The 112,237-nt window shown below is 31.8% G+C and overlaps 5 protein-coding genes, 2 non-coding genes and 1 pseudogene across 15 annotated transcripts; 5 read left to right on the forward strand and 3 right to left on the reverse strand.

Moving 5' to 3' along the window:
• Positions 1-17,714: 17,714 nt before the first annotated feature.
• LOC113867285 (zinc finger protein 830-like) lies at positions 17,715-22,358 on the forward strand. 9 transcript variants are annotated; one of them, XM_027502503.1, is made up of 9 exons: positions 17,715-17,938; positions 18,233-18,289; positions 18,787-18,900; positions 19,206-19,305; positions 19,546-19,756; positions 20,734-21,013; positions 21,678-21,753; positions 21,868-21,914; positions 22,044-22,357. In XM_027502503.1, exons 3-9 carry the CDS (start codon positions 18,812-18,814, stop codon positions 22,222-22,224), a joined length of 984 nt encoding a protein of 327 aa, XP_027358304.1. In that variant the 5' UTR covers positions 17,715-17,938; positions 18,233-18,289; positions 18,787-18,811; the 3' UTR covers positions 22,225-22,357. The 9 variants fall into 9 exon arrangements, with proteins under 9 accessions (XP_027358304.1, XP_027358300.1, XP_027358299.1 ...); XM_027502502.1 differs by having other exon boundaries at positions 17,738-17,938; positions 18,768-18,900; positions 22,044-22,325; XM_027502499.1 differs by lacking the exon at positions 18,233-18,289 and having other exon boundaries at positions 17,731-17,938; positions 18,768-18,900; positions 19,206-19,338; positions 22,044-22,312.
• Positions 22,359-38,406: 16,048 nt separating this feature from the next.
• Positions 38,407-40,232, forward strand: LOC113866840 (vacuolar iron transporter homolog 4-like). Its single transcript, XM_027501638.1, has one exon. The coding sequence runs from the start codon at positions 38,407-38,409 to the stop codon at positions 39,073-39,075; it is 669 nt and encodes a 222-aa protein (XP_027357439.1). The 3' UTR covers positions 39,076-40,232.
• A 10,025-nt stretch (positions 40,233-50,257) lies between these two features.
• LOC113868101 lies at positions 50,258-54,150 on the reverse strand (annotated as a pseudogene).
• Positions 54,151-61,658: 7,508 nt separating this feature from the next.
• Positions 61,659-61,765, reverse strand: LOC113868253. Its single transcript, XR_003505274.1, has one exon. It is a non-coding gene; the product is annotated as a small nucleolar RNA R71 (small nucleolar RNA).
• A 2,764-nt stretch (positions 61,766-64,529) lies between these two features.
• On the forward strand, positions 64,530-65,027 carry LOC113866841. Its single transcript, XM_027501640.1, has one exon. The coding sequence runs from the start codon at positions 64,530-64,532 to the stop codon at positions 65,025-65,027; it is 498 nt and encodes a 165-aa protein (XP_027357441.1).
• A 1,878-nt stretch (positions 65,028-66,905) lies between these two features.
• LOC113866842 lies at positions 66,906-67,412 on the forward strand. Its single transcript, XM_027501641.1, has one exon. It carries the CDS (start codon positions 66,906-66,908, stop codon positions 67,410-67,412), a length of 507 nt encoding a protein of 168 aa, XP_027357442.1.
• Positions 67,413-91,353: 23,941 nt separating this feature from the next.
• Positions 91,354-92,217, forward strand: LOC113866843 (uncharacterized protein At4g26485-like). The gene is made up of 3 exons (XM_027501642.1): positions 91,354-91,495; positions 91,668-91,866; positions 92,019-92,217. The coding sequence occupies exons 1-3, from the start codon at positions 91,354-91,356 to the stop codon at positions 92,215-92,217; spliced, it is 540 nt and encodes a 179-aa protein (XP_027357443.1).
• Positions 92,218-100,099: 7,882 nt separating this feature from the next.
• LOC113868221 lies at positions 100,100-100,206 on the reverse strand. Its single transcript, XR_003505247.1, has one exon. It is a non-coding gene; the product is annotated as a small nucleolar RNA R71 (small nucleolar RNA).
• Positions 100,207-112,237: the final 12,031 nt, after the last annotated feature.

The raw sequence follows: 112,237 nt of genomic DNA on the forward strand, positions 1-112,237 counted from the left end.
CGAGAGAGAAATGGAGAATGTAAATAAATAGTGGGGAGAAGGGGTCACGTAGGGGTATCATCTTTTTCTGTTGTTTTGCATTTGCCCTGGGCTAGGAGTTACCTCTATAGCTGGGTGTTTACATAAGATAATAATTTTCCCTGTTTCTGACAAGAAGCAATTCTACTCAAATAGCTGAATTAACTATCTAACACTAACAATGGACGAGTAAAGTATTAAGAAGAGTAGTATATTGGTGAGCATTGTAGTTCTAAATGATTGAGGGAGGGTCTTTTCGAACTTAGACAAGAAGCAATATAACAACTGAATAAGTAATCATGTGAAATAAGTATAGAAGTTAATAGTCTGGTCAAACGAACCTGCAATCTGTTCAATGTAAAATATACTTCCCCTCCAAATTCTTGGTTGAATATCTGAAGCTATGCTCGAGTAATGTGAGAGTGAGACCCTATTTATAATACCTAAAGAGCAAAAGTAATAGCAATAATACGAGTTACACGGCATATAGATACTACTGAGTCAAAATCATTATGAACTTAGTCAATTCCAGTAAAGGAAAAGTTAAAGGCCCAAAAATTAGAAAATTAAATATAAATATTGAGCCAAAATCATCATGAACTTAGAAAATGTCAACAAAGAAAAAAAATCAAAGGCCCAAAATGTCGCAAAAGTAAAAACCACTGAAGTGGCATTGTAAGTTCTAATTTTATTACTCCTAGTCTCCCAACATGAAGGGTCAGAACACAAGATCATCTTCAAGCAAACCTAGTTTTTGTATGAATAATTCTCAGGTCAAATACTTCATATTAGTCCTCGAGTGTACTTTAAGAGCTCATCATCAGTAGTATCCTCTCCATCAGCAACACTCTCTGGATCTTGGCCCTATTCAACAAATTCTCCGCCATCTTGAGCTATGTTGGTGTCAAGTCCATTTGGTTGATCAATTTTAGCAATTTTGATAGTTGCCAAAGGGACCCGTTACCCCACCCCACCCACTTACTGCTTTCATTTTTAATGCAGTGGTAAAAAATTTATTTGACAGTAAGTTCCTGTGTGAAATCAAAGAGTTAATACCCCTAACAACTTTCCAAAGAAAATCACTCACATGGATTATCTACAAACAAGGGTAGTTGAGGTTTGTAGGATCCCCACTATAAGAATCTCTTGAACGTGCAAAGCTTGTGCAAAATGGAACTTCACAACAATGCCCTCAAACAACCAAATCAGATTCAGCTTAAATAGAGATGCTGCAAGTGACTACATTTGATTTTATAGAACACAACATCACTGCATCTGAATGGAAACAAAGTTTCTGCGAGATTGTGTCACTAGCTGTAGACTCAACTCTAAAAAGATCTGCGCCCTGTGTTGGTGTGGATCCAGAAAGAAACACTATTTTCTATCAGACCATACACAAAAAATGATAATTTCTATGTTAATAGAAATTGCAAATTGCTTGTTCACTAGATACATAGACAAACAAATGCAGCCAAAGGTATAATTACAACTGCTATGCACAACCATCAACCTCATTGATGCTGATAACTAATTCCTGCAATGTGTTCCCTCTTCTTTCAGCAATCCTCTCACAATGTGACTACCTCAAACAAATGAATGAGAAGCATAAATCAATTGCACATATGGGCCAGAAAAAAGGATCAAGCATTATTAATTAAGCCATCCAGTTTGCAGAGAAATTATCAGAAACTTCGTTGCTTAGTATGTCATTTATGTGAGTTCTGATGACAAAGAGGTTTACAGCCGCTGGCCCTAAAATAGCAGCTTCATTTTTGGCTTTTAAACATTTATCAACATATATATGCATAACCCAGACCTAACATATGTAAAGGGAAATCTGGAATTGGTGGCTGGCCCTAAAAGGGAATCTTTCACATTTGACACACATATATATATATATATATATATATATATATATGCACAATCCAGTCCAGACTTATCATTTGTAAAGGAAAAATCCAATATGAAGCCTATGAAAATCTGACTCACCATGCTTGTATCTTTGATTATTGCAGCATGTCAGTTTCAATGCCTAGGTGTTTTAACATCAAATAAACGTCATGTTAGCAAAAGAGAGTACTCATTCAAACCAAAGAGATGCTCAGTGTAACTATTTCAGAGTTAAATATAAGACATCAACTACAATATAAGAAATTTACAATTAGAAAAGAATTATAAATTGTTCAAAAAGCAATGATCCTTTCAAGCACAATATATAATAATCCTAAAAGAACTTAACAAGCACTGGCTTCACTCAACCATCAAAAGCAATAGAAGCCAAAATAGCAGCATCTTGCTGTGAAGTCATATCTGTAAAAAGAATAACACCTAATTGCTTATCAAATCATTATATACTAGGCAGTAACATATCCAAAAGACCAACAAAATAATGATCTCATCATCTTACCTAGCTCAATTTTTTCAAGATCCAGAAAATCTTCATTTGAAAACAATGAGAAGGGTGTTCTTCCTTCCCTTTCCAGCCAATCTTGTGTGCAAACAGTGCTTCCATCAATTTAGGTGTTAGGGAACTACGATAAGGATCAAGCACTCTTGCTTCAGTACTAAATGCATATTCCAAGGGTACAATTGAGACTTGCATAGCCAACACCTCTCTAGGAATTTTTGCAAGTATAGGAAATCTATTTGAATTCAGTTTCCACCAATTTAACAAATCAAAATTGTGATAGACTTCTAGGTCTTTCCCCAAATACTTTTCTAGCTCAGATTTTATATTTGATTTGTGCCCAGTTAATTGTAAATAATGAGTCCAACCATAGAGATCACAATGACAATCTTTATCAATTTTTGCTTCTTGTAAATCACTTTGAAACCCCCGTTCTAGACCATTATATTCTTTAAAAAGTAGCTTCAAACAAGATTCTATATTCTCTTTCAAATTAACAGCTTCATGGATAAAAAACAACAGCTATCAACATGTTTAGATCATTAGGATTTCCCCAATACTGATTGTGTTTCCTTCTCAACCTTTCTGCCATCAAACTTATACTCTTATCCCTGGACTCACATTTGTTGAATTTTATTCCATATTCCAAATACCTCTGGCATGTATATGTTAGGAGTAACATAGGAGGTACCACAAATGTGCAAAGTAGCTTCATAAAAGATCTTAAAAAATGGCAACATTAATTGAACATTGTCCCAAACATTTAGATCTAACTCATCTGCATACATTTTGTCCTGAAACTCAAGCTTTTTTGTACTCCAAAGCAACCTCTAGCATCATATAAGTAGAATCCCATCTCGTTTCGACATCCAAACGAACAAGACCTTCAGATTCAATCTTTTCCTGTTCAATGCATGCCTTGAATTTAGATAGTGTAAAAGGAGAACTCCTTATGCATCTAATTGCAGCACGGATTCTTGAAATAGAATCATCAACCTGTTCTAATCCCTCCTTCAAAATTGAGTTCAAATTATGTGTACAACAATGCATATGAAAGTAGTCTCCCTTCAAAACTAAGTTGTTCGAAGACATCATTTTCTTCTTTAGGTATTGAATCCTGTTGGCAACAAGAAGGCAAAAATAAAAGTTGGCAGCACTTTGTTCTCTTTAATCTCTCTCTGTTTTTCTGCATCTTTTCAAATGAATTGTTACAAGTATTTATAGGCAAAATGTTTGCCTCTTCAAATGCCAAAAAATAAATCATGATGCCTATTAAATAGGTTTGTCACCCATATTTCTTGGTTATGCCACTCATGCCTAAAACCATTAATACTACTATACGAATACCAAATAACAAAAATAAACTTCCTAATTTAAGTTTTACAACATCCTAATATCACTTTATGAAGCATTATCAACCGTCACACTGAAAACACGACTCAACTTCCAATTATTCAAGCACATCTCAACAATCTTAGTGATATCTTCTCCTGTATGGAATGTCACTTGGCGAAAATTCAAAATCTTCTTTTATAGCTTCCAATTATTATCAACAAAGTGAACAATTAAACACATGTAACTTAGATTTTGATTTGAAGTCCAAGTGTCAATAGTGAGACACACTCCTTGACAATGCTCAGAAAGAAACTTCTTCAACTTCGCTCTTTCGGTACCCCAAAGCATCAAAATATCACGCGTAAGTGTAATGCAAGAAGGGACATTAAATCTTGGCTGTAGTACACTCAAAAGGTTCGAAAGGCTTCACTCTGCACGAAATGTAAAGGAAGCCCAGTTATCACAAACATCTTCACAAGTTCTGTCGAGCAAGCTTCTCGATCAAATTCAGCATACAAAGGGGAAGAATTATCAATCCCTTGTGCAATCACTGCAGATGAAGAAATTTTCTTAAACATTGTAGCCAGATTTTTCCAGATGTAATTTACAAACTTACAAAATGTAATATTTAATTTTGATTTATTTTCTTTTATTTATTTGTATAATTATTCTTTAAGATTCCTAATTCTCATAATAATTTATAAGTATAAAGAAAATTATAAAATTAAAATTTAAAATTTAAAAAATTATTTTAAAAATATTAAATTAAAATATTTTTATAATTAAAGAAGTAAACATCAAAAGTAGTAATGTGAAAAAATAAAATAATAATGTCTATTACGAGTGTTTGGCGTGATATTGTCATCATCATTAATAGAAGAAGAGGATGAATGTTGCATCATCCTAAATAAAGAAGGTGCTAGAGCTGGTGAAAGACGAGGAAGAGGTGTCGAACTGCTTGGTCTATGAGCTCGAGTATGCATGTATTTATTGTATCTGTTGTTACACTTCTTTTTGCATCCTTGATGCTACCTTTCTTTCTATTTTTTTCTCCATTTTCTTGGTCCACTTCTTCTTTCATGTACTTTCTTTGGTCTTCCACATCTCCTCAGTTTTCTTCTAAAGCTCCTCATTAAGGGCATAGACTTGAGTGCAAACCATGTCCTCCACCATCTAAGGCACAAGAGAAAGAAATCCCCGATGACAAATGGAGGCGTTATCGAGTCTGCGAAGCAACTCCTCATGCCCATTATCTCTAACCACACGATAAAATAACCGGCTATAGATACCACATCTTTTTAATGGTATCCGTTACCAAGTGGATACCAACTGAACACACACTAAATAACACAATCATGATAATGTTCACATCAAATAAAGTTTTGCGGTATATTTTGTAAATAATTTACCAAGTCAATCCATCCCATCTCAAACTTGGAAGTGGTCTCGATGGTGACAGATGTAGTCAGTGGTACAGATTGTGAAACTTGTTATACTGGATGGGGAGGAGGCACATACATAGGGTTGGGCACTATGATGAATTGCTCCTGTCCCCAACTTGGAAGGTTTGCATTGCAATTGGTGTGGATGTGGAAGAGGTAGTGGTTGATGGAGGAGTGCTACCACAAGCAGGACGCTCAGCAACACTTTTCTTACCTTTACCTACCATACCTTATTCAAACCTAATACAAATACACAATATTATATGAACATCTTTTATTTTATATTATACAAATTTTTAAAGTTAATTTTGGCAGAATCTTCCCTAATGTATGAACATTTCCTTAATTACGTATGTTAACACCTAATAAAAAAAATAAGCATTTCCTTCACATATAATCTATATATTATACAAAAATATATTAATAAATAAATCATAAACATACATATCACAATCCTAAAACTGTTTTAGAGCGCATCTCCTTATCACTCAACAACATGAATATTCTACAATCTTCGCAAACACAGAAAGTCCCACAACAAACAATAATTAAGTTTGGGGAAGGACCTCTAGACCCATCTCTCAGTCATACAATCTTCAATCCTACAACTCTATCTTAGAAATTATAAGTCTCTATTTTATATCAAAAATTTAAAAATTAAACTTATTAAAAGTTAGAGTATTGTACCAGAAATACAATAGTGCAATTTGTTTTCCAAATGGATACTCCAAGCACTCATAATGGGTAAAGATCTGAAGATGGTAGAGAGAGAAAGGGAGATGATAGAGATAGGAAAAAATGGAAGCTAAGGAGGAAGAAGAAGGAAAGGCGCAATTTTGATCTATTTCGCATGTTATAGACATTTTTTTTGTTTGTAACTGGTTTAATAAAACACAATGCACTCCACTAAATGCAAGTATCGACAGATTTTTTTGCCTGTAATTCCCACTCAACATTTTATGTCATGACTAAAATACTACCTTACGCACTATTAGAATGGGGTGACACGTCACATTAAAGGAATAACTACATACAGTGAATGAGAGAGTTAATGTGCATAACGTTCCTCTAGATTACGTGAATTATATTTACAATATTAGAATTCCATGCAAAATATGAAACTGAACAACATACTCATTCTTATTTATAACTCATAATCTACTCCTTAGAGTTCTCATCAAAGGGTCAAAATACATCTAAATTGCATGCAAGAGAATTTCATATTCACGTGGTAAGCACACATGCATGTTAAGATCATCTCAATCAACCTGATCAAACTAGAGTCAGTGAGCATAAACCATAATAGCATTTGAGCAACATGTATGTTCTAATATTTGAAAGAAATGGGGGTCACAACCACATTAGCATTTACTAGCATCATCATGTGTAAGAGAAAAACAATCCCCAAATTCTTAATCCAAGGCCTCAACACTATCATGTCCATATAAGGTATATATCATACTCAAATCCAATTATAAGCATGAGAGGAAAAGTGAAAGCACGTAACATAGGTACATATATATATATATATATATATATATATATATATATATATATATACACATGTTCTAAGAGTGCAAGTATCCAAACCAAAAAATTTGGTGACAAAAGATAATCCCCCAATCGCAAAGTATATCAAAATTAAAATAAGTAAAGACCCATCCTACGAACAATCCTAAATCCATGACACAAAGTGAAATTATATAAAGTTTTCCAACGGAATGGAATCTTCACTAAGGTCGGATTCCATCCCATCAGAGAAGGACGACTCATTTCTCGCTTGACGTTAAGGAGAAAGTGTTAGCTCGTCGTCACTATCTATCTATCCAATCGTAGGCAGCGGTGAGCAAGATGCAGGCTGAGGTGAGAGCGATGATAAACGTCACACAGAGGGTCCGACTTCATCAGAGGGTGGATGAGGGATCCTTATAGAAAGGTGGATTATTAGTCAGATGGAGGACACAACAACCTCTATATCTTTCCACTTAGGATTGGGAGTAGGAAGTAGGTAAGTGTCTATAGGGGCTTTACCTTTGTTTCTTTGAGTATTAAAGGGTGGTGTCTAGTTTGGAGGTCTCAAGGGAGGAGTAGATGGGAAAAATGGGATATGCCACTTCAATTTAGGTAAAAGAATGGAGATTTTGGCCAAAATACTATCATTCCAAAAAGGCTTCCAACCCTCGTTAGTAATGGGCCCCACGCTCCTAGTAATCAAACCTATGTAGATGTGTCGATGAGTCTCTGGCTCGTACATCCATACGTCCTCTTCACTGGGAAAAATCCAAATCCCTGACTGGTCGGTGCACATCTGAAATATATACATGTAGAGCAAAACAAGAAAGGAAACTAAGAAGAAAAAGAAAACAAACTAGAGGGTTAGTCTAAGGTAGTAGAAAATAATTCATATAATAATCATAATAAGCACATAAGGAAAAGTTTAAGGATCTTCTTATTCCATCAACATGATGCTACCATTCAAGAGTCTACTAAACACATTTTATGCTCGCATGAATTTAAAAGAGGTTATGAAACGAAATGCATGTCACTAGCAGTTTACACTTCCTCTGGTTTCTATCGTTCCTTCAGTCAAGGTGGTTGAAGGACTCCATTCCCTACTACAATGAGCACAAGGTTGTCACCAGTTCAATATGTAGTCTTCGGTAGTGAAGCGCCTGCCGACGACGTGACTTGGTCGCAGTGAGCTACTCTATGCCATTAGGTCATCCTTCCTTCACTACCTCTAAGGTTTCTCCACAAACCTAAATACAAGCATCCCAATGTTGTGTTGCACAGTTGCCTTGACCCTTCTTTCATTTCTACATGCATGATGCCAGATGAATAACCGAATGACTGCATTACTTTAATACTAAACTATACAAGCTGCTTTACAATAGTAATCAAGTCCAAACAAGATAAATATGCAATCTATCATATCAACGTTCCATGCATATAAATTTTCAAGATAATACATGAACAAGGTTCATCCTCAAGTGCATCTTAAGAAATGTTAACATTTTTCTTGCGTGACCTATCCTATAGGCCTCTAGCCAGTTTAACTCGTCAGGTTTATTAATTGATACTTCTAAATCCATTACATCTAACTAAGGTGAAAGTGACTAAGTCTAGAGTATATGGAGAAAATGTGTGAACTATAATTATCTGATTTCCTTCAGTTTTTGCTCTAAATCCCTTAACTTACTTACGATTCTTGAAATTCCTTCTTTTATAATTGTACAGTTTTATGAGTCCATTTTCTATTAATAATCTAAAATGATCTTGGCCTAGTCCCTTTAAATTCACAAGAACTATTCAACTTATACAATCAAAGTCCATACCAAAAAAATAGTAAATACCACAGTTTATAATTAAAATTATTTCAGATATGCTAAAATGCATGGTGCAAATTAATCTAAACACGAAAGAGTTTTCATTCACTGCTAGCATTACAATTTTTCATTCATAATTTGTATAGGGTGCAAACTTGAAATGAAAGGGAAGTTTGGATGTTGAAAAAAATACATTGTTATAATAATTATAGAATCTAAACTATACAAGTCTTAGTTTCATAAATAGTACAATAATCATGCAAATAAAAGTAAAGGGGTCTTTACTACTTAAAAAGATTCCCTATTAATTTAGATTGGACATTTCATTATGCAGAACATAGTAATAATAGCTGCACAATTTTCAGGTGAAGAGGAAATGTTATACTTTGAATTCCATATACACAGATTGAGTCAAAAGTTTACAGGAAACTTAAAGTAACTATGGTAAATGTAGTACGATGATATACTACAAAGTGTGCCATGTTTTAGAGCATCCAACAATAGAAATTTAATAATTAAAATAGGTCGTAGGGAGGTACAGTTCAGCAGGCAGAAGTGTGTACATGTCTCTTATTCCAAAAATAAAAAAGTGACAACATAGAATATAGTAATTTCACACAAATAAAAAAAGTGATTCAAATCAATAAGCTTGTAAAATTAACACAGTCTTCGGATGTATAATTTGTATTAAAATTAGACATCACACTTTTATATTAAAGAGAATAAAATAAGTGATATATAGCGTAGAGTATAAAAATGATTTCATTACTCAAATTTTCTTAACCGACAGTTAAAATTGTGAACAAGGTGTCATCTTAAAATGCATGCATGTCACAATTCTAGTTTAATAGAAAAATGCAAGCAAAATTTCATTAGGTGCAAGGAAAGGTAATGGGAAAATGTAGATCCAAATCGTTAAAATATCCATTATAGTTCCAAATCATTCCACTTCTCTTCTGGTTGTGAGTATGTAAGGATGAGGTATCTCTTAATCGCAATGAATGAAACCATACGCATCAAAATTTGCACCACGCCTACAACACATGATTATACCAATTTTTATTACATGAAATCTATTATAGTCAATACTCACACAAAATGGCAAGCGCACAATAGTCCCTAAACTATTATTTCATCACACATTTAGCAAATGTAATTCAGGTATTGAAGAACTGTAGATATATAAATGAAGCATTCTATATCAGACAAGGAGTTCAGAAAATTAGAAACAAGATCCTGTATTTCACTTAACACCCACTAGATTTAGTCATGTAGGCCATTTAAAAGGGAAAAAAAAAAGAGAACGAATAAGGCAATAATAACATGCAACAAGAACATGCATATTACCGTACTTCCTACAAACCATATGAACTCATCTCATTTATTACATTGCATAGAGAACGAGAGACTAAAAGGAAACATCAAGCATGTGATCAAACCAAAGTCTTCAAAAAGAAGAAAATAAAGAATAGACACATGCAAGACACATTGTTTACTCACAAACAATAGTACTTAGACTCCCTTTACCTTGGTTGAATCACAAGAAGAGAGAAGAAGTGCGCAGAAGCCTCTCCTAATGAGATGGAGTCCTGGATGTGCAGTCCTTGACTTGGAGCAAGGTATAGTCTAAAGGATGAAGTATGGACTCTCAGCTCTTTTTAAAATTCTTTCTCACGCAACGTTTCAGGAAAGAAAAATTATGGCAAAGAGAAAAGAGTTCCCTTTTTATAGGTATATTAAGATGCGAGGTAAAATGAAAGGATAGGGGTTGTCAGTTTAGATTTGCTGTCAACTATAACACCCTGAATTTTATGATATTAATTATTATTATTATTTATATAAGTATAAATGTACGTATATATATATATATATATATATATATATATATATATATATATGCGTATAAGTGTAAATGAATGTTGTAGAATTGCATTGAAGGCATAATGATGGTGTTTTTGTGTGTAATGAGTATGAATATGTGTATATATATGTATGCGTGGATGTATGATTAATTTTGGATTGAATTTTTTGATGCTAGAAATAGGTTAAGGGTGCAATACTAGGTTGTTCTTGCTGCAGCGAGAGGATTCTCGCTGCAGCGAAAGGACCCTGGTAGGAAAGACCGAAACTGTCGCCTTTTCGCTACAGCGACAGTTTGGGGTGCATTTTTGGGTGCAATCTCGCTATAGCGAGATTCTGCGAAAATCAGAGTGTAGTTTTTTCTATTGTAGCGAGAGTGTAGCGACTAGGGGGTTTTAAAAAGGGATTTAGGGTTTGGGAATTCATTTTCTCAAAATTCCTTCGATTCTCTCAACCCAAAACCCTTTTCCACCGATTAAATTGCCTCCAAAGTCGTTCGGGAGCTTGATTGAAGGTTGAAATCCATGTGGGGAACGCTTGGAGGTGAGTTTTAATGATTAAGGTTTCTGTTTTTTAACCGCCTTTCTCTATTTTTGTGGTTTTCTTGGGTTCTTATGGAGTTCTTCCATGTGGTTAGGGCGAAATCTGTGTAGATCTTCAATCCAAGGTAAGGGGAACTCTATCCTACTATATTATGTATGATTTGCTGTTAATTGTTGAATATTATAATGTAACTGAGTAGAAGGTAGAAATTGTTGAGAAATGTGATGAGGACCATGTACCATGAGATGTGAAAATTGTGTGTGTTTACCCTAATTGATGAATGTGAATTGTATGCTAGATGTTGCATGATAGAATGAATATTGTGAACAAATGTGGGCCTGAGGGCCGTGTAATATAGATGAATATTGACTATGTGTCGTGTAATATGAAATGAATGTGGGCCTAGTGAAGTTATTTGAATGCAATATAGGCTGTGTGTCGTGTGTAAGCATGATTATTGCATGCGTGAGTGGAATATGTGTAAGTGGGCGTGTTAGCGCCGTTGCAATGTGCTGTGAATGGTTCAACGATACACTGGGAGTGTGAAAGATGAGAACGATAGAAATACCTTGGGGAAGAGAGAGTGGTGGTGACACCGACTGTGGAACGGGTGCACCACGAGCCACACACTCTCTTCCTGACAAGACCTCTGACCACTACCTTTGTTGAACAACTCGTAATTGCCCACGTGGTATCCGTGAGACGGAGGTAACCAGCGACCATTCATGGTATGAATCTATGATCACAGTGTCACAGTGAGTGTGGCTGGCGTGCGCATGCACGAGATTGTTGTCATTATTTGTATTTATGAATGTGATGTGCTGTGGATGCCGTGGGTGCATCGGTGTTGCACTGGAATGAACTGTGTGATAATGCTGCCTGCGAATATATCTATGTAATGTGTTAAAATGATTTAGAGGTGAGACTCTATAGTATTTGTGTGTTTGAGTAGTGTAGAGTACTCACCTTTACATTTATTTTTCAGATAATCAAGACGATCAACACCAGGTTCAGTCAAGGGACGGATGGACTGCTATAAGACTTATATTTTATTTTGAAAAATGTTGTAATTGAACTAGTCGTATATCAATTATTTGATATTAATTTGTAACCCTTCTCTTATTTCCAAATATCTTATGAAAATTTGGTTATTTAAATTTGTGAAATTATTATTTAATTAAAATTAAAATTTAGGTGTTACCCACACATAATCATCCCACTTTAAGGGTCATTAAGAGAGGTGGCTTCTAATCATCCAATAAGGCTTGCCCCTCTCTCTCCTCTCTACTCCACATGGCACCTCAATTCTCTCACTAGGCCATTCAATTTCTTGCACCCGACTAAAGTAATTTATCCATTATTAATGTTGCAATCATTAAGGTGTTCTACAAGTTATTAATGTAGAGGGCATCATTTAAGAAGGGGGAAAGATTAGAAAGTGGCAACTTAATATGGCCTTGATAGTAATTGGTGAGTATAATTAAAACGGCTAGCTATAACTAGCGTCGTTTCTCAGAGCATTCAAGAATGTGTGGCCAACCACAATAATTTAGGATGATGAGAAATAAATCATGCCATTGTCCACTGAGATTTCTTATGAGAACTGAATGTAGTGGAAGGGAACAAATTTTGAGAGAATTATTTAAGGGATGAGTGTAGGGTAATCATGCCAATTTCAATGAGACATTTAAGAAGAAAGGCTCATGGAGTGCTGAAGGCTAATTGGGAAACGAAAGGCCTTTTGTCTACTTGCATCAGACCCTAAGAGGATTTTCTATTTGGAGCATTAGTGTAGTGAGAGAACAAATGGAACTTTTGGTGGGGAGTTGTAAAGCCACACGCGTACTCATTCTGAATGAGTTATTAGAGGACTCTCCTGTACTAATCTGAGAATGATTAAGAGTAGAAAGATAATTTAATGCATGCAATTGAGTGTGAAGGGCAAGTGCATAGTTTAGCATGCAACATATTAAAAAGTTTGAGGGTACTAAGGTAGGTCTTAAAGTTCTCCTATAGTTGTATTTTAAGTACTATCCTTATGCGAACATAAAATAAAAAATAATATGAGGAAGAGAGGAAAAACATAATTCAACTCTTGCACTTGAGTGCAATTGAGATACACCTAGCATATACTATAATGCTTCACATAGTAACACACAACAATTAAATTGTATAGGAATGCACAGAAGAATACTGATTATCCTAACAAGACTTTAGAGATTAACTAAAATTTGAGGATGTTACATTTCATGCCTTAGTTTCAAAGTACAGATGATTTTTTTCATCTTTAGTGTTAGTCAATGAGGTTACACGCTAAATGGTAGGCCGTTACAAACATATATTTTTGTTTGTAAATAGTTATATGAAGGGTCAGAAATATGTTTCAAAATACAAACAAATTTTTTCATGTGTAACTCTAGTTTGTGATGTTACACGCCAAAAGGTAAACTTTTTATAGACAAATTTTATAGATGGATTTATAAACGGATTTTCTAAAAAATTAATTTTTTTTTAAATTTGTCTATAAAAATTGTGTGTAATAAGCATGTTTCTAGTAGTAAGCAAAATAAAATTCATTCAGAACTAATTTAATTACCATGGTATTGGACATATCAGCTTTGGCCACCAAGATGATGTCATTAGTAAAAAAAAGATAGGAATCCCAAGGCCTGAACTACTAGAGGCAAAAGGAGACCATTCCTTACTCAAAATTTTGTCCTGAACTAAGTGGACCAGCCTTTTAATGCATAAGAAAAAATATAAAGGGATATAGGATCTCCCTATCTGATACCCCTAACATGGTTGAATTTTGTAGTCTTAGAGCCATTCTAGTTAATATACCTTGAGGAGGAAGATATACATTGATAAATGAGCTCAATAAGTTCAGACCAACTTTTTGAAGAGTATTTTTAATAAAATGTCAATTCAGCTTATCATAAGCCTTTTAAAGATCTAGTTTGATAATCACGTAACCACTTTTTCATTTTTAATTATAGAAATAATGTAAAATTTGTTGAAGAATTAAGTAGTTATCAATTCTTGCCTCAGGAATGAAATTGGTTTGGTTGGGAGAAATTAGGTAAGGGAGGGACTTCCTAATCCTATTAGCAACTAACTTGGTAATAATTTGATAACTAACATTACATAAAAAGATAGGCCTAAAGTTTCTAATGGACTCAAGGCTATCAGATTTTGGAATAAGAGTAATAACAATTTCATTAACCTTAACAATTTTATTGGGGTTGTTAAAAATATCTAAAATCAACTTATAAATAAAAGGAGCAAAAAATTCCATTGACTTTTAAAGAATAAAGCATGAAGGCCATATGACCCAAGAGATTTAAAGTTTCATATGCTAAACACGGAGGTCTTAATCTCTTTTAAGGTGAACTCAGAATATAATCTAATTTTGTCAGACTCCTTGAAAGGAGGAAATCAATTAACAATATATACGGAAGATTGTATTAGAGTTGTTAGTAAAATAGAGGTTTAACACCAAAAAGTTGAAAATAATCTATTTAGGTTTCTTTGTCTACGAATAATGACAATTTTATGAAGAATTTATTGTTCCTATCCCAAATTTAATCCAATTAGTTATGTATTGATGGAACCAAAATATTTCCTTTTGATCTAGAATATTCTGATATTCTCTTTAGAGGAACATCATAAGTTTATATTAAAAGGGATTATCATTATGACCTAATTTACAAGAGATACCCTTTATTCTATTTAAATTTTTTTATATTCAAGATATTACCAAAAGTAGTTTTGTTCCATTCAGATATAATGTCCCTAAAATGAGCAATATTATCAATCTGGGATCTAGAAATCACCCAAGAAAACCTAACCTGATTATGAAAATCACTATAGAATAGCCAAGGTGCAAGGAATTTGAAAGGTTTTTCACTTATCTAGTCATTATCTTTATTTCTAATTTTAAGCCAAAAAATTGCATGATCAAACTTAGGGATAGGTATATGAATCAGGGAGCTTTTTTGAGATAAAAGTCTTCAAAAATCATTAACAACATCTCTATTTAACCTTTCTTTAATGTTGCCCCACTACCAAATAAAACGGTTACCTTTGAACCCAAGGTCATGCAGACCATAATCATTCAAAAACTCAGTAAACTGATTTACTACATTTAGATTTATAAGTCTATTAAGTTTGAAGCTATTTGTATAATTCCTACCCTCCTATTGTTCTATAATTGTTTCTCAAATCCAAACATCAATTTAAGGGTGTATTAACTCTCCTGAATTTTGAAGTATGCTGTTGTGATCAAAGCAAAGTTTATTTAAAGGTTCAATTTGAGCCCTATTAATCTTTTCTTTAGTTGGTTTTTGAGGTTTTGGAACATGTTTAGTTTTAATAACTTTTTTAAAACCATTGCTTAGGTTAGCCCCATTAGGATTCTTATCAGTTTTCCCGAATGACCTAAGTTCCTCATAGAGCATCTTATTTTTATTATAACTATCTAGATTCTTATCACTAGCATAACATATATCCTGATCCAATTCCTAAAGTGTATTACCCAAAATTTTAAACTTGGAACTTGAATGAGGTTTTCTACCTTTACCATTGGAATTGGGATTACTACTTGATTAAGACTGGGCTAACTTCTTCCATAGTGGCTTTTTGGCTAGCATCCAAAGATCAAATTGATCATGGTTCTGTATTGCTTCCTTCTCTCGTCTATCCAAAATTTCTCCTTTAAAGGTATTGCTCTCGCTAACATCCTCACCTTCTAATGGCTTGATCCTTTGATCTAGCTGATCCTGACTATGTCTAACAATTTCACCATAAGACTTTTGTTTATGACATACTTTTCACATTTAAAACAAATGGGTGTAAATTCTTATATTCTATTTTAAATTATTGGCCTATGACTCTAAAACAAGGAATCAATTTCTTTCTTAAGTCTATTTCTATACAAATCCTAGCAAACCTACTTCTGAACAACAGAAAGGTATCAGAATCAATTTTTAGCATTGGTCCCAGGCAAGCTCCCACATCATAAAAAATTTCCATTATAGAGCTCTAAGGGAAGGTTTGAAATATAAATCTAGACTGTTATTTTGCTAAGATTATAGTCCTTAGGCCTAAAAAGAGACCTTCACCTTTGAACAAGGAGATAATGGTCCAATATCAGGTAAGGATTTTCAAACAAAGCATACTTATAGTCCTCTACACTTTCAAATTTCACTAAAAAAGAAATTCATTATCAAGATCAAGAATTTTCAAAAAACCATTTTTACCCCAGATATTATTAAGTTTCTGATTCAAGTAATTAAAATTTATAGACTTTCCTAACAGTTAACTATGAGAGCAAATTTCCAAGGGGAACACCACATTTCATAGTCATCTAAAGGAATTTTTAAATTAGGGCAAAGGTTTTGGAATTTTTTAGACATATCATTGCAATCCTTGTTATCATAATAGATTATTTAGGTCATCTAATACACTGATTTAACTATATCATTATCATTTAAAACCATACCATTATTTTCCTAAGATTATAGTCCTTAGGCCTAAAAAGAGACCTTCACCTTTGAACAAGGAGATAATGGTCCAAGATCAAGTAAGGATTTTCAAACAAAACATATTTATAGTTCTCCATACTTTCAAATTTCACTAAAAAAAAATTCATTATCAAGATCAAGAATTTTCAAAAACCATTTACCTCAAATATTATTAAGTTTTTGATTCAAGTAATTAAAATTTATAAACTTTCCTAACTGCTTAACTATGAGAGCAAATTTCCAAGGGGAACACCACATTTCATAGTCATCTAAAGGAATTTTTAAATCAAGGCAAAGGTTTTGGCATTTTTTAGACATATCATTGCAATCCTTGTTATCATAATAGATTATTTAGGTCTTCTAATACACTGATTTATCATTTAAAACCATATCTAACTCTTTCAATTCAAGAACTTTACCCCTGTATGATTGGGATACAGGAAAAGTAGGTTTAGATAACACTTGATTCATCTAAGACTCAATAAAAAAAATCCTCTTGCATGTTTGTATTGTGATCCTCCAATGATGATTCTAACTCTGTCTTGATAGTTTTTGAGCTATGGGAAGGTAGATCCAACACCTCCATCACTCTTTTCTTCACTTTAGTTCACTCTATCCCTCTATTGTCCACTAAATCAGTATACAAGATGGGATTGGAGATTCTCTTGCGATTCTAATTTTTCAACTTTTCTTTGATGTCAAAGGCAACCTCAAAAGCGAGAGAAACCCTAATAGCTTTGCCTTCTTTACACTCTTGGAACAAAAAAAAAATGTTTATTGGAGGTCGCAGAAACCCTACCATATTTCTAGCTACTCTTTTAATCAATTTTATAAATTGATAATATCATTTTTTTATATAATCATTTAATCTTTAATTATTGTATCATTAAGAATTATTAACTTATATAATAATTACTTTAAAGATTACACATACAATTATTTTTTATTAGCTCAAATGCCAAAAAAAATTTACTCCAATCTTAAACTATTATATATTTTATCTTTATCCTTTGTATATATAGTATAATTTAAAATGTTTTCTCAATATTTTTTAAAAATGAATTTATAAATTTAAAAGGACAATTTATATATATATTTTTAACTTAACAGTTATAATTATTTTAATATTTTAAAAATTAAAAATTGACAATGATTATTCCAGTGGTATAAATACCTTATTGATTTAGGAGTCTATCAGAGTCCCGATAGAAATTACTTTTTTTTTTAAGGTAAAAACTGGAGTTATTTCCCACTGGTTGTTAAAAAGGTTGCATTTTCCTGGTCTGAAACGATACCCAGGAAGGGCAAATACTTTCCTTAATCCGAAACCATTTACATGATTTGACAATCAGAACTACGAGCATAAATCTGTTTGTATCAACCCTAATCTCTTCATTTCTGCACATTTCATTCCCAAAACCCGCTTTCTTTTTCCTTGTTGTCGCGGCACTGTTGAGGAATAGAAGGGGACGAAGGAAATTTGAGGTAGACAATTCCCTTTTTCGTTTCCATATATATATATATATATATATATATATATATATTTATTTATTTTTTTTTTAATTTTTTTTTTCACTTCTGGTTTTTGTCTATCCCTATGATACGGTGATTGATCAGGGGTTTTCTTAGGTTTTGTTCCTACCTTCTTTGCAAAATTCTAAGTCATATTTTTCCCTCTTTTTGATTTGCTATTTCTCTTTGGTTGTACTATTCATGCAGTTTTATTCTATGTGATGTTTAAATCGTATATTATATGGTTCATGTTTGTGTTACATGCAGTGGGCATCAAAATTGACACAGAAGAAGTGAAATCAGCTCTAGTTTCATATCCTCACTGTGAGCATATAACATTATATAGTAATATACTGTATGTAGCATGGGGCACCATTGTATGATGTTCTTTCCATGAGTGAGCATCAAGTGTTTTTTATATGTATGGAAGAATTTGTTTACAGTTTCTGTGTAGCAGTGTGAAATGATTTGAAAGTTATCTAAAATTGAGACTAGAGATTTTGTCTCTGTCAAATCACCTCTCTTGTTGTTCACCATCCTGAACCTTTGTACAATTTGTTGTTTGTTTAAATAATGATTGAAATATGGTTTAAAAATTCTTTAGTTATGCTTTGAATGCATTCCTGACCTAATTGTATTGTGGATTGAGTGAGTTACTTTTATGACCTGATCATGATGAGCCGTTTATGTATAGCATTGCCAAGTGATTTCTGCTTGTATTTGAATCAATTATTTTTCTGCATGACTTGCTGCACTGGTCTTGGTTCGGAAAATTAATCTGAATTTTTTGGAAAGTAACCAGTGCAACTGTATCCTGCAAGGAATCCTCTTTCAAGCAACAGGAGCATGGATGCGCAAGCCAAAAAAAAAGCTCTGTTTCGTGCTAAATTGAATGCCCAGAAGAAGGAAAAACGCATAGAGTCTCCTCTTGTGAGGTTGGTACTTGGTGCGCATCTTGTGCTTTTTCTATTCACAAAATCAATTCTTGTGGCCCATCACCAATTTGCCTATGGAATTGTTGATTTGATATCTGTTATGTTGCATTAGTTTTAAACTAACCCTTCATGGTTTTATTTATTATTCTTCACATAAGAATGACAATTCAGTTCTAAATGCTTTCTCAAGATGATTCGTTTATATATATATATATATTGTTTATCATAAAATTATGCCCATTTTATCTGTATAAATACCCATTATTAATTTGACCGTTTCTGTCTTTTTGTTCTTTTACATATAGGTATAATGAATTTGATCAACCTGTTTGTCGGGTTTGTGATGTTGTTCTAAAGTCTGAGTCTTTATGGGATGCGCACCAAGTTTCTCGTAAGCATCGTGAGGTGATGATGTCAACAATCTTGTTCATGTTATTTATATCTGTTCACACTTTTACATATCTCTCAGTGGCCTTTTATGTTTTTTGGTCAAAACTCTCTTTGAACAGGTTTAGATGGTCTTATTATATTTTCTTTTTGGGGAGTTGAACTAAGGCTTGATTTCCTCTATATTTCACAACGTCACTTTCCCCCACCCCAACTCCAAAATGAGCTCACCCTAAAGGCTCTGATTATTTTGTGCAGGCAATAAGTAATTTGAAAGCTAATGCTACTGGATCAACTCAGCACAAAAGTGCTAAGCCTGGTACTGATACCTCCAAGACTAAACTAGAACAGCCATCAGACTCACAATCCAAACTTCCAGATGGTTCACAAGAAGTGCCTAAACCTCAGTCATCATCGGTGCTTCCACCAGGTTTTTTTGATGACAGTGATGCAAGAAAGATAAGATCTGGTGTGTTTAGAAAATGTTGTACATGTTTATACTCTTTGCTCATTTAAATATACAGTTGCACTTACATTCCACAGGCACTAATAGTAATATTTGTACAATATATTCATATTTTGTATGCGGATATGTAATACTTAGCTTGTCCATTACATAATTAAAATGCATATAAATTTAAGAATAAAATTCCTTTTTCTTTTGTTACTGAAATGATAGAAAGTTTTATGAACCAGTTTCTCTTTTGGGGGTCTCGTTCACAATGTCATTTGTATTCTTATTCTGACACAAGGATTTGGTCTCCTGCCCTTCAGGGGTGTTTTCTTGCAAATCCTTTTTCCAATTTGCATCTTGAAAACCCCTTCTGTATGTCCAAAGCTCTTTCTAAGGTCTAAACTTTTATTTGGAGTGAGTTCTTAATAGAATTAACACTAATGGCATATTACAAATGCTTGTTCAAAAGTGGTCCCTCATTGATTCTTACATTGTATTGTTTCTGTTTCTTTATGAAATTCATTGTTTTGTTCCCTTGTTACTATACGGAGGATCCCTTATCCATTTACTCCCCTCTAATTTTCTACTTTTCATCTTATTGAATTTCTTCATTTATAAATTAACTTTTAAGGGTATGAGATGACATCCATTTGCTTGGATTTTCAGCTGATTGTAGGCTACAGTTGGCATTATCCTGCTTGGAAATGGATTCAACAACTTTGGGTGCTTTTTCATGTTTTCTGCCAAAATTTGTGTTTTGATAAGTAGCAAAAATCATGGAATTTTCAAGATTTTATTGTAGCCATAGATGAACAAGGTTGTTGGGTCTAGAAAGTGGTACAATATCCTCATCTTTCATTATTTGTACTAGGTATATCCAGTTGGTGCTTTAGCACACCTTGGGTCTTCTTGTTGCTACAGTTTTTATAATAACATTGTTTGAACACTTAATATTAACTTATCTTTTGTTTAATTGACATTTTTGCTTCCAGAGAAGGAGTCTTTCCATTTAGTGGACTCTGATTCAGGTAGAAAAGTGGGACTTTCTGCTCAAAGTCAGGTGTTAAACTTGGATGAGAAAGGTCATTTCGGTGGCAATGATGCTGCAAAGTCAAATGTTGATCAAACAACAACAGGGATTAGGCAGACATCAGTTAAGGCTACTGATACAGAGATCAAGCAAGTAAAAGGGATTCTGCCCGAAGGATTTTTTGACAGCAAGGAAGCTGATTTACGCGCACGTGGGATCAAGCCTGTTAAACCAGATATCAAGTGGGTTCCCGATTTATGCTGTTGGTTTCTACTACATTTTAACAGTCATGGGTTTGGTTTGCATGAACGTAAAGACGACCAAAATATACAGATTCTTTCTTGTGGATTGCCCACATTTATTAAAGAAAAAAAAAACATTGAAATTTGTTTTAGCTCTGATCTTATCAACCAGAGTTTGAGTTTTGATGAAACTATAAAGAGATTGAAAACAAGACTAAATCACAACATCGGATGATTGTATATTAACATTGGTTACTCCTCATATAAATGCATTTATCCTGCTGTTATAACCCCATCCTTAATTGACTTTCCCTATTTGATTATTAGCCTTTTCAGTCAAATAAATCAAGGTATAATGGGTGAGGATTTGACTTCCTTAAAGTGAGGGGTGCACTTTAGAGGTATAAAGCAACTATTGATCAATGAGCAGAAAACTCACGACAGTGCACTTTAGGGGTGCACCTTCACTTTAGAGAAGTCAAATCTAATGGGTGAATCCATATTATTGCATGGTGTTTAGATTGTTTGTGTGGCATTGAGAACTACCTTGTATGTTAGTGGTTCTGTATAAAAAATGTCCTTTTCAATTATATGGAAGATTTATATATTGGTTAAATAATTTGGAATATAGAATGACATCATAATCATTTAAATTCTCTTTTAGAGATGAGTACAAGGAATTTGAGAAGTTGATTCAAGAAGACTTGCAGCAGGTGGATGACCGGTTTGAAGAAGAAGAGGTAATGATCATTATTTTCTTTCTGCTATATATTTTACCATTACTTTTTACCTTTAAAATGTATATGATCAATAAATGTGATATATGATCAAATGTTTGTCATCATTATGAGCAGATTGATGCTGCTGAAATGATAGAAGAAGCTGAATCTGTGGAGCAAAAGTAAGTTTTGCTGTCTTATACTTGGGCATGATTTTTTTATTCATTTGTTCTAGTCTCCTGCCTTTACTAAAATTAACTCCACACCTTACCTTCCCTCCCCTCGATATTTTTTTTTTTATCTTTCTGCAGGATCCTTAGGGAGAAGGTGGAAATGTTGAAGAAGAGGAGATTGGAGCTAAAGGCTGCTAAGTCTACAAAGCATAGTAAATCATCTGAGGTTGTAACAAAGGAGCCCAGACACGAAGAGTCGTCCAGTGATGATGAAAGTGGTGAGAATTTTGCTGTGGACTGGAGAGCACAACACTTGTGATTTGTGAATACTTTGTTAAAATTTTGTATTTCTTAAATTTCAAAACTGGAATATATGTACATTCATATCATATTTTGTTTGTACAATTTTATTATCGTTCTCTTATCTATGTTTAGCCAATTTTTTCCCTCTTCATCTGAATTTGCTCAGAGCTTCAACAAACAAGGTGTTTCTCCTTGGTCTTTATTTGGTGGTTGACAAGAGTCCACTTATTGCTGAACCTTAACTTCTTTCATAAGCCAGGGACCTGAAATCAACAGTCAGCTAACTGAGTTCATTGAGAAGGGTTATCTTGCTTGCCCGTTGTTTCTCTATTGTCTTTGGAATGGGTTAAAGGAAGCAAAAAGAAGGGAAAGAAACTATATAACTTTTGGTCTGAAATCTTCTCATTCAGCATAACTTTTGGAACTTGTCACCGGCTTTGGGTTTCCTTTTGTAAACCTTTCATTTCTTTGGCTCGTATGACAATTGATCAATGGGTCCAAGGATTATGATCCCATCAAAAAGAGAAACAAAAAAATGAGCCAGCTGATTAACTTCTCCTAGCACAGCACAAACGAGCCTACACATATTTAACTTCGGTTGCATAGGGTAAATAGTTTCGAAGTTAACTTTTGCAAAAGGCTAAAACTTTGTTTTTCTGTAGGGGCTGCAGAGCAAAAATGTATTGGTCCAATAGAAAGAACTTGGGCTTCTAAGGATTAAACTAGAAAAAGCCAATTGAAAGGGGTTATTATAATATTAATGGGAGTTTGGAAACAGCTTATTTCCCAGAAATAATTGCTTATTATTCAAAAGCTTTCTCATGAAGTTAGAAAAAAAATAAGTTCACTCAATTTCATAAACAATTTTTTTTAAATTATAAAAAAAGTTTATTTTAATATTTTCGAAATAGCTTCCCAAAGAATAAATTTAAACTTGTTTGTACTATTCCAAATATATCCATAAAAATTATTTAATTAATACTGAAAGATGATTAGATAGTCCCTGTAAACTCACCTAACTCTCTTGTTTACCATTTTCATTTATTCTTTTGTGCTTGTATTGATCAAATGATAAATAATCAATTTTCCATTGAGCAAAATTGCTTCGGGCTGTGTTTTATCGTTTTGATATGCTTACTCATAAGATAAAATAAAAAAGCTCAACGTCAGTTACCAGTGTTTGCGGTTCAATTTGGTTAGGTTAAAATATATTATAAAATATGAACCAAACTGATATTTAATGGTTCGCTTTAGATTGATTAATTTAATTTTTATCATTTGTTGAAAATCCTATAAAGAAAGTCTAAAAAGAGGCCTAATCTCGATTGATATAAAAGTTTACCGAATGACAGCATTCATAATTAAAAAAAATAAAATAAAATCACAAGCTTATAATCTTCTTAAACATCATTATTTTCGATATGATTAAATTAAAACATGTCGGTATGTGAATAAAACTCAAGAAAAAAGTTTAGTAGAACTTTTCTCATAATAGATTCACTGCAAAATTAAAAGCACTGAAGTATAGTGCAAAATGACGGTGAAATCATAACAATTAATTAATTTCAGCGTATTTTGAATATTGATCATTATTCAGCTATAGATATTTCTCCCAGGTAAAGATATCTTGATTGATATATTAAATATTTATTAACTAACTAGGTTTAATTTACTTATCATACTTAGATATTTATTACAAAATAGCTAAATAATTTTTTCATAATCATCAAGATTAATTTAAAAAATTTATATTTTTATCAATTATATGTCCTTTTAATGCATGATTAATCTTATATATTAATTTTTAATTATACTTTTAGTCCTTATACTTTAATCTATATGTAAATTGGATGCTCCTAATTTTAATTAGTCATTTAATTTTTTTAATATTAATTAATTTTCACCTCAAAATTCATCTAATATTTAAAATATATATATATATATATATAACAGAAGTGTAACATCTTATTAATTCGTATGATTAGTAAAGAAAAAAATTATATACAATATATAAAGTATAACAAAATCCTTTTTATTTTTATTTAATTATTTTATAGACTATGTTCTTCGTGAATCAAAACACTTCAATGATACATGTTTATTATATTTTTATTAGTTATTAAATAAAAATCTAGAATAAGAGATTTAATTAAAACAATTTAAAAATTATGAGGAGTAAAGAATTCACAATTAAAACGGAAGGAACTGTATAAAATTACACAACATAAAGTAGAGGAGAACAAAAATGCAATGAAGTCTATTTTTTCCTTATTCTTTTTAAGAGCATTCCATATATTAAAATTACACCTATTGCCGAGGCATTTTTGCATACTCAAAGCTGACATTGTATAAAAGCTCATTAACGACTTAACTAGAACCCTTGTTTTGTCTTACTCAAACTTATGACTATATGCAATTAATAATAGTTACCGTGATATTTTTATGTCTGATTTTAGACAAGAATTCGACTAAACCACGCTACATGTTTATGGGTGTCATTATACTATTAGAACCACCTTTACTTTATATTGTTTTTTTGAGAATTACTTTATAATGTAGAGCTTTAATAATGAGACAAAAGTTTGTGGACCTAATTGAATTCTAGAGACCTTGACCTCATCCATGAAGCAAGTTGGTGACCAAAGTAATGGAAGTATGTTGGAATGCAAAAACATTGAAAACTCAGGTTTATGTCTCTGATTGAAGGAGATATTGCACGTTGGTGGTGTTCGTGTGGGATGCACACTCCCTTCCATTATTTAAATTATCTATTTTTCCACTCTTGCTTTTCTCACACCACTTAGTGCTTTCCTCTTCAGCAACCCACTAAGCTTCTTAACTCTTGGGTCGTTTTCTTCATTTTTTTTCCATCCTCATTTACTACTATTTATCCAGTTAAAATAAAATAAAATAATCTGAAAATCAAGTTCTCAAGGTAGAGTACAGACATTGACTTGCAGGGTGTTTCTTTTTTTATGAATTTAATTTAAATATGTTAACAGTATAAAATGTCACTCAATAGTAGATTATCTTATTCATGATATATTTTAATTGATTGATAATGTAATATTTTTTTATTGACGGCATATTGAGATTAAAACAATTTTTAATATTATCTTCCAGTTAAATATCTTTGTATCAATAGAAAAAGTTTGACTATCCTAACTATTTCTGAAATGTATGTTCTATTTAATAATGTATTAATGTGTATTACCGTGTGATTAGATAATTATGTCAATTTCTTGCTTCATATTGTGTAACTTAATTCTATCATGAAATGAAAATTCTAAATTATTATCCAATTTTTGTCGTATAAATGAACCCTAATTTTTTTTACCTCAAATTTCTGTCATTTTTCATATTCTTAATTTTAAAAATACAAAATTTTCTCGACCGAAACTCTTTATCTACATGTACATGAGTGTTTATTTGAATTAATTACGTGGAAATATTTATCTATAATTTTAAAAGTTTTTTTTTTTTTTTTACTTTTTTAGTTTTCCTTAAAAAGTGTAGTACAGTGAAGAAAACTTGTTAAAAATAAATTTTAAGAACAAATATAATTTGGTGTTACACAACAAATCAATCACTAATAATGTTTTAGTGTTTCAAAAGACATGATTGTTAGTTTTCAATAGAATATCTTCCACTATGCTATTGGTGGCCCTATAGCTCTCGGAATGGTGTTATTTTCTTAAAAATAACACCATTTTTATCAAGAAATAACACCATTCAAAAACAAGTAATTCACTAATATTTTTTTAAAATTAAGAGAATTTTGTAATATTTATAAAAAATAACAAATATAACTATATTAAATTTAGGTTAATATATTATTTTTTATTTAAAAAATAATTTTAAAGTAAATAATATTTATAAAAATTAATTTCTTTCAAAATTTAATTTCCAAACACATTCTTATTTATTTTACGAAAGAAAGCTGTTGCTCAAATCATGCTGCGGCAGCCTTGGACCTTCCTTTTAGATATGTGTAATCATGGCTACAGATATATGAAAAGGTTTCTTAGTTTCTCATGCATGCCTTCTAACACTATCAAAGTGGGATTAATGTGCGAAAATAATGATCCACAGTCCAAGAAATAAACTAATTAGAATAATTATAAACAATACTCTCTGCTATTAGTGGAGATGATTGAAATCAGTGTCTGTTATGGTTCGATTTTTCTTTGAACTAAAGTTATAAATCGTATAGAGAACACAAGCAGCATGGCCTATGCATAGTTAATAAACATAATCGGAACTATATTAAGACACTAAACTAGATGAAAAATATGATAATATATTTAAGGCTTTGTGATTTGAACAATTTTCTTTAACTTGTCCATTTTAGTTTTAAAATTTTTTAAAATTCTTTGAGTTGCTAATTTATAAAAAGTATTTAATTTATTTTTATAATTTTACTGTTATGTTGTATTAAATAAAATTAAAGTGAATGTTATTTTGTAAAATATAAAGTTTTTTTCTTTATCAGTTGAATAGCTAAGCATTTTTATTAATAGATTACTTTATATTCATTTACTGTAACAATTTTTTTGAGGAAATGATGTTTTACTCCTAAATATTTTTAAGACAATAAAAATGAAAAAAAAAAATGCAACAAACACTCAGGAGATTTGAAAAATATTCTAAACAAGTAAGGAACACTTGCCTTATAAATATTATTTCTGATTTTATTTATAATAGTTACTAATATTTTTTTTATCCAAGTGATAGGAAATAGAAACTCATTTGTAAATATTAATAGTTAAATTTTTTATATACTTCTATTAATTGTAAGTTTTGTATTATTAAGGTACTCATCTTTTATTCATATACATAAACACATTTTTTATTGGTCTTAATAAATTTTATATATATATATATATATATATATATATATATATTTATAAAGAAGATGATTGGAAGTAGAATATGATAGATTTAATATGTTTTTATGATTTTGATTTTAGTCCTTTTCTAACATATAACCCTTGCTTTTTAAATTTAAATATTTTGGTTTTTTTCACTGACGTGACTCAACAATAAATTGATCATTAAATATTTGTAAGAAACTAAAGTTAAAATTTTACCAAAATATTGAGACAAAAAATATATTATTATATTTTTTTAACTTTTACCTTTTTATTTGCTTATTATCTGAAATTTTAATTAAAATTAATAATTTTTTTACCATTCCTAATTTGGATAGCTACATAGATTTATAACACTCTTGCAATGAAGGAATTATTATATATAAACTCTAAAATACATGGTATTATCTCTTTACCACCTCATCGATAATATTGATCAGTCATTTGATTAGTTTATTGATTTTTTTTTCTTTTTCACTTTTTTCACTTCTTCCCAACATCAATCTTAGTTTCTTTAGGCTATCTTAATTGTATGACTTAACTCTTTAAATTTTATACATTCCTTTTACTATTTTGTAAGTTATTATTTGATTTTTATTTTATAAAAAAGACACGACTGACTGTTTTTGCTGCAACTTTGTCCATCATCACCATATTGCAAGCCGAATAAAATTTTACCAAATATACATATTATTTTAACAAAAAAATAAACATAAAATTATATCAAATACACAAATAAAAATAATTTTTAAAACAAATAAAATTGAAGATCAATTAATTTTCCTACCCAAGCAATGCCTGGAGGCCTTATATCTAGTCTAGTTTTACTACTGAATTTGATATGAAAATTTACGTGTTGAATCGTTGTTGATCGCTAGATTACAACGCAAATTACAAATGCAGTGTTAATCCAAAATGGAATCAAAACCTGTAAAGGTGACTGCTAAAATTACAATGTAGTGGCTGAAAATTCCATTTTCAGATTAGTTCCAAGAAAAGAAAAAAAAGAAATTGCGTTTGCAGAATAATGAAAAAGTCAAAAGCTTCTGAAAAAAGGTTTTTTGTTACGTATGTGTAGTGGTCAGTGTCATTGCATTCTCTATTTTTATAAATGAGTAGGATAGACCTTATCTCATAATTCTGTTTTTCTTTACAAGTGCTTGTTTTATTTCTTTATAGGCAATGCAACTGTGTTTGAATTGTTACCACTTTTGGAGTTTCATAATTTTTAAGTTCTAAATCCATTTCTTTCTTAATTTTTATGAAATCTTACACACTCTGTTTGGTCTATGAGGTGTATTTGTTAACTTATTGAATTGTATGGATTTAGATATATAGCTAGATTCGTAAGTATATCAATCAAGATTCAATTGTAATTATTAAAATATATTTAGTTATATAACCAATTAAACACTTGCTCAATAAATTTTTGTTACGTTAGAACTTACTTTGATACTTTTATCATAAATTTGATGTGAAATATGTTAGACTAAGATAGAAAAAAAAAAAGACTTTATTTGAATAAATTATCTTAAAAATTTTATAAAAATAAATTTAAAATTATTTATAGAAATTATAAACTTTTTCTATAAATGGCTCAAAATCTCATCTAAACATTCCAAATGATTAGAAAGATAAGAAACACTTTTAATAGACAAGCGTGTAAATATATATATATATATATATATATATATATATATATATATATATATATATATATATATATATGGGAAAGGATCTAACAACTCTTACACTTAATCTGAGCTTTTTATTTAATTTAAATCTAACGGCTAGTGAAGTAATAAATTATGACTTGTTAGATTTAAGTTAAATAAAAGGTATAAGTTAGGTGTAAAAATTTTTAGACTTATACCAGTATAAGAAGATCTTGCCCATATATATATATATATATATATAATTTTGTAGAAATTTTATTCTATTTTAAATTTTAATTATAAAAAATAATAATAATTTGACAATGTTATTTATTATTTATTATTTTTTATATTAATTGGCATACTGCATTAGAATTTATTTTAAGGAATTACAGAAGAAAGAAAACCCTGTGAGCATTCAAGAAAATAAATAAAATCTTTCACTAAATAGTTTTTTTCAAAATTGAAACTAATTTTCTGTGTTTTGTGGCTTTAAAATTTTTTTGTCTTTCATTATAAACCTGCATATAAATAGGAGAAAAGTTAATCAACAAAAGTTATGTGTCATCTGTGTTTTGCATAACATCCTCTTTTTATTTATTTATTAATTGATAAAATTGTTTGATATTGAGTATAGCTGGGAAAGTGTTTTAATTTGAATTAATTAGTGTTTGATAGAGTTCTGGTGCAGGTAGTCTCGCTCAAGTGCACCAAGAATCACATGATTTTAGGGCAATCTCGCCCAAGTGAGATGAGTCTTGCTTAAGCGAGATAGGATGACTTAACCTAACTGTTTTCTCGCTTAGGTGAGAAGTAATTTTGCTCAAGCGAGGACTCACAGGGTAAAAGGCCAAGTCTCTAAATGTATTCTCACTTAGGTGAGAATGACCCTTACTCGGGTAAAAATACTAGAAAAAGCCTAGAATAACCACTGTCTGATGTTCTCGTCCAGGCGGGAGTCACCTTGTTCAAGTTAGAGTCATTTTGCTCAAGCAAGAGTGCATTAAAGTTGAGGATATTTAAGATATTTTCAGCATAGAAATTTCATTACATTTCATTTTTACTTTCTCTCTCAACTCTCTATGAGCTTCCATTTTCTTTTCTTAGAGAAACCCCTTCAAACCTCGATTGTTGCTTGAATCCAAACTTGGAAGTCTAATCTAAGCGACTCCAAGTAAGTTTCTCTGAGTTTGATTCTATATTTTTCTTTCGTTCTCTTTATTTTCTATTTCTCAAGGGTATCTTATGATATCTAGGAAAAACTTTTGTTGTTGAACGATAGTTTTCATTAATCTCCCTCTAAAACTTCATTTCGAGGTAAGGAGGACGGTATGTTATCATTTTATTATAGTGTATATTTTGTACTCATGAGAGCATTATTATATCATTATTGTATGAGAATATATGTTAGAATAATAAGATCTGTGAAAGAAAATTGATGATATACGTGTTTGATTGATTGGTTTGAGAGATCATGCTATGTTTATATGCAGTATGTGATTAGAATCAAGTGTAGAGATATTATGATAAAGTATGATATTATAGTCGAATAACAATTGAAAATGCATATGGAAGATGTTGGATATGATATTGTATTGATGATGTCTGTCTGGAAATGTTTTAAATAGATACGATCTTGTAGTTCAAGAATATATGATTGTGATAAAAAGTTAATGATGCTAATGTGAAGGATTTTATTTTTGAATCGTACCTTCATGATATGAGTGATATGAATTTAGTTTGGAAGTGCTTTATTAATCACGATAATTAGCTGGATAACGAGAATGATATGAAAAGGGAATATGAGTATATAATTAAATTATTTAATAAATGGTTAAGTATATCACGATAATTTCAATCCCTACTTTGTATATCTCTATCTTTGTTTGAGTATATAATTAAATCATTTCTAATGTTGCAAAATATATCAAAGGAGATGGTTATCAATTTTATAAATGGTGGGAATAAGGTTTGGAAGTTACGCAGTCTAAATCAAATAGCAGTTGAATGCAAGATTCTGATTCATTGTAAACCTAATGCCAAATTTTGAAGTGGATGGAAATTATTTCACAGGTTGTATATATGAATTGAAAAAGGATGACAAATGCATTTTTATATTTGATGATTTAAATCATGCAATTTTAGATATTTCTTTTTCAAAATCTTAGTTTATAGCTCATGTTAATATTAGAATGATTGTAATTTTTTTTTTCAATATCATTGTTACATGAATTTTATGTACATTTAGTTCATATCAATATTAAGTTCAACAAAATTTTCTTTATACTATTTGATGAATATTAATATTGTTACTTCATGATTTAAATATAATTTGTTATGCTTACATGAATATGAAGTACATGTATTATTATTACGAATACAAACAAAATATTGTATCTACTGATATTATTAACATTAATCATTTTGTACAATGTTATTCCATTATTCAAAATTTTAATATTTGTACATATTTAATATATTTTATACAATGAGAAATAATAATTTTGGCAATATGAATCATTGTTAACGTGTATTAAATCAAACAAAAGATAAAGACTAATAAATAAATACAATATGGTTTAGTATTGTAGTATATTATACATTGATATAACTTTAGATTAGTCAATTTTTTATATAATAATATATTTTATATTATTAGATATATTAATTTGGACATATAGATAATTATTAATGTGTATTAAATAAAACAAAAGAGAAGTAATAATTAATATTAAAACATGATTTAGTACTGTAGTATGATATACACATCACTATTTTATATGCATAACTCACATATTAACAAAATGTACTTTAACTAAAGATTTTAATAACAATCAATGTTTTTCAATAAAATAGATCATATGCAACAAGTAATGTCTTCCAATTAAGACTTACCTACAAGTTGAATATATTAAAATATAATAATAAAATATTTTAGTATTTTATGACTTTTGAATGGAAATTTAAAGGCTGAGATTTTGCTGGAGAGAGATGCATGGTTAGAGCATATCCAAGTCAATGTTTCAACAGCTGAGCATGCAAATGTAGTGCATTGAAAGAATAAGCAACCTACAAAGATCATTATGAACAATATCTTTATATAGAAGGTATTACCTTTCTATATTATTTTTATGACAATTGAGCATGCAATACATTGGAAGAATAATAAAGCATAGAAAAATCATTATGTATAATATTTTCTAGATTGAATACAAAGTCTCTATTATACAGGTCATTACTATGCTATTATATATTTCAATCTATAATTATTTGTATACAAAACTCTTTTCTATATAAAATAAGAGAATAAAAAATTTAATATAAATATTCATATTAGTCAAATAAATAAACATATAAATAAGAATATAAGTATTTATTTCATGAGAAATAGATATTTACATTGCATATAAATATTATTTAATAAAATTAACATAAAAATATATTTATTAAATAAACTATAAAAATGGTTTTTTTTTCATATTTTCAATTAAAAAATGTAGTTACTTTTTTTTATATCATTATCTTTAGAATAATATATAATTCAATTATTGTATGCTTGATATAAAAATAATTTTTAAAATTATTAAGAGTGTATTTATATATAGAAACTAAATATATTTTAATATATAAACTTATATTAATATCTAAACTATAAAGTGAATATTACATAATATACATATTTTAAATATTTTATATTAAATTTTTATAATAAACTATTATAACGATATTCTTATTATTTATTGATAATATTTACATTTATTGATGAAATCTACATACAATATTTTTTTATAGGTTAAATGTGATAATTAATAAGAGTGTAAATCAAATTTTTTATTAACATATAAATGTTTATTTTAACCGTCAATACTAATTAAATAAAAACTTAAATATTTAATAAATATAAAAAATATATTTATAATTTTGTTTAGTTTAATTTAGTTTGCAATAAAAAATTAAAAATAGAATCAAATTACGTAAAAAAATAAAGGTAATTAATATCCTCTAGTTAACATATTAAAATTATTTATATTAATTTTTTAATACTATTAATTAAATAACTTTGAATTTGTGAAAAAATCACATGTACTTATCAAACTCTAATGTTTTATGTTTATAATAGATAAATATTTTTATTCTGAATAATGTTATATATTTTAATCTATAATTTATTATTTTTAAATTTTTTATTTTATATAACATAACAAATTTAAATATAAATATTTATAGTATTTAATATTAAGTAGTATTAGAATACATTTAGAAGTATGTATAGAGGATTTCTGGAAGGATTCTGGTGCACGGGGTCTCGCTCAGGCGAGGCAAATCTCGCTCAAGCAAGAGTAAGTGTCCAGAAATATGATGTTGCAGGGCTATCTTGCTCATGCGAAATGATTCTTGCTTAAGTGAGATAGGATAAATTCAACCCAACTGTCACCTCGCTCAAGTAAGATGAGATTTACTCATGCGAGATTGGTAACTCAGGCGAGATGGAGCTCACTCAAGCGAGCATATCAGAAAATAGTGGGTAAGACCATTGTTTGCATATCTCACTCAAGCGAGATATTCGTCGCTCAGGCGAGGACTCACAAGAAAAGCATTCTGCTCTTTGGATGCTATCTCGCTCATGCGAGATAGAGCTCGCTCAAGCGAGCATATCAAGAAATAGTGGGCGAGACCACTGTCTGCATATCTCGCTCAAGTGAGCTGTTCCTCGCTCAAGCGAGAGAGAGCGGGGCTAAGGAGTATTTAAGAAATTTTCAGCATGAAAATTTCATTTCATTCAAAACTCACGTTCCTTTCTTATTCTTCTCTAAACTCTCTCTTCTATTCTCCAGAGAAAAGCCTCAAAAACTCTGGTTTTTCTTCAAACCTGAGCTTGGACGTTGAGTCTAAACGATTTCAAGAGAACTTCGATAGTTGATCTCTGATCTTCTTCAATATCTCCTTGTAAACTTATCTTTGAGGTAAAGAGGGCTTTATTTTATTATTCTATTTTAATATTTATTTTGTGTTTATTAGAGCACTGTTATATGGACATTTCATAAAAATATGTGGTTGAAATATATGGTGTGAATAATGAATAGAAATATGCTTGTTTGATTGCATGAACTGATTGGTTATTTGGATTGAATATTTGTTACATGCTTATATGCATTATACGATGAGCAATCAATGTGAAATATTATGAAACTTGCTGAGTGATTATGATATGATTTTGTGGAATATGTTTGGATGAAATGATATTGATATGAAGAATTTAATAGTTGTAACTACATTAATAAGGGTATGAGTGAAATAGATTTAGCCTAGAAGTGCTTTACTAAGCACGATCTTATAAATGAGAAAAAAGATAACTTTGAGAATGACGCTATGTGTTGAATATGGATTGAATCTAGTGTGAATAGTTACAGAGATACACTGGGGGTATAGAGTTCGGAGACAATGAAAATCTTGAAAAAATCTAGGGCGGTGAGTGACATTCGCGTATGTGTATACACTATTTCTGAGAGCGAATGTGTCACATGGCTTCATACTCGTTTCCTGACTAGACTCTTGACTATGTCTTTACTAAGGGGACCTATCATTGTATACATTATATTCGTGTACATGGACTAACTGACGACTATTTACCTAGTAGAGTAAGACCTTAAGAAATATTAGAAACATTGATATCTGTGATCACAGTGCACTAGGACTGCATATTAGAATGAGGAAATGGATAATATAAAATAAATTGTTGAGTTGGGTATAGATATGAATATGTTTGCAATATGAATAAGTGTGAAATTGAATATATTATATTTATGTTATATATTATGATTCTATGATAAATGTTTTGTAAATGATAGAATAGACGCTCATCCTTACTAATATTTTCAGGAAAACAGGATGACGGAGTCTAAGGAAAGAATTAGACTAATAGATAGTTCAGTACATAATAGGTTTAATTATATATTTAATGAATATCAAAGAATATGTTATTTTAAATTTGTTGTTCTCGTGGAAGATGAACCTAGGACTTTTGTTATGTTAGAGGTGTATTTCTTTTATAGTATCCCTTTTGATTTTCCTAGGAGTAGAATACATCAAACCCTATGTATCTATATGTACAGTGGTAATATTAGAACTTCGGCAGCTTTCGCCTATCTATTTACCTATCATGACCGTGATAATCTTAGAAGACCATCTAGATGGACCATTGAACAAGTGACTGGTACATAGATCACAGTTGATTCAGGCGATCGTTACCTTAGATCAGATGATGACTTTGATTCTGAAGATTTGGCTAAGATAGAGAGCTGATATGAGGTTGATAAATAGGATCGATCTTCAATGTTGGGTTATGTTTGAGACTACTCTAGGACTTAAAATTTGTTTATATGATGTAATTATTTTACTCATGTAAATATTATTTTAAGTTTCAGCTATTTTGACAAACAGTTTGTAAATTATTATACTTGAGATATGATATGCATCTTCAGTTTTTCAAATTAGAAATTTGATTATGGTTTATTACAGTTTTTAAAAGTATTGTTAATCCATTATTATTGCATGTATAGGGAAAATTTTGTTTACAACAAACCCATTTATAAAGTTACTTTTATTAACCTGTTGTAATAAGATTAATTAATCCTAATTTATGATATATATTATTTTTCTATTATTATTGTCGTACCATTAATATAAAAAAAATAAAAATTTTGTATAAACAAATCTATCTTAAAGAAAACTTCATTGATTTGTTATAATAAAGTCAATTATACACAAAATTTGTATTTTATCTCAAATTATTAGAGATGAAATATTTATTATATGAATTTAAAATATTAGAGTGTTACAATTACTGTATTATTTATATGATAATAGTTTTTTAAATATATTAAAAGTATTTATTTATATATAAAATTATATTAATATCTAAATTATAAAATATATATTTTAAAATTTTTATATTAAAACTTTATAATTAACTATTTTTATAGTATTTTTATTAATTATTGATAATATTTAAATTTAATAATAAAATCTTGATACAATATTATTTTATAAGTTAAACTTGATAATCAATAAAAATATAAATTTAATATTTTATTAATATATATTTATTTATTTTGAAAGTTAATACTTATTAAATAATTTAAATATTAACATAAAAAATATTAAATATATTAAATATAATTATAAATGAAAATATGATGTATTTGTAACTTTTTTAGTTTAATTGAATTTGTAATATAAGAATTAAAAATAGAATTGAATCATGTAGAAAATAAAAATGATGTATAAACTTTCGGTTAGTATATTAAAATACTTATATCAAATAGTTAAAAAATAAGTAGTTAAAAAATTTGAAATAAATATTTGTAATATAACTTTTGGTTTGTAGTATAATTTTTTTTATATGAAATAAATAGTTAAAAAATTTAAGATAAATATTTGTATAACTCAAATAAATAAATGAATATATTAAAATTATTTGTTTCACACAAATAATTTTTTTTATATAAAATTATATTAGTATCTATAAAGCTTGTTTTTGAAATCAATAATAGTCACAATTTAAATATTTTATATTAAAATTTTATAATAAATTATTGTAATAATATTTTTATAATTTATTAATAATATATAAATTTATGAATGAGATCTGAATACGATATTTTTTTACATCTTTAATATGATAATTAATAATATTATAAATGGAATCTTTTATCTATATAATAATAATACTTTTATTAAGGGATAATAGTCATTAAATAAAAATCTAAATATTTAATAAACATATTAAAAAGGTTAAATATGTTAAATTTAATTATACATTATAACTTATTATGTGTACAATTTAATTTAATTTAATTTACTTTTAAATATAAGAATAAAAATTAAAATAACTTATTTAAAAAATGTTACTAAAACTCTAAGTTAGCTTACTAAAATAATTTATATTAATTTTTTTATATTGCTAATTAATTTAAAATTTATATAGCTTAATATTTTTTATAAATAATATATTTTTAAAAAAATTAGTATTATATTTTATCATGTGCAATGCACAGAACATATATATATATATATAATAATTGTGAAACCTCTCATTGCATAATGTAAAATTATATAATATTTTATTAAAATTATAATATTTAATAATTTTAATGTATTAAATTATATTTTTTAATAAAAATTTATTATATAGAATTTCTTAAGGATGCACAATACTGTACAAATAAAAAATTGTTATTATTATTAAACTTGAATGACGTTTAGCAAATTAAACAATTCTAAAATAAATATGATGTATAGCCTGCATGTTATGAACTGCCTTGCCATTACATTCAACTCAAACTCAGAATTACATCAATTTCCAAAGTTTCAAAATGCAACACGAAATTCTCGGCTCCTGTATATATTGCAACTGAAGCAACAAAATGCCTAAATATAGTACACTTTACCCTTGTTTTTGCAACCCTTACATGTGGTCTAACAACACCTTTGTCTTTGTCGTTATGCTATACTTATGATTCATGTCATGAGCTTCAGGTCAGGTATAACGGCTTAAAAATTATATTTTATACATGGTTCACTTATTTAAGGCTAAAGTAGATGATGTATCGTAGTCTCTACTTTACTATTCATTCTCATTGTAATATGCCAGAGCATGTGCTTAACAAAACCTTCAATTTTTTTGGCTTCCATTCAAGGTTATTTTGTTTTCTTCATTCTCCCACCAAGTAAATCTATCCCTAGCCTTATCCTTAAGTCATTTGCGTATGGGATTCAATGATATACTATTGGTTGGTGAAGCTTTTTATCTGATAAACAGTTTCCTCATATATGAGTTTCCGGAACTTTATAAAAGAGGTGATCTTTTGTTATCAACAAAAGCATATGTGACATTAAATTTTTTTTTCTCCACTTGATTAAAATTGTCTCTTAAATTTACTGTTGTTAAGATCATTAATTTTAATTAAGTGGGTGTCACTGGTCTCAACAACTTTGGAAACAGTATTTCTGTTTTCTTTTTCTATTTTTTTGTGCTTTTCCAACTTTCAGATGCTATTGATTCTGAAAAATGATGTCACATGTGCAGTTATGCAAGATTTCCTCTTTATTATGAGACTTTTGAGGATTGCTTTATTCTGTTTTGGTCTGTTAATTGTTTCCTCAAATAAGTTACATCAAAAAGTGTAGATTGTACATAGCCTCTCTTATTTTATCATGTTCATAGGCCAAGTGATTTTCTACATTTGACGACAAGGGCTCAATTGTTTGCTAAACCACACAAGTTTACAAGTTGCACTAAACATTCTCTTAAAAAGTACAATTAGTCCTATATATCCTTTTACTATGTAACACATTGAGTAAACTTTCCTCCAATCATCCCTTCTTTTTCATCCTTTCTTTACTAAAAGAGACAGATTTTACCGTATTTCGGAGCCCAATACATTTCTTTTAAAACATTTGGTTAGTATAATATCTTTTGTCTTTTAATTAGTGGGTTTGCCCGCCCCACTTTTTCCTCCAACATAGTTAATTTTCATCCATAAATACCCTTCTTGCTAGCGTGTGTCCTCCACACTTTCTCCATACACCCTCTTCTTATTATTGTTATTCTTGCTCATCATCCATCATCTCGTTGGTTATTTTTCCTCAAGTAGATTAATCTTTCTTGTCATGGGATCCCTGAGCCCAGCCAAAATTGTCCTTCCAAACAATGACCTTGAGCAACAAACAATAACAACAACTCTAGAGATTGAAACCAAGGACTTTGACTACTCAAAAAGATCTCAATGGCTACGTGCTGCTGTTTTGGGAGCCAATGATGGGTTGGTCTCAACAGCATCTCTTATGATGGGTGTTGGAGCAGTCAAACAGGACATTAAGGCCATGATCTTAACTGGCTTTGCAGGGTTGGTGGCAGGAGCATGTAGTATGGCCATAGGGGAGTTTGTGTCTGTGTATTCACAATTGGACATAGAGGTTGCTCAAATGAAGAGAGAGAAAGAAAGGGAGCATGGTGGTGGAGAACGTGAAGATGCTAATGATGAAGAGAAAGAGAGTTTGCCAAACCCTTTACAAGCTGCAGCAGCCTCAGCTTTAGCCTTTTCTGTTGGTGCAATAGTGCCATTGCTTGCAGCTTCTTTTATAAGGGAATATAAGGTGAGGCTTGGTGTGATTGTGGCTGCTGTAAGCTTTGCTTTGGTTGTGTTTGGTTGGTTAGGTGCTGTGTTGGGCAAGGCTCCAGTATTGAGGTCTTCTGTGAGGGTCTTGCTTGGGGGTTGGATGGCCATGGCCATTACTTTTGGGCTAACAAAGTTGATTGGATCAAGTGGACTTAATTAGTTCTCTTTGTAAAGCTTGTTTTGCATGTATGTCATGTTAATTAAGGATCTATATATTCTCTCTTTTTGTTTTGTAACTTATTCATATTCTATCTACTTTCTCTTCCTGTTGTGGCCCTTAATTTTGTTTTGTTTTTTTTCTAAATATAATGAGATGAAACGAGTTGAATAAATTTTGGTAATTAACACAGAAAGAGGGTAAGATGGTTCAAAAAGCCTTTTGGAATTTGTACACATGTAATTCTCTTTAGTATGATGATTAATAAAGATTGATCTTTTTCATTTGATGTGGTGGGTGGAGATATAATCATATAGTTTTTGGTGAGTCTTTTCTTTTGGGTGAGTAAAGATATAATCATATTTGAATTGGTGTAGTTTGATAATTGATAGAGGAAAGAATAAAAAATAGATGAAAATTATTAACAAGTTCTAAAATTAAATAATGATATGCGGAACTTTTTATTTAATTTTTTTAACGTATTTTTAATACAAGTTATTTAATGCCGAAGAATATATCTATATGTCATTGCCTGATTTGAAAATTTTATGATAAAAATATAAGAAATTTGATATAAGTTTTATTTTAGAAAAAAATTGTACTCAGATAAGAAATATTGACTCTGTAGAGAAGAGAAAAAGTGATGAGCCATTTCTAGCAACATAAAATAATTCAGAATAATTTGAACTTGTTAGAAGTTTATGGGAGATTTGTAAGGATTGTGAAGTTATCACACATGAAACACTTCAAGAAAGGGAAAACTTTTAAAGCTTGCATAGAGCCATAAATAGAACACGACTAGGCCCCAACTTAACAATGAAACTCTTCATGGTCCATGGGTCAACCTCACTTAGGTGAGTTATGGGTGAATTAGATGAAAATTAATTTAACCTAATTTCCATTCTTTTGAATTTTTTTACCCAGTTTACTTAATTTGTGGGTTAAATTAGGCTAATTTGCAGTGAGTTGGGCTAACTCAAGATTTTTTTATAGCTAATTAATATTTAAAATTTAAACAAAACAAAATCTTACTTAAGTGATACTGAATCAGTTACTACTCAGACTAATTTCTATTAGTATATCTTATATATTTTAATTCATCATGAATTTTATTCATACTTACTGATTGTACAATTTTTGTGAAAACATATTTTGTTAACACTACGCCAAAAAAAAAAAAAACTAGATACAAATCCTAATTCAGAAAAACAATAGAAAATTTGAAAAAAAATTTAAAAATAAAAAAATGAATTTAAAATAAAAATACATAAGATATATTAAATAATAAAAAAGAGTAATTATTTCCTGAACATTTAGCATTTTCCTTTAAACAAAGGCTCATGCAGCAGATTTCACTGTTAATCTGGTAGTAATCATCTTATCCTGTTTGGATGTCCAAAAAGGTGACGACTAAAGAGGAGAAAATTTCAGAATCTATTGCATAGTCTTCTTCTTATTATATTATTTATTTTAATAAATTTTTTATTTTAAACTTTTTTAATTCTTATATTTTTGTTTTCAAATTAATGTGTCTCAACAAAAAAATTAACATGTAACAATGCTTTAATGGGCCACGTCCACAATAAAAACTAAAAACTAAAAATACAAAAACATAAAGACTAATAAAAATTGTTTAAAAAGACTAAAAATAAAATGAAAAATCATATTGAAGAAATAAAAGTTAAAAATTTTAAACAAATTAATACTTTAATACTTTAATTTAAAACTTTAATTTTCCAATTTTTTATCAGCTGGGTCTGTGTTTAATTTTAATTTAGTCTTATTTAATAATTATAATGATAATAACTGCCACAGTTAACAAATTTTCTTAATTTCTGGGAACAAAAGGTTGGTATAATTGATAAATAAAACTAATAAAAAAATCAAAATAAAATGAGAAAAAAAACAGTTTTATCAAAATTTAACCCTAAGGATCCACAATTATTTATGCGGTAGTTGACCAATTGTCTCCTTTTTAAGAGTCCTTTCCTATTCTTAAAAGAAGAGGACAAAATCCAAAGGAATTTCTTTTTTGTACTTTCCTATTGAGAATCCTAGCACATTACTTGTACGATATTATTTCAATATTTTTCAATCCAACCAACACGTTTTTTCCTTTTTTTAATTCGAGGCTTAAAGAGACACATAGCTTAATTCTATCTCCAAAATTTCATTTGTACAAAATTTGAAACTTCCAACTTCTATATACACTAATTTTATACTCAATCTTACAATGTCCCTCTCAACAATGATTTTAGACATCATGATAAGAAAAAGCATTGCTAATTATTGTTTGGAAATAAAAATGAAAAACACTGAATGCATAATACAATTTCTATCATTAATTTGTCATGTTCATTCCAACTTGCCTTAGGTATAGGACAAAAAAGTTCATAACCTTTATTTATTCTCTTTGGTGGGATCCACTTTATAGGAAGTAACTTGCTTCAACGTTTGCTCTTGTGAGGTTGTGTCGTTTGTTTAGTGCAATTAGAGTAAGAAGAAACTAGTCTTAAATTGTTTAGCCCATGCTAATCATGTTAATTATTCATCACTCGAGCTCTAGCCGTATTTTTAATATTATAAAGGTAATTGTAAAAGAAAAATATTTATTACTAGTATGAGGATTATATTATAAGTATAGATCCGTAATGTTTATTTAGAGCTTTGGGTGTGTGTGAATTGTTATCTAAAGAGTGTGAGGATTTGTTAGATAAATTATATATACTAATTATTATTGGTTAATTAATTTAACTCTTAAATAATGATAAAAATAATAATTTTATTTTGTTTACGTAACAATTTTTTATTGTCATTTAGTGGGTTACTACGGTTGAAACTTGAAGCTCATTATTTATGAGAATTACTTTTTATATTATCTTTTAATTTACTTCACTTCTAAAATTGAATTTCAAAATAAATCCTCTTTCAAATGTTTGATTTCGTAACATATTAAGTCTTCTTTCAAAAATATAATTTTAGAAGTAAATTTTCAATTATTTTTACAATTTTGGAAGTATAAATTACTTCTGTAATTAAATTTCATAAATGTATTTAATAAATTTTGGAACTAAAATTCTAGAAAAATGTTTAAAAATACTTTTAGTCTTTTAATTTCAAAATATACTAAACATTTTCGTAGAATTAAATTTTAAAAAATGATGTAGAAAAGGGTATTATAGTTAGCCAAAAGAAATGATGTAAAAAGTAATTTGCATGTATTGTTTCAATTAACTTTCTTTGTTAGCCAACAAATAATACATACACACTTTTTTCTCCCTTACAAAGTTAAATTATAAATTTTGTTTAAGAAAGAATTTCTTCATTCTTGTTCCTTTTCATACATTTTATTCACTTGGTCCCGTGGATGTTTAGGTCCAAACCCATGTTAATGTTGGGCAAGATTGAGTTTGATGTATGACTCTATTGTCATTGTTTTTTTTCTTAAGAAAAGAAATTGTATACGGCGGAAAAAAAATGGTTTTGACCCCAAAAAATAGAGAAAGCAAGGAAATTGTATTCAATTGAATTTAAATTGAGTTTGAATATTTGAAAATAATTTTAAAACTTGATGTGGGAAAATAAGAGGAAAATGTTCAAGGAAACTATCCCGTATAAATTTTAAGTGATAATGGGGCTGCGCAGTACATGTTTCATTATTTGCATCTTATGCGTTCAAATTCCAATAAAATCAAATATCATGTAGGAAAACAGGGTCATGGTTTTTTCAAATCAGCATTTTGTGGAAAAATTTCTATTTGTACTACTTTCTGGTTTTTGCTATCCATACTATTTTGGCATATAAGCATATTACTAACAGTTTTTCCTGGAAAGATTAACTTCACTCATATAAACACAATCACACGAGCTTTTGGCATATTACTTAACAGTTTTCGTGACAATAATATTTCCAAAATGCATCTACAATTGTAATTTTGCTTCAGAGCTCTGCTACGAACCATCGCAAGCATAGGATTGAACTATCATAAACTACATTTTGGCAATGTGAATAAGCCAACTCAGAAAAAATTGGCAACAAAAGATTTTGACAATAAAATATGTGAAAAGACAGAATGTGCTGCAAAGGTGCTCAAGCTTCTCTTGAGGAGTTTGATATTCATCTCTAATATGTTTATGGAACCCTTCCACACAGGTGAAACCACCACCACCACCATTCTGATCTTGTGCATCAAAAGCTTTCACACTAGTGTCAAGTGCAAATCAGTAGACTGTAATATTCTTCACTCCAAACACGTGTTGACACTTTTGGCATTTCAAATAGTAACCAACCTTACAGAAATTCAGGGATTCAAGTAACATGGGAAATCCAACCTCCACATATTGAGATACACCTTTCAGAAAACATTTATCACCCTAAATCCATCTTCCCATCACACACATTAGTGACAACCTGTGCATAGAGCAGTTTGTATTCAATGTCCTACAACATAATATTAATGGAAAAAGCAAATCACTAGATATGTCCTAGCAGGGAATTTGAAATGGCTAGCAGTTGAAGGGTATGCAGCATTTCTCAATTATCTGTCAGTATACACCTAGAAAGAGTAATAAGTGTTGAAAAGTCAAAAACGGTGTGCCATTTTCGGTACCTAACATTTGGTTGAATGTTAGCGTTTTTGGTGCCTAACTTTGGTTGAAAAATTAGCAAATTGTGATGCTTTGTTGCCTATAAATACGAAGCTCTTCCATCCATTCATCGCATCCATTTCTGAGAGAAAAATAGAGAGCAAATAAGAGAAAGAAAAAGAGAGAAAATAGTTTAGCTTTTGGGTATAATTGGGTTATGGGTTGTGAGTATTTTTAAGTGTTATGTAAACACTGAGTGTATTCCCTTTTTCAGTAATATATCTGCAGCAGTCCGGAGACGTAGGCATTATTGGCTGAACTCCGTTATTAATTTTGTGTGTGCAAATATTCCGCATTTATTTTTCACTTCCACAAATCTGACATTACAAGAAAATTTGGCGTAATTTTCTCAACAACTGGTATCAGAGCTGGTTCAAAATTTTTGCAATTTTTGTGAGGTACTGTTCATGTGAATAATAAAATTCTGCAATCAACCGTTCACACGAATAGTAAACTCGCAAGTACTGTTCACGTGAATAGTGAAAAATTTGTCAGCATTACAAATTTGTTCACAGACGTGTTCTAAACACAGTGGTATACAGAAATTGTAAGAAACGATTCTGAGGAGAAGTCAGATTTGAGTGGGAGTGATGGCCGCAGATGAAGGAAAGGTGAAAATTGAAAAGTTCGATGGTACAGACTTTGGCTTTTGGAAGATGCAGATCGAGGATTATCTGTATCAGAAAAAGCTGTATCAACCTCTCACAGGAACAAAGCCAGAGGGCATGAAAGAGGACGGATGGAATCTTCTCGATAGACAAGCCCTTGGAGTCATCCGATTGACGTTATCCCGTAATGTTGCTTTCAACATTGCAAAAGAAAAGACCACGGCGGATCTTATGAAGGCTCTTTCCGACATGTATGAAAAGCCGTCTGCTTCAAATAAAGTTTATTTGATGAAGCGGTTATTCAACCTTCGGATGACAAAAGGCGCATCAGTAGCGCACCACATAAATGAGCTTAATACAGTCCTAACCCAATTGAGTTCAGTTGAGATTGAATTTGATGATCAGGTACGAGTATTGGCACTTTTGTCCTCTCTACCAGAAAGTTGGAAGACTACTGTCACAGCTGTGAGTAGTTCGACGGGAGACACTAAGTTGAAATTCAATGACGTTCGTGATCTGATTCTCAATGAAGAAATCCGACGAAGAGAGTCAGGAGAATCATCAACCTCTTCAGTATTGCATACAGAGTCAAGAGGAAGAAATTTAATCAGAGGAAATGGACGTGGTAAATCAAAGGATAGGAGGTCCAAATCTAGAAGTCATCATAGTTCCCACAAATCGAAGGCAATCGAGTGTTGGAATTGTGGGAAATCCGGGCACTACAAGAATCAGTGCAAGAGTGCACGAAAGAATCAGGAGGCGAAAGACGAGGCAAATGTTGCTTCCACCTCTGGAGGAGATGATGCGTTGATATGTTCTTTAGAAAGCAAGGAAGAGTCTTGGGTGTTAGACTCTGGAGCATCTTTTCATGCCACTTCGCAGAGAGAATTTTTCAAGAACTATGTTCTCGGAAACCTTGGTAAAGTTTACCTTGGTAACGACCAATCATGTGAGATTGTGGGTAAAGGTGTAGTGAAGGTTAAGTTGAACGGGTTTGTATGGGAATTGAAAAATGTCAAACATATTCCCGACCTGACAAAGAACTTAATCTCAGTGGCCAGTGAAGGCTACACAACAGTCTTCCACGGTGATAACTGGAAGATTTCAAAGGGTGCAATGGTAATTGCTCGTGGCAAAAAGAGTGGTACTCTTTATAAGACAGCAGGAGCATGTCATCTGATTGCAGTTGCAGCAAATGAAAATCCCAATCTATGGCACCAAAGACTAGGCCATATGAGTGAGAAAGGGATGAAAATCATGCACTCAAACGGTAAGCTATCAGGTCTTCAGTCAGTAGAAATTGACATGTGTGAAGACTGTATACTTGGAAAACAAAAACGAGTCAGCTTTCAGACAAGTGGAAGAACCCCAAAGAAGGAAAGACTCGAGCTTGTTCACTCTGATGTTTGGGGTCCAACATCTGTTCCATCCATTAGTGGGAAGCAATACTTTGTGATTTTTATCGATGATCACTCCAGAAAAGTATGGGTATACTTTCTGAAATATAAGTCTGAAGTATTTGAGGCTTTCAAGATGTGGAAAGCCATGGTTGAAAATGAAACAGGGTTGAAGATTAAAAAGATCAGAACCGACAATGGTGGTGAATATGAAGACACCAGATTCAAGAAGTTTTGCTATGAGCACGGGATCAGAATGGAGAGGACCGTGCCAGGTACGCCTCAACACAATGGTATAGCTGAGCGTATGAATCGAACGTTGACTGAAAGAGCCAGAAGCTTGCGTGTGTAGTCAGGCTTACCAAAGCAGTTCTGGGCAGAAGCAGTCAACACAACAGCTTACTTGATCAACCGAGGTCCATCGGTACCATTGGAGCACAAAATACCAGAAGAGGTATGGAGTGAAAAAGAAGTAAAACTCTCACATCTTAGAGTTTTTGGCTGTGTAGCATATGTGCACATTAATGATCAAGGCAGGAGTAAGCTTGATCCCAAATCAAAGAAGTGCACTTTCATCGGTTATGGTGAAGATGAGTTTGGCTACCGCCTATGGGATGATGAAAATAGAAAGATGATCCGCAGCAGAGATGTAATCTTCAATGAAAGAGTGATGTACAAGGACAAGCATAGCACAAGTGCCAACAATGCAGAACAGATTGAGCTAGTGTATGCAGAAGTGGATGATGTCCTAGAAAATCCTGTAGTAGAGAATCATCAGTCAGAGGAATCAACTGAAGAGAACAGTGAGCTGCAGTCTGACACATCAGAGGCTCCTATTTTAACTCCTGTATTGAGAAGGTCTTCTCGACCTCATGTGCCTAACAGGAGATACATGGACTACATGTTGTTGACTGATGGAGGAGAGCCTGAAGATTATGTAGAAGCATGTCAAACCATAGATGCCAATAAGTGGGAGCTTGCTATGAAAGACGAGATGAAGTCTTTGATCTCCAACCAGACATGGGAACTAACTGAGTTACCTATAGGAAAGAAGGCACTTCACAACAAATGGGTGTATCGGGTGAAGGAGGATCATGATGGCTCTAAGAAATACAAAGCCCAACTAGTTGTCAAAGGATTTCAGCAAAAAGAAGGAGTTGACTACAGTGAAATCTTTGCTCCAGTTGTAAAGCTCAATACTATCAGGTCTGTCTTAAATATTGTGGCTAGTGAAGAGCTCTATCTTGAGCAATTGGATGTGAAGACTGCATTTCTTCATGGAGACTTAGATGAGGAAATCTACATGCATCAACCTGAAGGTCTCTCACAAGAAGGGAAAAAGAATATGGTATGCAGATTAAAGAAGAGCTTGTATGGCCTGAAACAAGCCCTAAGACAGTGGTATAGGAAGTTTGAAAGCTTCATGCACAAGGAAGACTTCCAGAAGTGCAATGCCGACCACTATTGTTTCTTCAAAAGATATAAGTCCAGTTATATTATCTTGCTACTTTATGTTGATGATATGTTAGTAGCAGGTTCAGATATGAACGAGATTAGAGATCTAAAGATGCAGCTGTCAAAAGAATTTGACATGAAGGACTTAGGTCCAACAAAGAAGATTCTTGGAATGCAAATCACGAGAGATAAGCAAAGAGGAATTTTGCAGTTATCTCAAGAGGAGTATATCAATCGTGTTTTACAAAGATTCAACATGGGCAAGGCCAAGCCGGTTAGCACACCTTTGGCCAGTCACTTTCGCCTATCCAAGGATCAGTCCCCTCAGACGGAGGAAGAAAGAAACTTCATGGCTAAGATTCCATATGCTTCAGCCATTGGAAGTTTGATGTACGCAATGGTGTGTACTAGGCCAGACATTGGCCATGCAGTGGGAGTTGTAAGCAGGTTTATGGCAAATCCAGGAAAAGCTCATTGGGAAGCAGTCAAGTGGATTTTGAGGTATCTACGAGGCACAACAAAGAAGTGTTTGTACTTTGGAAAAGGAGAATTAAAAGTACAAGGCTATGTAGATGCAGATTTCGGAGGTGAAATCGATCACCGAAGAAGTACCACCGGTTACATTTTTACTGTTGGTACTACAGCTGTCAGTTGGATGTCGCGGATACAGAAGATTGTTGCTTTATCCACTACAGAAGCTGAGTATGTAACAGTCACAGAAGCCAGTAAAGAGTTGATATGGCTTCAAGGTTTGTTAACAGAGCTGGGATTCATCCAAGAGAGGAGTGTTTTGCACAGTGATAGTCAGAGTGCAATACATCTGGCAAAAAATTCAGCATTTCACTCTAGAACCAAGCACATTGACATACGTTACCACTTCATCAGATCTCTGCTTGAGGATGAGGTGCTGACATTGAAAAAGATTATAGGAAGTAAGAACCCAGCAGACATGCTAACAAAGGTGGTAACCATTGACAAACTGAAGTTGTGTTCAACTTCAATTGGCTTGCTAGAATAACAGACCAGAAAAGACTGCTGCATTGATTGAGGTGTGAAGACAGATTGAAATCAGTCTTCAAGTGGGAGATTGTTGAAAAGTCAAAAATGGTGTGCCATTTTCGGTACCTAACATTCGGTTGAATGTTAGCGTTTTCGGTGCCTAACTTTGGTTGAAAAATTAGCAAATTGTGATGCTTTGTTGCCTATACGAAGCTCTTCCATCCATTCATCGCATCCATTTCTGAGAGAAAAATAGAGAGCAAATAAAAGAAAGAAAAAGAGAGAAAATAGTTTAGCTTTTGGGTATAATTGGGTTATGGGTTGTGAGTATTTTTAAGTGTTATGTAAACATTGAGTGTATTCCCTTTTTCAGTAATATATCTGCAGCAGTCCGGAGACGTAGGCATTATTGGCTGAACTCCGTTATCAATTTTGTGTGTGCAAATATTCCGCATTTATTTTTCACTTCCACAAATCTGACATTACAAGAAAATTCGGCGTAATTTTCTCAACAATAAGTGGAAAGATTGATATCATATGTAGTTGCCTGGTATAGTATACCTATTTATCCTTTAGCTTGTACCTGTTGAAAACCCTTCCACTTAAAAATTTAGCTATTGAGAAAGAGTCAATCAAATCAAAAGTTCCTTCAGCTCTTGTTCAAATTTGAATTCAGATCCATGGGCAGATGCAGTTTCTCTTGGCCAATCTACCATATCTGAAAAACAAAAATGGGTTAACCCAGATCATAAATTTCGCTCCGACTTAATAGTACACTGAACTAATGCACTCAATTACATTTTCAACCATGAAAGACAATTTAATAAGAAGAAACACCCACCAGTGAGTGCTGATAGATTGAGAAAGTTAATGACATTGATGAGTAATATCTTTTTCAGGGAATAGTTATGTTGAAGTATTTATTGATGTTGCATACTTAATACCTGTATTTTTATTTCTTCTCCAAAGCTAAAGGGACCATAAACAACATTCTATGCTCAAATTTGATTCGGACTATCCAATATTTTACCTTTGATAATGTGCTTTCTCTGGAAATTCAATAATGTATATACTACATCAAATTCCACAGTAAAATGAATTGGATTCAGTAAATCAAACACGAGAGATATCAATGAAAATGTGGGCAAGTAGTTTCATTATCTCAACTGCTTACATAATCTAGCATTAATTTCATAGTTATTTTCAGTTTTAGTTTTTTCACAATCTGAAATTGAAGGGAAAATCATCTTCTATCTAATGAATATTTTATTGTTATTACTTTGGAAAATGAAATCTTTCTTAATTATTCTTGGTTTACAATACAACTAGATACAAGAAAAGATAAAACACATTTTCACCACAAACATGTTAGTGGTTAAGAGTAAGACTTTCCTTATGTACTCTAGGATAAGAGCCTGAGACTGATTTGATAACTTTGTTAATGTGTTTTAAAGTAATCAAGTTATACTAATGCAGCAGGCAGATTTCTCTCTCAAGTAGTTTAACTGGCCAAAAATCAGGTTCACACTCAATGTATTTTGCGAGTTGTATATGTTGCTATTCAAAGGAAATTACAATATGTTTTTTCATATGAAGAAACCAACAAATATAACAGACATGAATTCACACCCATCCAACCAAACTGTTACTCTTCTGAACCAAAAACCCCGTTTAAACCTTAACTGACTAATATATGGTTTGCAAAGAACAATAAGGAGTAATGCTTTTGTTTATTCAATAATTTTGGAGTATGCTAATAAAGTTTTAGAAATCAAAGGCAGGCAGTTAGGTGATTGTAAAGGATTCAAAGATAGAAAGAAAATTGTTTCAGTGTACATTTACCAGAACAGAAGACACAATCTTTTATTACTTCCTCTTCATATTTGTAAATTTTTTTTAAAGTGATTTGTACGCTGCGAAGAGATCTATCCATGGCTAATCTTTACCTCATTCATCATAATGCCAAGCAAAATCTGTGCTCTGATTACACAATTCAATAGTGTGACATCTGCTCACACAACAATATGCAAAGAAGAAAAAGACCACTAGTCATTTCTGCAATATGTTTTTAATAAAAATACACGAATGTTAACAGTAAATAAAGTGCATACAAATGAATTTGCTTTTGTTTACGCTTTCAATTCTAATCAAGTATCAAGCTGAACATCTATTCTCAGACTTGTTAAATATTGCAATTACTAAGTTAAATGTCTAATGAGAAAGGAAATAAATGAAACATATCCTTCACTGAAATAATTTTCCTTTGTTGGATGATGATACTGTAGTAGGATGAAGCAAAGGACATGGGAAATTTTTGGGAAATTTTTGGCCAAATTTGATGGTGCTTCACACGTTTTTCCAGCAAAGGACATGCTAGTATGCGTAATTTAACGAGAGACACAGGCAATCTTTCTCCTGCCATATTCACCAGCTTTTGACATTGATGAATTCTTAATTCTAGGAGGGATGTGAGATGGAGAAGTCCCTTGCAGTCCAATGTCTCCAAACTCGAAAAGATATATAGATTCAGGGATGTAAGGGAGGAAGGCAGCAAACCCTCCTTTGGGAAGGACTTGATACCATCACATGGACCCTCAATGATGAGCTCAGTAAGCATGTCCATGGATGGCCATGCTAGGATGCTCAGAATTTTCTCACAATTGGTAATCCAAAATGATCTCAAGTTAGGTGGCATACCCCCTTCAGGAAATGCCTCAATTTCAGGGCAGTTGCTTATTTCAAGATATTCTAACTTTGGGAGAAGAGTACTCAGCTGATTAGGCAATGAATTTAACTTTTTGCAGTTATGAACTACAAAACAAGTCAAACTGGGTGCCGGTAGTCCTTCTCTTGGGAATGATACAAAGTTGGGGCAGTTGCTTATCTGAAAAGAACTCAGACTTTTGTGTGACTCTAACACTGAAGCCAAAACAGATTCCATATTTTCACAGTTCATGATTTTGACACGTTTGAGATTTGGAAAGGTAACCAATGGAAGAGATGTGAGTGAATCACAACTATTGTCCATTGACAGTGTTTCTAGTAACTCATGCTTGTGGTGCTTTGGGAATTCTAGTTTTCTAAGATCCCGGATATTCAGAGTTTTCAGTGATACGGGTAAACAACCACCCGAAAATGATATGATTGAAAAACAATTCAATAATGTCAAAGATTGGAGACAATGTGGTTTGATGTTAGTGATGGCCTCAATCATGGACTCCACCATAGGGCTACCTTCTATCTCTATAGATTCCACCAAAAGAGGAAACTCATGCAGCACTACTTTATTGTTCATGCGTATCTCTAATCTTTGAATGGTAGGAGCCCTTGGGAGAGAAGAGATAAGCAACTCACAATTTCTAATGATAAGTGTTTCTAGAGAAGGAAGGTATTTTGGCAAATCTCCCCTTAGTTTGGGGCAATCACTTATCTCAAGATACTTAAGTAGAGGAAAAGCATCTGACTCAAATTTGCTCCACACCTCCCAAAAAGGCATGTAAGAAATTATTAGAAATTCAAGGGAGGGAAAAGGTGTCACAAAAGAAGAATCTTCATTCTTGTAAAAGACTGCATCAATATTCTTCACTGCATTCAATTTAGAAATACAGAGGCGCTTGAGAGATGGTAGTTGCCCAAGTGAAGGAATCATAAAACAGTTATTACAATTAAAAATGTTTAGATATGTCATATTGTGGTAGCAAGAATTTCCCACCCAATCTGGAAATTTGGTACCTTTGTAACCACTTATTGTGGTGAGGTTGTAAATTGCAAAGTACATCTGTTTCAATTTGGAGCCTGGTACTATTGTTACAGTCAGACCATTTCAAGGATAAGCTGCTAATGTGCTTCTTATCCATTATCCTAGCCTCCAATGCTTCATTGCTTCTGGTAACATTCTCCAAATTACAAATAGAAAGTGAACCACGAAGATTTGAAAGTCCTCCCAATTCTTTGATGCTATTGTCTTTATGCTTGCCCACAATAAAGAAATCCAAATGCTGTAAATGGTTTAATTTTCCCATTCCTCTAGGCATCTCTTCTAAAGAAGTACAATAAATATCAAGATGGCGCATGTTTACAAGATTTTGCATGCCACTAGACAATTTAGTCAGCTGTATGCACTCTGAAAACTTCAAGGTTTGTAGATTGTACAAATTACACAAGGACTCTGGCAATGTTTTTATACTTGTATAGGAGAGATTTAAATAACGCAAATGGATTAATTCACCTATTGAATCAGGCAAAGCTACTAGTCCTGGGAAACCCTGAAATGACAACACTCTCAAGCACTTTAGCTTCGACAATATGATACATGGTGCCTTTTAAGTGTTGAACGAAGCAACTTTAAATTTGATTGGCAAGAAAGTTCTCAAAAGTTTTATTCTACCAAAAACATCAAAGATTGAGATTGGACCACTGAATTTGGTAAAAGACAAATGACGAGTCTTGATATTCATCTTGGTTTCTGCCCCAAGTTCTTCTGATCTAAAGCAGAATTCTCCACCAAGGGATGTTGCTAGATCATGCATAACAAAATAATTTCCCCTAGTTTGACTACTTGAATGTTGAAAAAATGATCTTGAAACTAAATAGTCAAAATACTCGTAGCCAACTTGTTCTAAAGTCTTTCCTTTCTTCGGTGGCTTTAAAATATCTTCAGCCATCCATAACAAAATTAATTCATTTTTTTGAAATTCATAATCCTTGGGATACAATGAACAATAAATAAAGCATCGTTTTAGTTGTGGAGGGAGATAATGATAATTAATTCTCAGTGCTGGAATAATCTTACTCTCACTTTCAGAAAGTTCCCAAATGTCACTGTTTAGTATGCTATTCCATTCCCTAATATCATGCTTTCTTCTCAACATACCTCCGAGTGATTGTGCTGCTAAAGGCAACCCATTACACTTTTTAACAATCTTCCTTCCAATTTTTTCTAGAGTTGCTGTGTTTTCTCTAGATTCTAAGGAAAGACATGCATGGTTTGCAAACACTAACCAACAATCTTTATTTGACAATTGGTTTAGATGATGAGCTGGACATGTAAGGACTACATATGCTACATTTTCACTGCGGGTTGTTATGAGAATTTTACTTCCCTGAATCCCACGTTGAAATGGCTTTTTAAGAAGACTCCAATTAACATAATCCTCGATCCAAAAGTCATCCAAAACAATGAAAAATTTCTTTTCTTTCAACTTTTCCATCAAATCAAGGTGAAGTAAATTTAGATCATTGATTTCACAAGGCTTGTCAGAAACTGCCTCCGTTATAGTCTTTGTAACCTTCACAATATCAAACTCCTCAGAAACACAAACCCATGCTTTAAAATCAAATACCTGGTTCATTTTGTCATCATTGTACACCAATTGAGCTAAAGTGGTTTTTCCAAGCCCTCCCATGCCCACAATAGGGATCACAGACACTTCTTCACCATCACGCTTATCCTCCAGCAACAATTTCATTACAGCCTCCTTATCTTTTTCCCTACCATATATATGAGATCCATCTTCCACAGATGTTGATGGAGCTCTCCATGACACATTGTCCTCCATTGCAATCTCTTTCAAATCAAGACTCTCCTTGAGCCTTAAAATAGACTCTAGTCTAACAACTATATCTTCCAACTTCCTAACCATCTTTCTTTTGGAAAGGCTAGAAAACAACCTACTTACCTCCTTTTGAGTTGCAACTTCGGTAGAAACTTCATCCAATACGTCATCAGCCTCATAGACAGCATCTTTTAGAGCACTGAGCCAATCCTTGACATCGAAGTCTCTGATTTGTTTCTTCTCAGCATCATTAAGCACAGGTCTAACCACTCTTAGAGTGGTCTCCAACTTTTGAAGTAGCTTGTGGTCAAGCTTCTTTCCTTGGATTAAGTTGACAAACTCAGGTGAAGCCAACCTGTCAAAAACAACATCAAGGAAAGGAGAGAGGAGTGCTCCTCCCACCACTGCTGTTGCCATGATCACAAGAACAAGTGATGCGATTAGAGTTATAGAGAAAGGTAATTAGGGAATTGGTTGCTATAAACTGGGTTGGTTCTTGATCAAGTGAAGTAGTGAAGTACTTATTATGTAATGAGATTTAAGGAAAGAAATATGAGAAATTGACTTGACTGATTGAATTGAATGTTTTCCTAAAGACTCTTTAGTTCCTCTTGTACCCCACAAGATGAATGATTTCTTGATATTTCTTCTCTATATACAATCCGTGCACGTATGAATGACTATTATCACACACAAAGCTCCTTCATCAAAGAGGAAGTTTCGATGGGACCGGCATGCAACACCATTCTTTTAGGAAAATGTTTCTTTTTAATATTTTCAGTGAAATACTTTTTGGTGTTCCTTTGATTTTGGAGAATATTTCCAAAGATGTGTTTAAAAAATAAAAATTAAACTAGAAATAGAAACAGATAATTATATACTATCTCACCAGCTATTTTGTTTGTCATGATGTTAATTGAATTATCTAATGTTTTTTAAAATTCGCTTAAGTAGATTTTTTAATTAAATTTTTTTCGTTTGAACGAATTTAAATTATTTAATTGGAAATGAAAGTCCACTTTTCTCATAAATTGAAGAGAAGTCGGTTTCATCTATGTATGGTTAACGGATAGAGTGTTTCGGGCTTCTAAAATGACAGGTCAAAGCCGATTTTATGGGAGTTGCTGCCTTATGCAAGCTGGTATAATTATAAGTTATAATTAAAATACACTAATAATAATAATAATAATAATAGCATGTAAGAAATAACAAAAAACAAACTTTATCTCATTAAATAAAATAAGTTAATGTAAAAAAGATATTTACATTTCAATAATAACTATAAAAATAACAACAATAATATAATGGGGATCAGAATCGTTTGTCTCACTTTCATGTTCTTCTTCCTGTCCCTCTGATCAATTTTTAACATTTCAACTAAAATTTCGTATCATCATTCAGGTTTAAGAAACATAAGAATAACTTCCATTAGGTCACGTTTTTCTTGTACTTGTTTTGTTAAAAAAAATTATTTGAAATTACTTATTGATTACTAGAGAGTGAATGATCAACCACATCTCTAATTACTACATTATGTATCTTCGTTTCTCTATCATTTCTTCTTATATCTTTTTAATATTTCTTCCAATCCCTCTATTTTCTCCTTCGGATGCTCTAAAGTGTTTTTTCACTGTTTTTGCGGTTGAACCATTATCCCAATTAATATTTTGATTGAATCATTGATCTGTGGCTTAGGTGCTAAGTGACTAACACAGCCACTTTTGTGGTTTGACTATATTGACTAATATTCTAGTCGAATCGTTGATCCTTAAGCTAATGTGTCAAAGTGATCCAACACTTAATATTATTTTTGGGTAAAACAACTATTCTGAGACCAATATTCTAGTTGAATATTGATTATTGACTAAGTTTTTAAGTGACTAACACTTAGCTCTTATTGTGGTGGAAGCAAGTAACTTGACCAATGTTCTTGGCCATTTTTATGTTCAAATTTTAACGTGGGAAAACATCATCCACGTTGAATGATTATATTGCATCGTAACCTCATGCACACAATTACACGCCCTCTGTTGAATTTTCAGGGCCCTCTCGAGTGCTGCTATCAATTTCTCCTTCCAATTTTTCATTTCTTTCCCTTTCCCTCATTGAATATCCAGCCCCTCTGGCTTCAATTGCTTTTGAAGTGATTTCAGTACTGACATTGATTTTTCAACGTGATCAATCATCGTTTTTTTAGCGTGTCAATGGCATCAATCTCCTAAATGCACAACTGTAAAGGTTTCATTAATTTCTTGAATTTAACCTGCATATTGGAGAGTTAAATCCCACAATTGTCATTGATTTCCAAGTAGTCTCTTTTTTTTCGGTACTGACATGTTAGTTGTTAGTGGGATCATCAATAGCTCTGTTCTAAAAACATGCATGTGCTATTTAAAGGGTAGTCAACCGCATGCAATTGTAGCATCACATCACAGCTCTTGGACACTGGAATTCTGAATTCACGTTGCATTTTATGTACACAGTCAACGCAGTAGAAGGAGGATCGCCGTATACCGATTGAAAACTCTTTTTAGACCCTCAAAGACTTACTGAATAACGTGCTAGAATCAAGAGCAGCTACATTGACTGTTTTTAGTTTAAGAATCCTTTGACAAATCAATATAACGAGATAAGAACCTTCATCTGCTCTATTCAAAATAAATGAAAAGTCCGAAGTTAGTTTGTCATTTCTAAAACATGCATAGCATTTACAATCAAATTATCAAATTAAATAATAATATTTCTCACATTTGTGCCATCTTATTTGACAATTTTGCATGTTTCAGTTCAATCAAACTGGTGACTAGTTCCAATATTGCGTAAGGCAAGGTCTACCATCAAAACCAATCATCACTATTAATACAAAATTAATCCGCGGTTAAGAAATTAAACGAAGAACCATTGCTTGTAAATGGATCTCTCTAAAAAAATTGAGAATGCAAAAAATAGAAAATTTATTTTAACTAGCAGGCCCACTCATAATTACAAGTTAGGAGTCTTTATCACAGTGATATAGCAATAGGCTGCAAATGGGGTGTCTGTCATAGATCTAAAGCAATACACTGCAACCATTCTCTTCCATTTTTGACTGTAAGGACAATGCTTCATCAAACATGCCCTCCTTACAAAGCCGTTAATCAAAAGCTCTTGAAAAACCTCGTGTGCATCCTTTAAGTCTTCCCCCATTGCAAAGTCCACCGATTACAAATAGTGCAAGTGTACCCATTGGGATGAATGCCCTTGTCTATAATCTTATTGAGTAATGCAATTGCCCATTAAGGAATTGTAGGTAATATCAGCACGTTGACCCTATCACGCATCTCATTAATAAGCTTTCAGACATAAGAAATTCTCCCTAATTTGCACCAAGCATCGGTGAATTAAGCATACTTTTGCAATGCATTTCTTCATGGAGATTCACACCTTCATGCACCTTTTAGTCTTGCATAATCCATTAATCAACATGCTGTGGCTTTGTACATTAGGCATTACACCACTTCGGATCATGGCATTGAATACATGTTTTCCATTCTTTACTTCATTGAGTAGGCAATAGCCATTTATTAAAGTATTGTAAGTAACAACACCAGGTTTCACACCTTTTATCTTCACAGCCAACACATTTTTAGCTTCTCTCACTTCTCCATCCTTACACAAAATGTCAATCAATATGTTTTAGGTATAAACACGATGCTTTTCAATATCATTTCATTGACAAACCATCCTTAGTCTTAACAAGGCATCCCAAAATCCTATCAAATTCAATGACGGGTGAAGGAGGGAGCATACCTAAACCTTGAGAATGACATGGATGAATGACTTCGAGTAAGTGGCTTCTTCTCTTTGTTTCAGTAACTAACTTCAATAAGAGGAATCTAGTTTGCAAACAGTTTAAGCATATAACTTACCAAATCTAGCTTTTCTTTCTCCTCTTCCATGGAGTTTGATGGTTTATACGGTTTTTGTTTAAATATTTAGTATATTAATTATCAAATAATTGTTTTTAAATGATAATTTGTGTGATTAATTTAATAATTAAACTTATTAAAATAAGTTTAAAATTATTAAATTTAATATATTATATCAAAAGGATTATTAAAATTAAGAAATCATTTCTTTAAAACGTTTATAATTTTTTACAAACAAGCTCGTATTATAAGTCATTATATAATAAGAACTTATTAAATAGGTACTTGCTTAAAAGTTATATTTTCAAACACATTCATAATAAAATAATAAAAGAAATAAAAAATAATGAATGTATTAAATATATGTATGTGTAATTTTCTATGAATGCAAAAATTGGTACTATGATACCATATTCATTGCCATTCCTATTTATAAAGTAAGATTGTTTTAAATTGAAAATAATAATATTTTTTAGTTTAACATTTTTATTTTCTATTTATGTACCCTCTTCTTTTTTCTTTTTGAATGAGTCTATAAGTTTGTCACTTTTTTTAAACAATCATTTTATCCAATTTTATGATCAATAATCTTATGTATAATTCATGTTAAGTAATTATAAATTTCATTGAAAGAAAATTATGGTCATTTATTTAAAATAAATTTCTTAAAATTTAAGTTTAAGTAAATGTTGCATGTTTGCGTGAACTATTCGCAAATTATTAATATTATATTTATACAGTCTAGACTTAATTTATTTAAATAATCAATTTTTATGAATTATTAATGTTATATTGATAACGAGTAACTTTATTTTGATGTGTTATGTTGATGTTGCTTTATTTAATTTAAAATCTTTCCAAGCTTTATTTAGATTCTAATTCTAAACATAGCCCGAGGGGCATTAGGGAACTCCCATAAATATAAATGATTGCAAACGCACATTTAATATACAAATATTATGCAAGATATTTAACAATAAAAAAGTAGATACTATACATTATTATAATTATAATTACGAAGGATATGTGTACACATTGATGATTCACTTTAAAAAAGTAAAATTATGTCAAGCTTCATTTAAACAGGGGATCTAATGATACGATCTATACCCAAAACAAACTAGATTTAAAAATTTAGTGTTTTTAAAAATTTCAAGCATCCAATTGGAATGTATTTAATAAAACTAGATTTAATTTATTAAAAGCTAATTATTTTTACTTACAGGTGAATCTACGGCAGGGTGGAGACTAATCCGTTAGCGCAATTTAGGAGAAATTAGTGCCTTCTCATTTGTATTTCTATAGAAGTTCTTAGGTTTCAGTTAGTAATAGTTTAGGTGAATAGCAATTCCTATGAGAGAGGCTCACCTGGAAGTAGCAATACATATAGTCTTCCGTGAAAAAGTGATCGATGCTATACTCTTCTAAAATTGCGTATAGAAAGAAGTTCAACAATTTCATGAATGTTATACAATTAATTATGAATAATTTTATTTGTAAATTATTCTTAATTAATGAGTAAAATTAAAATTAATTTTAATTTATAATTTTTTTATATTTAAAAGTTGTTTGTGTAAATGATAATATGAGTTTTAACTTTCATTTTTTATAGTCTCTTCAAAGCGTTAGTATGATTTTTTTTGTTTGAAATTTCTTAGTATGATTTTCAGTTATGATTATTAGTTGGTAATTAAAGTTTTATTTATTTTTTAAGGACTTGGTAAGGTTGAGAGTTCCATTAAACACTCCAGTACTTATATTGAGAATTGAAAATGTAATATTACTTAGTCATAACACTACCAGTTTTTTAGAGTAAGAAATATATTACTTATGTACAATTGGAATAAAGGCTTTTCTTAAAGTAAGTTATCTTTGAAGAACTACTCACGAGGATTATGAAGTTTCATTACTAAAAAATTCAATGCTTAATCAAATCATGTTTAATAAGGAGAGAAAACAATCAAAATCAAAGGCAAAATCTTGGCTAGTGATAAATGTATAAAATGGATAATTTAAAATAATGATTTGAGCATTTTTCATGTTGAATGTTTAGACCTTTTGGTTAAAATTCTCCTTAAACATGGAACTTTTGCAATTATTTGTATATTTTAAGAAAAGAATGTAAATATAAGTGTGTTGATTCCTTTTTAATATATTTTGTAGTTGGAATCAGAAGAGATACATCACTCAAAGTTGAAGAAATTTTAAAAAGTAAGAAAAAAGGCATATAAAGCATGAAGTTGCAAAAAAAGCAGTTTCAGGAGATTTTTCGCTACATCTCGTTGTAGCGAGATACCCTCGCTATAGCGATTTTGTGCTCCTCGCGCTATAGTGACAACTCATCGTTGTAGCGAGAGTTCTTCGTATCGCAGTGGCGAGACATATCGTTGTAGCAAAAGACAAACAAAATGAACTAATTTTTATCTTCATGTCTCGGTACAGCGAGAAAATATCACTGTAGCGAGAGAAGCTTCGTCTAAACCAGTATACAACACAACTTTTGAGCTACTCAAGGGAGTTACTATTCCATTATATTGTTTTTGAGAGAGAGAGTGGCAGAGAAAAAAGAGTAGGAATACTCAAGTTTTGATGTTCTACACCGTTTGTATCTTATTTCTTGTTACTATGGTTGCAATGAGCAGCTAAAATTTGTATGGGATTGAATATAAATCTTCAAACTTGATGTATTCTTAGTAATTTATATAAATATAGTTATTTCTTCTTCATTTCTATTGATTTGGTGATTTCAATCCGTGTTAATGTTTGAATCTGTCTATTTGATAGGCTTCTTAAACATAGATTTGAGTTATATCTAGAAATATATTACTTAGATCCAGATTTGATTGAAATTACTCGATAACTGGTTACACTAGGAATAGATTTCAAGTTATTAATTACTTTTAAATCTTGATTATAATATTGGATGATTTGTTAACTGCTTGAGGGATCAACATTTAAGAAATCATTTTAGAAATATATTTTCAAGGAATTGAGATATATGATTTATTTTACATCAAATTCACTGGAAATTACTGTTATGCTTATCACTGAATTACTATAGTATAGAGAGGAAGATAAAAAAAAAAAATCTTATGAAAATCATCAATCAATTCTATTATATATAAGCTCAATTAATTTTTATCTTAACAATTAACACATTTTGGATTACTCTTTAAGGACGATATTCTTGTACTCTACCGGTTATTACTTGTAATAGACCTGGTACACTTATCGTGTTTGAAGAAAAAAATTTAACAAGTTTTTGGCACCGTTGCTGGAGAGCAATGTACAATTTGTATTAATTTTTAAGTATAGTTAATTGAGTAATTGTAATTAATTTTATTTAGTTTCATTTATCTGATTACTCTTTGTTGCTAATTTTTGTTTCAAGTTTCGTGTTTATGATATTGTGAGGAAAAGCCCCTGCAGATCAATTGTTGTTTGATCCAGAGATTGAAAGGACATCCAGGAGAAATAATAGCACAACAAGGAAGAAAAAGAAGCAAGCACAAAAAGGAGTATCTTTAACGTCACAACCACTGGAAATTCACTCAGACTCAGAAAAAGAAGAAATGACTGATGCTAGAGAAGATAACCAAGGTGGCAATGGGAATGGTGGAAATTATGGAGGAGATGCAGGACCAAGAGCAAATCCACCACCAAGGAGAACTTTAGGTGATTATGCCATGCATCAAGGTCCAAGGCATTATTCAAGTATAGTAGTACCACCTACTACAAGGGCTATGGAAATTAAGCCTGCTTTTCTAAATTTGATTAGTTCACACCAGTTCTCAGGAAATGACCATAAAGATCCTTATGCCCATTTTGATATTGGTGTCTACTATGGGTTTTGATGATGAGGAGGAGGAGGAGACAACATATCTGAAGTTATTTCTATTCTCTCTGATTAAGGAAGCAAAGGAGTGCTTGAAGTCACATCCAAATCAGAGCCTAACAAGTTGGAGTGAAGTGGAAAGGAAATTTCTCACCAAATTCTTTCCACCTTACAAGTATGTTAGTTCAAAATCAGACTTCTCTACTTTTAGATAAGGTCAAGAGGAAACATTCTATGAAGCTTGGGAACGTTTTTAGTCTTCGCTTAGAAAATATCCTAACAATGAATTTGAAGATGTGGATTAGTTGAACATATTTTGCAATGGTCTTCGGCCAGACACTAAAATAATTTTGGATGCTGCTGTTGGTGGAACAATGATGACAGTAGATGCAGAGCAAGCCACAAGAATAATTAATGCTCTTTCATCTACTGATAAGTAAGCTCAGCATAATAAAAGGGCAGTGCAAAGAAGAAGAGTCTTAGATTTGAGCACATCATATGTTATTCTTGCTCAAAATAAAATTTTGACTCAACAGATTGAAGCCCTCACTAAACAAATGACCAAGCTACTACAACAACTTCATTCAGTCTACTCCACAACCAACCAAGTGCTTAAATATGATTTATGTGGAAGAGATCATCTAAATGGCAACTGTGCTTACCCAACTCACAATTTAGAAAATAAGGAAGTGAATTATTTGAGTAACCCACCTCGTGGAGGTAACTTTTCTAACCCTAACACTAATTCTTATTCTAATAATTTTTCACAGGGTTGAAGGCAGAACCAAAACCAAGGATATGGGTGAAGACAAGAAGCAGGACCATCCAACAGACTACCCCCTTTTCATCACCAACCTTCATACCAACAACAACAACTGTGGTGTGTAAAAACTGATTACTGGGCAAGTGTACCCATTGTCAGAGTAATATTATGAAAAATAGAGTATCAAGTGTCGTATCTACAAGGACTGTTATTAAGAATTACTTCCTTAATTGCGCAATTGTTAATGAATATGAGAAATAAATTTTGTTGATAAAATTGCTAAAAATAGAAGAATAATAAATTAAAAGGAATAGATTTCTTATGATAATAAATTATAGAAAAGTATGACTAAAGGTATTCAGGGGAAATAGGCGAGTATCTAGATTGTAAATCCTTTTAAGTGTCTAAATAACTAAAATTCTCCTTCAACTACTTAGTTCTAAACCTTTATCACTGCAGAAAATTCTGAATTAAATCAATATCTTTCTCATGGATAATGATTCATAACCCTCGGTTGATTAATCAGAATCTCTCCCTTAATTAATACCCCTAGGTTGCATTAAGTTATATGAATTCCATAATTAGGGTTGTTTCTAATACAGAAAACTTACGTCTTCCTATCTCTAGAAATACATTAAGTCTTTTTAATTGAGCAATGTTAATTTCATGCAGGAATTTTACTCAAATTCAAACAAGAAAACAAGATGGAAGATAATTGATACTACTCAATTAAACCCAAGAGAAGAAAACGTGAAATAGCATTAAGAAGAATTTCAGAATATTTGGTCACATAGGATTCATTATGTCTAGATACTCGAAGGTAAATTAGAACCTAAACATCTTGAAAATAAAATTACAAAAGAGATGAATTAAAGAACTTGATTTCATTCTCCAGCCGTCACCGACTTCGTCTTTCCCCAGAATTGCCTCCCTTAGGTTTATGTGCCAAGTTCCCTTTTATATGAGTCATCCAAGGACTCATCTTCTCGCAGAAGTTTAAATTCTGACGCACGTTCAAAGTACACGCCCATGTACACAACCATGTACTTTGACCGTGTACATTTCTGGTATCTAACAATTGCCCTTTATAACTTTCTTAAAAAGTACACGCCCATGTATACAGCCATGTACTTTGACCGTGTACATCTCTGGCCTCTAAGAATTGCCCTTCACAGCTTTTCTAAGAAGTACACGGCCATGTACTTTGACCGTGTACATCACTGATTTTGATTATGCACTTCAATTGACGCGACCAGTTAGATATACGCTCATATACACAGGCGTGTACTTGCCCGTGTATATCTCTGTTTTGATTATGTGCTTGATTTATGCAACCAGTGAGATACACGTTCATGTACATAGCCATGTACTTGCCCGTGTATATCTCTGGTTCTTTTCTTGCTTCAATTCCCAATATCCTTTAAGTTCTCACTTCTTGATCCTTTTTCCTGAAATATAAATAAAATAGACTTAATAATAAATTCTCTCAATGAATAACTCAAAAATCTCAATTATCATTCATGAATTACAATGTAGGACCAAGTATAGAAAGCATTTATCAAACAGCCACACTTTCCTTCGCTTCATGAAATATAATCCAAACTGGAGGATACCTTAGAGAAGTTCATACAGATGTCAATGACCAACCAGAAGAACTGATGCATCCATCAGAAATTTAGAGGCACAAGTGGGGCAGTTGGCAAAACAGCTTTTAAAGCAGCAAACATCGGGACATTTCTCTGCCAACACACAAACCAACCCAAAGGAGCATTAAAATCAATTACCACAAGAAGTGGTAAGGAGATTGGAAGAGGGATTGGTAATCATTTAGTAAATGAAGAGGAGGTGATGGAGAGTGAAGAGAATGAGAGAAAAGAATGTGAAAAAGAAAAGAGTGGAAATGAGGAAGAAGTTGAAAGAAATAATGAGAGAATTGTATATAGTGAGAAAAAGAAAGTAAAAGAAGAAAAAGAAAAAATGAGAGTGATAAAAGGAAGGATAAGGGTGAGCTTTCACAATTGAAAGACTTACTATATCCTAAGATTCGTTCCAAGAAAGACAATGACAGATAATTTACCAGATTCATGGACATTTTTAAAAGATTGCAGATTAATATTCCCTTCATGGAGGCTATGGAGTAGATGCCAACCTATCCTAGATTCATGAAAGAGTTGCTCACAAAGAAAAGAAGATTCTTAGAGGAGATAGTTGAATTAGAGACAGGTTGCAGTGCAATAATTCAAAATCCTTGCCTCTAAAAACAAATGATCCAAGTAGTTTCACAATTCCAATGACCATAGGTGCATTGCCTGTGGGAAAGGCTTTGTTGGATCTAGGAGCAAGCATCAACCTAATGCCACTATCCACATCAAAAAGGATTAGGGAGCTAGAGATTAAACCTACAAGAATGACTTTGCAACTAGAAGATAGATTTATGAAATTTCTTTATGGTGTAGCAAAGGATGTCTTGATAAAGGTGGATAAATTTGTATTTTTAGTTGATTTTGTAATTGTGGATATAGAAGAAGATATGAAAGTCCTTATAATTTTAGGAAGGCCTTTCATGAAGACTGCCAAAGTAATTATTGATGTGGATAATGGAAAACTAAAGGTGAGAGTTCATGATGAAGAGGTCAATTTTAATGTCTTTGAAGCTATGCACCATCCTAAAGACAAACAACAATGTTTTAAGATGGATGTTATTTATGAGTTATGCATGGTGGAGAAGAAACAATTGCACAAGTCCAGTCCATTGGAAAAAGCTTTAATTAAAGCTTATCAATATTGAAATGAAGAGGAGAAAAAGGAGATTGAAGATTGTTTGAAGAATTTAAAATCCTCTAAAGAACTATTTCCACAGGAAGCTCACCATGAAAATTTATCTCAAGAAGAGAAGATAAAGGAGTAGAAATTAAAGTTGAAAATGTTACCTTCACATCTTAAATATGTGTTTCTAGGAGATGAAGGAAAAAAAACCAGTAGTGATTAGCAGTGCATTGTCAAAAAGAGATGAAGAAAAATTGATTTTAGTATTGAAAGCAAACAAAAGAGCTATAGGTTAGACTTTATCAGATCCTAAAGGTATTAGTCCCTAGTACTAAATGCACAAAATTCACATGGAAGCAGATTTCAAACTAGTAGCTCAACCTCAGAGCCATCTGAATCCTACCATGAAAGAGGTGGTGAACAAGGAAGTGATGAAATTTTTAGATGAAAGAATGATTTATCCTATCTCAGATAGTGTCTAGGTTAGTCCAGTCCAGGTAGTCCCAAAGAAAGGAAGGATGACTGTGGTCAGAAATGATAAGGATGAATTGATTCTAACAAGAACAGTTATTGGCTGAAGAATGTGTATTGACTACAAAAAACTCAATCAAGCTACTAGGAAAGATCACTTCTTGCTGTAGCGAGAAAGCTGTGCTGTAGTGTGGCAACCCTCGCTGTAGCGAGAATACTGTCACAGTAGCAAGACTCCTCTTGCTACAGCTAAAAAACTAGACAAAAATGAACAAAAGTTTCTGATATTTTTGCTACAGCAAGAAGGTCCTTGCTGTAGTGAGAGAGCTTTCTGAAAAATGAGTGAAATTGTTATCTTCTTGCTACAGCGAGAAGGCTCTCGCTGTAACAGAAAGACCTTTAAAGAAAAAGGTGGCATTCTATCGCCCTTTCACTACAGCGAGAAGGCGTCACTGTAGCGAGAGACATAAAATGTGCCATCTTCCTTTATTGCTCTCAAATCCTCCTCTCCACCAAAAATCACTCATGTTTCACTCTCACTCACTCAAGAATCTGCACAATGAACCCTAGGTTTTTCTATATAAACTCTTTAGAAATTAATTTTTGAAACGCAAAGGTGTGTTTTGTTGTTGATGTGTGTAATTAATCCTTTTGTGATGGGTTCCCTTGTGGATTTTCAAACCCTAGAACCCTAAAACGGGGAACATTGACAGGTAGGGTTATAATATGATACTAAAATTAAAGGAAAATTGATGGTTGTGGTGTTTTGGGATATAAGGGCAACATTTCTTCATGGACCCTAGGTTTCTAATTGGGTTATTTTGGAAATTAAAGTTTTGAAATGTAGATCTAGGGTAATTAGAAGGAATATTTTTGGCGTTTTGATGAGAAATAAGTGTAATAGTTCTATATGCATAGTTTCACCTAGTTTCCTTGAACCCTATGATTTTAAAAATGTGATTCATTGATTAAAAGGGTACCAAAGTGGAATTGAGGGTTCTTTAACAATTTCTTGAACCCTATGATCTTGATGTTCTCATGAACCTTAGGGGCTAGAAGTTGAATTGTTCATGTTGTGGTGAGAGTGGTAGAGCCATTATGATTGCTTTTACAAGTCTATTAGGTTCTTTGTGCATAAGTTTTATGATTGAACTTGTAAAATTTGTTCGAAATTGAAATGTTTCTATAGATGAAGCTTAGTTCATCATATCATCATCAAACAAATGGGCTGGTGTAGCAAGGGATATGGGATGAATGTCTATCTTTGGTAGAATTCACGTACAATAATAGTTATCATGCAAGCATCAGAATGACACCCTATGAAGCATTATACGGAAGAAGATGTCAAACTCCCCTATGTTGGTACAAAGTTGGAGAAACAATTCTGTATGCGCCTGATGTAGTATAGAAACAAAATGATCAAGTGAAGATGATTAGAGCAAAGATAAAGGTTGTCCAAGATAGACAAAAGAGCTACCATGATCAGCAAAAGAAGGCATTAGAATTTCAAGTTGGCGATCATGTGTTTTGGAGAGTCTCACCCATTACTGGAGTTGGTAGGGCATTGAAATCTCGAAAGCTATCTCCTAAATTCATTGGACCATTCGAAGTTCTGAGTAAAGTTGGTCCTGTAGCCTATCATATTGCCTTACCCCCAAATCTGTCCAATTTGCATCCTTTGTTTCATGTATCGCAATTGAGGAAATACATTCTAGACCTTTCTCATGTAATTGAATTTGATCCTGTCCAAGTTCACGAGAATTTGTCATATGATGTTTTCCTTGTGAAGATTGTGGATCATCGAATCAAACAGCTAAGGGGTAAAGATATTTCATTGGTAAAGGTGATCTGGAACGCAAGTGATGAAGGAGATACCACTTGTGAACCGAAAGACAAAATGAAGGAAGCGTATCCTCATCTCTTCTTCAATCAGTGAATTTCGAGGGCGAAATTCCTAAAAAGGTAAGAGTAGTGTAACATCCTCTTTTCATTTTCTATAATTTATGTTTTGTTAAATATTAAGCAATATTAGAGTGCATTTAGATAAGAGTATAGAGGATTTTTGGAAGGAGTTTGGTGCAGGATATTTCGCTTAAGTGAGGTAAATCTCGCCCAAGCGAGATTAAGCATACAAAAATACATTGTTGCAAGGCAATCTGACACAAGCGAGATAAGATAAATGCAGCACAACTATCACCTCACCCAGGCGAGAGTAATATTGCTTAGGTGAGATAGGTCGCTTAGGTGAGGACTCATAGGAGAAAGATTCTGCTCTCTGGACATTATCTCGCTCAGGGGCGAGATGGAGCTCGCTTAAGCGAGCTTATCAGAAAATAGTGGGCGAGACCACTGTCAGCATATCTCGCTCAAGTGAGATACCCGTCGCTCAGGTGAGATGTTGTCGCTCAAGCAAGATGTTCCTCACTTAAGCGAGAGCGCGCAAGGCTGAGGTGTATTTAAGAGATTTTTAGCATGAAAATTTTACTTCATTCTAAACTCACGTCTCTCTCTCAAGTTTTCTCTGAACTCTCTCTTTTTTTTAGCTAGATAAAAGCCTCAGAAACTCCAATTTCTCTTCAAAGTTGAGCTTAGACATTGAAGCTAAGCGACTTTAAGTAAGTTTCTTCAGATTAAACTTGATTTTCTCTGATTTTTTTCCTGTTTTTATTTTTTATGGATATCTCTTAGTATTCAGGAGAACTTCCATAGTTGATTGTTGATCGTTTTCATTATCTCTTTGTGAAAGCATCTTTGAGGTAAGGAGAGCTCTATTTTATCGTTATACTACAATATTTATTTTGTACTCTTAGAGCATATATCGAGACAGCTATTGTGTGAATAAGGAAGGAAAAAAAATTTTGTTTGATTGTTTGGACTAATTGATTGTTTAGGCTCAATGGTTGGTATATGCTTATATGCATTATATGAAAAGTACTTAATGTGGAATACTATGAAACCTGCTGAGTGATTATGTTATGACTTTTTGGAATATGTCTGAATATGAAATGATATAACAAGGATTTGAGTGGAATGGACTTACTCTAGAAGTGCTTTACTAAGCACGATCTTATGAACGAGAAAAAAGATAATTCTGAGAATGACTTAAGAGTCGGATATGTATTGAATCTAGTGTGAATAATTACAAGATACACCTGGGGTATAGAGTCGGGAGACGATGAAAATATGGGGGAAACATAGAGTGATGAGCGATATTTGCGTATGTGTACACACTCTTTCTGAGAGCGAATGCGTCATATGACCTCACACTCGTTTTCTGACTAGACTCCTGACTATGCCTTTGTTAAGGGGCTCGATTATTGTATATGTTGTATTTGTGTGATGTGAACGAATAATGAGTAAGACCTAGTTGAATAATGGGGTATAGAGTCGGCGACTATTTACCTAGTTAAGTAAGACCTCAAGAAATGTTGGAGGCATCGATATCTGTGATCACAGTGCACTGGAAGTGCATATTAGAATAAGAGAACGAATAATGAGTAATAAATTGTTGAATGATGTGTGATGTGAATATGTTTGTAATATGAATTTGTGAAATTGAATGTATTGTATTTACATTATAAACTATGATTCTATGATAAATGTTTTTGTAAAGGATAGAATAGACATTCATCTTTACTAAAATTTTCAGGAAACCAAAATAACGGAGCCTCGGGAAAGAATTAGATTAATAGATAGATCAGTACATTATAGGCTCAATTATATATTCAATGAATATCAAAGACTGTGTTATTTTAGATTTGTTGTCCTTGTGGAGACTGAGCCGAGGACTTTTGTTATGGCAAAGATGGATTTCTTTCTCAATATTTCTTTTGATTTTCCTAAGAATAGAATACATTAGACCATATATATAGGTATCATTAGAACTCCCGCAACTCTCACCTATCTATTCACCTGTCATGATCATGACCATCTCGAAAGACCGTCTAGATGGACCTTTGAGCGCGTCACTGGCACAGAGGTCACAGCTGATTCAGGCAATCGCTACTTCAGATCAGACAAAGATCTGGATTTGGAAGACTTAGTCGAGATAGAGAGTTGGGATGCGAGTAATGAATAAGACCGATCTTCAGTATTTGGTTATGGGGAAGACTGCTCTGAGATTTATCTTTGTTTATGTGATGTAAATATTCTGGTTATGTAAATATTGTTTTAAGTCTCATATGAGTCTAGAGGAATTTGCAGCTTCTCAGCAGTGGCCTAGGGACATGCCATAATTTTAGGGAGGGGTAGGCTCATCTGGAGCAACTAATGAAGGCACCAGAGATGGAAATAGAGATAGAGATGAAGACATTAGTGCTGATATGGAAGAGGAAGAATACAGAGATGAATTTTTCAAAGAAAGACAAAAAATTGAGGGACATGTTTATATTCAGTTTATGTTTATGTTTATAATTTTGTGTTGTTATTTCTGTTGTTTATGTGGTGTTTGACTATGTGTTTAAGTCGTGAGTTGCACTTTTATTTTGGATATTGTGAATATATAGCATCATCAGTGGTTGAAGCATATTTTGGCAAGTTATAAGTGCATTGGTAGTTATATGGTATAGAATTAGCTAAGGTATAATGTCATGTGGAGTAAATGCAAATGTTAGTTGTTAGGAAATGTTTTGAAAAACTTCTTGGTTTTTCAAAGTAGTACCATTTATTTTGGTGAATGTGGTTTGGAGATATTCAAATTGGTAGTGTTCTGAATCTAGGATTTGGTTTGAAAGATCAAAGAAAAATGGTTTTTGTGAATGTGACAAGTTGAGGTTTTAAGTAAAAGAGAGTTAGGATGTCTTGTGCATGGAAATAATTAATTAGAAAATTTGAGCAATTCATTTGTGTTAATCAAAGAAAAATGATTTTAGCCAAAAGAGTGCAAGTGTGAGTGCCGTAAATAAGTAAATAAACTTCACTGAATTTTTTTAGTTAACTTTGCTCGAGTTTCTAATTGCTATTAAGCAGCATAAGTCATGGAGATGATTAGGGCATAGCTTGTAAATACAGTTTATAGCTAGAGCCAAAAAGCCAAATAGGGGAATATCCAAAGATCCACAAAAATATGGTGTTAATTAGAGTGAGGAACAATAGAGATTGAAACCAACAAACGAATGGTAATCTTGATTGCACTAATGCTCTAACTCACTTTGAATTCTAGAAAAAATAATGATTTATTTGTAAGCCTAGCCATGTTACAACCGCTTTGAAAGACCCTATGATCCATATCGTTTGTGTGTACTTAGTTTGATGAGATGTAAAAAGCAAAGCTAAACATAAGGAATTCAGTGAGGAAAGTGAGAGAAAAACTAAATTTGTGAGAATGAGAGGCTTTTTCTTTTGATTATTGAATGTTGTTGCTCTTATTTTCTTAAAAATGAAATGCACTAGCATTCTGATTCTTTTAAACGGATAAGCAATATCCTTGATCATGAACAATGCTCCTTAGTTGAAAATTTTTGAAACATTATGATGAACACAAAAAGCAATGATGATTAATTCCATCTCAAACCATTTTCAAAGGTTTCTTGTAAAAATGTTTGTGCATTCAATTACTTTGTTTGAGGACAAGCAAGGGATAGTTTTTAAATGTATAAAATGGGTAACTTTAAATGATGATTTGAGCATTTTTCATGTTGAATGTTTGGACCTTTTGGTTAAAATTCCCCTTTTGCAATTACTTGTATATTTTAAGAAAAAAATATAAATATAAGTATTTTGATTCCTTTTTGATATATTTTGTAGTTAGAATCAGAAGAGATACATCACTCGAAGTTGAAGAAATTTGAAAAAGTAAGAACCTTCAAACTTTATTTGTTTATATCTTATTTCTTGTTACTATGGTTGCAATGAGCAACTAAACTTTGTATGAGATTGAATGTAAATCTTTAAACTTGATGTATTCTCAGTAATTTATATAAATATAGCCGTTTCTTCTTCATTTCTATTGATTTGGTGATTTCAATTTGTGTTAATGTTTGAATTTGTCTATTTTATAGCTTCTTGAACCTAGATATGAGTTGTATTTGGAAAGATATTACTTAGATCCGGATCTGATTGAAATTACTCGATAACCGGTTACTCTAGGAATAGATTTCAAGTTATTGATTACTTTTAAATCCTGATTATAATGTTGGATAATTTGTTAATTGCTTGAGAGATCAACATTTAAGAAATCATCTTAGAAATATATTTTCAAGGAATTGAGATATATGATTTTTGTATTTTGCATCAAATTCACTAGAAATGATTGTTATGTTTATTGTTGAATTACTAGAGTACAAAGAGGGAGATAGATCAAATTCAATCCCAGTTTCTTTAATTTGAATTTTACTATATTTTACATTATCGTTTTACATTATAATTGTTACTCAAAATCTTATGAAAATCATCAATCAATTTTGTTGTATATAAGCTCAATTAATTTTTATCTTAACAATTAATACATTTTGAATTATTTTTTGAGGATGATATTCCGATACTCTACTGGTTATTAGTTGCAATAGACCTGGTATACTTGTCGTATTTGTAGGAAAAAACCCAACAACTAGTTTTTATTTTTCCTAACAATTTTAAGTAGGAGTACAAGGAAATGAGAAAGTCAAAGGAAAACAAGTATTGAATTTGATAATTGTTAAATAATATTCTGATAGACTTCTAAGCATCGTCAACAAAGTGAAGTTTCTTGAAACTGAGTTTCCTAATGTAAGAATTGTTCAAAATTTACTATGACTATTTTAAAGAGGTTTGAATCCACTATTTTTTTTTTTTTTGAAAAATTTTAAAGATTTATCATTTTAGCATCATTGTATACTTTGTGAGCCTAAGAACAAAAGATACCAAATTAAAAATGAGCCATGGTTACAAAAGAAAGAAAAAAAAGACTTTGGTAATCTACTTTAGTTGATACTTAAATAAAGTCATCTAACTTGTTTAATATGAAATTGTAAGAAAAATAATAGATTTAATTGAAATAATATATATTTAATTAAAATTATATATATATATATTAATACTAGTATTTTTAACTCATGTACTATACGAAAGTATTTTATTAAAAATACAATTTAAAAAAAATTATTTTAATGAATTAAATATTTATAATATACATAAATTAAAAAAAAGAATTTAAATAAAAGATAAATAGTCACAATAAATTTTTATAATAAAGAAATATACGTGTATATTAAAAAAATTATACATTTTTATCTGAAGAAAAATTAACAAATAAGAATTAATAATATTTTTTTATATTTTATATCTTTTTAAAAACTTCTTTGAATGTAAATAAATGATAAGAATAATATTATTTTGATTGAATATATTATAATTGTGCTTGTAATGCATATGTTGCATAGGAAAATATTATTTTAAATTAAAATATAAAAAATAAAAATTTAAATATTATCAATAAATAATAAGTCTTCGATAATAGTAGGTGATTGTAAAATTTATAAAATATTTACAATATGTTTGTTATTTATCATTCACTTTATAATTTAAATATCAATATAATTTTACTAACAAAAATATTTGTGTGAAAATGATTTTATATGTGTGTCATATTTAAATAATATTTTTTAATAAAGTCAATCTCATATCAACTATGTAATAATTAAATTGTATTAGCCCAATTAAATGATATAAAATAATAAATAAATTTTTTTATTAAAAATATAAACCAAAATAAATTTATTGGTTTACTTTATTATTAAATATATTTTTATATTAATCTTATATAACTTCACATAAGTAGTATAATAATACAAAAATTCAATACATAGTTATAGAATAAAATTTAAGCATATATATATATATATATATATGCGAGTATGGGTCGAGGTTGGTACTTAGATATTTATACCCATACTCATCCTCATTAAAATTTACAAGTGTTTATCCATATGCATCCTCATACTCATGTAGTGAGTAAATACCCTACTTATTGTGAGTAAATTTTGCAGGTACCTATCGAGTACTTTATCCATTGTCATCCCTATTGCTTATAGCACTCTACTAAAGTATAAGTAAAATTTTGTTTAGTTGTACCATTGGAGGCAAAATGCTTACTTAGGAATGGGGCATGTAAACAAATGTGTTCATATTTATACCTCACTTTGTATAGTTGTACCATAAGTGATATAAGTCGGACATATACTTATGAGCATAAACATTATATTATCTGCTCTCTCTAGCTCACCTTAAATTAAAAATTTAATTAATTTCATCATCACTGTTTCAAGTCATGAGCTTGTAAAATTTAGGGGAAAAGTAATTATTAATTATTCCTTGTAGCTAATAAACATATCAGAAACAAGAAATTTATTTGGTTTTTTAGTGAAAGGAAATATATGTGCTATTGCATTGTTGGATTGTTGTTGTAGTGTATACTTATAATATTAGATGTCAAGCGAGCCAAAATTGGGACTAAATGGCAAGCCAAAATTGGGACTAAATCATGGAAACTCATTATAGTAATACCTTCATTTTTATTATTGCATATTCATTTTATTTGTTATTTTATTTTAAATAGAAAAAATTTTAAAATTATGAAAATTATAGAGAATCTTGGTCAAGTGAGGTATGCCTCGCTCAAGTGAAATTATATTTTCTAGGTCAGACATTTAGGGCATTTTCGCTCAGACGAGATGAGTCTCGCTCAGGCAAGAATAGATAATATCAGCTTAATTATTCTCTTACTCATGCGAGAATGGATAATATCAATTTAACTATCCTCTCAATCGGCGAGAAGGCAAAGGAAAATGTGGGAACTCTTTAGACCAATTCTCACTCAAGCGAGATTATCAGAAAACTGGGTAATTGTTCCATCTAGTGTTCTCGCCCAGGTAAAAAAAAGTCTCACCCAAGCAAGAATGTCTCTCACTCAAGCGAGATTTGGCGGGCCAAAATGGCATTTAAGAAACTTTCCTTTTTTAAAACATGTATTACAAGCCAAGTAATCTCTCCTCAATTTTCTCCCTGCACTATCTCTTACCTTTTTCATAGAAAACTCTCATAAACTATGAATTATCTTTAAATCCAAGCTCATATGTCTTTTTCTTTTGATACCAAGTAAGTTTCTAGGAGCTCAATCTTCTCAGGTCCCTTCTATTTCTCCATTTTCTCTCCTCTCAAAAGTGGAACACTTTAAATACAAAGGAAAAACTTGGTCATTAGATAACCTCTTCCATAAAAGCTTTTTACAAAAATCATCTTTTGAGGTAAGGAAGGTTCTATCCCATCATTTATAGCTTTAACTAAAGAACTTTCTTTCATTTTTATACAAATGCTTTGTTTGGTAGTGGTATTATGATGTTTACTTTAAAAATCTAAACTTAAAAATATACCAAACTTTAAAGTTTGACTTAAGGGTCATTTGAATCAAAGTTTTCTAGAAAAAGTCATGAGTAAGACGTTATTTAAGTGATTTTCTTAATATAGATAAATTTTAAAATGGATGGTTGTATGGTACTGTGTTGTGAGAAGTTTGCATAAGACATATATAAAAAAAGTTGTAGTACAAAATAATTATATAGTGATATGTTTCAAAACTCAAAAATAGAGGATTTGTATTTTAAAGTAATTATAGCATCAAAATGATGTTGGAGTTGAGTCTAGAGGTGTTTGATTTCTATCAAATTGTTTGATGATTTAACTATAATTAAATGGTATGTTATTATGATTGTGTATTTTTGTTTGAGAATTTATATATGTTTGAGTATTATCTGAAGGTGTGAAAATATGATTTTTGAAAATATATGATTTGAGTTGAGTCGAGAGGTAGTTGATCTTGGACATATTGTATTGATTTGTATAATGTCATATTTTGAATTATTAAGAAAGTGTGAAATTGATTGCATGTGAAAGGAAATTATGAAAAGAGAATTGGTGTGTATGGTCGTGAATGCGAATTTGAAGTTGCTTGTGTTACCAAAATGGAGAGAGAATTGCTAAGCAAATGTGAGTCATGAAAAAGTGACAAAAAATAAGTATGAATAGTTATAGAGATACACTATGAGTATAGAGTTCAGGGAAGATTTGGAAAATCTGGAGTAATGAGGGTGATGAATGGTATTCGTAGTGGATACACATAAATTGTTGAAACGAAAACATTATAGTCTTCACACTTATATCTTGACTAGACTTATGACTATACCTTTTATAGAAGGGGCGAAGTGGACATGTATCTATGTTGATCCGACTAGTCAACGACTATCTATACTTATAAAAGACCTTAAGGGATCCTAGGAGTAATGATTGTAAAATTGTAATATATGTGTTATGACACAATGATTGTATGCTTATAATATATGAGTTATATCATATTGATTGGTATGATTATAATATATATGTTGTAATATATCAATGATGTAATTATAACACATGTGTTGTAACACTAATTGGTGTAATATAATGCATGTATTATAATATACTACTCAGTGTAAAAAATTTATGAATTAATATGATCTTAATATATGTTATAAATATTAATGATGTGATTGACTTATTGTTTGATCTACTGCGAATTTATTAAATTTTTATTTCAATTTAATTTTATAGTGGTGAGTAGAAACCTCATTTTACTTATATTTACACGAAATAGAGTATGATTATCTTAAAAAAAAAAAGCTAGATTAATTCAAACTATGATCATATTCTCTAAGTTGTTATGTGGGAGTGATATGCCCATTAGAATCTAATATACCTTGATTTTTATTCTTTTGGTAATTATATAATTCAATTTCTAATGTATTTTGATCATAAATTATAAATATTGTATTTATGTATTTCAGTAGTACAAATAAAATAATTGTTTAATGTTGTTCAAATTTTACTTAGTAAGCTATATTATGATGAAAAATTATTTAATTATATTTAAATTATTCATAAATTATCACAAAATGCTTTTATAAAAATAGGAGTGTTTACAATTCATAAATTTATAAATTATTACTTAAGCTGAGGTGTTAAAATAACTGCACTGGAAAAGTGTGTGTGCGCGTTACAAGTGATTAATCATATATGTAATATCTACCGTACGTGAGTATTTTTCATTTTTATTTATGTAAAGAGGGAATCAAGTTGTAGGTTAAACCGGAAAAAAAATGTAAAGTTGTCGAGTTTTAGCATGGTTGGATTATAATTTGCCAACCGCCCAACTCTAATGCGGTTGGATCACAAATAAATTATGTTAAACTCTAAGGTGACATTATAAGATGGTCTTGATGAAGAACATTTAGCAAACGAATGGAAACTGTTCTTCTTTTCAAATAAGTAGCGAGGAATGATCTGGTAGCCTATGTCTCGCGCATACTTTAATTCTTCGCTATAATACACACCAACGAATTCACTGGTGGGGAAGAGTAGAATTTTACTACGATCATCCCGATAGGGAAGAAAAGGCTTCTTGACAGTCTTCGGGCATACCACGTGTTTCAATAAAGCCAAACAAGTTGTAAATGAGTGAAATCCGTTTTTGCATAGCTTGCATTCTCTTTATTTGCCAATGAACATCTACCTTTCGTCTGTAACTTGCATTTTTTCCTTTGTTTAATGCATCCTCGAACTTGAGTGAAAGCCAATGCGTTTTCCGAACCAAAACGGAAGGTAGCTTGGAGGATATTCGATTCACCAGTCGTCATAGACAGAAAATTATATGATGATCATGCCAGTTCATTAGGTAATATGGGTCCAATTCCTCTTTTAAAATAAACTGTATATTTTAAACTTGAAAATAAGCCAAACCTTAAAAATATGATGTGAAGCAAACTTTATAAATACAAATATATTAATTAGTTCAGGGCAAAAAGGTCTTAAAGATTATTTGACAAATGCATTAGCTTGGTACAGTGTTTTGAATATTATGTAATAGTCTTTGATATTACGAAAGATTACAAACAAATGGGTGCCAAACAGGTAGAGGAAGACATGCATTTTATTTTCTTATTTTTTCTAAATCAAAGACATATTTATTAACAAGCAATTCTATTTGAATTAAATTATACAAACTAAAAAAGGTCTATATTCCTAACATCAAATTATTGATGCATATTATAGAAAATGGGAAACTAAGAAAGGCATATAGGGTGAAAAGAGTGATGGATGGATGCATGCATATCAGAGGCAGAGCATGTTCAGCGATTGGGTCTAGGAAAAACTCTTCTAGCAGTAATATAGAAGCAAAAAATGTCCCTTACAACGCGGCGAAACGTCCACATAGTGATGGAATCGCCTTCAACCAAGCCATGTTCTTCACGGAAAGTGCTCCATCCTCGATTAAGCACAAAGTAACGTTGTGTCGTCCATTTCTTCAACATCATGTAGTACTCGTGTCCACCTACGTCGTACACCGTCACTGGAAACGTGTTTTTAAGATCACTGTCGTCGTCACCTTCTTTCAAGAACTCTGTCACCATTTCTTCAAACTCCGGCTCGCGAAATATGAGGTTCCACGCATCGTCGTTTCCTCCCAGTCGCTTCTCAAACGGCTTGCTCAATTTGCCGTCTTTCACAATGGCTCTCACACAAACAGTTAGTTGCAATAAACGCTCCTCGTAAATCCTTGCTGCTTCCATGTCTTGTTCACTCATTACAATCTCTTTATTTTTGTCTCTAGCGTTCTTTCCCTTCCTTTTTCTTGAATGCGAGCTCTCTGCCATTTCTTCTTTTGGATTTATTCCGTTAAGTAATTTCCATTTTTTTATCCCACTGTTATGAAATTACTTTTCTTAATTTTTATGATTCTCACGCAACTCAAAGTTTGAAGCACTAACCTGAATCCGTATTAGCTTTGATGTGATCTTCTCTGGTATTCACGACCTTCGAATATTTTCCCAACTCATCTTTCTTCTGGTCTCCGGAGAAAGTGCTATCGCACGTAAAATGAGAGAGACTGCAAACCTATTTTAGCAAGGGACTGTAAACCTATTTTAGCAGCAGCGCCTTCTTTTTCACATTTATTTCGTCTGAACAAGTGCATTACAACTGGATTTACAATTATATCCATTGTTCTTATATTTTATATTTAATAACTATCGTATTAAATTTTTAATTAGAATTATGTTATATTAATTATTAAAATAATTTAATATTTTTTTCTAACTTTTACATACAATAAAAAAAATAGTAATTTGTGATTAATTTTTTAATTATTAATATAAAAATTTTGCTCGCTAAATTTATTAGCAACTTGTTCGATTTTAAAAATTGAATTAATAATTAATTTTAAAACTTGATTGAGTGATTAATTTTAGAGATTGATTCGTGACTGAATTTTTCTTGAAACTAATTTTAGTAACTAATTTAGAAATAAAATTTGTGATCAATTTTGAGATAAATTTTAATTTTAAAGATGATTTGGTAACAAATTTTAGAGATAGGTATAGCAACTATTTTCATGAGTAAAGTTAAAATTGACACATAGAACATCCTAGGATCAAAATTGATCACTAATAATTTAAATATTAATTTTTAGTTTAAAAATAAATTTAAAATTAATCAAATTTTTTTTAATATACATAGATATGTCACTAGTAATAACAATGTTGAGATACGATGGACATATTTTATATATAATACACATAACATAAGCGTTTAACTCCATCCACAGTAACAAGTAATTCTCTAGAATATAATACAAATGGTTAAAGTCTCTCATTTCATATACAATACACACTACATAAATCTCTAACTTCATGTATGCATAGAAAAATATATGATATTTAATATAAGATAACAAACATTAAATTTTTCATTTTAACTCTCCATTTGTTACTTCTTCACGAATAGGTTACATTGTTGTAACTCAGAAGGTTAAGAATTCATCTTTTCTATCATTTTTTTTTTGTAACAATTACTTATTCAATTGAATATCTCCCAGTATTTACAGTCTAAGAAAGTTATTCTTTTAATTTCTTTCTTAATTTTTGAGGTTCCTCTCTCCGTACCCACTAAAAACTTGAGCCATTATAAGGTCTTCCAACTGTAACACCCTATATGTTATATCATAAATATATTGTAATTTATGCAAATATATGAGAAATAATTGAATTACTATTTAAAAAAAGTGAACAAAATCCAAAAATATGATCGTTCAAAAATAAAGAATTCATTTAAAAAGGCAAAAATTTAGAACTGCATAAAAGATATTGAAATACAGTATTTATCAACTCAAGGTCCTTATTACAATATATAATATATTACATTTATAAATTATTATTAAAATATATTACATAACAGTTCAAGTCTAATCCCACGTACTGAAATTATATAAACTAAATCTATATTAAGGCAACTATTTATTTTTGCCAAATCTTCAACAGTCAATTCATTATTCTTTCCAAGGTAGGTAGCATCAGGGTTTGCCACTACTTCTGGACTAGAGAATCTCTCAAAGGTATAGCTATTAGGTCTTTCCAATGAATCATGATCATGATAAGTAAAAATATTATTCATGATCTAAGAAGGCATCTCTATTTCCCAGTATAAATAAAAACTAAGAGTCTAATGAATGTGACAATTGGTAGAAAAATTAAAAGGGATGGCACAATTATAGATTACTTCTAAAATACATTCATGATTATCTTCAAAATATATTCTGAAATTTAAATGAACAATACATATGTATTCCCTAAAAATATAATCTAATCTACATCTTGCAAAATTGTCTACAATTCTAATTTTCCTTTGAGGCGTCGTCATCCTTATTCACTGCAATGTTACGTAAGAGTGAGCGTTTATTCTACCACTCAAGCATAAAATAGACACATCACATCATGCGTTAAAGTAATTTCATAATCATAATATAATATATCACCACAGTATAATCATAAGCATAAAATAAGATATCAGTTCATGTCACAAGGCCATATAACACAAATTTTCATACTATAACAAGTGTTGATACAATCCATCACAACATTATAGTGTCTCTTCTAAAGAAGCACTTTCAGTGCACTGTGATTATAGTCAAGCGATGCCTCCAGCAGTTCCTGAGGTGTTACTCAACCAGGTAAATAGTCACCGATTAGCTCATGCAACATGGATACAACGTATGCAATCATGAGTCCCTTAACAAAAGATAGTCAAGAGTCTAGTCGAGAAATGAGTGTGAGGCAATGTAGTGCATTCGCTCTCAACAATAAACAATAATGTGTACACAATTGCAAATGTCACTCACCATTCTATATTTTTCCAAGATATTCGCATCGCCTCCAAACTATGTAACTATCAACACTAGATCCATCTAATTTTCGTAATTGTTTCATAATCCAATCACAAGATCGCGCTTACTAAAACTTCCAGACCAATTCCAGATTGCTCATCATGTTAGTACATGACTCCATTATAATGACAAGTTTCTTAATCACGACATCGTGTTTATCATAATCTTTTCAAACGTATATCAACAATACAATATAAATATTTCAGTCCAATTAATACATTATCACATTCAACATATTCAAAATATAACAACAAGTGTTCATCTAGTTGTACAATCATGTCATCTAATCATATAACTCATGTAAACACAGTATAATTAGTCAACCAACTAATCAAACACATATATATCAACAATCTTACTTCACTAACACTTATTATTTATACATATATTGTTAGATAGTGCTATATAATAAGGCTCTCATGAGCTCAACATACAACCTATAATATAAGGATAAAATAAAGCTATCCTTACCTTCAAATGAAGGTCTAAAGAGACATATCATTCAAAAACGGACTTCTCCTTAAGATCTCTTGGAAGTACAATCCTAGATTTGAAGGACAATTAGTGTTTTAAGGGAGTTCAAAGAGTTGAAAGAAGGAATGTGAAATGGATGAAGACATGAAATTTTATGCTGAAGAATTCTTAAATACCCTTAAAATCGCAATATTCTTGCTGCAACGAATCACTTTTTGCTACAGTGAGAGATTACTCGAAACATACTTGCTATAGCGAGTTATCTCTCGCTACAGCAAGATGACTCTCGCTACAGTAAAAATATCAAACAAAATATGCATATGTTTTTTTGCATTTTTTTTCTATCCTCGCTACAACGATAATGCTCCAGAACATTTCATCCTAATACTTGACTCCACCGCCTTACTTTCACTACAGCGAGTCTTATCTTGTTACAGCGAGAATTATTTCGCTACAATGAGAATTCCCACAGTTCCAATACTTACAAAACTCTTCCAATACCCATTCACATATAGATTTAACACATTGTGCAATTATAACTAATATAAAAATGGGGGTGTTATACCAACTACTTCATAGGACTCCAACTCAAAGCCATATACTCTTCCTATTTTTTGTTCCAGCTACCTAATGTCACACATCTAACTTATTCGATGGAGGAATTCCTTGAAAAAATTATATTTGTCTTGCTTCCATGTGTATGTAAGTTCTACAACCTATAGGAACTGTGTAGGATATTTCAAAAAAAGCAAGCATTTTTATGGAACTTAGCGCTAATCAACAAAAAAATTCAATTAATGAAATAAAAAAAGAGGCGTAGATGACTTATATATAAATTTATAAAACTCTTTTCTCTCTCCCTGCTCTCTTATTTTCTATTCATACTTACTTTTTTAAAACATAAAAAAATGGATAAAAATAAAAGATATAATATAGGAAAAAGAAAATGAATAATCATTAAATGAAATAATTGGGTCTATAAATATATTATCCACAATGAGATTACTTTTTTTATTTATTTTTTATTCTATATCATTTCAAATAGAATTAAATATTTATTATTATTATTATTATTATTATTTTTAGAATATTTCAAATATTATTTTATAATTAGATAGAATTTTTAAAAAAAAAGTCTGTAAAAATAACGTATTTGTGTGGTGCTTTTTGAAATGTATCCATAAGTTAAATTCATGCTTGGAGCTGTCTCATACCATAAATAAACTCGACCACTTAAGAAATATGTTGAATAGGCAAATTCACACCTCTTACAACCAACACAGTCTTCTATTCTTGGAACAGAAATAATTTGCTTAACTTTACATTGGTCTTAAGGTGTCATTTCTAATACATTGGTGGGTAGACTCGAACACCTTTAGTACATCCTATACATATATCATAAACTACAATTATTAAATATTAAATGAAATTAAAATAAATAATGATTATAAAATAAAAATTAAATTTATAGTTATAACTATTGTTAGATAAATTATTTTAAAATTTTCAATAACAATGTTTAATTGTCATTGGTCAATATTTAAAATATAGAATACATAAAATTGTTTAAATTAATCTATTATCATCATATTATTGATTTAGTAACATAAAATTAATAATTTTTATAAATAACAAAGTTACATTCTTAAACATAATAACAATATTTATCAAATTATGTCTAAATTTTAAAATAATAATTATAAATTATTATAATAAATTTAAAATATATTTTATAGTTGTGATTAGAATAATTAATACCAAATGATTTTAAAGCAAGACAATATTTAATTTACATTGTCTAATATTTAAATTAGGGTTTAAATATTTCTTCTAATATAAAAAATTGATCTCCAATTTTAATTTCTACTCTATCGACATAGTTGCACTTTTTTTTTTATGTTCAATATAATAAAATATATATGAAAGAGATCAATTTATTTTAATTTATTATACAATTTATTTGTTTTAAAATAACTCAATGGTCATAATATAAAATTAAATATAAACATCACAATACTACTATAATATTATAACATTAAAAATAATCAAATAATTAGTTATTATATTGTTTCATTTTTATAATTATTCAAATAAAAATTTATAAATAATATCCCAAAAATGATTGTAGTGATTTTCAATATGATTGTATTAATTATTAAATATCACATGATTTATTTTTAAATTTTTAAAATTAAAAGACTTAGCTTTAAAATTTATTATTATAATATATTTAAACATTTGAAATATTTACTAATTTTTATTTATAAATATTATTTAATTTTAAAAATATTTTTTAAATGCACTACTTTCATTATAATTAGCCACCAAATTTAGTTATTAAATTACAGACCAATTTTGCTATTGGAGTTTGTTGCAGCTTAGCCACCAAAAAATACAACCGAATAACAACCGATAATAACAACTAAATTAACAAAAAAAAAAAGGTTGCAATTAATAACGGTAGTCACAATTAGCAACTAGGTAAATGGTGGCTAAATAGCAAATAAAATTTTTTAGTTACTAAATTCAAATTTTTACAACCGAATATATTTTCGGTCACTAAAAATGTTTGTAACCAATATATTAGTCATGGAACATAATTAATGGATATTTTGGTGGCTAAAAAAATTTATAACCAAAATTTATATTTTAGTCACCAATTTTGTCCTCTATATTCCAAACTTTTTACGGTTTTCTCCAGTATTTCTATCAATATTTCTGTGATATTTTGAAATGCTTTGACACCAATTTAAATTATTAAATATTTTTATTTTCTTTTCGTAGATTCTGTAATAGTTTTTCTCTTTTGAAACTTTACTCTTTGTTTTTTCTTTTCTCTCTCATGTTTTAAATTAAACTGAAATTACTTTATACCAATGATCCACATGTTCAATTATGTATGTCAAACTTCAAATTACATTATTTATTTATTTTGTGGCTGGAAAAAAGAAAAGACTTATATGAAGCTTCATCCAAATCGTTGAAAAGTTGGGAAGTCTTGAACGCCATAACAGTTTTTGTTTGACTTGGACATCCAACTTACATTTCCATGGAATTCACACCTTCTTAGATGATGAAGAGCTTCAGAGAGAGGATGAATTCACATCGATAAACATTCTCTTTATGATATGAACATGGGGAAGGAAATTAAATTAACAAGTGTCTAACAGCGAATTTCAATAATGAATTTCAATTATACATCATAGACTGGATCAAACGAAGATACTTCTAATACAAGCAATCACAATGTTAAGAAAACATATGAAGTGAAGGGGTTGAATGAGCTAGGAAGATGCACTTCAATTGCTTACTTGGAATGCTTTTCAATCAAAGTTGATCCAAGTTATGCAAATGTCTTAAATCATGTAATAACTTATGCTTCGGGCTTCCATTAGCTTTAGAAGTAACAGGAACAACTTATATGGACAAAATATAGAAGCATGGGAATCTGCTCTAAATCAATAGGAAAGAATTTATATTAATAAAAGTTCTAGAGATACTTGAAATAAAACTTTGTTTAGGAAGAAGAAAAGAGTGTTTTTCTTGTCATCATTGCTGGTTGTTTCAAAGGATATCACGTGCCAAAAATGGAACAAGTACTTCATCATCATTACGGTGCAAACATGAATCATATTATGTAATAAAAAAGGAACTTTGTCTTTTAATTTTTCAAAATCATGTAATAAATTTAAAATATGAGAAATTATATTATTTTTAGCGTGATTATTCTTATTGAAGATACCAATAGTATATATATATATATAGAGGCATTTTAAGTGAAATGAATTTGTATTATGAGAGGTGAGAGACATTACAAATTATGAGAGGTGAGAGACATTAATAATGACTGCTTTTTTCTTTCTCTTGTTAATTATTTGAACTAATAACCATTATTAATGTCTCTCATCTCTTATAATAATAAACTCTTCTCATTTGAAATACTTTCTATATATATTAGTAATAATAATAATAGTTTTTATTTATGTATTTATGATTAAGTATTTACCATGAGAATTGATGTGTTGAAATTTCAGTTTCTATAGAATGAATATTACCTAGTTTTCTCAGTCTACTAAAATCACTTTTCTAAGAAATGGATGATTTTGGCAGAGAACCTAATTGAGAAGACCGTTACTTTTCTTCCAAGCATCCCATGATATTCAAAGTCACTTAAAAAAGTTTTTAATATTAAAAATTGACATTTTTAAATTTTAAAGTATAAGTTTTAATTCATTGTCTATATTATCTTTTTTTTTTTAATATATCTTAGACCTAAGTATCTCAGAAAAACTACAATAAAATAATTTTATGATTGTAATAAATTTTAATTATGTGTAAATATTTATACACTTTTATAAGAACATCAATTTACACAAAAAAAAAATAATTATTTATGACACGATTATTTTAAGCTAAATAAGTATAAAATCACCATCATAAAATAATTTCTGTATGTAAAAGTAAAATATGTTTTAATATATTAATTTTAGAATTTTGTTATCGATTGTAAATATTTTAATATTATTTATAATTATATTGTAAATATAGTGTAAATGATAACATGAGCTTTAACTTTTATATTTTACAGTCTCTTGAAAGCGTTAGTATGATTCTTTTTTTTGTTTGAAAGTTATTAGTATGATTTTCAGTTATGATTTTTAGTTGATAATTAAAGTTTTATTTATTTTTAAAGGAGTTGGTCAGGTTGAAAGTTCCATTAAATACTCAAGCACTTATATTAAGAATTGAAAATATACTATTACCTAGAAATAACACTATCAGTTTTTGTGGGGTGAGAATTATAACCTATACACAATAAGAATAAAGGTTTTTTTTTTGTTTTTTACGCAAGTGATCTTTAAAGGAGTATTGTAGAGGATTATGAGGTTGATCCATTACTAGAAAATTTTAATACTTAATCAAATTATGTTTAATAAGGAAAAAAACAGTCAAAATCAAAGGCAAAATATTGACTAATTTTTGTTATTTTTCTAGTAATCTCAAGTAGGAGTACAAAGAAAATGAAAAAGTAAAAGAAAAACAAATATTGAATTTGATTAGAGAGTTTGAGATACAAGAGTTAAAATAGTTGAAAAATATTTTGATATACTTCTAAGTATTCTCAACAAAGTGATGTATTTTAAAACAGAATTTTTTGATATAAGAATTGTTCAAAAGTTATTGTGAATATTTTAAAGAGGTTTGAATCCTCTATTTCTTTTTTGAAAATTTTTAAAGATTTGTTAATTATTACTTTGACAGAGTTGTTGTATGCTTTGTAAGTCTAAGAACAAAAGATACCAAACTAAAAATGAGTCATGGTTACAAAAGAAAGAAAAAGAAGACTTTGCCAATCTACTTCAGTTGATACTTAAATGAAGTCATCTAACGTGTTTAATGTCCAAAAAACTTTTTGCTTTTTAAGAAAGTGACTCATTTGCAAATAAATTAATAAAGTCAAGGAAATTGTAATAAAACACAGTAAAATATCATTTGAAACAAATTAATAAAGTAAAGGAAGTTGTAATAAAACAGAATAAACTATCATTTGAAACAAATAAGATAAAGCAAAGAGAACAGTAACACTAAGGCAGAGTGAGGTTAAGAGTCAAAAAGCATGAAATAGGAAACTGGAAAGCTGTGTTGTTTACACATTCATATTTCTAATTTGTTATGACTGGCAAAGTAACTATAACTGATAACTTGTCAGATTAGCTCTCTAACCTAATTGATATTGCTGCTATGACAACTGTCAACAGGATTAACTAACTGAACTTCCTCCAGTTTTTTTTAATATAAACCCTCTTACTTTTAGGGGGAGGGTGTTTGCTTTATTTACATATTGTTTACTATTTTACAGGCTGACAAATGGACTGAAGCGGATTGAAAATTTTGGAGCCTTGAGATTGAAGTCTAGAAATTTTGTTTTTCTGTAGTTTGTGGTTCTTTGAGTTCAAAATAGTTGTAATATTTACAAAGAGTCCTTGACAAATACATTAGCTTGGTACAGTGTTTTGAATATTATGTTATATTCTTTGATATTACGAAAGATTACAAACAAATGCAACCAAAATTTGGATGCCAAACAGGTAGAGGAAGACATGCATTCTTTTTTCTTTCTTTTTCTAAATCAAAGACATATTTATTAACAAGCAATTCTGTTTGAATCAAATTATACAAACTAAAGAAAGGTCTATATTCCTAACAACAAATTATTGATCCATATTATGGAAAATGGGAAACTAAAAAAGGCATATAGTGTAAAAAGAGTGATGGATGGATGCATGCATATCAGAGGCAGAGCATGTTCAGCGATTGGGTCTAGGAAAAACTCTTCTAGCAGTAATATAGAAGCAAAAAATGTCCCTCACAACACGGCGAAACGTCCACATAGTAATGGAATCGCCTTCAAGCAAGCCATGTTCTTCACGGAAAGTGTTCCATCCTCGATTAAGCACATAGTAATTTTGTGTCGTCCATTTCTTCAACATCATGTAGTACTCGTGTCCACCTACGTCGTACACCGTCACTGGAAACGCGTTTTTAAAATCACTGTCGTCGTCACCTTCTTTCAAGAACTCTGTCACCATTTCTTCAAACTCCGGCTCGCGAAATATGAGGTTCCACGCATCGTCGTTTCCTCCCAGTCGCTTCTCAAACGGCTTGCTCAACTTGCCGTCTTTCACAATGCCTCTCACACACAGAGTTAGTTGCAATAAACGCTCCTCGTAAATCCTTGCAGCTTCTCTGTCTTGTTCACTTAATACGATTTCTTTATTTTTGTCTTTGTTCTTCTTTCCCTTCTTTTTTCTGGAACGCGAGCTCTCTGCCATTTCTTTTTGTTCGAACTTCTACGTACTCATGCATGCAGCTCAAAGAAACGCAAATCTTGGTTCTTTAATCTTTGGTAAGTACGTGTTGTTGTTGGAGCAATGTAATGTGAGTGAAGCTCTTTGCAAATTATTGCAGATAAGGCCAAAATGCCAAAATTTATGTACGCAGTGTACCGCAACCCTCACGTTGTTCAAAAATATCTTAGACCTAAGAATCTCAAAAATTGAAATTAAAATTAAAATAATTTTATGATTGTAATAAATTTTAATTCTATGTAAATATTTATACACTTTCAACATCAATTTAGACAACTAAAAAATGGTTTATAACACTAATATTTTAAGAAAAATAAGTATAAAATCACCATCATAAAATAATTTTTGTATGTAACAGTAAAATATGTTTTAATATATTAATTTTAGAATTTTGTTATTGATTGTAAATATTTTAATATTATTTATAATTATACTGTTATAATATTGAATACATATTTATACTATAATATATACATGCTATTAAAATAGTATCATAATACATAAATAACCAACGTTATCTATGTTATAAAATAAATATTGTATCATAGAAAATAAATTATTTATGCAAAAAAAAAATATATTAATTGAATAATACATGCATGCACACACACTTATATAATTCTGGCTGATTCGTGTTTTATTGTTTATTGTGTTTAGGGATCCAATAGAATTGAAATTATATTTCTATACTTAAGAAAAACAAAAAGAAGTACAATGGGAAGGAAGTGCCGTCCAGAAGATGGAAAGCCTAAAACACTAGTTGTTATAATGGTCATCTTTCTGAAGGTCCCGAATATCTTCCAAATAATTTAAGAGTAATGGAATGGAATAAAAAATCCTACATTTAGAAAATCTTGAATGGTGTAGGAATTTATATACAATTCACAATTCGGTTGGGTTACTAAGTAATCTTACAATCTTGAATGCTGTAGGATGCTCCAATCTTAGGAGTTTTCTACCAATCATGTTGACCTCACTTGAATCACTCTATCTTTCATTATGTGCTAATCTTGAGAGTTTTCCAGAAGTGTTAGGAAAGATGGAAAATATGACAGAATTGGACGTTCGTTTTGATTCTTAATCGGAACATTGTCATGATGCCATAACTGTGTGAGATTTCAATTACAAGAATGAAAGGGTGGGTGCTGCTTAAATTGGATGAGGAAGAACAAATAATTAAAGAGTTCTTCCAAATTGCGAAGTGTTCATCTCGAAAGTTTCAAACTAACTTTTGAGAATTTGAACTAGTAAATGAGAAGATGCGAAGTAAAATCATCTTCCTTATCAACATTATGAAAAGAAAAATTATCTTCACTTCAAATGTATGCTACAACAAAAAGTAAGCCAATTTGGTCATATTGCAAAATTTTGAAGAACAAAAAAATAGTCTCATAATGAGGCTTAAGTAGTTTATTACTAAGAGGAAGAGAAATAATTATTTATAGTAACCTATTTTGCCACCAACTATAATAATTAAAGTTGGTTAATTGATAGTATAATGCGCCTATCATATGACCCATAATAAAGAATTGTTCAAAATATTGGATTGGGTCACCATTTCAAAAGTATTAATTAGCAATAGATGGTGTATAATTGTGAAAAGGAAAGGGCTATGTTGGAATTGAAAGTGCTTATGTATTAAAAAAAATTACTAATGTGCTTTATATACTTAATATTAATTAAAATTGTTGAGTGTTTACTAGTTACTTAAAAAAGACTACAAAATCTTGTTTGAAGAGTGTTTGAGAAATATAAATTTTTTTAAAGTTATAATGATACTTTGTCTAAACAAAGAGTTTTCATATAGTTGAGGTATGTTTGAGTTGTTTTGCTCAGAAAATATAGGAAAAAAGTCCAATACTTCTTTAAAAGTTATGGCTCTTATATAGTTTAAATATATGTTTAGACTAAAAATTGGTATGACAAGATCACGAAGTTCTTCTAATTTTTTGATAAGATTTTGTGAGGTAAGGGAAGGATGGGCAAAGAACTTGACTTTTCGATAGGTTTTTGAATAAGTTATAAAGAAAAGAATGGGCAAAGAACTTGACTTTTAGTAAAAAGAAATTGACATTTCAAGAGAATTTGATAGGTTTTATGACGAAGGATTGATAAAATAAAAGGCAAGAAGTGCCAAATTTGGTTGAAAGAAAATATTTTGACATGCTTTGTAAAATTAGTCAAAAGTTTGTTAAAAGTTACTTTGTAGTTGAAATGTTTCAAGTACAAAAGTATCTAAATTCAAATAACAAAGGCGTATTAGAAGTTGGAGATGTGGCAAAGATCGTAAATAACATGAAGGAGCAGTTATAAAGACATACTTTAAGCTGTTGTATTTTAGATTAACATGTTTTAAGTAGTTAATTTAGATTGTATCTATAAATAGTTTTTTCATATTTATTTAATGTTACGACTTTTATATAAACACTAGCATATAAAAATCTTTCTATCAGCCAAAGTTTTCACTGGTTAGGATCAACAATTCTTTAGGTTGACCATTTTTTAAGTTGTATGTTTACATTTTGCAAACTTAATTTCAATTCAGTTGTTCATTTTATTTTCTTATTATTTAATTTTAAGATTCTTTTACAATCTTTCTTCTATTAAAAAATTCATCATAAACGTGATAAAGATATAAGTGGATAGAATATAATTTATCAAGTAATTAAATAATAATAACAATAATTTTATTGACATTAAATATACGATTGAGAATAAGTAGTTAATAATAATAAAATTTTAAAAAAATAAATATTTATTATATTTTTATAACTTCAATATAATAACTATATATTTTTTTTTATAAAAAATTTTTATTTATAAATGTCTAAACTTTAACAAAATCCTGTTATCATAAAAATCTTAAGAAATGAAGATAAAAGTTTAAATGGTAATACAGATTTTTAATTTTTATCCATCATGAATAAGTTGATTATACATGTTGAGTTTAGAAGTAATAATCATTGACAACCATGACTATTCTTATAACAGAGTCGCCCCATGTTATTTTTTATTAATGCTATTAAATGTTACCAAGCATGACATGCAGGACAAATCACTAATCATGGACTTCCCTAGAAGATGAACTGAAAAGCTTCTCAATTTTCAAACAAACACCGTGCTATATTATGTTCAATAATAGGGCATACATTAAAAGTTCGTAATTGAAAAATGTGTGGATAATATTAATTGATTCACTTTCTCAAAAACTGGGAATTTCTTCAGATACCATCATGTGCTTATATATCCATTCTCCCCATTGCTTGTCTGTTCACATTTTAGTCCATTTGAGCTTTCACTTAGAGCATCTAATGGAAGAGAAAAGAATAACTCATTACCTTAGCTCTCATAAGATTCTTCTAGTGGGAGAGGGAGATTTCTCTTTTTCACTCTGTTTGTCTAAGGCATTTGGCACAGCTGGGAACATGATTGCTACTTCTCTGGATTCTAGAGGTATGTTTTGAACTAATAATAAAATTGACACATTATACACATCATGCTTTCAACTTTGTTATTTGGAAGAACAATTAAAATCACTTAATCATTTTTAACAGTGATAGTAGATTTGGCTAACTTCATCTATTTTTTTTGTTTCAATGTTTGCTGAATGTGTCAAATTTTAAAGTGTCTTTAGCGATTAAATATGCAATGGCATTACGTAACTTGACTGAACTTGAGGCTCTTGGGTGCACCATTGTGCACGAAGTTGATGTCCATACAATGACCCAACACCCACTTCTCGAAAACCAAGCTTTCGATCGAGTAATTTTTAATTTCCCCCATGCTGGCTTCATTGGTCGTGAAAGTGATGATTACCAGATTAAGTAAGTTATGCAAAAAATGTGTACGTAACTCTATTGAATGCTTTAACTTCCATTCATATATTTTTCACATATATGAATATTAAGACACTTGTCACAAATACAAGTTAAGAAATTAAAAATGATCGATATTAATTAGTTCAAATTAAACGCAGGCTTCACCAGGAATTAGTGAGTGGATTTCTGAGCAATGCTAAGTATATGCTTGCTTCGTGTGGAGAAGTTCATATTACCCACAAGACATCGCATCCTTTCAGTAAATGGAACATCAAGGAGTTGGCAAACGATGAGAATCTAGAGTTAGTTGGAGAAGTTGTGTTTTCTCGACATCATTACCCAGGTTACAATAACTAGAGAGGAGATGGGCTTCAATGCGACCGAAGCTTCCCAATTGGACGGTGCAGCACTTTCAAGTTCGTTAAGTTCGTAGATTATCTGAGTACCCTTTTTCTGAAAAACTTTGATAACCATGCTATTGACGTTTAAATAATCGTATTGAGTATTAGAATCATGACTTCTTGGTATCATTTCGCAAAATGAAAATTTGCAACAATATTGATGTTTGATTATAATATTTGGGAGTGTTTACACATTTTTATTATAGTTTTAAAAAAATTCAAAGACCGAACCGTGCATGGTTTTATTTAACCGAAGATATATAGTTAATTTAGACATGCTTTGGCAACAGAGTCGAAAATGTAACATGTGACCTTTCGTTGTTAAATGAAAAAATTAATTTTAATCAACCAAAGTTTCTTTTTAATTTCTCAAACGTTTATTTTTATTTGAAAATCAAGGATAAAGAATATTCAATAAATGTTTGCACAGCGTAATATTGGTAGAAAAAAAAAAAAACACCTTTCTCTTATTATGCAGATTTAAAGCCAGGTATTTATAAGAAGAAAGTGTAAATACTTATTGATGACAACGCATGTTTATAACTCAAATTTCGGTGATTTGCTAAAATCTTTTAATGTAGGAAGAGCAGAACAAAAATAGTGGGCCGTTTAATATTATATATTACAGAAGTATTAAAGATTTATATATACCTGTTAATAAAATGGACATAACTTGAGTTATAAATATCCGTTTGAGATGAAATTAGTGGCTAAATTTCAAGTATTAAAAGGGATACAACTTTCATGAAGACATAAACTCCTAATTCAGTCCATACAAGTCCCAAAATTTAGTGAACAGTGACCTATGAATTTGGATTCTTAGATTTTTAGCTCAACCACTTCTAATCCTCTATTTCAAGCATGATTCTAGTATCTTAGGTGTAAAACCACAACAATAAAAGCAAGATAACACCCTTCCTATTCCTATTCAAGTTCATCCAAGTAAGAAGAGAATTAAATAAGAACAATTTTAAAAAATAAAATCATACAAGTGTAGAGGAGGATGAGGGTAACAAATTTACCTCTTGAAACTTCCCAAGAAAATCAAAGTTTGGCCCTCAAAATCAAGTTTGAAAGTGAGAGTATTTGAGAGAAAAATAGAGGAATGAACATACGAGAAGCTTGCTGGAGAAGAAGATTATTTTTCATGCATCTTCTCTCTCTTAATCACTTTTAAAAGTCAAAATTTAAATACTTTATTATTTTTTTTTTTGCTAAGATGCCCACAAAATAGGTCATTTTGAGTTTTTTCTAAAAATTCTAAAAAATCACAAATTATCTAATGAATATAAAACTCTAAAGTCACTTTAACTAATTCCTAATAATTTATTTATTTTTTTAAATTTTGACAAAGATTTTGTTAAAATTCAACAGATCATGAGTACTTAGAATTAGGCTGTTACATAAACACTTTTTAAAAAATATTTATAATTGTATAAATTATAATTTAAAAATCATCAACTATATGAATCAACTAGCATGGAAGCATGAGGTAATTATTTTAACTTAATTTATAATATTCAATATTTAGTATAATTACATTCACTTTCTAAACAGTTGATCTGTAATAATATACATCAAACTTCATATATTGAATAACTGCATTTTTTTTTTTGTGTGGCTAAAAAAGAGAACACATATATGAAGCTTCATCCAAATCTTGGAAAGTTGGGAAGTCTTGTGTAATGCCCTGAATTTTGATAATATTAATTATTGTTATGGATGTGTATATATATATATGTGTGCATGACTAGATTGTGCTGAAAATAGGCTAAGTGCCTAGATGCAGGGCGTTCTCGCTGTAGCGAGAGGACCCTGAGAGGAAAAGGGGGAACTGTCGCCTTCTCGCTGTAACGACAGATGTCTCGCTGTGGCGAGAGAGCGACAGAGGGGAGTGCATTTCTGGGTACAATCTCGCTATACCGAGAGGGTCTCGCTGTAGCGAGATTCTGCAGAAACTAGGATGCAGTTTCGTCTGTGATTTTCACAGTGGCGACAGAGGGCATCGTTGTAGCGAGAGTTGTCGCTATAACGAGAGTGTCACGAACAGGAGAGTTTTAAAAGGGTGTTTAGGGATTTGAGATTCATTTCTCAAATCCCCTCCCAAATCTTTTCGATCCTCTCGACCCAAAGTCTTATTCTACCGATTAATTGCCTCCAAAGCCGTTTGGGAGCTTGATTGAAGGTTGAATCTGTGTGGGGAATGCTTGGAGGTGAGTTTTAATGGTTAGGGTTATGCTCTCATCCCTTTTTCTCTGCTTCTGGGTTCCCTTAGATTCTCATAGAGTCTTCCATGTGTTTTTGGCCAAAAACCGTCTAGGGAGTACTTTCGAGGTTAAATCTGAGTGCGAGTCTTCAATCTAAGGTAAGGGGAGACTCTATCCTATCTCAAATATATGTGATTTGCTGTTTATCTATGGAATATAGTGATATGGCTAAGTAATAGGGTAGAAAATTGCTGTGAAATATGATGTGGGTCATGTGTCGTGATATGTGAACATTATGTATGAGTGTGGATGGGAGAAATGGTGTTTTCTCAAAATTAATGAATGTGAACTATATGCTAAGTGTTGCGTGATAGAATGAGGGCTTGTATGTCGAACATTGTGAATGGGGCACTTATCCCGTATATATATATATATATATATATATATATATATATATATATATATATATATATATATTGAATGAATGTTGTTAAAAATGTGGGCCCGAGAGCCGTGTAATATGAATGAACAATTGTAGGCTATGTGCCGTGTACTGTAAAATGAATGTGGGCCTAATGCCTTATATTATGAATAAAATGTGGGCTGTGTGCCGTGTGAAGCATGAATATTGCATGTGTGACTGAGGCGTATTAGCGCCGTTGTAATGAGCTGTGAATGGTTCAGCGATACACTTGGGATGTGGAAGATAAGGACGGTAGAAATACCTTGGAGAAGAGGGAGTGGTGGTGACACCGACTGTGGAACAGGTGCACCACGGGCCACACACTTTCTTCCTGACTATCTGACCACTATCTTTGTTGAGCGACCCGTGACTGCCCACGTGATATCTATGAGGCGGGGGTAACCGATGACCATTCATGGTGTAAATCTGTGATCACAGTGCCACAGTGAGTGTGGCTGACGTGCGTATGTACGAGTTTGTGAATTATACTTATGGATGTGAAATGCTACCGATGCCATGAGTGCATCGGTGTTAAATTGACATAAGTTGTGTGATGATGTTGCCTGTGATTGTATTTGTTTAATATACTGGAAATGTGCTGAAGGTGAGACTCTACGTTGACTGTGTGTTTTGGGTAGTATAAAGTACTCACCCTTACATTCATTTCTTAGGTAATCAAAACGATCAGCACCAGACTCAGTGAAGGGGGTGGATGGAATTGCTATAGGACTTAGGATATTATTTTGAAAACTGTTGTATTTGAATAAGTCTTGTAACAACTGTTTCATGTAATTTGTAACCCCTTTTCTGTATTTAAAATGTTTGATGAAACTTAGATTGAAAATGAAAATTTTATTATTTCAAAAATTTGTGAAATTCCTTATTTATTAAGATTAAATTTAAGGCATTACATCTTAAACGCCATAAGTTTCAGTTTTTGTTTGACTTTGGGGATCCAACGTACATTCCATCCTCGAATTCACACTTTCATTGACGATGAGTTTTTCAGAGGGAATGAAAACAAACATTCTTCTTTATGAAACAATTGGGAAGAAGGAAATTAAGTTAACAAGTGACAGACAAGGAATTTCAATAATACAACGTAAACCGGATCAAACGAAGATACTTTTGATTCTAGAAGATGTTGACAAACAGGAACAATCACAAGCAATTGCTAGGATGCCACAAATTTTGAAAGAACATACAAAGAGAATGAGATGAGTGAGGAAGATGCGTTACTTACTTGGAATGTTATTAAATCAATCAAACTTGATCCAAATGTCTTGAATTAGGTACTAACTTCTGTTTTGGGCGTTCCATTGGCTTTAGAAGTAATAGGTTCCAACTTGTATGGAAAAAGCATAGAAGCATGGGAATCTGCTATAAATCAATATGAAAGAATTCCTAACAATAAAATCCAAGAGTACTTAAAATAAGCTTTGATGCCTTGGAGGAAGAAGAAAAGAGTTTTTTTTTTTTCTTGACATTGCTTGTTGCTTCAAAGGATATCACTTGGCAGAAGTGGAAGAGATACTTCATAGGTCATCATGGTAACAACATGAAACATCATATTCAAGTTTTTGGTTGACAAATCTCTTATGAAAATTGATGAAGGTATCGATTCTGATGAGGCGACACTACATGACTTGATAAAGGAGATGGGTAAATTGTTCGAAAAGAATCACCCAAAGAGCCTAAAAAAACGTAGTAGATTATAGTTCCATGAAGATATAGTTCAAGTTTTAGAGTAAGATAAGGTACCTAAGATTAACATACATATTTTGGTTTTTCAACTTGAACCCTAATTTATTTCTCAACTTAAGCCATCCAATCATGAAAGCTTACTCCTCGATTTATTGGTCTGTACCAAATTTGAAAAAGACTTGGCCTAGTTACTTACCAAATAGCTTTACCACCTTTTCTTTCAAGACTTCACAATGTTTTTCATATATCACAACTTAGAAAGTACATTCATGATCCTTTACACTTCATTGAACATGATACAATACAATTGAATGAGAACCTTACTTATGAATTACCACCTATGAGATTGTTAGATAGGAAAGTTAACAAGCTGAGAGGAAAAGAGATACCCTTAGTGAAAGTAAGTTGGAATTCGAATGCGAATGAAGATGTCATGTGGGAACTTAAGAAGACTATGCAAGAAGCATATCCCTAACTGCTTACTTGACTAAGGTAAAATTTTGAGGACGAAATTTCTTTTTAAAAGGGAGAATTGTAACATTCTGATTTTTACTCCCTCCATGTTCATGTGTGTTAATACAATTTTATCTATTTCAAAAGTAATTCAATGTATTTTACAAAATTTCAAGATTTTGGTTAAAGAAGTTTAGAGATAAAAGTATTTATTTTAATTTCATTAAAATAATTTGTCTTTAAACACATGTTTGATTTATGTTTGGAAAGATAGAACTTTTTAATACTTTAAATTATTTAAAAATCCCTTAACTATATGTGATTTGCAAGTGTTAAATGCCCTTAGCAAAGGTGGTATAGTGGTTGAGAGGCTTGTCCCTTGATTTAGTCTTGAAGAGCTCAAGTTCAAGTCTCACAGAAAGGTGACAGCCATGTGTTGAAAGGTTGAAAGGTGGCAACCATGTGTTGAAAGGTAGCAAAACCTTGCATTCGTAATGCCATGTATAATGCTATGTGTGCTCTTGCGTGTGTTGAAGAAGGAAGGAATGGCATGTGTAATGCCAAAGTTCTCTCTCTCACACACACACACACACTTTTTCAATTTCTCTCTTCTTACCTATCACTTACCTTTGTTTTCAATTTGGCCCAAAACTGCCGCTCGTCATCGCCAAAAAGTGAACCCCTTCCCTCTCCACGCATGAAAGAACCAAACTTTTCACTTTCTCTTCTCCAAAACTCCAAACCATAACCTCCATTGCACCATGATAATTTTTCCCATTCTTGCATGTTCAAGAGGTGAGATTATCCTTTTGAACATTGAAATAAGGTTTCCATCTTCTTTCTTAGTGTTTTTACTTATCAAAACAAGGAAATGAGATTTTTGCACCTCCTCTATGGGAAAACTTGGAGCTTTATGCTTTCAGCCACTGTGTGAGTCCATTCTGATAATCTAAACATAATTTTTTTGAGCCTAACATCTAAGTATTTGGATTGTGTAATGAAAAGCTTTCCAACCTAACTTGTTTCAACCAAAACAAACATCAGATCATTGAGTTACAACAAAAATTGTAAAACCCTTCTTCTTTCTGTGTTTTCTATGTTACAACAATAAAGGAGATCAATTTTAATTTTTATGGTCTCTAGAACTTGCATGCAATCATTCCTTTATGATCTTCACTGAATTAGTTTTCAAATGCAAGTGGTTTTGCTCGAAATGGACATTGAATTCATAAGTTATAGTGAAAACGATGAGATCTTTTTCTTGTTCTGCATGTTCTTGTTCTACCAGAAAAAGAAACTATTTTTCCAATCTATGTGGTCTCCAAACTTGATGTGCAAATATCATCATGTATTCCTTACAGAATTATCTTTCTAACGGTATATCATGAGCTTAAATCCAATATCGTTTACCCCCTCAATCGCCTAGAATACGTAAGTACCTTCATTTTTATGTTTTATACAAAAACAACGTAAAAAAAAATTTTTACTCCCTATGTACTGAGCTGTTTCAACCTAAAGCTGATTTTCATAAACTACATAAAAAACTTTTCAACCCATATTTTTATGTTAATTTTAGACTTTGTTTGAATACTTTATGAAATGAATTACAAAAATGATGCAAAACTAAAAAACTTGCGTGAACAGCAGTGTATTTTGATTTTTTTGCACTTTTCTGTGAGTCAAAACTAGATTTTTAAAAGCTGATTTTGATTCTTAGGATCTTAGCTTTCTAACACAATTTGAGGATCGTGATTTGAACTTTGTTTGAATCAGTTACGCTTAATTTTACAAATATTGTGCAAATATAAAGTTTTCTAATTTTCTAAAATAAGTGCATGGCTGTTTCTAAATTTTTTAAAAAATACTAGCTCTTAGGCCTTTGCTCAAAGGATTTTGATAGACTCCTCTCTGAACTAGGAACGCAACGAACTAAGAAATCTCAAATTCCAACATCAGAAAGTCCAGTAAAAAGAACCTACAGACTACCTCACTCACTAAGGTAAGAAGGAGGAGGTATTTCAAGTAAAAAGTAAGAAAGGATGTTGCATGAGAACATGCACTATAAAACAATCATTTTTCCTAGTTGAATGTTGAAAAAATACTTGAAACTAAGAAACCAAAATACTCCATACCAACTTCTTCTAAAGTATTTCCCTTTTTTTGTGGCTATATAAGATCTTCTGCGATCCACAACAGGATTAATTCTTTGGGAAATTTATTGTCTGGCCTTATGCATCTATTGCTAGTTTCTTCTTCATGTCAACTCGCACAAATCTTTACCAAAGCACTCCCTCCAAGATTGTTCAACTCCAATTTATCTAAGTTGGAGCTGCTTGATGTTTGAAGGGCAAGTGTACCTATCGAGAAGAAATAAATAGTTCTAAAATTCCCAAAATATCATCCTACAAGGATTGATTTTCAATTACTAAAAATTTCTTAATTAAATTATTTGAGCCTAAAAGATGTGAAATTAAGTAAGAACTAGAATTTAATTATAAAATTAATTATGAATAAAAACAAATAACACAACATATGTCTTGGTTGAACTTATAGGAGAGAAACTTAGGGTGTATGAATTTTATCATTCAATCATTTGTTATTTTTCCGATTAACTCTAAATTTAATTTCTTTGTGGTTACCAATCATTCATACAAATCTATTAATACCTAATGATCATGCAATGTTAATATTCTTTTCTTTAAATTAATATCCTCAACGGTTATGCAAGACATCAATTTAAGAAAACTCATAACCATGGTTCAGAATTCCATACAGTTTAAGGCATCCCTAATGAAGACCCCAATCTTCATCTGACAAAGTTTCTCCGATTGACGAACACCATCAAATACAATGGAGTCTCCAATGATACTATTTGACTCTGCCTTTTCCCCTTCTCAGTATCTGAAAAGGTGAATGCATGGTTTTTCTCACTCCCAGCTAATTCCATCACAACTTGGGACGATCTCACTCAATAATTCTTGGGAAAGTATTTTCCCCCATCAAGGTCCTCTAAGCTTATGACAGAGATATGTTACTTCCAACAACATGAAGCAGAATCTTTATTTGAGGCATGGGAGCAATTTGGAGAGCTTTTGATGAAATGTTCTCATCATGATTTCTCAACATGGAGATAGGTGCAAAACTTTTACAGTGGCTTATTAATTTTCACCAGGGCTACAATTGATGTCGTAGCAGGAGGGTCCCTCATAAGAAAAGATCCAGATGATGAATACAAGCTAATAGATGAGATGACATCTTCCAACTTTCAATGACATATTGCTGACTCTTACGACATTAAGAAGAAAGAGACCACCCCGTGTAACACCTTAAATTTAATTTCAATTTAATAAGAATTTCACAAATTCAAATAACCAATTTTCAAAAAAATACTTCAAAATAAGGGAATGGTTACAAATTAATATCAAATAACTGCTACAAGACTAGTTTAGTTATAACAAATTTTAAAATAAAAACTAAGTCCTATAGCAGTCCATCCATCCCTTCATTGAGTCCGGTGTTGATCGTCTTGATTACATGAAAAATGAATGTAAGGGTGAGTACTCTACACTACCCAAAACACACAATCAACATAGAGTCTCACCTCCAGAACCTTTCCAATACATTCAACAAACACAATCACACGCAGCAATTCACATCCATAAGTACAAAACACAAATCTATGCATGCGCATACCAGCCACATTCACTATAGTACTGTGATAACAGATTTACACCATGAATGGTCGCTAGTTACACCCGCCTCACAAATACCACTTGGGCAGTCACGGGTCGCTCAGCAAAGATAGTAGTCAGAGGTCTAGACAGGAAGAGAGTGTGTGACCCGTGGTGCACCCGTTCCGCAGTCAGTGTCACCACCACTCCCTCTTCCCCAAGGTATTTCTATTGTCCTCATCTTCCACATCCCCAGTGTATCGCTGAATCATTCACAGCACATTACAACGGCACTAACACGCCCATTCACGCATGCAATGATCATGCTTACACACGGCACATAACCCACATGGCATCAAATACACGGCACTAGGCCCACATTCATTTCACATTACACGGCACATAGCCCACATTTATTCACAATATCATTAATTCACCAATCAATGGCATTCCATCACACATAATCACCCTCACGGGGTCCAATTATTCTACCACACATCACATTGCATATCAATTTTTATCAAACACACAATTTCTATCTTCTATCTCAACCACATTGCATTAATCATCAAAACACACAAGAATTTCAATACATTGAGATAAGGTAAAGTCCCCCTTACCTTGGATTGACGTCCCACGCGCTAAATCCACCAACAAGTGCTCCCCCTCACGGATTTCATCCTAAACACATGGAGAAACTCCATGAGAACCCAAAGGAAACACGAAAACAGAGGAAGGGGATGAAAAACAGAAACCCTAACCATTAAAACTTACCTCCAAGCGTTCCCCACACAGATTCAACCTTCAATCAAGCTCCCGAACGGCTTTAGACATCGGTGGAATAGGGCTTTGGGAATGAGAGGATCAAAGGAATTTCGAAGGGAGAGAGAGAAATAACTATCCCTGAAACCTAACCCCCCTTTAAATCCTTTTCTAGTCGCGACACTCTTGCTACAGCGAGATATACCTCACTGCAGCGACACACCCTCTCGCTAAAGTGAAAAAAATTAGAGTAAACTACACTCTGGTTTCTGGAGAATCTCTCTACAGAAACACCCTCTCACTACAGCGAAACTGCACCCAGAAATGCATCTCAAACTGTCGTTTTCTCGCTACAGCGATATGTCTCTCGCTACAGCGAGAAGGTGACAGTTTCAGTCCTTTTTCCTAGGGCACTCTCACTACAGCGAGAGTCCTCTTGCTGCAGCAAAAATAGCCCAGTATCACGCCCTGCACTTAGGCACTTAGCCCATTTCAGCCCTATCCAGTCATACATACACATATATACATATGCACATCCCTAACATACATAAATACAATAAATAATATTACCAAAATTTTGGGCGTTACACCCCGGCCTACCAAGCAGAGAGCAGCAGCCCACTAATAAACCAAATTGCAGCCTTTGCAAAGAAACTAGAATCTTTAATGAAGGCTTAAGACCAACCTGTAAGAGCTCTTGCAAGCCTAGAATTTAAGCAAGAGGAGGCAATTTCATGGGCAATCACAATTCGGGGTGGAGGAGTAATCCTCCTAACTCTTGGGGGAATGACTTTGGAAGTCAAAATTCAAGTGTGTATCGCCCTCTCCATATGCAAAATCAAGGAGCAAGACCAGAAGGAAAAGAAGCTCCTAGATCTCAGTCCAACTTTCAAGAACAGATGATGCAATATGTGCATTACTCTGATAAAAGGACGACAAAGCCTGAATCTAAGTTGGACCAACATATTGAGAGAATTAATAAGAAGTTCGCAGAGGTCAAATCTGAAAAACAGGCCAACTCCTCTAAGATGAGTGCACAATTGGAGCAAAATTACGAACCTTCTAAGTCAAAGAGTGATGGGAACACTGCCATCTCAGCCTAAACCTAATCCAAGGGAGCAATGCAATGCCATCACTCTTAGAAGTGGAAAGAAATTGCAAGAATTGCAGAACACGCCTATACTTGCTGAGAAGCACGCCCATGCTGATTCTACAAGCATGCCCCGTGTTTATTGATAAGCACGCCCTTGCTATAATAGAAGCACGACCGTGCTTATACAAGCACGCCTGTGACAATGATCAAAGCACAGCTGTGCATCACCATGAGCAAGGTCATGCTTCAAGCAAAGAGCCTAAAAAAGAAAAGAAGGAAGAGTCTCTTCTTCAACCAAATCTCTATGAGCCTAAGATACCTTTTCCACAGTGGCTGCAAGGTCATCCTCGTTATGATGAAGAGTTTCATAAGTTCTTAGACTTATTGGACAAAGTGCACATCAATATGCCTTTCATTGATGCTATCTCCAAAATGCTGAAATATGCTGAATTTTTAAAGGAGATTTTGACCAATAAGAGAAAGTTGAGAGCACGTGAGATTGTGAAACCCAAGAATGCTCAGCTATAGTCCTTAAAAAGCTTCCACCTAAGCTTAAGGACCCAGGGAGTTTTACTATTCCTTGCACAATTGGAAAAACTCATATTGATCAGGCTTTATGTGATTTAGGAGCAAGTATTAATCTTATGCCTTATTTTGTTTTGAGGAAGCTTAGAATGCATAAACCTAAGCCGACCGCCATGTCACTTCAGCTGGCAGATAGGTCGATCATATACCCTAAAGGCATAATAGAGAATGTACTTGTAAAAGTTGGAGAATTTATATTTCCTGTTGACTTTGTGGTATTTGACATGGAGGAAGATGATGATGTCCCCATCATACTAGGGAGGGCCATTGCAAGGGCCATCATAGACGTACAAGGGAAGCTCACACTAAGGCTAGATGATGAGGAAGTTGTATTTCAAGTTTTTAATTCTTTCAAGTACCCTTCTAGCCAAGAGTCCTGTCACTATATGAGCACTGTGGATGTTGCTTATCCTCCTCCAATTTATATGAAGTATGGAACCACAAGAAGAAGGCCAAGGAGGAAGCAATATAAGAAGAAGAAAAGACAAAAGCTTAAACCATCCATTAATAAGCCTCCTAATTTAGAGCTTAAATTTTCTTCTCTTTATTCTAATCCCCATCTTATGCACAAATTTTCTGATGTAATAGGTGTTGGAGAGGCAAAGTTGTTGAAGAGACAATTACATATCAAGGGAGTCGCCTCTGAGACTCATGCCTTCTTCCCACCTTGACGTTAAACAAACGCTCCCAAGAGGCAACCTGTGTCTTTTATTTTATTTAAATTTGTTTTGTTTATTTTAATCTTGCTATTGTTATTTTATTTTTAGAATAAAGAATAAGCATATTGAAAGATTGCAAGAACTAAGTTGATTGTTCTCGCACACACTTTTGAGCTCTGATCTAAAAGCACGCTTGTGCTCATCCCATACACGACTGTTCATTCAGTCGCAGTTGTGAGAGAAGTCTTACATCGTACGCATAGGCATGCTTAAGATTTCAGCATGGCCTTGCTCCCTCACTTGAAGCCGTCGCTCCAAAAATTATTAGGGAACCTCTTTCCTTTTATTCAATTGCCCTCATTGCATGCTTTCAATTTGATTGCTTTCAAACATTAAGGACAATGTTTTGCTTTAAGTATGGGAGAGTAGTTTCTAATTATATGATTGTTATTGCATGTTCTTAAGTAAAGTGCTTATGCTATTTGTTTAGGATAATTTAAAACATTTTCCCTCATGGAACACAATTTTTTCAAATATAAGAGCATGTTGAGTGATTATTATTGGCATTATAATTTTATTTGGAAACTAATAATTAGCTAAGCTCCTTACTTTTATGCTCTACATTAAACTTTAACCCACAGATGTGAATTTTGAGCCTTAAAAGGGATTTTTATCTTAATTTAATCGATTGTACCCCTTTCTTCATTGTTTTGTGTGATTATATCCTTAGGATTTGTGCTATAAAACTTGACTTAGAACTAACTTAAGACTTCTCTTTTTAATTGCATGTTTTTAATATGATTGAGACATAATAGGATTTTTATTCTTGGCCTTCAACATGTTTGAGATACAACTAGTTGTCCACTTTGAGCCTTACTGATTTTCTTGGTCCGTTGCATTAAATTTGTAAAATATTTTGATGACCTTGAGTTTATGAATGGAGCAATTGAGTTGTTGAATTGTTTGATAAATTATCCTCTATATCTCTCATGTGCAAAAAGAAAGAAAGAATGGTCAATAAGCCAAAAGATGCTGCGGAGGAAGCTGTTGATGATACTAAAGCCAAAACAAAAGCGTACCCCTTTGGTACTGCATTAGTCAAATTTTTAGTGACTCGTGATCTATTGCGTTTAAAAAGAAAAGAAAAAGGGTTATATATGATTGAAAGGATAGAAGAGTAAAGATATTGTTTACATACAAAAATATAAAAATTGCTCCAAGAGCTTCATTTGTAAACTTAGGGGATGTTGTAATTGTTATAATTTATTACCCCTTTGTATATCTCCTTTCTTTCATTTATCTCACCTCAATTATTATAACCCCTTGGCCACATTATAACCTGAAAAGACCTCATGATTTTTACTTGCATTTAATTTATTTAGTGGAGAGTCGATTCATAGTCAAGCTTATGGTAGTGCACTTTTCTCCAGGAGAACTGAGTGATATCTTATTTTGTCCCTTAGTGAGAGAGAAAAGTAGAGTACCTTAGTTTGATGTTTGAGTGAAAAGTATGGAAATATAAGATTCTAATTGGGAATCCTTTTGATTGCTTATGCCCAGTGCTATTATTCTTGTTGCTCTCTTTATCCCTTTCATCTTGGGTTCCTTATGCGGTATTATGTTTCAAATTATTATGTTATTCTCTTAACTAGCACTTTGATTGAGGACAAGCATGCAGATAAGTATGGGGGAGTTGATAAGTCTGTAATTAGGCCCTATTTTACCCATATATTCATTTGACCTTTATTTATTTGGATTTTACACTAATTTATATATTAATTGTGCAGTTTGGTATAAAGAGGCCGCAAAGGGATGTTGGGTGCATTTTGGGCCCAAACTGATAGAGGATTAAAGCTTCCCAATAGCCAGTATGCCCAGACCCTTTCAACAAGCACGGGGTACTGCGAGCCCATGCACGGTCTCATCTGCGGGAAGCCCAAGTATGAAGAGTCTTTAGGATTTTCAAACCCTATTAAAGATGGAGACCTCAGGCATCGGGAGGACCGTTTTTGACACCTAGTCTTTGACACTTCTCATCTCCTTTCTCGTGCACAAGATCCTTGGCACACGCTTAGCAGGACTTGGAGCTTCAAGCGATCGTACTTGAAGACTGAGAACTCATTTCATTCTAATTTGCTTTTCTTTATGGCTTTGTTTATGATTGTTTTAGTTCTTTTCTTTAGCATGAGTAACTAAGTCCATAGCTAGGGCTATGGGAACTATTATTCATGAATTTATGGGATTTTGATGTTTGAATCTAAATTTGAATTCCGTTCTGTGATTAGATTTTATCCTATTGTGCTTCTCTCTTAATCCTAATTAATTATACCGTCAGACGATCGTACCTCAGTTAATTAATAAATCTATAGAGTAAAATGAGACAAAGGATTAGGTGGACCAAACCAATCTTTCTCTTCTAATCGTTATTAAATTAACAAGTTCATAGGTTCCTTAAGTTTTCTTAAATTGATATCTTGCATGATCATTGGGTATTAATAGTATTTGTATGAATGATTGGTAATCATAAAGAAATTGGATTTAGAGTTAAACAGAAAAATAACATAAAGGATTGAATGAGAAAACCCATATGCCCTAGGTTCCTCTCCGATAAGTTTAACCAAGACGTACATTGTATTCCTTGCTCTTAGTTTATAATTAATTTTATAAATTCTTGTCTTAATTAATCTCATATCTTTGAAGCTTAAACAATTGAATTAAGAAATTCTTAGTAATTGGAAAACAATCCTTGTGGGACAATATTTCAGAAACTTAATTTAAGAATCCTTTATTACTTCTCGATGGGTACACTTGCCCTCCGTATAAGTTTTTGGGGATGGGTCTTACAGTTATCAAATGAAAATAGAAGGAAATTACCAACATCAATGCAAGAATTAAAGAAAGCTAGGAAGAAAGTGGAAATCAAACCCTAGATTCGGTCCTTGGCTGTCACCCAAGGATGACCTAAGTTCTGCAAGCGTTCCTAAATTGGTAAGAAATCTTAAGGTATCAAAAAGATGTTGACCTAATTTTTAAAATTCTATTTATAGTGCAGAAGTCGTCGCCCATAGTAGCTACTATGGTTTCATAGTGACTATGCGCAGTGCTCCAATAGTAGATACTACGGTTTCATAGTAGCTACGCGCAGGTATCCTTGCCATTGACCCTTTCTCGAGTGTTCACTTTGGGTTCATAGTAGCTATGCACAGGTCTGGGTGAAATTAGCTTTCTCTGGAGTGTTTACTATGGAACCATAGTATCTACGCGCAAGTCCTCTTCAAATTAGGGTCTTTGTAGTGTCTACTATGAAATCAAAGTGATCACTTTGGTCTGCCCTCTAGATCTAGCTCCACTATGGAATCTAAAGTAGTCACTTTCAATTCAAAATTTCTCAAAGGCTAGAAATCCATGAAATGAGCCTAGAAATTCCTACACAATTATTTAAATGATCAAAGTTGCAAATTATACCTACGTAAATCAATGTGAATTAATCAGAAATTAAGAAACCTATGATATTTGACTAAAACCTTTGTTTCTCAAAAAGTGCAGAAACATTACTACCCATGTTTACCTTTTCATTACCTTTAAGATGCCTCCTGTGAGTACACAAATCTTTCAAGAACTTGGCGTACTTGGGTATTTGTTTGATTGCATCTATTAGAGGTATGTTCACCTCTACCTTCCTGAAGGTCTCCAAAATTTCTTTCTCAGCCTCTTCAATCCTCTTGCTTGGCTGGATGACTCGCTGAGGAAATGGTAAAAGAATTGACCTTTCAACATTTTTTGCCACCTTTGGTTGGATAGGTGTAGGTTTTGGTTGTTCTTGAGTCTTTTCCTCTCCATTTTATGCAATTGTAGCTGGGGTACAGCTTGAGTCTTCATTCTCCTTGAGTATTGTGGGCTCTTGCATCACTTTTCCAGATCTTAGGGTGATTGCACTCACATTTTTAGGATTTATAATAGTTTGTGCATGGAGGTTTCCTAAGCCTTGATATTGCATCTGGTTCAGAGAGGAGGCTAACTGTCCCATTTGATTCTCCAAAGTCTTGATACTAGCCTCAGTTCTCTGTTGGAAAGCGATATTGTTCATGGTCAATTGCTTCATAAGCTCCTCCAATAATGGTTCATTTTTCTGGGGTGCACTAGGTTGTGAGGAAGATGGTTGGTGATGGTGTTGGGCTTGTTATGGTTGATGTTGGGATTGATGAGATCTATTTGGGCCAGCATAATATGCTTGATATTGAGTTCCTTGCTGCTGGTTGTGTTGTTGTGAGTTGTTCCCCAATCTCAAATTTGGATGGTTCCTCCAGCTTGGGTTATATCTATTGGAAGATAGATCCCAATTGGGTTGTTGCTGCGAATGCTAAAAAGGAAACTTATTATTATAAATATTTGTAGCATAAGCTTGAGGATTACCTTCTAGAGTGTCAGACTCTTGTAGTGTGGGGCAGCTATCAGTGTAATGGTCTGAAGCTGAACAAATGCCACACAACATGGTTGGAATAGATGGTGGAAGAGGTGAAGATGCAACAACAATCTTTTGCATGGAAGCCAATTGCTTCACCATGGATGCTAATTCATCAAGCCTATGTTCCAACTTACTAGATTCAGCAACTTACACTTCACTTACATTTTTTGTAACACAAGAATTTTGCCTTGTTGCAAATTGTTGGGAGTTGGCAGTCATGTTCTCTATCAAGTTGCGGGCCGCAACTAGAATCTTGTCTACTAATGCTCCTCCACTTGCGGCGTCTATCATGCTTCTAGCCATGGGGTGCAGTCTTTCGTAAAGGTATTGGATGAGCAATTGATCACTAATTTTATGGTGGGGGGCAGCTGGCACACAACCTCTTAAATCTTTCCCAATATTCATAGAGGGTCTATCTCTCAAGCTGTCTTATCCCACAAATTTCCTTCCTTATAGATGCAGCTCTAGATGCTAGGAAAAATTTCTTCAGGAAAAGCTTCTTCATGTTGTCCCAACTGCATCCATCAGAGAAAAATATAAGGCTTTCAATTTAACATGCTCTTCAGGTACACCTTGTGGCCTCATGGTCGAACAAACTATGTGCAATTCCTTGAGATGCTTGTGTGGATCTTCACCTGCAAGGCCATGAAATCTAGGCAACAAGTGTATCAGTCTAGTCTTAAGAAAAAAAGGAGCATCAATGTCAAGATACTGTATGTATAAAGTTTGATAAGTTACATCAAGTGCAGCCAGTTCCTTTAATGTTCTTTCATTATCAGCCATTTGGTCCAATTCAGAATTTAAAGAATGTGGTAATTAGTAGATAGATGAAGGGGATGAAGGTTCCTCAAAATATTCAGAATTATGTCTATGTAATCTAATGTTACTATGAAATGTCCTATCAATATCCAAATCAAGTGGATACAAGTATCTAGAATTTGATCTGGTCAGCATTAGAAACTAACTATAAGAAATAAGAAGAAGTAAGCTAAATGAAGTAGCAAAATGAAAAAAAAATGAAGATAACAATTATGCAGAAAAATGATGTTTAAGTGCAGTAAAATAAAGCAAAGAAAGTAAGCAACAAGAAACAGAAAAGAACTACAAATTATTATAAGAAAAACACAACACAAGGCTAACAAATTCTGCAGAATTATGCAGCAAAAATAGAGAATATGCAGAAAAGTTAAAAATAGAACACTAACACAGAATAATTAATAAGTTCAATGCAAAATTAACACCAAAGTCCCTGGCAACGGCGCCAATTTGATGAAAAGAGATTTGTTGTGAATCCTCATCAAAATATAAACAGAAATTAATGTAATACTAGGGTGTTAACCTAGGTCGACTCCAATGACAATGGTTGATAATATGCATCAAACATGTTAAAAATGTTAATTACAAAAGCAATTAAAAAGGGGAGTTTTGTTTGATTCCAAAATTGATATAAAGAACAAGAAATAGAATTATAATGTCCAATCAATAAAAAGTAGTAATCCCTAGTTCATTCATGTGGACTCTATCCTCATTCCTCTCAAGATTTTAATACTCTTCCTCTCCTCTCAAAATTAGGTTAATTTAACAAGCAAAAATCTAATGAACTCCAATCTCTCATTCCTTGATTACGCAATCTTAGAATTAAACAAGAATTAAGCAATTCAAATTTAGAATTTCCTTAAAATGAATTAGGGTTCATTACGCAATGCTCCCCTTATTCAGCCATTAATTCCATTCAAGAGTTTGGGAAGAAGAAATTCATGGAAGAAAAAGAATAATATTAACATTCAAACCCAGGAATTCAGGAATCTAAATGAACTCACTAGGGATTACAAAAGAGTTTAGCCCTCCATGAGGATGGGTCTTACAACTATCAAATGAAAATGAGGAGAAATCAATACCATCAATGCAAGAAGTAAAGAAAGATAGGAAGAAAATTGAAATCAAACCCTAGGTTGAGGCCTTGGCCGTCACCCAAGGCTAACCTAAGCTCTGCAAGCATTCCTAAAATGGCAAGAAATCTAAGAGTATCAAAAAGTTGCTGACCTAATTTTTAAAATTTTATTTATAGTGCAGTAGTCGTTGCCCATAGTAGCAACTATGGTTTCATAGTGGGTATGCGCAAGTATCCCTTGCTATTGACCCTATCTGAAGTGTTCACTTTGAACTCATAATAGCTACACGCACGTCTGGGTAATTTTTGGCCTTCTCTAGAGTGTCCACTATGGACTCAAAGTAGCTATGTGCAACATCTCTTCAAATTGGGGTCTTTGTAGTGTCTACTATAGAATCAAAGTGATCACTTTGGTCTGCCCTCTGGATCTAGCTTGTTGTAGTGCCCAATATGGAATCCAAAGTGGTCACTTTCAACTCAAAATTTCTCAAAGGCTAGAAATCCATGAAATAAGCCTAGAAATTCCTGCACAATTATTCAAATGATCAAAATTGCAAGCTATATTTATGTAAATCAATGTAAATTAACCAAAAATTAAGAAACTTATGATATCTGACTAAAATGATGTTTTTATGCTATTTACACTCCCTAAGTCTACTTTTTTCTATTAAAGAACACTAAAAGACAAGTAAAAATCCACTATGTGCAGTGAGCGCACATGTATGTAGATTGATTAAAGGTGCACTGAGCACACCTGTGTGTAAATAGATGTGATTTGCTTCCATGTACAGTGAGCGTACACGTGTGAATGATTGATATGTGCTTTGATATGCATGTGATTGCGATAAATGACTTAAATTAAATCATGTAATAAGGTGAGTCTCTGTACTTGTATGTGATAGTGTAGAGTACTCACTCTTACATTTATTTTTTCAGGTGACCAAGATGATAAGCATCGGGCTCAGTAAAGGGATGGATGATACTGCTATAGGACTTAGAATATTTATTTTTGGAACTGAAATGTATTAATCAAGTCTTGTACTAATGATTGATTCAAATTTGTAATCGGTCCTATTTTGAAATACTTTAATAAACTATGTATTGGGAACTATCTGAACAGAAATTTTTATTATTTCTATTTTTGTGAAATTTATTTATTTAAAAATTAAATTAAGATGTTACAATTTTGGTATCAGAGCAGTTCATCTAAACTAGACTGGGGTATCAGGCTGAAGCGTCCAAGTTGTGTGTTGATATGTTTTGTTTGCCTGAATTATAAATGTTGTTATTGATCTGATGTGTTAAACTGTGGTTGTTACATTCGTTTGCTAGCTTAGATCAGAATGACTGATAGAGGTAGAGGAGCTGGAGTCACCAATGACCTCCTAGAGCGAATGACCTAAGTTTTGAAGGCCTTGGTGCATAACCAAGATGGAGAGCCGGCTGAGTACCAAGGGTTGTCTGCCTTCACTAGGCATAATCCTCCTAAGTTTAAGGGGAAGTTTGATCCCAAAAGAGCCCAAAGGTGGTTGGCTGATGTGCAGTAAATCTTCCATACAATGGGGTGCAAGGAAGAACACAAGGTTACTTATGCCACCTACATGCTATGTGGCAAGGCAGAAGATTGGTGGAGGTTTTCCAGTCAGACTTTGCCACAAAAGGGTGGCTACATCCAATGACAAGCATTCAAGGCAAGCTTCTTGGGAAACTATTTTCTCTGAGACTTGAAAAAGCAGAAGGCTCAGGAGTTCCTTGAGCTGAAATAAGGGAGTATGACTTTGGGGGAATATGCTGTAAGATTTCAAAAGCTGATGAAGTATTAGCCTCATTACCAACATGAGGATGGAGAGGAAGACCTGTGTGCTTAGTTTGAGCATGGGCTAAGGCTAGAGATTCGAGCTGTTGTTAGCATATTCCAGCTGACTTACTTGCCTACCTTGGTGAGCAAGGGCAGAATATTTAAAGCCAACTCAAAGAAGAAGATTATGGACACTAGGGGGAGTGGTCCAATAAGGCAGGATAG

This window comes from Abrus precatorius, unplaced genomic scaffold, assembly GCF_003935025.1.
Source record: "Abrus precatorius isolate BTA unplaced genomic scaffold, Abrus_2018 Scaffold5, whole genome shotgun sequence".
Taxonomy (NCBI): Eukaryota; Viridiplantae; Streptophyta; class Magnoliopsida; order Fabales; family Fabaceae; genus Abrus; species Abrus precatorius.

Excerpts from the sequence above, each read along its gene's own strand:
- LOC113867285 (XM_027502499.1), top strand. The coding sequence starts at position 18,812 with ATGGATGCGCAAGCCAAAAAAAAAGCTCTGTTTCGTGCTAAATTGAAT. Across the intron at positions 19,757-20,733 it reads TGCAAGAAAGATAAGATCTG|AGAAGGAGTCTTTCCATTTA; the intron begins GTGTGTTTAGAA and ends TTTTGCTTCCAG. Across the intron at positions 21,754-21,867 it reads ACCGGTTTGAAGAAGAAGAG|ATTGATGCTGCTGAAATGAT; the intron begins GTAATGATCATT and ends CATTATGAGCAG.
- LOC113866840 (XM_027501638.1), top strand. The coding sequence starts at position 38,407 with ATGGGATCCCTGAGCCCAGCCAAAATTGTCCTTCCAAACAATGACCTT.
- LOC113866841 (XM_027501640.1), top strand. The coding sequence starts at position 64,530 with ATGACCATAGGTGCATTGCCTGTGGGAAAGGCTTTGTTGGATCTAGGA.
- LOC113866842 (XM_027501641.1), top strand. The coding sequence starts at position 66,906 with ATGATTAGAGCAAAGATAAAGGTTGTCCAAGATAGACAAAAGAGCTAC.
- LOC113866843 (XM_027501642.1), top strand. The coding sequence starts at position 91,354 with ATGGAAGAGAAAAGAATAACTCATTACCTTAGCTCTCATAAGATTCTT. Across the intron at positions 91,496-91,667 it reads TACTTCTCTGGATTCTAGAG|TGTCTTTAGCGATTAAATAT; the intron begins GTATGTTTTGAA and ends CAAATTTTAAAG. Across the intron at positions 91,867-92,018 it reads AGTGATGATTACCAGATTAA|GCTTCACCAGGAATTAGTGA; the intron begins GTAAGTTATGCA and ends AATTAAACGCAG.